Source organism: Podarcis filfolensis (genome assembly GCF_964270895.1).
Source record: "Podarcis filfolensis genome assembly, chromosome: 6".
NCBI lineage: Eukaryota > Metazoa > Chordata > Lepidosauria > Squamata > Lacertidae > Podarcis > Podarcis filfolensis.
In genome coordinates this window covers 1,089,919-1,192,308 of record NC_139609.1, presented here as the reverse complement: position 1 = coordinate 1,192,308, position 102,390 = coordinate 1,089,919, and the positions used below count along the sequence as shown (strand labels likewise).

Here is a 102,390-nt window from a genome sequence, read left to right as displayed (position 1 = left end):
GCTCTGTTTGGGTTTCGTGGCGTGTTTTCCTTCTGACACCTATTTTTTATTGTTTTTTTCCACGTACTTTCAGAAGCCACACAGGGAGAACATAATTTCTCATTGCTGGAATGAGAAAAGTCCTATGATTGCATAGGATCCTACTAAAGACCCGTTTCTCTAGCTGGGGAAGCTTCTTCAGCTCTTTCCGGAATGGCCATATCTCGACAGCATGGCTGTTTCACAGAACAGGGGCAGCCACACAAAAAGCCCTGCTCTGGGCTAGGCTTCCGAGGCCGCTGGGCTCTTCCACAGGCTGTGGCCCCTCCTGGGCGCACAGGTGCTGCTTGTGACCCCAGAGCATGAGTGAAGCATGCACGTTCCCCTTGGCCAAATAGCCCTGCTTGGAGAGAGGGATGGCAAATCCGTCCAGTTCCATTTCTCCCTTCATAGAGCTGGAAGGGACCACCCTGCTGCAGGGAAGGAATCCTGCCCAAAGCCACCCTCACTGGACTCGAACCAACATTCTGGTCCACAACAAGGCGCACTGACCGATGGTGCCACAGGGTCCCTGCCTTATGTTCAGTTCTCCACATTGCCACATCTGCTTGCAAAACCTGTTTGGGGTCCTGTCATGCTGCCCTCGCAGCCAAGGGAGTGAGAACAGAGGCACAAAATATGGGCAGGCAGCAGCCAGGCTCCCAAGTCACCCTGCTTCTGCCCACAGGGGGCGCCACTCACCTGGGGAGGGCCTCCCCTCGCCATCTGCCAAGAAGGACAGCTGCTTGTGGACCAGAACCTGTGTTTACGTGCTGCACTTTGCAGCTGCTGCGTCTTCAAGTATTCCTGCCCATGCCTTAGTTGGGAGGAATTACCTTGCTGATGTGGAATGAAATTTTGGAGGAAGTCTGTCCCCAGACCAACAATTACTTGAAGGAGTTTTGTCTTGCTAAAGTTCTGACAAAGCTATATTACAAAAAAAAACACACCCCCAAAACAGTTGTTGTCTTCATCCCTCATACTACCACTATTTTTTTTTTTTAAGCAAGGTGATTAAAGGTAAAGGGACCCCTGACCATTAGGTCCAGTTGTGGCTGACTCTGGGGTTGCGGCGCTCATCTCGCTTTATTGGCCGCGGGAGCCGGAATACAGCTTCCGGGTCATGTGGCCAGCATGACTAAGCCGCTTCTGGCGAACCAGAGCAGCGCACGGAAACGCCTTTTACCTTCCCACCGGAGTGGTACCTATTTATCTACTTGCACTTTGACGTGCTTTCAAACTGCTAGGTTGGCAGGAGCAGGGACCGAGCAACAGGAGCTCACCCTGTGGCAAGGATTCGAACCGCCGACCTTCTGATCGGCAAGCCCTAGGCTCTGTGGTTTAACCCACAGCGCCACCCACGTCCCAGCAAGGTGATTACAAATTGCACAAATTATTACAAATTTTATGGCTGTTTAATACATTTTATGTCACCACTATGGGCCTCGTTTTGGAAAAAAATGGAAAGAAAATGTGACGTTATTTTTAATTAATAAATATAAAGGACAAATAATAACAAGGAAATAAACTACTGAAGCTGCCCAGCAAGGAAAAGGAACTGATCAATTGAGAAATAACTGAGAGACTACTTATTAGTAATGTCGCTGCCATGCTCAACAGGGATGAGAACCAAGGGTGACAGCTACAGGGAGAAAGCTGCCAGTTAAAAGACATGGTGTCCCGTCCCCCCAGCCTCAAAAGCCCTTTGCCCGTCCACATTGGATATGCTGGCATACAACTGAATTTCTGTATTTTAAATACACTATGCCATGTGTAAAGAAGACAACACATTAAACTCTGCAATGCAGAGGACCGGCAGCAAAGTCACTCGGATTCTCTGCTATTAATGAATGAACAAAGGGTGGCAGTTTCACACAAACGGCCAACTCCTGTGGAAACGTTACAAATGTTCTGGTCTTTGCTTCTGAAGTAAAAGTCCAACAAACCCATCAGAGAACTAGTCTCAGGAAAACTTCCGAGTTTCCTTCTGGTTGCTAGATGTGCCTGGAAAAGTTTTCCGTGCCCTCCAAGTAATTTTTCAGAGGGTTTCTAGGTCTCAAGAGAGGTGAAGTCCTGTGCAGAGAGCTGCTCTCTCTTCTCCCTGATAAATGGCCGGAGGCTCCTGAGGATCGTGAATTGGGGAGGGGGCTGTCTCTTGCCAAAACAGGCACATTCCACTCCAGCTTTATTTCCATTTCATTCAGCCAGTGACTTTGAAGGATATTGGAGCTCCCCCTGCTGCTGTTACTTCAGTGCATTGGAAGTTGAAGGACCGGTTACTACAAAAGTGGGACCTTCTCTCTCTCTCACACACACACACACACACACACACTTCCACCCTCTAGAGCTGCTCATATATCCACTGTACAGCTACCTGTTCTTAACAGTAATCCTAAAAATAACCTCATCTAGTTCGTGGTCCATCCGAATTCTTGGATGGTGGATTCCAGAGCAGCCCCAATGTGAATTGTTCTGCAGGAACATTATTGGGCTTTTTAAAAAAATAATAATCTTTGCAATCTTTTTTAAGGAAAAAAGCAATTAAGAAGTGATTAAAACCCTTCAGCTCACCCATTCAGGAACTGGTAATGTTGTTCAAGATTTATACTAAATTCTTCCACTTGGACACTTGGAGCAACATACCCAATAATGAAATTATACAAGAAACACAGCTAAGAAAATAGGAATATTCTTTATAAATTCTTTTTTGAACAGACGAGCCTAGCAGACCCTAGCTGTCCCCAAGCCTATCACGTAAGGTTAGACATAAAATTCCTGTGAAAACCATGGATAAACTATCAGATCCCAATGGGCATTATATACATTTTTGAAAGAGAATTTAAATCAAGAAATAACATTGGAATGTGACTTTGCCTCCAATTGTGGTTATGTTTCTTTCTTTCTTTTTGAAAAAACATTATCTAAAATAGAACATTGGGTGGCAGGAGAAATAAGGAACATGGCGATAACGCCACAGGCTGTTCTCTGACATGTATGATCTTCCCTGTCCTCCCCACAGAATTTGAACCCAAATATATTCATATCCCTTAGTTTGGACGCCTTGAGGAGGGGTTTACATAGGAATCTAAAAGTGCATACCATGGGATCTAACTTTCCCACTCTAGGTGATTATGTTTCCCCTAATATGAGATGAGTGCAAAAGGGGGGGGGTCCTGTGTACAGGATTGGGGGGGATTCTAATCCTTGAGGGATGCTAAGCACTAATGGGACTCCTGTGGGGGCAGACCTCAGATGCTGAGCTTCTTCCATCAGGGTCTCTAGAGTAAGTCAGGTGTGCCTTGGATGGTTCAGATTGGCCGGGAGCTCAACAGAGCAGAAGGCCTTTGCAGTTCCTGTAGGTTTTGTGCTGCTGTGTCTAAGCTCTGACCAGGGAGACCACAACTCAGAAGAAAGGGTTTGCGGCTACATCGCACTGGTCTCATGGCATGCATGCACACTTCTTGCTATTTTATTTACTCACAGGTAAACAAACTCAGTAGAAAGACATCTCTTTTCAAAAGTAAGTGGATACTTTTGGTATTTTCCTCCCACATCTGGGCAAAAAAATTATGCTTGATAGGAGACAAAACTTCTTTGCTCTCTTAGAAATGTTAAGTTTTCACACCAAAGGAATAGAGAAAGTTGGTTTATTATATGACATGGAAGAGACATGCATTATATATAAATGCTGCTTCAGACAGCAAAATTGCAATGTAAGCAGGCAGCAAATCCTGCAATACACACACCTTGATCTAAAGAGAGATGAAATGGAGAGTTGGGGAGGAAGAGTATATCTGTCCTTAAGCATGTGCATGTTGGTTCCTTGGGTGCTGAATGAAGGTCCTTGTGGGAGCTAGGAGAGCCACTGGCTACACATTTTAGGGTTCCTTTCTACCCTTTTCCTTCATGGAGAAGGGAGGAGGCTTTGAGGTGAGCAACTCCCAGAGTTCCCAAGGTATTTCCCCCAGAGTTCATGCCCTTTTATCACCTCACCATTTTGCAAATTAAGAGCTTGGAAGACTCTCCTTCTAGCTGGCTGTGACTGAGCTGGTTCCCTTTTGTCTCTGCCTTCAAATTACCCTGACATTATTTTGATGGTCTCCATTCAGGGGATGAACAGACTGTACCTGGTAACGAAATCAGCATGTGCTGGCCTTTATGCAGGGTGTGAGGAAGTCAGAATAGACCTGAATGCCTTTCAGGACACAAGGCTGGGATCAGACTGGTAGCAGGGTCACTCTTGTCCTTTTAGGCTATGTCAACCTTTGATACTTCTGCCATGATCTGCAGTAATAATTGATAGAATGAAGTTCAGATTGACCCACACCTATTCACAAGGCCCCAGTATCTCAGTGGAGATGCAGTTTTATTTTTGTTTTGGCATCAGCAGCTGCCTTTCTTAGGGCCTCGCCTGCTTTACATGAGGAACTTGGAGAGGTCTTCCTTGATTTCAGCTTCATCCCAAGGCCCGTGGATGTTGTCTTTGAAGAGCTGCAGCTTGATGAGGCAGTAAGGACACAGGCAGGAGATGGAGACGAGAAGAAGGGCAAAGAGAACCATGCCAACGCTGGAGATGGTCAGCAGGCCCACCAAGGCAGACAGAGCAAAGAGCAAAGTGGCGACAACATAGCAGCGGGGAGTCCGCGCTTTGAGCTTCTTTTGCAGCATGGGCCACAGGGCAAAGATCTGGATAGCGAATGTCACCATGACGAAGGCGTGCAAGGAGCGAGGCAACCGCGAGGCCAAGCAGACCGAGGCAAAGATGGCCATGTTAAGGGACAGAGTGCTGGACACAATGGCAGCATTGGCGCCGTAGTCATAGAAGATCAGATGTCCTAGGAGCATGAGAGAAGACATGGCATAAATTGTGTCTGTGCTGATGGACTCAGTCAGTGTTTTCAACACTGGGGAGAAGCCGTAGGTGAAGGCCACAAACACCACCGTGTTTTTCAGATCTGCCCAACGCGTCTGGCCACTCTGGTTTCTCCCCATTCCCGAGTCCAATACGTCAAAAAGGACGTAACCTATCAAGGAAGTCACCAAGCCAGCGCCAAATAACCACTGGGGAGCCAGCAGCCCCACATCCATGTACCGCCAGATGACGACAAAGACGCAGACGCTGCACAGCTGCTGTATGACCACTCCGGACTCAAACACCACCGCCCGGTACTGGTACTTGCGGGCATGGATGTTCTTGCGTAGCTTCTCTAGGAAACTCTGGTCCACATAGTTATCAGGAAAGGGCTGCCTTTTATACAACACTTTCTGCCAGCGCTGCCGTGTGTTTGGTCCCAGCTGAGCAGGCAGCATGATTCCGGCCAAGTCCCTGTCTCACGGCTCTTCCTTACAACATCAATGGATGATGAAACTCATGCCCAGACTTGTCCCTGGTTTTCTAGGTCACTGCTGGCACCTAGGAAGAAAACAAGTCCATCAAGCCAAGATCTGCAGGTCAAAAGCACAGCAGTCAGTTCCCATGACCACAGAGAGAAACCACCAAGAGAAGCTGTGCTACAACACTTGGGGACCCCACCATCCGACTGTTTCGGAAACAGGGCCCACTATCTTGGCTCCTCCTAGGCAGTCACATTGCTTGGCTTCTCCTTCCTCCTGCCCTTCATGATCATCAGTAACCAGAAGTCAACAAAATCTGTTGGCTTTACTTGGGAGCAAACACGCCAAGGATTTGGTATTTGGGCTCCATGTGTTCTTTCATATATAGCACCCCAAAATCTCTGGCCTCCTCTTGTGCAAGCTGGGCACACACGTGAAAGCTGTTCAGGGGGAACCGAAAGGGGAAGGAGGTACCTTACATGTGTGTGTGTTTAGCTCCCAGCATGAAAATACCTTTATGGTGCCATTTCCGTTCACTTCCGCCTCTTGATCCAGTGCCAGCGTCCCTCCGCCAGCTGCCTGGAACCAACTTGCGGGGCTGGAGATCCCTCCGTTTCCCAAGCCAAGGATCCCCGGGATTCCCACGGGCCGCCGCTGCCTCGGGGCCCCAGCCGGCCAGGCGGCGGCTCCCGGATCGGCGCGCAACGCAGCTGGCAGCCCAAGCCGGCGAGAGCGCGGGCTGGCAGGCGCGTGCCCGGGGCGGGGAGGAGGGACGCCCGGGTGCCTGGCGGGGGAGGCCGAGAAGGAGGGCAGTGGCGGCTCCCTGCCTCGTGCGCCAAGAAGGCTCCTCTCCCCTCCCGGGCCGAGCAGCACATCCGGACGCCCAGGCGTCCCCGGGAAGGAGAGGCGAGGCTTCTCCCTAGCGGCGCTGGTCCAGGGGAGCTGGGGAACTCCCTCCCACAGGACAGCCGGGCTGGGCCGGGCTCAAGGAAGGGGTTCCCACCGACGCATCTGGTCGGCCCCGGTGAGAAGTTGGTACGTTTACTGGCTGGTTTAGGTTCACATCCAGGAAACCCGTTTCTTAACTAAGAATGGCTAAAATATTGTGGAACTTTAAAATAATAATTGCCCCCCCCCAAGATTTTGAGGGACATAAGGAAACTCACTGAACACACACTAGGGAGTGAGCCCCCTGGAATGCAGTGATAGAAGTAAATATAGGATCAGACCGCGTGTCCCGGGGTTTATATTTTTGTAAATAGGTTTATTGACCCATTCATCCCACTTGGCTCAGGTGTAAAGACAGATAGTGCCTGCCTAACCCTAGGAGGAATTCCTGCCATAAATTCAGACATCTGCAAACTCAAGTTTCAAGTGGTTGGCATTTTGGGGTAAAATATTGGGGGGGGTTTAAGCCTTGTGCATGTATTAAATGGACATTTTGACTCAAATTGACACATTTGCATTATTGCATGCTCAGAGAAAAAAAGTCCTTTCACCTGTGCATAGGTTTCTGGGTCAAGCATGACCACCGGACATAGGGCAGGGTTCTGTCCTATGAAATACGCCTCTGTTGGCTACCAATTGTATTATGTCATGGGTCAAATATGCTGCCATCATCTGATTCAGTAGCTTTACCTGCTAGCTAGAGCAAACGGACTTTGGCATCGTTGTCACCAGGTGGCCTGTGTGCCTGTAAGCTGTCACCCTCCAGCAGGGCACCTTTTGGCAATAATTTTTTTTTGTCAGTGCTGATGTTTTCAGTGGAAGTTAAATCAAATTCAAACCAGCCCTTATCCTCAGTAACCTCAGATTACAGGAAATCCCGTAGGAGAAATGGTTCTGATCAATGCATTCAGATCCACTGAGAAGAGCAGGGGAACACAGAGTGTTCTTGGTGTGCACATCCGTCCGGGGAAGTGCTAAGAAGTGTCAGCTTTTCCTTCCAAGTATCTTGTGAGGGTGATGAGTGGGCCTCCTAAAAATGGTTGTGGGAGGAATAGGGCTCCCAGAACACACAGGCGGTGGGAGTGGGCAAATTGATGAAAAAGGTTCCATATGATGTCACTGAACCCGATTTTCTCAACAGACAGAAGCATCAGATATAATCAGGCTTGTACTAAATATATTTACTCATAATTAAGCTCTCCCAAAGTTCAGTGTGGTTCACGTTCTAGTAAGCATACGTAAGATTGCAGCGTCAGCAGCACAAGTATACGTGCAAAGGTCATTTTGGTGATAGTAAATGAAGCCCACTCAGCAAACTGGTCTTGAATGACGCTTAGGTAACTCCTGTTCTTGCTGGATAAGGTCCACTACCTGCACCTCACATGATGTTTGTTTCATTTTGCAGGTGTAGCTGGGGACAGTGTGGCAATAGTGGTCTCTGATTTCAAAACTAGAGATTCCTAGCTGGAGGCCCTACGGGACATTTGGGATTTTAGGTTGCTCCACCTCCCATCTTGCAATAGCTTCTGATGCCTTTCCAGATTTCTCTCCCAGGGCCATAAAAATGTTTCATATAGCAAATCGGAATCAAAACAGGCTGGCTTGTAGGTAACAAAACAAGCTCCCTTGCCTCAAAGCTGAGAAGGCCCATGTGCCCAAAGTGCAGGCTCCAAAGTCTTGCCATGCAGTGGCCTAAGTGAGGGAAGTGGAGAGAGACTGAACTTCTTGCTGGAGCCCCTTCAGCTTGTTGGTTGGCATCCGTCTGTCTTGAGAGACAATGGAGTGCACCTCTAGCGGTGAAGTCAGTCACTGTGTTAGCAGCACTGAATGCTCTCTTCCTGAGTGAGAAGACATATATATATATATATATACACTCAAGATCCATGCAGCTTAATTCCCCAAGTCTGCCAACTGGCAAATTTCCATTGTGAGAATTTGTGATAGGAGATGAAGTGAATTTCTTCATACACAGAGCTAGATTGTGGAAAACAAAAGAAAACAGGGACAAGTCAACAGAAGACGATAGAAGGGAATGGGTAATGAATTCACACAATTTGAAATGCAAAATTTCAAAATTAAATCTTTTAGTTCCAAAATTTAAATTATTTATTCTGGAAGCCATTTTTGGTTAATTTTCATAGAACCATGGGATCAGGTTTTGAAAGTACAAATAACAAAAACATCAAAACAGTGAGGGTGTTTATGTACTAAGTGTTTATGCAATAACTGCATTTTGTTCACTTGTTATGTGACATCATGATCAAATTTGTTCTCCCGTTTCCCCCATCTACGGTTCTTCAATCTTTTTTCATAATGCAACCCTCTTTTTAGAGAAAGAATGAAACATTGGTGAAATCTTCCTTCTAAGTAGCCTTATGGCTACCCAACCTCTGCTTAAAAACCTGCAATGAAAGTTTTCACTTCCCAAGGGAGACTGTTCCACTGTCGAAGAAGCTCTTACTGTCAGAAAGTTCTTCCTAATATTTAGTCACAAACTCCTTTATTGTAACTTGAATCCATGGGTATTAAGTCTCACCCTCCAGGCGAAGACATTCCTCTTCAACAAAGCCCTTTTAAATGTTTGTGGGGGGAGGGGATTATTGGTTTATGGGCTTTTTGTTGTTCTTTTTATTATGTATTTTGTGTTTTTATCTTGTATTTTTATGCCCTGAGATCCATGGATGAAGGGTGGTATACAAATGTAATTAATTAATCAGTTATTCATAAATAATGAAAGGATTAAGCCCCCAAAGGTCTGCTGAATAAGCTGCTTATGTGAGCAAATTATCTGGAAGCAAAGGGGGATTCAGATTGGCGCAAGTCATAATGCATCATAAGAATACATACTTGTATCCAGCCTTGCCAATAAAATAAATATACACCAGCCTACAAACATACTGTTAGTGCATATGGTTGTATGTACCTAAGTGTCACAGAACAGCTTTTGTAGATGGAGATCTGTGGCTTCATGTTGAAGCTCCACTTATTTCCATCAGAAATTGCCAGTGTTGTGCTTTAGCTACAGCTTTGCTCTGCTTTCAAAGCACTCTTACATGCCCGTGGGAGAAAACACATTGATAACAAAGAACAGCACGTTATTTTTCAACCGGTTTTGTAAATTTATCAAACACAAGGCCCATTTCCCCCTCTGACTTTTCTTGTTTAGAATGGTAGTTTAACTAGTTAAAATCTAGTGCAGGAATGTAGTCCCTCGACAGAAAGCACAATCCTACATGCTAGTTGTTCACTACATTGACAGGGTTATTCTGCCAAACACAGATTAACAGCCCAAAAGGAAAAAAGCCCCCAAGATGTACCGCAGGGAAGCCTACCAGGCAGAAGCCCAAGGGAGTCCAGGGACACAACACCACTGCTATGGAGCACTAAGAATCCCAGTCTGCCCTTGCATCGAACCGTCTGCCTGACCCACCCGGCTGAGCTCGGGAACCCGGGGCAGGAGCCAGAACCCTTTCCCGGACTCCGCTCCTGCTCTCCCCCGAGCGGAAGCGGAGCAGGATGAGTCCCGCCTCTTCGCTTTACTCCCGCAGCGGGATTCCGCTGCCCGCCTCCCGGACCGGTCCAGGCTTTCCTCGCGCCCGGCGGCGAGGGGCTGCCCAGAAGCGGCCCGGGTGGGGGGCGGGATCCTGCCTCGGAGACTCACCCGGCCAGGCAGCCCAGGAGGAAGCAGGAGGAAGCCAGGAGCAGCAGCCGGCGGGGAGGCTCCTTCATGGTCTCCGCCGTCTGCCTCGTGGCGCCCGCGGGCAACGGCGGCGCATCCTCCCGAGGGCCGGGGCGGAGAAGGGCGAGGGCTCCGGCAGCCGCGTCCGCCGCCCGCGCTGGATCCGCGACGCGCTGAGCTGGAGTGTGACGCGTCACCGCCAGGGGAGCGGGGGGAGGCAGAGCCGCGCCTGCGCACCAGGCCGCTTCCCCGCCCTTTCGAAAGACAACGGCCCAGAGAGGCCGCCGCCAGCCAATCGACAGCGCCCGTTTCTCCCTCTTCATCCCAAAGATGAATGTAAAGATTTTATGAATGCTCATTTCCTTTGCACAAGAGTTTCCTTGTGGACTGCGCTGCCAAGTCTCCTGGCACTATGAGAATAAGAAGCACTTGAATTTTCCACAAGGAACCTTAAGTATTTGCTAGGCTAATGCAGTTGAGTGCTGCCCCCGTCCCAACAAATAGATCCTGAGAGCAGCATTTCATATATGTAGTTTTAGTAAGACGAACCACTTGACTATCATGGTGAATTGTATTAAGGCTCAAAGGTTAGTTTTTACTTGTCCCAGCTTGCTTGTGGTTGGCTTACCCTGTGAAATAGCAGCCTTGTAGGCTTCACTATTCTTTTTTGTGCTTTGAGTAGTTAAAATAAATTCTGCAAATTGGGCAGATGTTGGAACTGATTGTAAAGTGTATATTGACATTTTTGAACAGAACATGGAGATGGAGGAATTGAGGACACCTGAAGTTGAGGCGCAGTCTTCAGTGGATGAAGGTTCTTTTAGTGTAGCTGATATCCCTGATAGTACTTTCAGCATATCTACCTCGGAGATCTCACCAGTCTCTCAGCCCAAGTAAGCTATTCCATTTTTTTGGCCATTTCTGCATAGTATTACATCAAGAGGCATTTCACCTGCTGGAGATACTTTCTGATCAAGCAGTTTATAATTTTTCTATTAAAAAAATTAACCTTTCATCTGTTCTAAACAGAAACTGAAAGAAGTGTGAACCTGTAAGATATTGTCAGGGACTGGATTGAGAAATGGTGGCAGCCCCCCCCCCCGAACCTTCCCATTGATTTAGAACAGTGGTTTGCAGAGGGGCATAGTGCTGAGGGGGAAAGCTGGGAACTACTGGGTGAGGAACAGCTAGAAGAGGAAATACCAGGAGAGAGACAGCTGGCAGATTCACTGTCTTTAGAAAGCATTCCTGACCCCCCTTTGCCTAAGACTAGACAGGCTTTGAGAGTGATAGAACAGAAAGCACAGTGGCAACAAGCTCAGATTACCCGACGTAGGAGTGATGTAGATTAATGGGTACGGAGGGGGTGAACCTTTACTGGGAGCAATGCCATTCCTAGAGAGATATGCATTCCTTTGTCTCTCGCTGTGATTATTAAAGAAACAAATGGTAAAAATGCTCCTTTCATTTGATCTGCTTATTTACTGCCACCAGGGGAGAGATCCTATTCCTCGACGCCTGACATAGGTAGCCAACACACTGCATTATGTATTATATATATGCACTTTAAGAAAACTACACGAGGTTATCAACTGTTGACTCTCTGACTTGATTCATTCATGGCAGCAACTGATACCACATTAAAGTTAGGAAACTGCATTTGTTTTAAGTTGAATTATATTGACAGGGGTAGTATTGCTCCATAGCTAAAGATTCACTATTGACATTTCTAATAATGCCAGTGAAATAATAATAATAATAATAATAATAATAATAATAATAATAATAATAAAATTTATTTATACCCCACCCACTCTGGGCAGCTTCCAACAGAACACTAAGATACAATAACCTATTAAACATTAAAAGCTTCCCTAAACAAATTCCCTACAATTGCACACTTTCTGCAAGAAATAATAGAATAAGTCATTTGAGTCCCTCTCAACAGACTATTTGAGGGTTGGATGCATTATTTATTAATATTATTATCCCTCCTTTCTTGCAGACTGGGACTCAAGGCAGTATATACAAATATATGCAAAAATGTAAAAACGTATAAAAGATGTTCCCTCACTGCCTTATTTCATATATTGGGCTATATGCAGTTCTTTGTCTTCTGTGGTTACCAGGCAACTGCTTTAATACAAGGGTGCTTTGATGTGTCATGGTATTAGAAATTCCAGCAAAAATATTAGTTATTTCATAGAAGTAAAAAGCATGTTTGTTTTCTTTTCCTTCAGTGCAATAGAAAACTCCAGTGCTGATATCCCTGTAGCAGAAGCAGAGCAGTCAGAGCCTGACTGTGACCTGGGTGGGGCACTTGAGGGCCAGCCTCAGGGTGACTCTTCGTCTCTTGATACTTCTCCAGAGGGGTGAGTATTGAAATAACTGCTGCCATAGGCTGTTCCATTGATTTTCATTCTTCTTCTTCTTCTTTTAATTTTCATGTCTATTCAAAGAGATGCAAGGTGACCAACCAGTGGCGGATTTACGTGTAAGCTAAGCAAGCTCTAGCTTAGGGCCCCACTCTCTTGGGGGCCCCCAAAAAATTCAAGGGGGAAAAAAACCCTGGATGTAATAGTAATTATCTCACTATTTATATACTTCTTAATTGTATTTCAGTTCAACAATGACTTTGATAAAATACATATTTTGTTATCTGCAAATGGCTTTAGATACCTATGAGGTCCGTAAATTACCATATAGCATATATTCAACACAAAAAAACAGCAACAATTTGTTGTTGACAAAGGACAGCTGGACATATAAAGGGCCCCATTACCTTCAGTAGGTTAGGGCCTCATCAAACGTAAATCCGGCCCTGTGACTAACAGATAGTAATAGATAAAAAATAAAAACAAACCTAGTCCTTAAAGACCAACCCCCCCCCCCAAGTATATGCTCAAGTAAATAATCTAACACTATCCTTGACTAACAATGTATTTCTAGATAATCAAAGTCAGTAACTCAGAACAGCTTTTTATTGCCTGACCTTGCCGGTTTGATTTTCTTTTTCTGCCCCTTCAATAAGGCTAATGAGGGGCAGTATTACTGTACTTGAAATACTTCTGACCACATGTCACTTTACAGAAGAAGCTGAAAAAGAAGCAAAAGTTTTTACCAGCATCCTTGGCTAAGCAGGTTTCCTCTGGCTTGCATTGCCTGTCCGTGTTGGAGGACAGACTTTTTTCACAGTTGAGACCATACTTGGAATATTGCTGCTCTTCACTAAAACACTTATTTTATCCAGTTCAATAGCAACTGACTGGTTCTCTGTGAGAATTCTGTGCTGTCTATATTCTATGTATTGATATGTAAAAATATTTTGAGTTAGGTGTTTCTGATGTTGCTGTATTTTCAGCCTTGTAGGTCAACATATAGAAAATATATCTTCACATGGAAAGGGAAAGATAACTAAATCAGAATTCGAACCCAAAGTTCCTGCAACTGAGCAAAAGACCACTCCAAAATCTGCACTGAATGCTTCGGGTAACCTAAGAGGGGAGGTAGGTGATAATAACCCCAAACTCCCTGTAGGGATACAAATGGTTCAAGTAAATGTTTATCTCTCACACTAAATATCAAAGAACATTTTGCTCCCTTTGTGGTTTGACATTTCTCAGCTTTATACTTTCTACAGTATTGGTTCTCAGTGCTTACTTGAAATGGGCAGGTACTTAACGTGCTGCTTCTGTTACAGCTTACTTTCGACTACTAGCAGATGATGCTCATATTTCAAATGTGGAAAATGCCAAGCACTACTATTGATTTTATGGGACGCAGGTGGCGCTGTGGGTTAAACCACAGAGCCTAGGACTTGCCGATCAGAAGGTCAGCGGTTCGAATCCCTTCGACGGGGTGAGCTCCCGTTGCTCAGTCCCCTGCCAACATAGCAGTTTGAAAGCACGTCAAAGTGCAAGTAGATAAATAGGCAGCGCTTCGGCGGGAAGGTAAACGGCGTTTCCGTGTTCTTCTCTGGTTCGCCAGAAGCGGCTTAGTCATGCTGGCCACATGACCCGGAAGCTGTACGCCGGCTCCCTCGGCCAATAAAGCGAAGTGAGCGCTGCAACCCCAGAGTCGGTCACGACTGGACCTAATGGTCAGGGGTCCCTTTACCTTACTGTTGATTTTATTTTAACATTACTCTCCTGCTTTCATGTGAAAGCACATTCAAAATACAGTAACTACAGCAAAAACAGTGCCGAGACTGTTGGGATACTGCCAGGGAGACAAAGTCCATCATGACTCCACGTCGTCTCCGGGCGTCCATCGATCTCCCGTAGACACGCAGTATCAGCAATTAGTGACACGAGCTCCAGAAATAACTTGCCACATTCCAGAGCTGATGCACGCTCTATCAGCAGATAATGCACAGCGAAAGATGCACTCAGGAGAGCATTATTTACAAGTTTATTCAGCGTTGATCAGAACAAAGAAAACATGACTGCCTGCTTCAGTGTCTCAGACACACAGAGAGAAACGAAAGCAATAGACAAAACATAAACTTCCTGTGAACAGGAAATACGCAGACTCTGTGACTCACAAAGCCTGCTCCACTGCTCTGCCTTGGACAGTCATCTAGCTGCAAAGTGGTGGCAAAACTGAAACTAACCACAAGATAGGATACCATACCATTTTTTAAAAAACGACCTAAATAAAACATTTGTAAAAGGTTGGTCCTTAACAACTGTAGTTTCCCAGCATTTTGGAACTTGAGTGAACATAGAAAACCACTGTGAAATCAACATATTTCTTCTCAGTTGAAGATGAACAATGCAGGCATTACAGAAATTCACTCTGAAACATTGAGAGTTCATGGCTTATCCTTTTTATGATTTTAAAGGAAAAACAGAAAAAACAGAAAAGTCAATGGCATTGCGAAAAGAATAAAACTCCACTCCTTTCTTACTGTAAATATGTAGTAGCTTTCAGCAAACTGGTGCTTTCTAAATGTTTTAGATTACAGCTCCCATAAGCTCTGAACATCTCAGCTGGTTCTGATAGGATTTGCAATCCAGAACATCTAGAAGGCAACGGGCTGGGGAAGGCTATACTAGATTCTCTGTTTTGGTATCTACAACCTTGTAAGTGATTGGGTTATTCCCTTCATGATAGTCTGAGTACTACTGAGTACCTTAAGGTCTCAAAAGTATAGTAGGACACACATTTCATTCCTTTCTCTAACCAGCACATTTTCCACATCACATTCCCCCCAAACACAAGCTATGTTTTGCAAAATAACAATAAGAAAAATTGTAAAAGCACTGCTATGCAATAGAATGGTCAGCTTACCATGCAGCCTGCTGGGCATAACTTGCCTTTTAATGTTTGGTTCTTGAAGCCTTACACTGTTTTGATTGCTTGCCTTATTGCCTGTCTTGTTGTTTTTTGTTAATATCTGAAAACCTTGCAGAGAAAAGTAGGAGAAATTGACCCAACTTCTGTAATAAGCCCAAAGGATCCAGGAGATATTCCCACTTTTGATGAATGGAAAAAGCAGGTTATGGAAGTGGAAAAAGAAAAGAGTGAGTTCAGGGGGGTTTTTTGGGGGGGGGAGAGGTTGTTGGGTTGTTCTTGAAAACTTTGAACAGACTTATCCCTTAAAAATCAAGTATTTAGCACTGATCCTTTTTTTATTTAAAAAGAAATTTTCAAAACCCTTCCCAAAGGGGGAGAGACTCTGGTTTTATGTATAACTGTATTTTTTGTTTTGTTCACGAATTTTGTTAACAAATGTCCTTTTGCGATGCAGCGCTTGTGTTTCTCTAATCAGTCTATTTTAATCAGGGGGCCAAGACCACTTGGGGGCCATGGGCTGCAGTGTCCCAGCCTGCGCAGGGCCTCTTCACCTGCCTCCTCTTCCTGCTAGCCCAGCTGTAGCCTTTGGGCTGGACCAGTGCCAGCTCCATCCACTCCTTGTGTGCTGAGTGAAGGTGGCTGGGAAGCAGCAGGAAAAGGAAAGCCTCTCTGCTTTGAGAGGAAGGAAATCAGAAAGCAAGATAAAAGATGGTGAAGCGGGGAAGAGAGGAGGAAAAAGTGAATGTTAAAGGACCAGGGAGGAAGGAAACTGGCATGTTGTGGGTGAGTGGAGGATTAAGGTGCAAGTGAAAGGAGAATGGGAGAAGAAATGCCAGGAGGTGGGTAAAATACTTTGAGAGGCATGGTGAGGGGAAATAGATTTATAAAAAGTCTTTTCCACGTAGAGACTCTGGATCAGGAAATTCTGCCTCCAATGGAGAGGCTGAGCCACAGTGTTTCCTGAGCCAGGTCCTGTACTTAGCTTGAGGAACACTGAGCTAAGGAACTTTTTCACCACCGTTTTGTGACTGGGGTCAGGGGTGGCCAGTAATTTTCAGTCCATGGGAAGAAAGATAGAGAACCCCTGATCTAGATAAACATACGGCTGTAGTGTAATCAGCTGTGCAGAGATCAGTTCCCCCCTGGAACTGTGGTCTTGCCTTCCGTGTCCTTGGTCTGCTGGCATAATAACCAGCTCACTAAGACATCATAAGTATCCCAGCCCTACAGAAGGGACATGTAAGGGGTGCTCTGTTTTTACAACACAGCCTTTAGTCATAGCAGTTTCTGTTAGATAGATCTCCCATTAAGCAAGGGCTGAAATGATTCTCTAAATGCAACTAAGTATTTTGTACCGTAAAAGAACAAACCAAAGGGTGCCCGGTTTTTATTTTTGATATGACAGAGGTGTTCCCTAATTTGTTTTTTAAGGACCCTTGTTTCATTTTCCCACATTGCGATATCAGAAATAAGAATTTGGGCACCCCCTTTAGTTATTTACTTTGTTGAATAAAACTAGGACATTCTGGCCTACAAAAATTGGGCTTTCCATGTGGAAGGGCTGCAGAGCCAGCCTGTGGCTGTCTAATGGGACAGGCTGAACTGGGTGGGGTGTGCAGGCCAGGTGCAAGCCATGCTCCTGTGCTGCGTCTAGGCCACCTTGGTTCATGGGATGCTGCCTCTCTTCCTCTCCAAATCACTGACCCAAGCCCACCTTCTCCATGCTGCCTTTGACACAATCCCCTATTCCAGCATTAGTGCATGTAATCGAATCACGCATTCTTAGTTCTCTTTTGTACTTTGCTGTGAATTTTCTCATATGCACACCTGCTTGAGATTAAAACCCCACTTGACTCATCTCCCTAATCTTCTAGTTTCTACTTGGTGCAGTGTTTGAAATTAACCATGCACATTTTGCTACTGGCAGGGCTCCAACTGCGACCATGTGGAGATTTCTGGGCGCTAGGTTGGCGATCACAGTTGGCAAACCTCTGTCTTAGTCCATAGTTAATACAGTGGTACCTCAGGTTAAGTACGTAATTCATTCTGGAGGTCCGTACTTAACCTGAAACTGTTCTTAACCTGAAGCACCACTTTAGCTAATGGGGCCTCCTGCTGCTGCTGCGCCGCCAGAGCACAATTTCTGTTCTCAACCTGAAGCAAAGTTCTTAACCTGAAGCAATATTTCTGGGTTAGCGGAGTCTGTAACCTGAAGCGTATGTAACCCGAGGTACCACTGTAACCATTTCAGTTTCAACTGTGTGTGTTTCTCCTAGCCTACTGGGACAAGTGAATTGCTGTAAGAGCAAGCCACAGTCAAGCAGTGTAGCTGAAACCATAGAATTGTAGCATTGGAAGGGACCCCAAGGATTAAAATGCCTTAATCTGTGGAATAGACAGGAATTACTTTTCCTTCTTTCTTCTTACTAGACATTTTGAGTGATTAAAATATTTTTTGCGTCCCAAGAGACTCCTAATACTTACCGCACTTTTTTCCTCCTAAAAGGGAACTGTGTGTGCGTCTTATGGAGCGAATGCAGGCGGGAGAAGCCGCTCTTGCTGGCTTTTTGGCGAGGTGGGAGAAGGAAAGGAACCTCTCTTCTTCTGGCTCCCTGGAAAGCCGGCAACAGCTGCTGACACTCTCCTCAGCTCTCTTTAAAGCAAGAGCTGCGCAGCGTGTCTGCCTGCTCACTGGCTTTTCAACAGCATGAAGAGGGGCAACTCTGTTCCTTCAGTGTTTTTCCTCCCCTCCCCTTAAACCCCTCTCCTGCATTGTTAGCAGCCTCCTTCTCCACACACCCCATGTGTGCTCCTTGTCCCTTCAGTGATTTTCATTCCCTCCCCACTTAAAACATGGTTACAAAGCACAGATCCACATGGATCCTCAGGATTTTTGCATTGGGTCACCCCAAATTAACCATCAGATCACATAGCATGTCCATGGCTACAGCCTGCACCAAAAAAATCACGCACCCACTGTTGCCTGGGGCCACAATGGCTCAAAAATGTGGTTACAAAGCACAGGTCCACGTGGATTCTCAGGATTTTTGCATTGGGCTACCACATCTTAATGATTTTTTTTCTGCATCTCCACTTGTGTAAGAAAAATGCTTACTTTTACATTTGGGGAGAGAAGGGATGCACGGCTGCGCTTATCAGCCAAGAGACCAGTAGCTTTGGACTCCTCATCCTTAAACCTTTCTAGCTCAGCAGGTTATTAAATTAATCTCTTGGTTACTCCTCCCAATCCATTTCCCCATTGTGATGTATATTTTTAAATTGTAAGCCTGAGGGTAGGGGACTGTGTTGTTTACAATGGTATATAGTCTGCTCTGGAAGCAGGTTGTTTTGGCTAAAGAGCAGGGCAGATTATTTGTTAAATGCAAGTACAGACATACCTCAAGATAAATATGCTTCAGGTTGAGCGCTTTCGGGTTGCACTCCACGGCGACCAAGAAGTAACGGAGCACATTACTTCCGGGTTTCGCCACTCGCGCATGCGCAGACGGTCAAAATGACGTCATGCGTGGAAGCGGCGGCACGCGCAGATGTGCTTTCGCGTCTTACGTTTCGTTCAGGATGCGAATGGGGCTCTGGAACGGATTGCGTTCGCATCCCGAGGTACCAGTGTATTTTAAATCTGAGCAATTACAAATACTACTGTTAACTTCATGTAAGTATTAAATACTGCTGCCTTGTATATAAATCACTTTAGCTTAGAAGCTTGGAAGTAATGGCATAGTGATCTTTCTAATTCGTTGGTATGCTTCCTTTCGTATGCAGGTCAGTCAATGCACCCATCCTCCAATGGAGGTCAGCATCTCACAAAAAAGGTCCAGAAAAATAGGAATAATTATGCTTCAGTTGAGTGTGGTGCCAAAATACTGGCAGCTAACCCAGAAGCAAAGGTAAGTATACCACCTCAAAGGCCATGTTGGTGGACGTGGCAATACTATTGATGACTTTGTCAGCTAAATATAACAAATAAATTGGTTTCTTGTGACACTGTTTCAAAGCTGGAGCCTTCTTGGTTCAGTTCTCCCCAGAGAATACACTGAGAGGATTCCCACTGCTGCTGGCTTGGATGGAAAACTCTTTCTGCCAGTCAGCTGGCCCCTTGAGAGGGAAAGAGCTGAAGAGACAACTGGCAGTGTTGGCACCAACGAGAAGTGGCCATGCCAGCCCATGAAGGTGAAGTTCCAGACGTTTTGGACTACAATTCCCGCCAGCTGCAGGCAGTATGGCCAAGGTTTAGGGGGGCTGGGAGTTGTAGTCCAGAACATCTGGAGGGCTACAGGTTGGAGAAGGATGAGCTAGAACAACTCTATTCCATAAATTTATGCTAGAATAAACTTGTTTATCTTTAAGGCACCATAGCACTTCATCTCAAGAAAGAAAGAAAAGACGCCAGCATTTTATGGCAGCCTAGATGGCAAGGGGCTCTTCAAAAGTCCCACTCCAAATGGCCCCCCCAATGAATTGGTATTGGGGAAGTAAAGTTCAGTGGGAGACTAAGGTTCTTATGATAGCATTGATGAACTGAAGTTTCAGCTCTAATTTTTACATAACTTAAGCAGCACTCCTGAAGTGCTCTAGAATCTTGTCAGGCTAGGTAACGTATTATTATTATTATTATTATTATTATTATTATTATTATTATTATGTATACCACCCTATACCCACAGGTCTCAGGGCGGTTCACAAGACAAAATCACAATATAAAACCACAAAAAACATAATCAAAACAAAAACAACCCAGTACCCCCCAAACACATTTTAAAAGGGCATGGGATGTCATTTAGCCCAGCCTTAGAGATCTAGCTGTGAATCTGTGGATGAGATGTTTCTTAAACTTAGCGCTCCACAAATTAATGCCTGCACTGTTTATTGATCATCTTGGTCTTCATATTGGAGCGTAAATTGTCTTGTTCAAAATGTGCCTGAGTATTTCTGTTAACACTTCTTTAGAAAGCCAACACTTGTTTCTCCAGGATTAGCAGAGTAACACAGTGTTACGAACATAAGAAGATGCCTTCTCTGTTGAATCAGGCCTTGGTCCCATCTGTCTTGCTGGCTGTGGCTCTCTAGGGTTTCAGACAAGTCTTTCCAGGCCTTACCTGGAGATACTGTATTTCCAATCGGGGACCTTCTGCACACAAAAGGTGGTCTCCTGCTGTTGAGCTATGTCCCTTCCAAATTGCTGTGTTGCAGTTAAATACTTTCAGACAACATGACCTGTCTTCAGGGTTGTTCTCCGTGTTTTAACTGAAAAGGTACACACAAATAATACTGTAAATTAAACCAAAGGCATGTTGAGATTTCTAAAAGTACCAGCAGTAAAAAAGAGGCCAGGATTCTTTTAAGTGTTATTAACACTCAATGAAGTGTTATTTTCCTTCTTTATAGAGTACATCAGCAATACTAATGGAGAATATGGATCTCTACATGCTGAATCCATGCAGTACTAAAATCTGGTATGTAGTTATACAGCTAAGTGAAATAAATATCTGTTATGCCACTGAATTGTCTACAGTTTCTGGCAGGCCTTGGTAGCCAAGCATTGTATGCTACTAGCCTCGTGTGAAATGTGATTGCATCAAGTTATTGCAACAATTTATAAAGCATTTTCAAAGAAGATGCTGGTTTCATCAGAGGGAAGTTATACATAAGAAATAATTATTAAAGATATAAAATGGCTTTGACTTTTAAATATATTAATTGCACAGCTTCATGGTTTTTCTTTCTAGTTTTTTCCCCATATGCAAGTAAATAATTTTGTTAAGGTCCAAATATTTTCATATCAAACAAAATCATAACAAAATCCAAAAGGTAGGGAAAACATGGAGTTTGGCCAGTGAAGTACCTATTTTTATTCCTAAGAATGTTTCTTACAAAAGTTTTTCAAGAACTTTTAAGAAGCAGGCCTGTAGCATCATGAAAACCTATACCCCCGCCCAATACTTTGTTTTTTATTCAGGATTCATAATAAAACCTGATTTTCTGCATGTAAAATCCTATCTTCAGAATGGTTCAAAAGGTTTTAATTTGACTAACTTCCAACTGGCTCTGACTGGAAATTGACCCCTCGCTAGGCTTGGGCTGTGAAGCACATGGAACATTGGCTTAAGGAAGGCTTGTCTGCCCACTGTAATGCACCTTTGGTTTTCTAAAGATCAACTAAATTCTTACACAGAATTATTAACCATTTCCAACTTGGTTTTCAAATGTAAACTTCTAATAAACTGTGCTAGGAATTCATCAAAGAAATGGAAGGAAATCTGCAGCCCTGCTCTGCATAAAGTCTGTGCCTCACTCAGCACTTGCCCGAGCAGGAAGGGACTTTTACGGATTGCTGGTGCTATCTATATGTGAAAATGCACATGAAGGGCCCTTTGAAGCATGTTTCCATGGTGAATTCTACCTACTCAGTTCAGCTGGACTTTCTCCCCACCTGCCAGGTTTGTCGTTGAACTGTGTGAACCAATTCAAGTGAAGCAGCTGGACATTGCCAACCATGAGTTATTCTCATCTACTCCCAAGGATTTTCTGGTGTCTATCAGCGACAGGTACGTCTCGGGATATGAAGGTGAATGTAAGGTTTCTTTCTTTCACTGCAACAGCTGCTTAAGTTTCATTATTTGGGATGGGCACATCATTACCAGTCGTTGGGACACCTATTTGATTTGTCAGTCTGTCATGCCAGCCGGGGGGTGGGCAGGTGGGCAAATTGGTAAGCAGAATATGGTCTTGGTAGTCCACAGCTTTAAAATGGCCAGCATTTAAAGCCAAAATGTACTGATGTTACCACTGCACTAGGTGGCTTAAGCGTTGTCCATCGTAACCTTGTACCTGCAATAGAGTACTTGTGATGCCCATTGCAGTAACAGTGATTTTTGTGTATTATAAGGGAGGTTCTGAATTCGTTGGTTTCTGAGAGGTTACTGTGTGTGTAACATCTTTCTGGTGGGTGTTGTGTTCTAGGTATCCAACAAATAAGTGGGTCAAGCTAGGCACTTTCCATGCCAGAGATGAGAGAAATGTCCAGAGCTTCCCTTTGGATGAACAGATGTATGCCAAATATGTAAAGGTAAGTTTCTGCAGTTACTACAAGTTTCCCACTTGTTCCGTTGATTGTTGTCATGCCACTTCACATACCTACCAGAGTGTATGGCGATGTATACACTTTGCTTGATTGCAAAGACCCCTCAAAGTGCCTGGCCTTTGTTGTCCAGTCCAACCCTCCAGTTCTGTGATTCCATGCCAGCAGTGCCATAGGAGGATCCAACCAAGTCTGTATGAATCACAAGTGTATGTGAATACTTCTCAGTACCTAATCTTAGACAACTGCAAGTTTGGACAGTCACAGATACCTACAGCTGGAGGACCTCCTTTAAGTCCTCTCTTGGCCGGTGCTGTTGGCAAAGAGAGAATGCTCCCTGCTGCTGCCTGTTCTCTACACTTTCGCATTTGCAGCTTTTTTGTTGTCTTCCAACTGCAGGTGAAAACAAGCAAGGAATACTGCTAGGGCACTTTGTATGTGCCCCGTCAGATGTTGTTGTACTCTTAACTACCATCAGCCCCAGCCAGCATGTTGTGCCCCACTCCCAAAGATGAGCTACAAGTTGGCCGCCCTTGTTTCAAGACAGAATATGCTCTTCACTAACTCTCATTATTGTGTTCAGTCCAAATCCATTTTTAAAAAGTAGAAATAAATAGAGAATGAAATAGAACTGCTGGGCAATTTAAATGCTGCCCCTCAAGGGGAAGGAAAACGGGTGTTTGTCCTTTTAAAAGTGAGTACAACCATAGGAGCCAACTCCTAGGGTCTAAGGGGGCTTTGCCCCCCCCCATAAAATATTTGACGGGGCTGGGTCACTTCAAAGTAGATTGGCATTGCCATTCAAATGGGGTGTGTGGCCGCATCATTATGCAGGGTGGGTCTTACCTGGGCCCTCCAGTATTTTATTCAAGTTTGTACTCCTGACTACAACTGAACCGACAAACACTTTGGTTGTTTCAAGTGCAAGAGTTTAAGTTGGGGGAAAACAGCCCTAGAGATTATCTCCTGGAAGCTTTAGGTCAGGCACCTCCAACTTCAAGTAGGCTGTGATCTACTATCCCGTATCAAAAACTGGCCGTGATCTACCACGCTCTCCCATTGTCATTCTTCAACTTAAACATACAAGGTGCGTCTTTTAAAAGAGGCCCCGTGGAACATGTGTACTCTGTATCCACGGGGCCTCTTTTAAAGGACTCATCCTGTATTATATTTGGCTGTGGAAACCCAGCCAGAGGTGCGGGGTATAAATAATAAATTACTATTATGGTGCTAAAAATAGTAACATATTATTCCCCCCCCCCAGCCTCCCCCCAGGGTCCTTGGCGCACATGGGAGGCCTACATGCCCCAAAATGTCTGGTTCCTCCTTCACCGGACAGCAAGCACTGTGGGGCGGGGGGCTTACTTTCAAGTAAATGCTGCTAGGCTGGAGCTGGAAAGGTCACAGAATCATAGAATCATAGAGTTGGAAGAGACCACAAGGGCCATCGAGTCCAACCCCCTGCCAAGCAGGAAACACCATCAGAGCACTCCTGACATATGGTTGTCAAGCCTCTGCTTAAAGACCTCCAAAGAAGGAGACTCCACCACACTCCTTGGCAGCAAATTCCACTGTCGAACAGCTCTTACTGTCAGGAAGTTCTTCCTAATGTTTAGGTGGAATCTTCTTTCTTGTAGTTTGGATCCATTGCTCCGTGTCCGCTTCTCTGGAGCAGCAGAAAACAGCCTTTCTCCCTCCTCTATGTGACATCCTTTTATATATTTGAACATGGCTATCATATCACCCCTTAACCTCCTCTTCTCCAGGCTAAACATGCCCAGCTCCCTTAGCCGTTCCTCATAAGGCATCGTTTCCAGGCCTTTGACCATTTTGGTTGCCCTCCTCTGGACATGTTCCAGTTTGTCAGTGTCCTTCTTGAACTGTGGTGCCCAGAACTGGACACAGTACTCCAGGTGAGGTCTGACCAGAGCAGAATACAGTGGCACTATTACTTCCCTTGATCTAGATGCTATACTCCTATTGATGCAGCCCAGAATTGCATTGGCTTTTTTAGCTGCCGCGTCACACTGTTGGCTCATGTCAAGTTTGTGGTCAACCAAGACTCCTAGATCCTTTTCACATGTACTGCTCTCAAGCCAGGTGTCACCCATCTTGTATTTGTGCCTCTCATTTTTTTTGCCCAAGTGCAATACTTTACATTTCTCCCTGTTAAAATTCATCTTGTTTGTTTTTGCCCAGTTCTCTAATCTGTCAAGGTCGTTTTGAAGTGTGATCCTGTCCCCAGTTTGGTGTCATCTGCAAATTTGATCAGGATGCCCTTGAGTCCATCATCCAAGTCGTTGATAAAGATGTTGAATACGACCGGGCCCAAGACAGAACCCTGTGGCACCCCACTAGTCACTCTTCTCCAGGATGAAGAGGAACCATTGATGAGCACCCTTTGGGTTCGGTCAGTCAGCCAGTTACAAATCCACTGAGTGGTAGCATAGTCAAGACCGCATTTTACCAGCTTCTTTACAAGAATATCATGGGGCACCTTGTCAAATGCCTTGCTGAAATCAAGGTAGGCTACATCCACTGCGTTCCCTTCATCTACCAGGCTTGTAATTCTGTCAAAAAACAAGATCAAGTTAATCTGACATGACTTATTTTTCAGAAATCCATGCTGACTATTGGTGATCACAGCATTCCTTTCTAGGTGCTCACAGACTGTTTGGTCCACACTGAACTAGGAGGGAGAGCGGAGGGGTGGGGGACCTGGTGTTTTCTTTCCATGGGAACCACCGGGAGAGGGGCATCATCGTCTCTCCGCGCACCGCCCTTCCTGCGGCTCCCTCCGCAGTGCTGCAGCCCGTGTGCCCCCCCCGCCTCTCTGCTTGTGGCTTGCATGGGGCGGAGGTAGACGCCCCACGCCTTTCCGGGACTGGCCAGCTGGCTGGGCATTGGGCAGAGCCAGCGGTCGGAGAGGGGTGCTTGAGGAGGTGGCCCCAGCACCTGTCAGAGCAAGCCTGGCCAAGTGGAGTCTTATTACTACCACTAGACAGCCCTCCTGAAACACACTAACTCCAGCAGATTAAGCATAGAAGGTGACCAGGTGAAGAGGCAGGACTCTTCCCAGCCCTGCCCCCCCCCCCATGTCTTCCGACAAGGTCAGGGCATCCTGGAGTAACACAGGACCAAGACAGGCTCACAGCTCACGGCCAGAGAAATTCGGAGGGAGATCTGGTTCTGCTCCTTCAGTATCAGAGCAAGGGGTCTCACAGCCACATCCAGTCCATGTGCTTAGTGTATACGTGGCAAAAGTGCTTGGCATGGCACACAAAGGGGACTGACTATTGGGATGTACACCGCTGTGCATGTGTCTGAGACAGGGAATCAAACATGGTAGTGCTATGGAATAATGGGACTTCGCAATGTATTTTTGTGCGTTTCTGAATAACACAGTTTGAGACTGTTGGTTTAATAGAAATAGCTGTGAAAACGGTAAGGACATAGGAAGCGGAGCTTCAAGGATTGAATAAGATTCCAAAAGCCATGCCAAGGATTTGAGTTTGGAAGTAGTTATTTGGAAAAAGAAAAGAAAAAGAGACTCTGCAAGTCATATAGGTGGTGGTGCTGGGGAATTGAGAATGTGAATGAGATATAAAAGGAAAATGAAGGCCTTGCAAGGACATTTGAAGAAAGAGGCTCCCTGAGCACCAGGCCTTGAACTGATTAAACATTTCAAACTGGGATTTACTGCGTGCTTGAGAAGGAGACTTGAAATGATGTGATCCATGGACGTATTTGATCCTTGCTTTTCATTTAATTGATCTACATAATAATAGATTGTTGATTAACTGAAAAAAACGAATGTGCATGCTAGAAGGATAAAAATAACGACAGTTAACCAGAAAATGGTAGACTGCAACCCTGTACACTCTTCCCTGGAGTAAGCTCATGAATTCAGGAGGACTTTTTCAGAGTAAATGTGCACAGGAATACATTTTCATGTGTAACAAATGAGATGGAAACTCAAAGCACCAAAAAGGGAGGTTTAGAAAGTGTGGAAGCAAAAGTATTTTCCTCCCTCCTCCTCAAGCTCCTGCAGGTGGAGCTACAGCAATGATTTCAGCCTTGGTCCTGCCATTTAGCCAGAGGGAGGGAGCTGCCTTAGGCGGCTGCTTTTATGTGTCATAAAAGGGTAGAAAATTGTAATTTCTTGTGGTGGTGCTGTTGTGCTCTTAATGGCAGAGAGGAAAGGTGCCTGTGGGATTTTCTGCCTCAGCTGTCACAGTAACTTTTGGCCGCTCATTGGACTTAAATCCCCCCTTAGCAGGCAGGGGCAGGGGGGGAAGATTGGTGATTTGTTTTACCTGCATGAAAGAAGCTTAGAAGGGGAAAGTTCTGCCGTTTTAAACCCTTGGGGAGGACTGCCTGGAAAGTGAGCCACCGGGAAGGAGAGCTGTCATTAGAGACTAGCAACAAAGTTGGGCTCTTACATTTGTGCAACAAGTAAAGACCTTATTGGATACAAATTGGGCACTCTGGAAAGATACAATTTGATACCATTTGAAAAATATCGGAATAGGCTGTTATTTTTGTTACTTTCGAAGGGAACCTTTTGTTCTTTGTACTTGGAACTTTGTGCGACTCCCTCTAGAGGCTGCAGGAAAATAGTTACGACTCTCACTGTGAGAAACAGGCTTGTGGAATTTCCCATTTGAAAGCAATTCCCGTGGGAAAGACCTTGGGATATGAGTGGGCCAATAGAAGAGAGGATAACGAGAGCTAAGAGCAAAGTTGACCATAAGAGAAGGGCCTCAGTAACAAATCCAATTGTGGCTGCTACAACTTCTCCCATGGATACTGTGGCGGTGGCAAATGCACTTGTTAAAATAAATGAATCTTTGGAAGCTCTCACAAAGCAAAGCACTGAAAATTCTAAACAACTGACTGAACTGTCAACAAAAATAGATAAAAACACAGAGACAATAAATAAATTAGTTCAAGAAAGTGAGGCAACTAGAAAGATTGCAGAGGAAGCGAAAACTTCTGCAGAGGAAGCAAAAGTGTCTGCAGGAACCACACAGGAAAAGTTGGTGCCAGTCTGTAAAAAGCTAGAAGAACATGATGCTGCCCTGTCTTTACTGGAATTACAGAGGAAAAGTAGAAATTTAAGATTAAGATTGATTCCAGAAAATGAAAAGGACAATTTGATAGAATATCTTACAAAAGAATTTCTGGAATTTTGGCAGGACAGCTTGAAAGAAGAGGAATTTAAGATAATAACTGCTTTCAGACTGGGCAGGAAACAAAACAGAAAGAGCCCTAGAGACTGTTTAATAACTCTGAGATCTCAGGAGGAGAGAGACAAGATATTAAATTTACATTTTCAAAGAGCTCTTGAGATTGAAGACTTTCGTGTGCAGATCTTCAAAGATATTCCTAAATATATCTTGGAAGTGAGGACCTACTACAAGGACTTGGTCACCTTACTGAGAAAGAACAACATACCATTCAGATGGGAGTTTCCGCAAGGCCTGTCTTTCAACTACAAAGGAAAGAAAATTAAGATAAAAACAGTGCAAGACAAAGAACAATTTTTGGCAAGGAATGAGGAGGACCTCTGGAAGGAAACGGTGGACACTACAGACTTAGCAGAAATACCAGACATTTCAAACTTATCTTTTGGAATTAAAACACCAACAGAAGAAGGTCTGCTTGGAGCAGTTGGAGGAGTAACAAAGTAAATAACAAGATGTCTCTGCAAATTTTAAGCTGGAATTGTAATGGACTGAATCTCCCCAGAAAAAGGAGGGAGGTGTTTCATATTTTAAAAAAAGAACAATTGGACTTGATTTGTCTACAAGAAACCCACGTGACCAGAGTGCACCGAAAATTACTTATTAATAAAAGATTAGGACAAGAATTTATTTCATCTGATAAAGTGAAGAAAAGAGGAGTGGTGATTTATGCAAAGGAAAAGTTGGTTCCTAAATTAATATTTAAAGATGAACAAGGAAGATATTTGGCAATTGAAATTCAAGTTCAAGGAGAAAAATTATTAATAATAGGAGTTTACGCACCGAACGAAGGGAAGTCAGAATTTTTTAAGAAATTGCATGAGACATTAACGGACTATTTGGATTATAATGTAATTTTAATGGGAGATATGAACGGAGTCGTCTCCACAAATATGGACAAAGCACAAAGACAGGTGGTCTCCAAGGATGGGAGACTACCTAAGACCTTTTTTGAAATGACTGATAACATGAATTTGATTGATATCTGGAGAACAAGGAACCCTCTTGAGAGAGAGGGAACTTTCTTTTCTGAGGCAAAAATGACTTGGACTAGAATTGACCAAATATGGGTAACTAGTGGGATGGCATCAAAGATTAAGAAAGTGGAAATCTGCCCAAAGACTTGTTCCGACCATAATGCTGTAAAGATGGAGATGAACCCAACAACAGCTGGTTCCTTTAGATGGAGGATGAATGACTCCCTGTTTAGAGATGAAGAGGTGTACCAAAAGGCCCAGAAAGTGGTAAAGGACTATTTTGAGATAAATCTGAGAACAGAAGTGGAAAAAAGAGTAATTTGGGACGCAAGTAAAGCCGTCATGCGAGGATTTTTAATACAACAGAATGCCATAAAAAGGAAGAGACAGAATGAGCAAAAGGACAAGATTTTGGAAAAGATAAAAGGAGAAAAATAATTGAGATCCAAACCAAAGTCACATGAAATTTTGAGAGAAAATGGCTTGTCAGGCAGGCAAGAATATCTTTGAGAGGTGTCTCACTTAGCTTCGCTGGAGCAAGCAATGCCTTGGCCAGCTTGAAGGTCTCAGGCCCACAGTAGCTCAGGAATGTGGCCCTTCTTTTGCTGGCATCGGTGATCCCTTGAGCCACTGCGAAGAACTCAAAGCGTTCGACGTAGTCTTCCCACGTGTGGGGCTCTGATGGCTGGAAGGGCTCCAATACCCTTGGACTCTCCATTGTCCTGTGGGCAGGGTCGTCTTCTCAGCCGGCCAGTGAGTCTTGTTCTTAGCTACAATCCGGACTCTGAGGCAGGGCTGCGTTTAACCGCTCCTCAGCATTCCGGATCCCACCTTCGGCGCCAGTTGTTGTGACGTGGGGTTTGTGATTTCAGCTCTCTTGACATAATATGCTGGAGACAGTTCTGTAGTAACACTTCTTTATTAAAGCAAACAAGACTGAGAACTGAGGAGGGGAGAGCTACATTTATAGGGACAGGGAACTAGCTAGAAAGGATACATTTTGGAGGGAACAATATCAGGCAATCACAGTCCTGCCTTTTGGAGGAAACCAATAAGACAGAGGATCCAAATACAGCAGCTTAAATGAACCAATAGTAGCTGTACCCTCTGGAACCAAAAGGCAGTTACTTTACCCTAATGCAAATACAGACAATAATACAGATATAAAATCCTTTGACTCAATACAGGTGCTCTGATCATTTACAGAGGGGTGCATTCAAAATATGCGTGCATCATGAGGATTTGGGGTTTTATGCACAAATGTTATTCAGTCGTAACGGCTAGGACTGGGCCAAATGTGAAGGGAAGAACATGTTTTTCATGAACATATCTGACTCCTAGGAAATGTATTTGAAAAAGGGTGAAAGTATTGGTAGTGCAGCAGATCGTCCAGGCTTCTCCAATGCACCTTCAACCTAGGCTTATGTCGCCTTTTCCATCCCTGCTGCTCAGGCAGCGCCATAGCAGAGCCTCTTTAGAGTCCTGGGCAGATGCTTCTTTAGCCTTCCGCCACATTTCTTTTCTAAAATGGGTGTGCTGCTTCTTAAGGTACTGTAGTGTTGTCATAAAGCTAATCAGATTTGGCTATGCGGTGATATCATTGAGAGAAAACAAAGCCAAACAAGAGATGCCCTCATTCATGCTGGCATACAGCCCGGCGGGGGGCAGCCTTTTTCCCCAATTGAAGGCCACATTCCCTTGTGGACATAATTCTGAGTGCTGTGCATGGCCAGGGACTACAACAGGCTGAGCCACGAATGTGAATTTTACCTTTGTGTACTAGGCTTGTTTCTGCACACCCCCCTCTCTGTGCTCCGTCTGGGGAAGGGAGAGACCTTGTCCGCGTTCAAGGGCACGTTCCAGGTGGGGAAGGGGTGTTTGCACCAGTAGAGCAGGTGAGACGGGTGCAGCCCAGGGAGAGAGGCTGGCTGAGACGGAGGTGTACCTCCGCACTCGTCCCATAGGAGCCTGGAGGGCTGTGATTGGGCGCCAGGCCTGACACTTCCCACACCAGCCATGGACTATGAGGCAAGGGCACTATTCCTAGGAACAGCCTGAAAAGAAAAAGAGAGAAGTCAGTGTGCAAATGGGGAAAACTTGGTTGCGCCAAAGAGGTTCATTGTTGCTTTACAACAAATAGGATGAAATAAAATCATCATACACAGAGATTAATTTCCCATGAAATCATGAGAGCTGAAATTAATATGTAGCAAAAGAGGATTGAATGGTGATAATTGGATACCAAGTGCCAGTCAGGGGCCTGCGGCTATTTTATGGTTAAGCTGGAAAATGGGGTGCTTTGAATATACACACATTCACATATATACTGCTGTGAAACGCACCACACCAATTTTGGCATGCTTGACAAATTTCATGTAACAACAGCAGAAATACATGGCAGCTACTATGTGATATACTTCTCAGTGTGAAATAATCAATGACAGCAACGATAGTGAATTTCTAAACACCTAATTATGTGGGGGTGCAGTTAAAGGAAGTTAGATTGCTAAATTCTGTCTATTATTGTCTTCAGCTGTCTAATGAACCATTACAATAACTTTAAAAAAACAGGAATTGATCATACTGGAGCTTGTTCAACAGCAGTAAAACACATTCCTTTTGTTTTACAAAAAAAGTGACTGAGTGATTAATAATTGGGGCCCTTTAGTCCCCCACCATCATTCAAGGCAGGAGGCTTAACCCTCCTTGCCAATATTTTCTTAGATAGGAAATTTAAGATATTGGGCAACAGCTAACTCCCATGGTGCTGAGAGCTGATTCTTTCCCTGAAAATTGGGGTTTAATCACATCTTATCAACTGAGTGTTAACTCTGAGCTTTGCTAACATCTTTATAAACATTGATAAGGCAGAAGTTGCAATGCTCAACCACCTGAGCTCATGAGGGATAGCAGAGTAAGCAAATTAAATATTGCAGCCAAATGTAAGTGTAATTAAATGCAGCCTACTTTCTTGGGAGGGACAATTGCTTGCTGTGTGCTTGGTAGTCCACACTTGTCAGTGATGGTACTTTCCTGAACAGATTGCAAAACTTCCACAGAGACAAGCCCTAGGAGGAATGGGGGACGCCAGCTGCCCTGATGTCCACTGAAAGTCTAATTCTGCCAAGAATGGAAGTGACCAATATTGCCTCACCTTGAAAACACCTTCATCTCATGGAAGGGTGAGGGGGAATGAGAGGATCTGGTGTCAGGGATTCATCCTGGCCAGCAGGGAAGAGTCCTCATCCCCACCCCCTCTATCCATTCTGCCTCACCCCACCAACCCCCAGGATGTTGTGGGGTCTGGAAACCAAGTACTGTGCAGAGCAGCTGAAAGAGCTGGGATGAGGATGGAGGAGGAGCTGCCTGGAGAGCCATCCTTGGGTGTACTTAATGCGGGTCTTTGATTTATTGTGTTTGCCCTCAAGCAAATGTGTTGTAAAAAGTGGGATGATACAAATACATATATCACACTATTCTGCTCCCAAAGGAGCTGATTCATAGAATCATAGAATCATAGAGTTGGAAGAGACCACAAGGGCCATCGAGTCCAACCCCCTGCCAAGCAGGAAACACCATCAGAGCACTCCTGACATATGGTTGTCAAGCCTCTGCTTAAAGACCTCCAAAGAAGGAGACTCCACCACACTCCTTGGCAGCAAATTCCACTGTCGAACAGCTCTTACTGTCAGGAAGTTCTTCCTAATGTTTAGGTGGAATCAGAGGTTTAGGTGGAATCAGATTGAGAAGCCAACTCCTGCCAGAGAGCTCTCCCATCCATCTCCTTCTGCCATGTCTTGGGGTCCTCCACATTTTGAGAAAATATAGTGGAAGTGGACGAAACATCAAATGCACATGACAGTGTTTAGGCACTAGGTTGAAAAAAGCCCAGCGGGGTACCTGAGGAAGCGTTTGCGGCCTGACTCCTAGAACTCACCAACTTCCCGTTTATCAAGCTCCACACTTGTAAGAGTCCTCTTTTGGAGATTGCCCATGAGTTCCCTCCGCTTCCAATGTGTGTTTCAGTTCTCCCCCTCTTCAGCCCACACCCTTCTTCTGCAGTCCAGCTGGAACACAGAACGGATGCAGAAGCCAAGGCAAATGTTGGCCCCACCCTCCACCATCTAATTGAATGCACCTTCAAAGCCAGCAGGCTGATCTAATTCAGCTTAGTGCCTGCAAGGTTGGCAATTCTTATTTAAAACTTCAGTGCTGGGTTTTTATAACTCTTCATTTATATTAGCTTTGATGTGCAGTAAAAAAACAAAACCCTACCATAGTAAGTTTCATTGCATTGTAGTTAAAGTTTTCTGTGAAGTATCCTTACTTTTAGACCATTATAATATCCAATCCCAAAACATTGTATTTATTTCTAATATCACTCAGACTAAATATGAGCAAATGCTCTGTAATGATTTCAATTTTTTTAAAAAAGCTGATGTGTTAAAGGATGATCTGTTTGGAGAATGTTTTCTGCATTGCAGTTTACAGATGTCAGATAGTCAAACAAACTACTGCAAAACTAATACTTGGTTGAACCAATGCAAAAATGTTTCATGAAACACTTTGGGATGGGTGACAAGCATTTTTTTTTTAAGCACCAAGAAGTCCCTCTGATGTTTTCTGGTGCAGGGGCAAACACTGAGTGAAGCACAATCTGTTCACATCCCAAAGCGGCATTTTTGCTTGCCATCTTAATTCGAAATAGTAGCTGGCACCCCAATGTCTACAAATGACAAGCTGTGGGCTTATTTAAATGTTGGTGTATGTTACATGAACTGTTAATTGTTTAGCCTTGTGTTGCAGTGATATTATATGTATTCTTTATTGCAATATTGTATTTAGATTTTGAACTTTGGAAGATGGAGCAAGGCTTGTTTTCGGCTCCATAGGGTAGGACTTGAACCAGTGGCTTCAAGTTACAAGAAAGGAGATTCCAACTAAAATCAGGAAGAACTTTCTGACAGTAAGGGCTGTTCAGCAGTGGAAGAGTTTCCCTGGGGAGGTTGTGGACTCTCCTTCCTTAGAGGTTTCTCAGCAGAGGTTAAATGGCCCTCCGTCATGGATGCTTTTGCTATAATCCCTGCATTGCAGGGGTTGGACTAGATGACCCTTGGGGTCCCTTCCAACTCTAGAATTCTGTAATTCTATGAACTGCTTAACTACATATTAAATGCAAGGGTGTATGTTTTAAAAAAGGAAAGGTTTGAAAGAACATAATGTAGATCATTTTGCCTTCCCATTTTTCTCTGTTGAGACTTAGGGTGTGATTTGAGCAGAGAAACAGCAGGTAGAGAGTTAATGTCTCCTTCCGCAAGCTATTTTTTTCCAAGGCACTGGGGCTCAGTTACACATATTTGCATGTAACAAGCAGTTAGTTCCTGGCTTATTTATTGACCTGAACTTTTGGGCTACAGCTAGCTTTTATCAGGCATATTATGTATATATTTTAAGATGAAATTGCTGTCAAATTTAACTTGTGGCCAGTTAGACAAGATCAATCCTCTTATTAGTCATGTTATTTCCAAGGGCTTCCCTTAAGAAAAAGGATAAATTCTTTCCTCATGAGTCACTAACCAAGTGGTTGTTTTTATATAAACTTTCCTTTAGTTGGTTAGAATTGGAACAGGACCATCTTATCTCCCACTCTTTCTGAAACTGCTTTTTCCTTCGTTTTTTAAACGTTTCTGCAGCGCTCTGTTTGGGTTTCGTGGCGTGTTTTCCTTCTGACACCTATTTTTTATTGTTTTTTTCCACGTACTTTCAGAAGCCACACAGGGAGAACATAATTTCTCATTGCTGGAATGAGAAAAGTCCTATGATTGCATAGGATCCTACTAAAGACCCGTTTCTCTAGCTGGGGAAGCTTCTTCAGCTCTTTCCGGAATGGCCATATCTCGACAGCATGGCTGTTTCACAGAACAGGGGCAGCCACACAAAAAGCCCTGCTCTGGGCTAGGCTTCCGAGGCCGCTGGGCTCTTCCACAGGCTGTGGCCCCTCCTGGGCGCACAGGTGCTGCTTGTGACCCCAGAGCATGAGTGAAGCATGCGTGTTCCCCTTGGCCAAATAGCCCTGCTTGGAGAGAGGGATGGCAAATCCGTCCAGTTCCATTTCTCCCTTCATAGAGCTGGAAGGGACCACCCTGCTGCAGGGAAGGAATCCTGCCCAAAGCCATCCCTCACTGGACTCGAACCAACATTCTGGTCCACAACAAGGCGCACTGACCGATGGTGCCACAGGGTCCCTGCCTTATGTTCAGTTCTCCACATTGCCACATCTGCTTGCAAAACCTGTTTGGGGTCCTGTCATGCTGCCCTCGCAGCCAAGGGAGTGAGAACAGAGGCACAAAATATGGGCAGGCAGCAGCCAGGCTCCCAAGTCACCCTGCTTCTGCCCACAGGGGGCGCCACTCACCTGGGGAGGGCCTCCCCTCGCCATCTGCCAAGAAGGACAGCTGCTTGTGGACCAGAACCTGTGTTTATGGTTTTGCCCTCAATTTCTTCTCACTTTCTTTTATTTTCTCCAAAATTTTATCTTTCTTCTCATTTTGACTTCTCTTCTTTATTGCATTCTGCTGTATCAAAAACCCTCTCATAACAGCTTTGCTTGCGTCCCAGATTACTCTTTTTTCTACATTAGTGTTCATATTTATTTCAAAATAGTCTCTCAAAGTTTTTTGGGCCTTTTTATACACTTCTTCATCTCCAAATAAGGTGTCATTCATCCTCCATCTGAAGGAGCCAGTTGATATTTGCTTCATCTCCATCCTTACAGCGTTATGGTCGGAGCAAGTTTGGGGCAGATTTCCACTTTATCTTTGGTGCCATTCCTCTAGTTACCCATATTTGGTCAATTCTAGTCCATGTCATATTGGCTTCAGAAAAGAAGGTTCCCTCTCTTCCCAAGGGGTTATTTGTTCTCCAAATATCCACTAAGTCCATATTGTCTGTCATTTCAAAAAAAGTTTTTGGTAGTCTACCATCCTTGGTAACTACCTGTCTTTGTGCCTTGTCCATGTTTGTAGATACAACTCCATTCATATCCCCCATCAAAATCAGATTGTAATCCAGATAGTCCAATAATGTCTCATGCAACTTTTTAAAAAATTCAGATTTCCCCTCATTCGGTGCATAAATTCCTACGATCAAAAATTTCTCTCCTTGAACTTGAATTTCAATTGCCAGGAATCTTCCTTGTTCGTCTTTAAAGATAAATTTCGGTAATAGTCTCTCTTTTGCATATATCACAACTCCTCTTTTTTTAACTTTATCAGATGAGATAAACTCCTGTCCCAATCTCTTATTAATAAGTAATTTCCTGTGTAACCTTGTTACATGAGTTTCTTGTAGACAAATCAAGTCCAATTGCTCCTTTTTTAATAAATGAAAAACACTTTTTCTATTCCGAGGAGAGTTAAGGCCATTACAATTCCAATTTAAAAGTTGCAGAGCCATGATGGGGTTACTTTGCTTTACCTCCGACTGCACCAAGTGTCTGTTCTTGTTCTGTCAACTGTGTTGGAAGAAATTTAAAGACTATTTACAGAAATATTGCAAAATTAATGAATGTTAGAATGATGTTGGATAGAAATTAAGTGGTTTCCAGCTGTAATGCTTTAAGAATATGGAAGAAGGGTATAAATAGGTTAAAAAAAAAAACTAAAATGGTGTTGGATTGGAAATAAGTGGTATTAGTAACAAAGTTAATAAGAATATGCAAAAATGAATTGATAATGGATGAAAATACTGAGTTATAAAATGTTAAGTTATAGAGATAAGATAAATGAAAGAGGGTAAGGATTTGCTGATTTGATTATTTAAATGGGAATACAAGAAGGGGAGGTGAGAGGAAGTCAAAGAAACAAGCAAATGAGTTTTAAATTATGAAAAAGAATTGTTTTTAATTTTTTGTATCTTTTTGTGTGTGTTTACTCTTTTTTTTGTTTTTGTTATTATGTGTTTTTGTATATCTTTTTTTTTGTAAAATCTTAATAAATATTTCTTTTTTAAAAAAAAGAACCTGTGTTTATGTGCTGCACTTTGCAGCTGCTGCGTCTTCAAGTATTCCTGCCCATGCCTTAGTTGGGAGGAATTACCTTGCTGATGTGGAATGAAATTTTGGAGGAAGTCTGTCCCCAGACCAACAATTACTTGAAGGAGTTTTGTCTTGCTAAAGTTCTGACAAAGCTATATTACAAAAAAAACCACCCCCAAAACAGTTGTTGTCTTCATCCCTCATACTACCACTATTTTTTTTTTTTAAGCAAGGTGATTAAAGGTAAAGGGACCCCTGACCATTAGGTCCAGTCGTGGCTGACTCTGGGGTTGCGGCGCTCATCTCGCTTTATTGGCCGAGGGAGCCGGCGTACAGCTTCCGGGTCATGTGGCCGGCATGACTAAGCCGCTTCTGGCCTTTTACCTTCCCGCCGGAGTGGTACCTATTTATCTACTTGCACTTTGACGTGCTTTCAAACTGCTAGGTTGGCAGGAGCAGGGACCGAGCAACGGGAGCTCACCCTGTGGCAAGGATTCGAACCGCCGACCTTCTGATCGGCAAGCCCTAGGCTCTGTGGTTTAACCCACAGCGCCACCCACGTCCCAGCAAGGTGATTACAAATTGCACAAATTATTACAAATTTTATGGCTGTTTAATACATTTTATGTCACCACTATGGGCCTCGTTTTGGAAAAAAATGGAAAGAAAATGTGACGTTATTTTTAATTAATAAATATAAAGGACAAATAATAACAAGGAAATAAACTACTGAAGCTGCCCAGCAAGGAAAAGGAACTGATCAATTGAGAAATAACTGAGAGACTACTTATTAGTAATGTTGCTGCCATGCTCAACAGGGATGAGAACCAAGGGTGACAGCTACAGGGAGAAAGCTGCCAGTTAAAAGACATGGTGTCCCGTCCCCCCAGCCTCAAAAGCCCTTTGCCCGTCCACATTGGATATGCTGGCATACAACTGAATTTCTGTATTTTAAATACACTATGCCATGTGTAAAGAAGACAACACATTAAACTCTGCAATGCAGAGGACCGGCAGCAAAGTCACTCGGATTCTCTGCTATTAATGAATGAACAAAGGGTGGCAGTTTCACACAAACGGCCAACTCCTGTGGAAACGTTACAAATGTTCTGGTCTTTGCTTCTGAAGTAAAAGTCCAACAGACCCATCAGAGAACTAGTCTCAGGAAAACTTCCGAGTTTCCTTCTGGTTGCTAGATGTGCCTGGAAAAGTTTTCCGTGCCCTCCAAGTAATTTTTCAGAGGGTTTCTAGGTCTCAAGAGAGGTGAAGTCCTGTGCAGAGAGCTGCTCTCTCTTCTCCCTGATAAATGGCCGGAGGCTCCTGAGGATCGTGAATTGGGGAGGGGGCTGTCTCTTGCCAAAACAGGCACATTCCACTCCAGCTTTATTTCCATTTCATTCAGCCAGTGACTTTGAAGGATATTGGAGCTCCCCCTGCTGCTGTTACTTCAGTGCATTGGAAGTTGAAGGACCGGTTACTACAAAAGTGGGACCTTCTCTCTCTCTCTCTCTCTCTCACACACACACACACACTTCCACCCTCCAGAGCTGCTCATATATCCACTGTACAGCTACCTGTTCTTAACAGTAATCCTAAAAATAACCTCATCTAGTTCATGGTAATGTTGTTCAAGATTTATACTAAATTCTTCCACTTGGACACTTGGAGCAACATACCCAATAATGAAATTATACAAGAAACACAGCTAAGAAAATAGGAATATTCTTTATAAATTCTTTTTTGAACAGACGAGCCTAGCAGACCCTAGCTGTCCCCAAGCCTATCACGTAAGGTTAGACATAAAATTCCTGTGAAAACCATGGATAAACTATCAGATCCCAAAGGGCATTATATACATTTTTGAAAGAGAATTTAAATCAAGAAATAACATTGGAATGTGACTTTGCCTCCAATTGTGGTTATGTTTCTTTCTTTCTTTTTGAAAAAACATTATCTAAAATAGAACATTGGGTGGCAGGAGAAATAAGGAACATGGCGATAACGCCACAGGCTGTTCTCTGACATGTATGATCTTCCCTGTCCTCCCCACAGAATTTGAACCCAAATATATTCATATCCCTTAGTTTGGACGCCTTGAGGAGGGGTTTACATAGGAATCTAAAAGTGCATACCATGGGATCTAACTTTCCCACTCTAGGTGATTATGTTTCCCCTAATATGAGATGAGTGCAAAAGGGGGGGGGTCCTGTGTACAGGATTGGGGGGGATTCTAATCCTTGAGGGATGCTAAGCACTAATGGGACTCCTGTGGGGGCAGACCTCAGATGCTGAGCTTCTTCCATCAGGGTCTCTAGAGTAAGTCAGGTGTGCCTTGGATGGTTCAGATTGGCCGGGAGCTCAACAGAGCAGAAGGCCTTTGCAGTTCCTGTAGGTTTTGTGCTGCTGTGTCTAAGCTCTGACCAGGGAGACCACAACTCAGAAGAAAGGGTTTGCGGCTACATCGCACTGGTCTCATGGCATGCATGCACACTTCTTGCTATTTTATTTACTCACAGGTAAACAAACTCAGTAGAAATACATCTCTTTTCAAAAGGAAGTGAAAACAAAAACAAAAAATTCTTCCAGTAGCACCTTAAAGACCAACTAAGTTAGTTCTTGGTATGAGCTTTCGTGTGCATGCACACTTCTTCAGATACACATGCACACGAAAGCTCATACCAAGAACTAACTTAGTTGGTCTTTAAGGTGCTACTGGAAGAAATTTTTTTTTTGTTTTGACTATGGCAGACCAACACGGCTACCTATCTGTAACTGGAACAAAAGGAAGTGGATACTTTTGGTATTTTCCTCCCACATCAGGGCAAAAAAATTATGCTTGATAGGAGTCAAAACTTCTTTGCACTCTTAGAAATGTTAAGTTTTCACACCAAAGGAATAGAGAAAGTTGGTTTATTATATGACATGGAAGAGACATGCATTATATATAAATGCTGCTTCAGACAGCAAAATTGCAATGTAAGCAGGCAGCAAATCCTGCAATACACACACCTTGATCTAAAGAGAGATGAAATGGAGAGTTGGGGAGGAAGAGTATATCTGTCCTTAAGCATGTGCATGTTGGTTCCTTGGGTGCTGAATGAAGGTCCTTGTGGGAGCTAGGAGAGCCACTGGCTACACATTTTAGGGTTCCTTTCTACCCTTTTCCTTCATGGAGAAGGGAGGAGGCTTTGAGGTGAGCAACTCCCAGAGTTCCCAAGGTATTTCCCCCAGAGTTCATGCCCTTTTATCACCTCACCATTTTGCAAATTAAGAGCTTGGAAGACTCTCCTTCTAGCTGGCTGTGACTGAGCTGGTTCCCTTTTGTCTCTGCCTTCAAATTACCCTGACATTATTTTGATGGTCTCCATTCAGGGGATGAACAGACTGTACCTGGTAACAAAATCAGCATGTGCTGGCCTTTATGCAGGGTGTGAGGAAGTCAGAATAGACCTGAATGCCTTTCAGGACACAAGGCTGGGATCAGACTGGTAGCAGGGTCACTCTTGTCCTTTTAGGCTATGTCAACCTTTGATACTTCTGCCATGATCTGCAGTAATAAATGATAGAATGAAGTTCAGATTGACCCACACCTATTCACAAGGCCCCAGTATCTCAGTGGAGATGCAGTTTTATTTTTGTTTTGGCATCAGCAGCTGCCTTTCTTAGGGCCTCGCCTGCTTTACATGAGGAACTTGGAGAGGTCTTCCTTGATTTCAGCTTCATCCCAAGGCCCGTGGATGTTGTCTTTGAAGAGCTGCAGCTTGATGAGGCAGTAAGGACACAGGCAGGAGATGGAGACGAGAAGAAGGGCAAAGAGAACCATGCCAACGCTGGAGATGGTCAGCAGGCCCACCAAGGCAGACAGAGCAAAGAGCAAAGTGGCGACAACATAGCAGCGGGGAGTCCGCGCTTTGAGCTTCTTTTGCAGCATGGGCCACAGGGCAAAGATCTGGATAGCGAATGTCACCATGACGAAGGCGTGCAAGGAGCGAGGCAACCGCGAGGCCAAGCAGACCGAGGCAAAGATGGCCATGTTAAGGGACAGAGTGCTGGACACAATGGCAGCATTGGCGCCGTAGTCATAGAAGATCAGATGTCCTAGGAGCATGAGAGAAGACATGGCATAAATTGTGTCTGTGCTGATGGACTCAGTCAGTGTTTTCAACACTGGGGAGAAGCCGTAGGTGAAGGCCACAAACACCACCGTGTTTTTCAGATCTGCCCAACGCGTCTGGCCACTCTGGTTTCTCCCCATTCCCGAGTCCAATACGTCAAAAAGGACGTAACCTATCAAGGAAGTCACCAAGCCAGCGCCAAATAACCACTGGGGAGCCAGCAGCCCCACATCCATGTACCGCCAGATGACGACAAAGACGCAGACGCTGCACAGCTGCTGTATGACCACTCCGGACTCAAACACCACCGCCCGGTACTGGTACTTGCGGGCATGGATGTTCTTGCGTAGCTTCTCTAGGAAACTCTGGTCCACATAGTTATCAGGAAAGGGCTGCCTTTTATACAACACTTTCTGCCAGCGCTGCCGTGTGTTTGGTCCCAGCTGAGCAGGCAGCATGATTCCGGCCAAGTCCCTGTCTCACGGCTCTTCCTTACAACATCAATGGATGATGAAACTCATGCCCAGACTTGTCCCTGGTTTTCTAGGTCACTGCTGGCACCTAGGAAGAAAACAAGTCCATCAAGCCAAGATCTGCAGGTCAAAAGCACAGCAGTCAGTTCCCATGGCCACAGAGAGAAACCACCAAGAGAAGCTGTGCTACAACACTTGGGGACCCCACCATCCGACTGTTTCGGAAACAGGGCCCACTATCTTGGCTCCTCCTAGGCAGTCACGTTGCTTGGCTTCTCCTTCTTCCTGCCCTTCATGATCATCAGTAACCAGAAGTCAACAAAATCTGTTGGCTTTACTTGGGAGCAAACACGCCAAGGATTTGGTATTTGGGCTCCATGTGTTCTTTCATATATAGCACCCCAAAATCTCTGGCCTCCTCTTGTGCAAGCTGGGCACACACGTGAAAGCTGTTCAGGGGGAACCGAAAGGGGGAGGAGGTACCTTACATGTGTGTGTGTTTAGCTCCCAGCATGAAAATACCTTTATGGTGCCATTTCCGTTCACTTCCGCCTCTTGATCCAGTGCCAGCGTCCCTCCGCCAGCTGCCTGGAACCAACTTGCGGGGCTGGAGATCCCTCCGTTTCCCAAGCCAAGGATCCCCGGGATTCCCACGGGCCGCCGCTGCCTCGGGGCCCCAGCCGGCCAGGCGGCGGCTCCCGGATCGGCGCGCAACGCAGCTGGCAGCCCAAGCCAGCGAGAGCGCGGGCTGGCAGGCGCGTGCCCGGGGCGGGGAGGAGGGACGCCCGGGTGCCTGGCGGGGGAGGCCGAGAAGGAGGGCAGTGGCGGCTCCCTGCCTCGTGCGCCAAGAAGGCTCCTCTCCCCTCCCGGGCCGAGCAGCACATCCGGACGCCCAGGCGTCCCCGGGAAAGAGAGGCGAGGCTTCTCCCTAGCGGCGCTGGTCCAGGGGAGCTGGGGAACTCCCTCCCACAGGACAGCCGGGCTGGGCCGGGCTCAAGGAAGGGGTTCCCACCGACGCATCTGGTCGGCCCCGGTGAGAAGTTGGTACGTTTACTGGCTGGTTTAGGTTCACATCCAGGAAACCCGTTTCTTAACTAAGAATGGCTAAAATATTGTGGAACTTTAAAATAATAATTGCCCCCCCCCAAGATTTTGAGGGACATAAGGAAACTCACTGAACACACACTAGGGAGTGAGCCCCCTGGAATGCAGTGATAGAAGTAAATATAGGATCAGACCGCGTGTCCCGGGGTTTATATTTTTGTAAATAGGTTTATTGACCCATTCATCCCACTTGGCTCAGGTGTAAAGACAGATAGTGCCTGCCTAACCCTAGGAGGAATTCCTGCCATAAATTCAGACATCTGCAAACTCAAGTTTCAAGTGGTTGGCATTTTGGGGTAAAATATTGGGGGGGGTTTAAGCCTTGTGCATGTATTAAATGGACATTTTGACTCAAATTGACACATTTGCATTATTGCATGCTCAGAGAAAAAAAGTCCTTTCACCTGTGCATAGGTTTCTGGGTCAAGCATGACCACCGGACATAGGGCAGGGTTCTGTCCTATGAAATACGCCTCTGTTGGCTACCAATTGTATTATGTCATGGGTCAAATATGCTGCCATCATCTGATTCAGTAGCTTTACCTGCTAGCTAGAGCAAACGGACTTTGGCATCGTTGTCACCAGGTGGCCTGTGTGCCTGTAAGCTGTCACCCTCCAGCAGGGCACCTTTTGGCAATAATTTTTTTTTGTCAGTGCTGATGTTTTCAGTGGAAGTTAAATCAAATTCAAACCAGCCCTTATCCTCAGTAACCTCAGATTACAGGAAATCCCGTAGGAGAAATGGTTCTGATCAATGCATTCAGATCCACTGAGAAGAGCAGGGGAACACAGAGTGTTCTTGGTGTGCACATCCGTCCGGGGAAGTGCTAAGAAGTGTCAGCTTTTCCTTCCAAGTATCTTGTGAGGGTGATGAGTGGGCCTCCTAAAAATGGTTGTGGGAGGAATAGGGCTCCCAGAACACACAGGCGGTGGGAGTGGGCAAATTGATGAAAAAGGTTCCATATGATGTCACTGAACCCGATTTTCTCAACAGACAGAAGCATCAGATATAATCAGGCTTGTACTAAATATATTTACTCATAATTAAGCTCTCCCAAAGTTCAGTGTGGTTCACGTTCTAGTAAGCATACGTAAGATTGCAGCGTCAGCAGCACAAGTATACGTGCAAAGGTCATTTTGGTGATAGTAAATGAAGCCCACTCAGCAAACTGGTCTTGAATGACGCTTAGGTAACTCCTGTTCTTGCTGGATAAGGTCCACTACCTGCACCTCACATGATGTTTGTTTCATTTTGCAGGTGTAGCTGGGGACAGCGTGGCAATAGTGGTCTCTGATTTCAAAACTAGAGATTCCTAGCTGGAGGCCCTACGGGACATTTGGGATTTTAGGTTGCTCCGCCTCCCATCTTGCAATAGCTTCTGATGCCTTTCCAGATTTCTCTCCCAGGGCCATAAAAATGTTTCATATAGCAAATCGGAATCAAAACAGGCTGGCTTGTAGGTAACAAAACAAGCTCCCTTGCCTCAAAGCTGAGAAGGCCCATGTGCCCAAAGTGCAGGCTCCAAAGTCTTGCCATGCAGTGGCCTAAGTGAGGGAAGTGGAGAGAGACTGAACTTCTTGCTGGAGCCCCTTCAGCTTGTTGGTTGGCATCCGTCTGTCTTGAGAGACAATGGAGTGCACCTCTAGCGGTGAAGTCAGTCACTGTGTTAGCAGCACTGAATGCTCTCTTCCTGAGTGAGAAGACATATATATATATATATATACACTCAAGATCCATGCAGCTTAATTCCCCAAGTCTGCCAACTGGCAAATTTCCATTGTGAGAATTTGTGATAGGAGATGAAGTGAATTTCTTCATACACAGAGCTAGATTGTGGAAAACAAAAGAAAACAGGGACAAGTCAACAGAAGACGATAGAAGGGAATGGGTAATGAATTCACACAATTTGAAATGCAAAATTTCAAAATTAAATCTTTTAGTTCCAAAATTTAAATTATTTATTCTGGAAGCCATTTTTGGTTAATTTTCATAGAACCATGGGATCAGGTTTTGAAAGTACAAATAACAAAAACATCAAAACAGTGAGGGTGTTTATGTATTAAGTGTTTATGCAATAACTGCATTTTGTTCACTTGTTATGTGACATCATGATCAAATTTGTTCTCCCGTTTCCCCCATCTACGGTTCTTCAATCTTTTTTCATAATGCAACCCTCTTTTTAGAGAAAGAATGAAATTGGTGAAATCGTCCTTCTAAGTAGCCTTAGAAGGAACTCTTTTATTTTGTTTTTTAAAGATCTGTGACTCTGAACATGAAAGACCTGCTGGGGCTTTGAGGGCACTTGGGACCCACGAGGAAGGAAATTAGCAATCTTATAGTGTGTTTAAATGATTTTTTTAAAAAATAAAAATGTTAACATTTACTTTTAAAAAACATGGACTGCCTGTCCATTTGGCAGCTTAATATTGGGTTGATCTTTTTAGCCTACTTTTTAAAAAAATGGTGAAACGATTATGCAACTAAAAATGCTTTAGTTTAAGTTGTTACAATTGATTTTTAAAATGATAAAAATATGGAGGGTCTCCTTCATGATTATGTGGTTGTTACATGTGGTTGGGTTGTGGATTTTTTTGCAATCAAACGGTGTACAGATTTTATGAAATAGAATGAATGAGCGAGTGAGTGAGTATGGCCTTTGTGTGCATTTCTGTGAAAATGTATAGAGCAGTGCTGTCCATCATCCCGACGTGGTGAGCTCAGGTGTGCTGGCCAAGGACCAGCCTAGGGCAGCCCTTGCAATGTCACAACTGCAGGAGCCCAGTCCCAAGCATCGTGCAAGGTAAAGGTAAAGGGACCCCTGACTATTAGGTCCAGTCCTGACCGACTCTGGGGTTGCACCGCTCATTTCGCTTTATTGGCCGACGGAGCCGGCGTACAGCTTCCGGGTCACGTGGCCAGCAGGACTAAGCCGCTTCTGGCGAACCTGAGCAGCGCACGGAAACGCTGTTTACCTTCCCGCCGGAAGGTAATTCATCTACTTGCACTTGGACGTGCTTTCGAACTGCTAGGTGGGCAGGAGCAGGGACCGAGCAACGGGAGCTCACCCCGTCGCGGGGATTCGAACCGCCGACCTTCTGATCGGCAAGTCCTAGGCTCTGTGGTTTAACCCACAGCGCCACCCGCGTCCTAGTGCAAGAGGAACCCGCAAATTGGGCGCTCAGTGCGCCTCTATAACCTGATCTTGAGGCTATGCGTCACATCGCCGCCGGGGGCCTCGAAGACTATAAAAAGCCCCCGCCCCTGCGCGGCCTTTGCTGCAAGCTGCCGTTGAGAATGCCTGATCGACGAAAGCGATTTCAGGCTCTTGTCGGTTCGTGCTCACGGCGCGTAAGTTCTCTTAAGAAAAGCAGCGCCTTGGCTACTACACCCCCATCCCCACCCCGCCTGCAACATCCGAGGCAGTTTCAGAGCGAACCGCGAGCGCTCCGGCGTTCCCGCCGGACGCCTATCCCTCCCCGCCATGGCTTTAGGGCGGGGGAGCGCGCGGCCCTTCCGCGGGCGGAGAGGGGATAGGGAAAACTGCCCAATCATCGGCCGCCTTGGAGAAACGGGCGCTGTCGATTGGCTGGCGGCGGCCTCTCTGGGCCGTTGTCTTTCGAAAGGGCGGGGAAGCGGCCTGGTGCGCAGGCGCGGCTCTGCCTCCCCCCGCTCCCCTGGCGGTGACGCGTCACACTCCAGCTCAGCGCGTCGCGGATCCAGCGCGGGCGGCGGACGCGGCTGCCGGAGCCCTCGCCCTTCTCCGCCCCGGCCCTCGGGAGGATGCGCCGCCGTTGCCCGCGGGCGCCACGAGGCAGACGGCGGAGACCATGAAGGAGCCTCCCCGCCGGCTGCTGCTCCTGGCTTCCTCCTGCTTCCTCCTGGGCTGCCTGGCCGGGTGAGTCTCCGAGGCAGGATCCCGCCCCCCACCCGGGCCGCTTCTGGGCAGCCCCTCGCCGCCGGGCGCGAGGAAAGCCTGGACCGGTCCGGGAGGCGGGCAGCGGAATCCCGCTGCGGGAGTAAAGCGAAGAGGCGGGACTCATCCTGCTCCGCTTCCGCTCGGGGGAGAGCAGGAGCGGAGTCCGGGAAAGGGTTCTGGCTCCTGCCCCGGGTTCCCGAGCTCAGCCGGGTGGGTCAGGCAGACGGTTCGATGCAAGGGCAGACTGGGATTCTTAGTGCTCCATAGCAGTGGTGTTGTGTCCCTGGACTCCCTTGGGCTTCTGCCTGGTAGGCTTCCCTGCGGTACATCTTGGGGGCTTTTTTCCTTTTGGGCTGTTAATCTGTGTTTGGCAGAATAACCCTGTCAATGTAGTGAACAACTAGCATGTAGGATTGTGCTTTCTGTCGAGGGACTACATTCCTGCACTAGATTTTAACTAGTTAAACTACCATTCTAAACAAGAAAAGTCAGAGGGGGAAATGGGCCTTGTGTTTGATAAATTTACAAAACCGGTTGAAAAATAACGTGCTGTTCTTTGTTATCAATGTGTTTTCTCCCACGGGCATGTAAGAGTGCTTTGAAAGCAGAGCAAAGCTGTAGCTAAAGCACAACACTGGCAATTTCTGATGGAAATAAGTGGAGCTTCAACATGAAGCCACAGATCTCCATCTACAAAAGCTGTTCTGTGACACTTAGGTACATACAACCATATGCACTAACAGTATGTTTGTAGGCTGGTGTATATTTATTTTATTGGCAAGGCTGGATACAAGTATGTATTCTTATGATGCATTATGACTTGCGCCAATCTGAATCCCCCTTTGCTTCCAGATAATTTGCTCACATAAGCAGCTTATTCAGCAGACCTTTGGGGGCTTAATCCTTTCATTATTTATGAATAACTGATTAATTAATTACATTTGTATACCACCCTTCATCCATGGATCTCAGGGCATAAAAATACAAGATAAAAACACAAAATACATAATAAAAAGAACAACAAAAAGCCCATAAACCAATAATCCCCTCCCCCCACAAACATTTAAAAGGGCTTTGTTGAAGAGGAATGTCTTCGCCTGGAGGGTGAGACTTAATACCCATGGATTCAAGTTACAATAAAGGAGTTTGTGACTAAATATTAGGAAGAACTTTCTGACAGTAAGAGCTTCTTCGACAGTGGAACAGTCTCCCTTGGGAAGTGAAAACTTTCATTGCAGGTTTTTAAGCAGAGGTTGGGTAGCCATATGTCATAGATGCTTTAGTTGAGATTACTGCATTGCAGGGGGCTGGACTAGATGACCCTCGGGGTCCCTTCCAACTTGATTTAAGCATGTATTCTGGCACCAATTCTTTAAGCTTGGAGTTTGGCAGGATTTATTCTTCACAAATCCATGCTAACTCCTACAAATCACTATATTAAGGTATTTGCAGATTGACTCGTTTATAATATGTTTTAGTTTATTCCCTTATGTCAGAGTTAGACTATCCAGTATTTAGTTTTTTGGGTCTTCCTCTTTCACCATTTTGAAGATTAGTACATTTGCTTGTCTCATCCTCGCATGCAGGCCATTCTCCAGGAATGCTCATACTCTGACCCCTCACTTTTCAGGCTGTATTTGTGAGGGTGCATCCAATGCCCTTTTGGGGCAAAACAGGAGTTGAGTAGGTAACTTTTTTTTTTTTTTTTTTTTGCGGGTCAGGGCATATTTCATCATCCTTGCCTCGCCCTCTCATGGCATCAGCTATGATGTAACTGTATCTGTCTGTGTAAGTGTGGTTTTGTTCTTTTAACAGATTACCCAGCTGGCATGTCTTTTGTGAAGAGAGTCCTTCCTCTGGCTCTTTGCATTTACCAAATGAGAACTGTCCCTTGGCAAACATGGACAAGAACATCCAGGAAAAGGTAACTGCCTGGAAGAAACTGAACAGCTTTATTGGGGACTTGCATGCAGAATATGACATGAAAAATGTCGTCCTTGCAGGATTATTTAAAGGCTGCTTTAAATTGAGAGGAAATGTTTAAATTTGAAACAACAACTCAGAATGGCTTTCTTTTTCTATACATCATGGAACCTATTATTGAAATTATTGAATTTCATATTAATTTATTGAAACCTAATGATTTTCTAAAACAAGCTTATCTGTGTCTTAAGGTTCCTTGGCCATCTCTCTTGAGTTACATCCAAAGCAGCTTCTGTGAAATGGCCCTCCCAAAAGCCTCTTCTGGTGGTGACAGCAGGATCTTTGCCACGTGTATCTGAGAAGATAAAATCAGACAATCCCCCAGGCTAGGCCTTTGGAGCATCTCTCAGAATGGATTTTATGTCACCACAGTGGGTCATTGGGAATTCTTCTTCTGCAGGTGCTGCTTTGGATGCAGCCCGGTGTAAACAGTGCAGCCATTGTTAAAGATTTACACAAGGGTGGCCTTGATTGTTTTTGTTGCAACAGGCCTTGTGGCCCCTTGAAGAATAACTATTTTAATTACATATATTATGTACGCTATCCAATGTCATGCGATTGGAGTCTCCAGAGTGAATTTGGTAGGAACTGAATGGGGTAGAAGAGGAAGAGAAGTCCTCCTCATGCAGCAGGAATAACCCTGTAGGCCAGCTAACTCCATTAGATGTCACCCTATGACAGTGTTTCTCAAACTTGGGTCTCCAGCTGTTGCTGGACTACAATTCCCTGATGGGAGTTGTACTCCCAACAACAGCTGGGGACCCAAGTTTGAGAAACACTGCCTATTGCATGGGTAGGCAAACTAAGGCCTGGGGGACAGATCCGGCCCAATTGCCTTCTAAATCTGGCCCGCGGATGGTCCGGGAATCAGCGTATTTTCACATGAGTAGAATGTGCACCTCTGGGTTATTTGTGGGGCCTGCCTGGTGTTTTTACATGAGTGGAATATGTGTTTTTATTTAAAATGCATCTCTGGGTTATTTGTGGGGCATAGGAACTTGTTCATATTTTATTCCAAAATATAGTCCGACCCCCCACAAGGTCTGAGGAACAGTGGACCGGCCCCCTGCTGAAAAAGGTTGCTGACCCCTGGCCTATGGCATCAGTCATTTGGCCATAATGTTTTTGTTTTTTAAGATGCCAGAGGTCTCTTTGTGTTTGCTAAATGTCAGTCATTGTAAGGTCTTAAACAATTGAAGACACTCTCTAGATCACATTTTGGTGCATGCAAAATGGTGAAAGATTAGACTAAAAAATGTCTTTTAGGATTAAAAGTACCTCCTCAGAGCCGAAGTTTCCCAGCAAAGCTTGGGAGCTGCATCTATCTAAATACATTTCTGTATCTTTCTACTAGGAGGAGACCCATGGATCCGTTGGAACATTGTCTCTGGAACACATTGACTCCAGTATAAACACCCATCCTGAAGAATGTTTAGTTGACTGCACAAAGCAAAAAGAGGCAAGTCTTTGGGGATATGCCTATTCTTTCAGCCATGATCCATGCCTCTGAGCTTTGGAGCGGTCATAGCAGCGCTTGAAACTCCCCTGGCGCTAGACATGTTCCGCTTTAGGGAATGGTCCGTTGGCAAGCAGTTTCAGAAGTCTTGTCGCGCTGTGCTGTGTCTGATAAAACTTGAGATAAAATTTTCTGCCTGCTGCCTGAGTGATCGGCCACTGCTTGCTCTGCTGTGTGGGTCAGCTGGTAGGCACTGCAGTCACAGGAGTTGAATGCCTCCCTGCATGACTTCTAGATGCTTCCCCTCCTCCATGTGGCTGCGCCTCCCCTACCTGGTTTGCTTTAGCTGGGCTTCCTTCTCTCCTTCATCTGCTGCTGTGAGATAGAGGGAGGGAGGGAGGGAGGACGGGATTTTGGGGGAACTTTCCCCTAGGTAGCTATTGGAAAAGTGCCTCACATGTGTGGTCTAAACCACTGAGCCCCTTGGGCTTGCTGATCGGAAGGTCGGTGACTTGAATGCACATGATGGGGTGAGCTCCTGTTGCTCTGTCCCAGCTCCTGCCAACCTAGCAATTTGGAAGCATACCAGTGCAAGTAGATAAATAAGTCCCGCTGTGGCAGGAAGGTAAATGGCATTTCCGTGCACTCTGGCACTCGTCACAGTGTTCAGTTGCGGCAGAAGCTGTTTAGTAATGCTGGCCACATGACCTGGAAAAGCTGTCTGTGTTCAAATGCCGACTCCTTTGGCCTTAAAAGTGAGATGAGCACCTCAGCTCCATAGTCACTTTTGACTGGACTTAACCGTCCAGGAGTCCTTTACATTTTTGACTTCTCCCTCCCTCCCACTCTCTCTCCCCCCATTGCATGGGGGGAGGGGAAGATCAACACAGAGGGTCCTTTCCACCACCAGGGATGAGGGGAGAGGGGCTGGAGGGAATGTTGTGGGGTTGGGGTGCTGAAGAGACTGGGGTGTGTGTGTCTCTGTGGCTCAGCTGTGTTTGTGCTTCTCTACAAGAGGGAGGAGACTGAGAAAGAGCAAAGGAGAGAGGGAGCCATGGGGTGTGTGTGAAAGGTTTTTATTCTGGAGTATATCTGCACCTCAGAGAGCCTGTCTGAGTGTCGGGTGTGAAGGAGCCGCCACTGTGGGAGGAGGGAAGGAGGCTGATATCATCATACAGTTTAAAGGTTGTGTTGTTTTGCTCCTATCGGTTGAAGGGTTTGAAGGATTTATTTAGCCTTTTATCTTCCTTTCGGGCATCACCTCTGTGGAAGCTACAGTGGTTACATACAGGTTACATACGCTTCAGGTTACATACGCTTCAGGTTACAGACTCCGCTAACCCAGAAATAGTGCTTCAGGTTAAGAACTTTGCTTCAGGATAAGAACAGAAATTGGGCTCCGGCGGCGCGGCAGCAACAGGAGGCCCCCATTAGCTAAAGTGGTGTTTCAGGTTAAGTACGGACCTCCGGAATGAATTAAGTACTTAACCTGAGGTACCACTGTGTACTGTTTTCACCCTGTTATTTACTTCATAAAATGGGTATATCAAATGAGTGCCCTCACAGAGGTTTAAAAAGGAATTAAACAATAAATACCAGCAAAGCCCTTTGACCAACTGGCCATTGTGGTCTCTGGCTGCTCAGCTCCAACCCTGGCATTTCTCTGCTGGGAGAGCCCTCAAGGGAAAGTCAGCATCAGCAACATTTGTGCAGTGGGTCTTTTCCACCACTGAAGTAGGTAGAGCTGGTTTGGCTGCTAATCCTGTTTAGGGCAGTCGTTGTATAGAGGCTTTTCTCAAGGAGTGACGGGAACCCAGCCAGATGGGTGGGGTATAAATTATGACATGATTTTTATTCTTGTTGAGAGTACTAAGTGCAGTACGGTTGCTGAGCTGCAGGGCTGCCTTTGTGTAGCACCGGGCACAGGATGTTTGGGTGTGAACAGGTGCCTCCTTTGGACTGCCTGAGCTCTCTGGTTCCCTAAGCCACTTGCTCTGGCTCTCAGTAGGAGAACTTGCTCTTCTCCCTTACGTGTTCCTGCACAGGGACCTTGGAGAAGAAAGGTAGGTTGCTCTCCTGTAGCTTAAGTGGTCCTCCTTCCCCACAGTCCTTGTATTCTCTGAGCTGCTTTTCTCTTTCTCTAGCTTTCTTCTTACATGCTGCAGCAGTCTTAGTAGCAACCGAGTGAATAGGCAGGGGCCACACCCCTCCTGGAGGACTGGGGGTAATCCTCTTGCCAAAAAGCATTTTCTCACCCACCTCTAGAAGGTTCTGAACATTGCTCTATGCAGGTTTCAGAACCTGTGAGCAATGACAGTTGAAAGACCTATGGTCACAGGCAAGCGATACTGATGCTATTGAAAAAACAACCCTTACTGGCAATATGAAGAAGTCGCTTTTCTGTCACATGTAAATAGATGGCTTCAAATGTCTTTAATCTGCTTGCAGTCCAAGTGTAAAATTAGTTAGGGAAAATGCAAATTTCTAGATGGGATGTAAAGATTTTATGAATGCTCATTTCCTTTGCACAATAGTTTCCTTGTGGACTGCGCTGCCAAGTCTCCTGGCACTATGAGAATAAGAAGCACTTGAATTTTCCACAAGGAACCTTAAGTATTTGCTAGGCTAATGCAGTTGAGTGCTGCCCCCGTCCCAACAAATAGATCCTGAGAGCAGCATTTCATATATGTAGTTTTAGTAAGACGAACCACTTGACTATCATGGTGAATTGTATTAAGGCTCAAAGGTTAGTTTTTACTTGTCCCAGCTTGCTTGTGGTTGGCTTACCCTGTGAAATAGCAGCCTTGTAGGCTTCACTATTCTTTTTTGTGCTTTGAGTAGTTAAAATAAATTCTGCAAATTGGGCAGATGTTGGAACTGATTGTAAAGTGTATATTGACATTTTTGAACAGAACATGGAGATGGAGGAATTGAGGACACCTGAAGTTGAGGCGCAGTCTTCAGTGGATTCCAATGAAGGTTCTTTTAGTGTAGCTGATATCCCTGATAGTACTTTCAGCATATCTACCTCGGAGATCTCACCAGTCTCTCAGCCCAAGTAAGCTATTCCATTTTTTTGGCCATTTCTGCATAGTATTACATCAAGAGGCATTTCACCTGCTGGAGATACTTTCTGATCAAGCAGTTTATAATTTTTCTATTAAAAAAATTAACCTTTCATCTGTTCTAAACAGAAACTGAAAGAAGTGTGAACCTGTAAGATATTGTCAGGGACTGGATTGAGAAATGGTGGCAGCCCCCCCCCCCCGAACCTTCCCATTGATTTAGAACAGTGGTTTGCAGAGGGGCATAGTGCTGAGGGGGAAAGCTGGGAACTACTGGGTGAGGAACAGCTAGAAGAGGAAATACCAGGAGAGAGACAGCTGGCAGATTCACTGTCTTTAGAAAGCATTCCTGACCCCCCTTTGCCTAAGACTAGACAGGCTTTGAGAGTGATAGAACAGAAAGCACAGTGGCAACAAGCTCAGATTATCCGACGTAGGAGTGATGTAGATTAATGGGTACGGAGGGGGTGAACCTTTACTGGGAGCAATGCCATTCCTAGAGAGATATGCATTCCTTTGTCTCTCGCTGTGATTATTAAAGAAACAAATGGTAAAAATGCTCCTTTCATTTGATCTGCTTATTTACTGCCACCAGGGGAGAGATCCTATTCCTCGACGCCTGACATAGGTAGCCAACACACTGCATTATGTATTATATATATGCACTTTAAGAAAACTACACGAGGTTATCAACTGTTGACTCTCTGACTTGATTCATTCATGGCAGCAACTGATACCACATTAAAGTTAGGAAACTGCATTTGTTTTAAGTTGAATTATATTGACAGGGGTAGTATTGCTCCATAGCTAAAGATTCACTATTGACATTTCTAATAATGCCAGTGAAGAAATAATAATAATAATAATAATAATAATAATAATAATAATAATAAAATTTATTTATACCCCACCCACTCTGGGCAGCTTCCAACAGAACACTAAGATACAATAACCTATTAAACATTAAAAGCTTCCCTAAACAAATTCCCTACAATTGCACACTTTCTGCAAGAAATAATAGAATAAGTCATTTGAGTCCCTCTCAACAGACTATTTGAGGGTTGGATGCATTATTTATTAATATTATTATCCCTCCTTTCTTGCAGACTGGGACTCAAGGCAGTATATACAAATATATGCAAAAATGTAAAAACGTATAAAAGATGTTCCCTCACTGCCTTGTTTCATATATTGGGCTATATGCAGTTCTTTGTCTTCTGTGGTTACCAGGCAACTGCTTTAATACAAGGGTGCTTTGATGTGTCATGGTATTAGAAATTCCAGCAAAAATATTAGTTATTTCATAGAAGTAAAAAGCATGTTTGTTTTCTTTTCCTTCAGTGCAATAGAAAACTCCAGTGCTGATATCCCTGTAGCAGAAGCAGAGCAGTCAGAGCCTGACTGTGACCTGGGTGGGGCACTTGAGGGCCAGCCTCAGGGTGACTCTTCGTCTCTTGATACTTCTCCAGAGGGGTGAGTATTGAAATAACTGCTGCCATAGGCTGTTCCATTGATTTTCATTCTTCTTCTTCTTCTTTTAATTTTCATGTCTATTCAAAGAGATGCAAGGTGACCAACCAGTGGCGGATTTACGTGTAAGCTAAGCAAGCTCTAGCTTAGGGCCCCACTCTCTTGGGGGCCCCCAAAAAATTCAAGGGGGAAAAAAACCCTGGATGTAATAGTAATTATCTCACTATTTATATACTTCTTAATTGTATTTCAGTTCAACAATGACTTTGATAAAATACATATTTTGTTATCTGCAAATGGCTTTAGATACCTATGAGGTCCGTAAATTACCATATAGCATATATTCAACACAAAAAAACAGCAACAATTTGTTGTTGACAAAGGACAGCTGGACATATAAAGGGCCCCATTACCTTCAGTAGGTTAGGGCCTCATCAAACGTAAATCCGGCCCTGTGACTAACAGATAGTAATAGATAAAAAATAAAAACAAACCTAGTCCTTAAAGACCAACCCCCCCCCCAAGTATATGCTCAAGTAAATAATCTAACACTATCCTTGACTAACAATGTATTTCTAGATAATCAAAGTCAGTAACTCAGAACAGCTTTTTATTGCCTGACCTTGCCGGTTTGATTTTCTTTTTCTGCCCCTTCAATAAGGCTAATGAGGGGCAGTATTACTGTACTTGAAATACTTCTGACCACATGTCACTTTACAGAAGAAGCTGAAAAAGAAGCAAAAGTTTTTACCAGCATCCTTGGCTAAGCAGGTTTCCTCTGGCTTGCATTGCCTGTCCGTGTTGGAGGACAGACTTTTTTCACAGTTGAGACCATACTTGGAATATTGCTGCTCTTCACTAAAACACTTATTTTATCCAGTTCAATAGCAACTGACTGGTTCTCTGTGAGAATTCTGTGCTGTCTATATTCTATGTATTGATATGTAAAAATATTTTGAGTTAGGTGTTTCTGATGTTGCTGTATTTTCAGCCTTGTAGGTCAACATATAGAAAATATATCTTCACATGGAAAGGGAAAGATAACTAAATCAGAATTCGAACCCAAAGTTCCTGCAACTGAGCAAAAGACCACTCCAAAATCTGCACTGAATGCTTCGGGTAACCTAAGAGGGGAGGTAGGTGATAATAACCCCAAACTCCCTGTAGGGATACAAATGGTTCAAGTAAATGTTTATCTCTCACACTAAATATCAAAGAACATTTTGCTCCCTTTGTGGTTTGACATTTCTCAGCTTTATACTTTCTACAGTATTGGTTCTCAGTGCTTACTTGAAATGGGCAGGTACTTAACGTGCTGCTTCTGTTACAGCTTACTTTCGACTACTAGCAGATGATGCTCATATTTCAAATGTGGAAAATGCCAAGCACTACTATTGATTTTATGGGACGCAGGTGGCGCTGTGGGTTAAACCACAGAGCCTAGGACTTGCCGATCAGAAGGTCAGCGGTTCGAATCCCTTCGACGGGGTGAGCTCCCGTTGCTCAGTCCCCTGCCAACATAGCAGTTTGAAAGCACGTCAAAGTGCAAGTAGATAAATAGGCAGCGCTTCGGCGGGAAGGTAAACGGCGTTTCCGTGTTCTTCTCTGGTTCGCCAGAAGCGGCTTAGTCATGCTGGCCACATGACCCGGAAGCTGTACGCCGGCTCCCTCGGCCAATAAAGCGAAGTGAGCGCTGCAACCCCAGAGTCGGTCACGACTGGACCTAATGGTCAGGGGTCCCTTTACCTTACTGTTGATTTTATTTTAACATTACTCTCCTGCTTTCATGTGAAAGCACATTCAAAATACAGTAACTACAGCAAAAACAGTGCCGAGACTGTTGGGATACTGCCAGGGAGACAAAGTCCATCATGACTCCACGTCGTCTCCGGGCATCCATCGATCTCCCGTAGACACGCAGTATCAGCAATTAGTGACACGAGCTCCAGAAATAACTTGCCACATTCCAGAGCTGATGCACGCTCTATCAGCAGATAATGCACAGCGAAAGATGCACTCAGGAGAGCATTATTTACAAGTTTATTCAGCGTTGATCAGAACAAAGAAAACATGACTGCCTGCTTCAGTGTCTCAGACACACAGAGAGAAACGAAAGCAATAGACAAAACATAAACTTCCTGTGAACAGGAAATACGCAGACTCTGTGACTCACAAAGCCTGCTCCACTGCTCTGCCTTGGACAGTCATCTAGCTGCAAAGTGGTGGCAAAACTGAAACTAACCACAAGATAGGATACCATACCATTTTTTAAAAAACGACCTAAATAAAACATTTGTAAAAGGTTGGTCCTTAACAACTGTAGTTTCCCAGCATTTTGGAACTTGAGTGAACATAGAAAACCACTGTGAAATCAACATATTTCTTCTCAGTTGAAGATGAACAATGCAGGCATTACAGAAATTCACTCTGAAACATTGAGAGTTCATGGCTTATCCTTTTTATGATTTTAAAGGAAAAACAGAAAAAACAGAAAAGTCAATGGCATTGCGAAAAGAATAAAACTCCACTCCTTTCTTACTGTAAATATGTAGTAGCTTTCAGCAAACTGGTGCTTTCTAAATGTTTTAGATTACAGCTCCCATAAGCTCTGAACATCTCAGCTGGTTCTGATAGGATTTGCAATCCAGAACATCTAGAAGGCAACGGGCTGGGGAAGGCTATACTAGATTCTCTGTTTTGGTATCTACAACCTTGTAAGTGATTGGGTTATTCCCTTCATGATAGTCTGAGTACTACTGAGTACCTTAAGGTCTCAAAAGTATAGTAGGACACACATTTCATTCCTTTCTCTAACCAGCACATTTTCCACATCACATTCCCCCCAAACACAAGCTATGTTTTGCAAAATAACAATAAGAAAAATTGTAAAAGCACTGCTATGCAATAGAATGGTCAGCTTACCATGCAGCCTGCTGGGCATAACTTGCCTTTTAATGTTTGGTTCTTGAAGCCTTACACTGTTTTGATTGCTTGCCTTATTGCCTGTCTTGTTGTTTTTTGTTAATATCTGAAAACCTTGCAGAGAAAAGTAGGAGAAATTGACCCAACTTCTGTAATAAGCCCAAAGGATCCAGGAGATATTCCCACTTTTGATGAATGGAAAAAGCAGGTTATGGAAGTGGAAAAAGAAAAGAGTGAGTTCAGGGGGGTTTTTTTTTGGGGGGGAGAGGTTGTTGGGTTGTTCTTGAAAACTTTGAACAGACTTATCCCTTAAAAATCAAGTATTTAGCACTGATCCTTTTTTTATTTAAAAAGAAATTTTCAAAACCCTTCCCAAAGGGGGAGAGACTCTGGTTTTATGTATAACTGTATTTTTTGTTTTGTTCACGAATTTTGTTAACAAATGTCCTTTTGCGATGCAGCGCTTGTGTTTCTCTAATCAGTCTATTTTAATCAGGGGGCCAAGACCACTTGGGGGCCATGGGCTGCAGTGTCCCAGCCTGCGCAGGGCCTCTTCACCTGCCTCCTCTTCCTGCTAGCCCAGCTGTAGCCTTTGGGCTGGACCAGTGCCAGCTCCATCCACTCCTTGTGTGCTGAGTGAAGGTGGCTGGGAAGCAGCAGGAAAAGGAAAGCCTCTCTGCTTTGAGAGGAAGGAAATCAGAAAGCAAGATAAAAGATGGTGAAGCGGGGAAGAGAGGAGGAAAAAGTGAATGTTAAAGGACCAGGGAGGAAGGAAACTGGCATGTTGTGGGTGAGTGGAGGATTAAGGTGCAAGTGAAAGGAGAATGGGAGAAGAAATGCCAGGAGGTGGGTAAAATACTTTGAGAGGCATGGTGAGGGGAAATAGATTTATAAAAAGTCTTTTCCACGTAGAGACTCTGGATCAGGAAATTCTGCCTCCAATGGAGAGGCTGAGCCACAGTGTTTCCTGAGCCAGGTCCTGTACTTAGCTTGAGGAACACTGAGCTAAGGAACTTTTTCACCACCGTTTTGTGACTGGGGTCAGGGGTGGCCAGTAATTTTCAGTCCATGGGAAGAAAGATAGAGAACCCCTGATCTAGATAAACATACGGCTGTAGTGTAATCAGCTGTGCAGAGATCAGTTCCCCCCTGGAACTGTGGTCTTGCCTTCCGTGTCCTTGGTCTGCTGGCATAATAACCAGCTCACTAAGACATCATAAGTATCCCAGCCCTACAGAAGGGACATGTAAGGGGTGCTCTGTTTTTACAACACAGCCTTTAGTCATAGCAGTTTCTGTTAGATAGATCTCCCATTAAGCAAGGGCTGAAATGATTCTCTAAATGCAACTAAGTATTTTGTACCGTATGTCATTTTGAGCATATGCACGAGCGGCAAAAGCCGGAAGTAACGCGATCCGTTACTTCCGGGTCGCCGCGGAGCGCAACCCGAAAACGCTCAAGCCCAAGGTATGACTGTACTTCAGCCCAAGGTATGACTGTACCCTTAAACATTTTTTTAGAAAAAAGCACTGTTTGAGTTTCTAGCACCAACTTGGTGGGAGCATTTTTACCTAGGGAAGCAATGAAAACGTTTATCCATATATTGTCTGAAGTTGTACTATCCATTCTGTCACGTCCTGATTCATATATAGACCAGGAATTTATGTTCTTTAGCTAAGGCAGTAGGTTTATTATTTGTGTGAGCCTATCTGTCTTGATTTAGAGGGATTCTGCTTATAAGAGAAAGTATAACATAGAATTTTGCCTGGTTTTTTGGGGGGGGTAAAAATATATGGAGTACACATCAAACCTAAACTTATTTACTGCTTCAACAACATAAAAGGAGTCACTTAAGGCATACTATTTGCCATATTTATGAAATTTACAGAGTACTTCTTTGTTTAGTCAGAAGTAAGAACCACTCTGTTTAATGGGAGCTTGCTTCCTGGTAACTGTATAGGATTAAAATGCCTTAATCTGTGGAATAGACAGGAATTACTTTTCCTTCTTTCCTTCCTCCTTCTTACTAGACATTTTGAGTGATTAAAATATTTTTTGCGTCCCAAGAGACTCCTAATACTTACCGCACTTTTTTCCTCCTAAAAGGGAACTGTGTGTGCGTCTTATGGAGCGAATGCAGGCGGGAGAAGCCGCTCTTGCTGGCTTTTTGGCGAGGTGGGAGAAGGAAAGGAACCTCTCTTCTTCTGGCTCCCTGGAAAGCCGGCAACAGCTGCTGACACTCTCCTCAGCTCTCTTTAAAGCAAGAGCTGCGCAGCGTGTCTGCCTGCTCACTGGCTTTTCAACAGCATGAAGAGGGGCAACTCTGTTCCTTCAGTGTTTTTCCTCCCCTCCCCTTAAACCCCTCTCCTGCATTGTTAGCAGCCTCCTTCTCCACACACCCCATGTGTGCTCCTTGTCCCTTCAGTGATTTTCATTCCCTCCCCACTTAAAACATGGTTACAAAGCACAGATCCACATGGATCCTCAGGATTTTTGCATTGGGTCACCCCAAATTAACCATCAGATCACATAGCATGTCCATGGCTACAGCCTGCACCAAAAAAATCACGCACCCACTGTTGCCTGGGGCCACAATGGCTCAAAAATGTGGTTACAAAGCACAGGTCCACGTGGATTCTCAGGATTTTTGCATTGGGCTACCACATCTTAATGATTTTTTTTCTGCATCTCCACTTGTGTAAGAAAAATGCTTACTTTTACATTTGGGGAGAGAAGGGATGCACAGCTGCGCTTATCAGCCAAGAGACCAGTAGCTTTGGACTCCTCATCCTTAAACCTTTCTAGCTCAGCAGGTTATTAAATTAATCTCTTGGTTACTCCTCCCAATCCATTTCCCCATTGTGATGTATATTTTTAAATTGTAAGCCTGAGGGTAGGGGACTGTGTTGTTTACAATGGTATATAGTCTGCTCTGGAAGCAGGTTGTTTTGGCTAAAGAGCAGGGCAGATTATTTGTTAAATGCAAGTACAGACATACCTCAAGATAAATATGCTTCAGGTTGAGCGCTTTCGGGTTGCACTCCACGGCGACCAAGAAGTAACGGAGCACATTACTTCCGGGTTTCGCCACTCGCGCATGCGCAGACGGTCAAAATGACGTCATGCGTGGAAGCGGCGGCACGCGCAGATGTGCTTTCGCGTCTTACGTTTCGTTCAGGATGCGAATGGGGCTCTGGAACGGATTGCGTTCGCATCCCGAGGTACCAGTGTATTTTAAATCTGAGCAATTACAAATACTACTGTTAACTTCATGTAAGTATTAAATACTGCTGCCTTGTATATAAATCACTTTAGCTTAGAAGCTTGGAAGTAATGGCATAGTGATCTTTCTAATTCGTTGGTATGCTTCCTTTCGTATGCAGGTCAGTCAATGCACCCATCCTCCAATGGAGGTCAGCATCTCACAAAAAAGGTCCAGAAAAATAGGAATAATTATGCTTCAGTTGAGTGTGGTGCCAAAATACTGGCAGCTAACCCAGAAGCAAAGGTAAGTATACCACCTCAAAGGCCATGTTGGTGGACGTGGCAATACTATTGATGACTTTGTCAGCTAAATATAACAAATAAATTGGTTTCTTGTGACACTGTTTCAAAGCTGGAGCCTTCTTGGTTCAGTTCTCCCCAGAGAATACACTGAGAGGATTCCCACTGCTGCTGGCTTGGATGGAAAACTCTTTCTGCCAGTCAGCTGGCCCCTTGAGAGGGAAAGAGCTGAAGAGACAACTGGCAGTGTTGGCACCAACGAGAAGTGGCCATGCCAGCCCATGAAGGTGAAGTTCCAGACGTTTTGGACTACAATTCCCGCCAGCTGCAGGCAGTATGGCCAAGGTTTAGGGGGGCTGGGAGTTGTAGTCCAGAACATCTGGAGGGCTACAGGTTGGAGAAGGATGAGCTAGAACAACTCTATTCCATAAATTTATGCTAGAATAAACTTGTTTATCTTTAAGGTACCATAGCACTTCATCTCAAGAAAGAAAGAAAAGACGCCAGCATTTTATGGCAGCCTAGATGGCAAGGGGCTCTTCAAAAGTCCCACTCCAAATGGCCCCCCCAATGAATTGGTATTGGGGAAGTAAAGTTCAGTGGGAGACTAAGGTTCTTATGATAGCATTGATGAACTGAAGTTTCAGCTCTAATTTTTACATAACTTAAGCAGCACTCCTGAAGTGCTCTAGAATCTTGTCAGGCTAGGTAACGTATTATTATTATTATTATTATTATTATTATTATTATTATTATTATGTATACCACCCTATACCCACAGGTCTCAGGGCGGTTCACAAGACAAAATCACAATATAAAACCACAAAAAACATAATCAAAACAAAAACAACCCAGTACCCCCCAAACACATTTTAAAAGGGCATGGGATGTCATTTAGCCCAGCCTTAGAGATCTAGCTGTGAATCTGTGGATGAGATGTTTCTTAAACTTAGCGCTCCACAAATTAATGCCTGCACTGTTTATTGATCATCTTGGTCTTCATATTGGAGCGTAAATTGTCTTGTTCAAAATGTGCCTGAGTATTTCTGTTAACACTTCTTTAGAAAGCCAACACTTGTTTCTCCAGGATTAGCAGAGTAACACAGTGTTACGAACATAAGAAGATGCCTTCTCTGTTGAATCAGGCCTTGGTCCCATCTGTCTTGCTGGCTGTGGCTCTCTAGGGTTTCAGACAAGTCTTTCCAGGCCTTACCTGGAGATACTGTATTTCAAATCGGGGACCTTCTGCACACAAAAGGTGGTCTCCTGCTGTTGAGCTATGTCCCTTCCAAATTGCTGTGTTGCAGTTAAATACTTTCAGACAACATGACCCGTCTTCAGGGTTGTTGTCCGTGTTTTAACTGGAAAGGGACACACAAATAGTACTGTAAATTAAACCAACGGCATGTTGAGATTTCTAAAAGTACCAGCAGTAAAAAAGAGGCCAGGATTCTTTTAAGTGTTATTAACACTCAATGAAGTGTTATTTTCCTTCTTTATAGAGTACATCAGCAATACTAATGGAGAATATGGATCTCTACATGCTGAATCCATGCAGTACTAAAATCTGGTAAGTAGTTATACAGCTAAGTGAAATAAATATCTGTTATGCCACTGAATTGTCTACAGTTTCTGGCAGGCCTTGGTAGCCAAGCATTGTATGCTACTAGCCTCGCATGAAATGTGATTGCATCAAGTTATTGCAACAATTTATAAAGCATTTTCAAAGAAGATACTGGTTTCATCAGAGGGAAGTTATACATAAGAAATAATTATTAAAGATATAAAATGGCTTTGACTTTTAAATATATTAATTGCACAGCTTCATGGTTTTTCTTTCTAGTTTTTTCCCCATATGCAAGTAAATAATTTTGTTAAGGTCCAAATATTTTCATATCAAACAAAATCATAACAAAATCCAAAAGGTAGGGAAAACATGGAGTTTGGCCAGTGAAGTACCTATTTTTATTCCTAAGAATGTTTCTTACAAAAGTTTTTCAAGAACTTTTAAGAAGCAGGCCTGTAGCATCATGAAAACCTATACCCCCGCCCAATACTTTGTTTTTTATTCAGGATTCATAATAAAACCTGATTTTCTGCATGTAAAATCCTATCTTCAGAATGGTTCAAAAGGTTTTAATTTGACTAACTTCCAACTGGCTCTGACTGGAAATTGACCCCTCGCTAGGCTTGGGCTGTGAAGCACATGGAACATTGGCTTAAGGAAGGCTTGTCTGCCCACTGTAATGCACCTTTGGTTTTCTAAAGATCAACTAAATTCTTACACAGAATTATTAACCATTTCCAACTTGGTTTTCAAATGTAAACTTCTAATAAACTGTGCTAGGAATTCATCAAAGAAATGGAAGGAAATCTGCAGCCCTGCTCTGCATAAAGTCTGTGCCTCACTCAGCACTTGCCCGAGCAGGAAGGGACTTTTACGGATTGCTGGTGCTATCTATATGTGAAAATGCACATGAAGGGCCCTTTGAAGCATGTTTCCATGGTGAATTCTACCTACTCAGTTCAGCTGGACTTTCTCCCCACCTGCCAGGTTTGTCGTTGAACTGTGTGAACCAATTCAAGTGAAGCAGCTGGACATTGCCAACCATGAGTTATTCTCATCTACTCCCAAGGATTTTCTGGTGTCTATCAGCGACAGGTACGTCTCGGGATATGAAGGTGAATGTAAGGTTTCTTTCTTTCACTGCAACAGCTGCTTAAGTTTCATTATTTGGGATGGGCACATCATTACCAGTCGTTGGGACACCTATTTGATTTGTCAGTCTGTCATGCCAGCCGGGGGGTGGGCAGGTGGGCAAATTGGTAAGCAGAATATGGTCTTGGTAGTCCACAGCTTTAAAATGGCCAGCATTTAAAGCCAAAATGTACTGATGTTACCACTGCACTAGGTGGCTTAAGCGTTGTCCATCGTAACCTTGTACCTGCAATAGAGTACTTGTGATGCCCATTGCAGTAACAGTGATTTTTGTGTATTATAAGGGAGGTTCTGAATTCGTTGGTTTCTGAGAGGTTACTGTGTGTGTAACATCTTTCTGGTGGGTGTTGTGTTCTAGGTATCCAACAAATAAGTGGGTCAAGCTAGGCACTTTCCATGCCAGAGATGAGAGAAATGTCCAGAGCTTCCCTTTGGATGAACAGATGTATGCCAAATATGTAAAGGTAAGTTTCTGCAGTTACTACAAGTTTCCCACTTGTTCCGTTGATTGTTGTCATGCCACTTCACATACCTACCAGAGTGTATGGCGATGTATACACTTTGCTTGATTGCAAAGACCCCTCAAAGTGCCTGGCCTTTGTTGTCCAGTCCAACCCTCCAGTTCTGTGATTCCATGCCAGCAGTGCCATAGGAGGATCCAACCAAGTCTGTATGAATCACAAGTGTATGTGAATACTTCTCAGTACCTAATCTTAGACAACTGCAAGTTTGGACAGTCACAGATACCTACAGCTGGAGGACCTCCTTTAAGTCCTCTCTTGGCCGGTGCTGTTGGCAAAGAGAGAATGCTCCCTGCTGCTGCCTGTTCTCTACACTTTCGCATTTGCAGCTTTTTTGTTGTCTTCCAACTGCAGGTGAAAACAAGCAAGGAATACTGCTAGGGCACTTTGTATGTGCCCCGTCAGATGTTGTTGTACTCTTAACTACCATCAGCCCCAGCCAGCATGTTGTGCCCCACTCCCAAAGATGAGCTACAAGTTGGCCGCCCTTGTTTCAAGACAGAATATGCTCTTCACTAACTCTCATTATTGTGTTCAGTCCAAATCCATTTTTAAAAAGTAGAAATAAATAGAGAATGAAATAGAACTGCTGGGCAATTTAAATGCTGCCCCTCAAGGGGAAGGAAAACGGGTGTTTGTCCTTTTAAAAGTGAGTACAACCATAGGAGCCAACTCCTAGGGTCTAAGGGGGCTTTGCCCCGCCCCCCCATAAAATATTTGACGGGGCTGGGTCACTTCAAAGTAGATTGGCATTGCCATTCAAATGGGGTGTGTGGCCGCATCATTATGCAGGGTGGGTCTTACCTGGGCCCTCCAGTATTTTATTCAAGTTTGTACTCCTGACTACAACTGAACCGACAAACACTTTGGTTGTTTCAAGTGCAAGAGTTTAAGTTGGGGGAAAACAGCCCTAGAGATTATCTCCTGGAAGCTTTAGGTCAGGCACCTCCAACTTCAAGTAGGCTGTGATCTACTATCCCGTATCAAAAACTGGCCGTGATCTACCACGCTCTCCCATTGTCATTCTTCAACTTAAACATACAAGGTGCGTCTTTTAAAAGAGGCCCCGTGGAACATGTGTACTCTGTATCCACGGGGCCTCTTTTAAAGGACTCATCCTGTATTATATTTGGCTGCGGAAACCCAGCCAGAGGTGCGGGGTATAAATAATAAATTACTATTATGGTGCTAAAAATAGTAACATATTATTCCCCCCCCCAGCCTCCCCCCAGGGTCCTTGGCGCACATGGGAGGCCTACATGCCCCAAAATGTCTGGTTCCTCCTTCACCGGACAGCAAGCACTGTGGGGCGGGGGGCTTACTTTCAAGTAAATGCTGCTAGGCTGGAGCTGGAAAGGTCCACACAGAACTAGGAGGGAGAGCGGAGGGGCGGGGGACCTGGTGTTTTCTTTCCATGGGAAGGAGAGGGGGGAGGGGCATCATCGTCTCTCCGCGCACCGCCCTTCCTGCGGCTCCCTCCGCAGTGCTGCAGCCCGTGTGCCCCCCCCGCCTCTCTGCTTGTGGCTTTCATGGGGCGGAGGTAGACGCCCCACGCCTTTCCGGGACTGGCCAGCTGGCTGGGCATTGGGCAGAGCCAGCGGTCGGAGAGGGGTACTTGAGGAGGTGGCCCCATCACCTGTCAGAGCAAGCCTGGCCAAGTGGAGCCTTGACCGTCATGCCGCCTGTGGAGTCGCTCTGGCCGTGGTCGAGCGCGCACTGAGAGCACCCGGCAGCCGTGAGCGAGGGCGGAGGCGACGAGGCATGGTTGTGCAATCAACCAAAATCCATCCTGCGATCGACCGGTTGATAGTGATTGGCAGGTTGGACATGTCTGCTGTAGGCCATCCGGTTGTCTGATTTTAGGGCAAATTGTTGTTTGCAGGATGCTTCCTTGCGATGGGCTGCGTGTGTGATAAATGCACGTCTCCTCTATGCCAGGGCCAGCTGTTCCAATGCAGTTTGAGACCCTGAGGAGTTGCCCTGTCCCCTCAGATCCTCATCACAGGGGATGTTTTGCAGCATCCCCTGTGGAACCTCTGCTGACAGTCCCAGTTTCTGCCTAGTCACCAGTATTCAGCTCCTGCTGCCCCTCATCTGTGAAGTGGGGGTCATTTGCGTGGAACCACTGTATGCCAAAAGGGGCACCTGATGTTGTAGGGCAAATAGTTGTGAAGGGGGAAAGTGTTTTGTGTGCTCAGTAAAGGCACTAGATGGGGGAGAAAGAAGAATAGTTGCGCTTGGATGGAGGTGCAGAGAGCGGCTTCAGGACCTGTTGGGCTTCGTGGGAAGAATGTCAGCCGTCTGCTTCTCATGCATAGGGAACCCCATCTCAGGTCGCTGTCCTTTCAAAATCTTCAACTTCCTTTTTTTTTCTAAGAGAAAACGAAGAGGGTTACGAAAGGCGAATGGAAACGTGGAAGGGGGGAAAACATGGCTTAAAAAATCAGGTGAAAAATAAAATACTGCGAAAGTAGCTGCTCGTTTTCCAGGTACATACATCTGTGGGAATATTGTTCGCAACCAGAGATTTTGTACGTGAGAAGATGGACTGGAGCCCAAATTTATTAATAATAAGAATAATAATTCATTATTTGTACCTCGCCCATCTGGCTGGGTTGCCTCAGCCACTTTGGGCAGCTTCCAGCATATATAAAAACACAGTAAAACATTAAACCTTAAAAAGCTTCCCTGTATAGGGCTGCCTTCACATGTCTTCTAAAAGTTGTGTAATTCTTCCCCGCCCCCCCGCTTATTTCCATGCTTATTACATACAGGGGGGGGGAAACAATACCCAAAAGGGGTACAACTTAGGGGAGGGAAAAGGAAAGAAAATGAAATTTACACAATTTCATGTTACAATAAAAATAAAAATCTCATTATCATTTATACCCGACCTCCAATTTATTCCTTAACTCTTTTTACATAAATTTAATGCCATATCAAAATACTATTTTCATATCAATATTTTCACAATTTATAAATGTTTATATAAGCAATTAATGAAAACTGCTGGGATCACTCAAAAGCTGCTACAGATTTTAACAAAGTATAATTTTGTTTAAGATATGTTCTGAAGGCCTCCCATTTTGATACAAATTCAATTCTCGGTTTATTTTTTATTTTTTCAGATACACTATCTAATTCAGCATATTCAATCAATTTTTGTATCCACTCTTGTCTAGAAGGAATTATGTCGCTCTTCCACCTTGTAGCTATAAGAACTCTCACTGCCACTGTTGCATACAAAAAAGGTCTTTAATTTTTTTAGGAATATCTGAATCAGTAATGCCCAACAGATATGCCTCTGGTTTCCTAATAAATGAGATTCTTAACATTTTTTCTAGTTCAAAGTGGATTTCCTCCCAATATTTCTTTATTTTGCTACATTACCACCATATATGGTACAGTGAGCCTGTTTGGTCTCCACATCTCCAGCAATTACTTTTGGCTCCTTAGTATATTTTGGCTAATTTCCATTGAGTTAAATACCACCAGTGTTGCATTTCTAACAAGTTTTCCTTTATGGCATATCACGTAGTAAATTTCCAACTATTCTTCCACAGGTTTTCTCATTGGGATATTGTTATAACATACCCAAAGCCTTGAGATCACTTTATCATGACTGGTGTAACTTCCTCCTCCTCGACTTCCCAGTCGAGGAGGAGGCGATAAGCTTTAGAGAGGGTTTTACTTTTTGAATTTATTACGTCAGATTCAAATCTCGAGGTTTCCTTGGCAACCCCTTTTTGTTTATCTACTTTAAATCTTTCGAATATTTGATAATATTGGAACCAATCTGTAATGACATCTCTTAATTCCTCAAAGCTCTTTTTTTTTTAAATAATTTTTTTATTGGTTTTTCAACACATATTAAAAGACAATACAACACAGTACATAAACAAACAAACATATAAACACGTATAATTTCTTAACCTTTTTTTCCTTAAACCTTCTTTCAGCGACTTCCCCATACCTCCCTTTTCTGCATCCCTGTTTTAAATCTTTCCAGCAACCCCTAATTTCAATTACTTGTAGCACTTTCTTTAAATTCTTTTTCTCATATCCAATTGTTTGTCACTGCAATTCTATTTTACATTACCCAAGACATTTTAACACTCATTAATTTTACAACAATTCTTAAGATAAACTTTAAATTTCTTCCAATCTTCTTCCACCGTCTCTTTCCCTTGGTCACGGATTCTGCCAGTCATCTCCGCCAGTCCCATGTAGTCTATCACCTTGGTCTGCCATTCTTCCAGTGTGGGTAGCTCTTGTGTCTTCCAGTACTTTGCTAAGAGTACTCTTGCTGCTGTTGTCGCATACATAAAAAATGTCTTATCTTTCCTTGACACCAATTGGCCTACCATGCCCAGGAGAAAGGCCTCTGGTTTCTTCACGAAAGTGCATTTGAGCACCTTTTTCATTTCATTATAAATCATTTCCCAGAAGACCTTGATCCTTGGGCACGTCCACCAAAGGTGGTAGAAAGTGCCTTCAGTTTCCTTACATTTCCAACATTTGTTATTGGGCGTATGATAAATTTTTGCGAGCTTGACTGGGGTCATGTACCACCTATAAATCATTTTCATAATGTTCTCTCTTAAGGCATTACATGCCGTAAACTTTATGCCGGTAGTCCATAACTGTTCCCAGTCAGCGAACATAATGTCATGACCAATGTCTTGTGCCCATTTAATCATAGCTGATTTAACCGTCTCATCCTGTGTATTCCATTTCAACAGCAAGTTATACATTCTTGACAAATTCTCAGTATTGGGTTCCAAAAGCTCTGTTTCTAATTTTGACCTCTCCACCTGGAAGCCAATTTTCCTGTCCTGTTTGAAGACTTCATTTATCTGGTAGTAATGAAGCCAGTCTCTTACTTTAAACTTCAATTTCTCATAACTCTGCAATTTCACTTTTCCCTCCTCGTACTCTATAATTTCCCAATATTTTGGCCAATTGGATTCCATATTTAGTTTTTTCACTTCCTTAGCTTCCATTGGTGACAACCACCTGGGGGTTTTATTTTCCAACAAATCTTTATACCGAATCCAAACATTATATAATGCTTTCCTAACAATATGGTTTTTGAAGCCTTGATGGATTTTAACCTTGTCATACCATATATATGCATGCCAGCCAAATCTGTTATTAAACCCTTCCAAATCCAAAATGTCTGTGTTTTCAAGAAGCAGCCAGTTTTTCAGCCAGCAGAAAGCCGCTGATTCATAATACAATTTTAAATCCGGCAGGGCAAACCCCCCTCTTTCTTTTGCATCAGTTAGTATCTTAAATTTTATTCTGGGCTTTTTGCCCTGCCAGACAAATCTAGATATATCTTTTTGCCACCTCTTGAAACAGTCCATTTTATCCAAAATCTGCAGTGTTTGGAACAAAAATAACATTCTCGGCAAAACATTCATCTTAATAACAGCAATTCGGCCTAACAAGGAGAGCCTCAAATTTGACCATATTTCTAGATCTTTCTTCACTTCTGTCCAGCATTTCTCATAATTATCTTTAAATAGGTTTACATTCTTAGATGTCAAATTAATCCCCAGGTATTTCACCTTCTTTGCTACCATTAAACCAGTTTCACTCTGAAACTTCTCTCTTTCGACAACTGTTAGATTTTTATCCAATACTTTCGTTTTTTGTTTGTTCAACTTAAAACCTGCTACTTGACCAAATACTTGTATTAACTCTAAAACTCTTTTCGTACTAGTGTCTGGCTCTTGTAGAGTTAGTACTAGGTCATCTGCAAACGCTCTCAGTTTATACTGTTTAGCTCCGACCTGAATCCCTTTAACCAGCTGGTCCCCTCTAATCATGTTTAATAAGACCTCCAGGTCAGATATAAAAAGCAGTGGGGATATTGGGCATCCCTGTCGTGCCCCTTTTTCAATAGCAAATTATTCTGTTACCACATTATTTACAATCAATTTTGCTTTTTGTTCAGAATAAATTGCACCTATACCATTCTCAAAACCTTGGCCTACCCCCATCCCTTGGAGATTCTTTTTCATAAAACTCCAAGAAATGTTGTCAAAGGCTTTCTCCGCATCCACAAATATTAATACTGCCTTAGTATTAATATTAACTTCCAATAACTCCATAATATCTATTATGTTTCTCACATTGTCTGACAAATGTCTTCCTGGAAAAAAGCCCGCTTGGTCTTTGTGAATCTCCCCCACCAAAACTCTCTTCAATCTTTTTGCCAAAATGTCTGCAAAAATTTTGTAATCCACATTAAGTAATAGGGCGGTAGTTCTTAGCCTGATTCTTCTCAGTCTCTGACTTTGGTATAAGTGTAATATACGCTTCTTTCCACGATTCAGGTGCCTTCTTCCCCTCTAAAATTTCGTTACAGACCTCCTTCAACGGTTGTATAAGCCATTCTTTCAAAGCTTTGAAGTATCTGGAGGTCAGTCCATCAGGCCCTGGAGATTTTCCCAATTGCATATTTTGAATGGCTCCCTCAATTTCTTGATCAGTTATCTTCTGGTTCAAAATCACTTTACTTTGTTCAGAATTTTTTTGTAATCCATATTTTTTAAGAAATTCTTCTATTTCTTTTTCATTCACCGGCCCTTGAGCATAAAGTCTCCTGAAATAACTCTGAAAACAGTTTCTAATCTCATTTGGTTTATAAATGTTCTTTCCCTCCACTTCTAGATTTGTAACCGTATTCTGTTTTTGTCTCTTCTTCAGTTGCCATGCCAGGAGTTTCCCACATTTATCTGCCGATTCAAATGTCTTTTGTCTCATTTGTTTTATTTTCCATTCTATCTCTTGATTCATCAGTTCCATATATTGTCTCTGGTAAAACTTAATTTCTCTCAAAATTTCATGTGACTTTGGTTTAGATCTCAATCTTTTTTCTCCTTCTTTTATCTTTTCCAAGATCTTGTCCTTCTTCTCATTCTGTCTCTTCCTTTTTATGGCATTCTGTTGTATTAAAAATCCTCGCATGACGGCTTTACTTGCGTCCCAAATTACTCTTTTTTCCACTTCTGTTCTCAGATTTATCTCAAAGTAGTCCTTTACCACTTTCTGGGCCTTTTTATACACCTCTTCATCTCTAAACAGGGAGTCATTCATCCTCCATCTAAAGGAACCAGCTGTTGTTGGGTTCATCTCCATCTTTACAGCATTATGGTCGGAGCAAGTCTTTGGGCAGATTTCCACATTCTTAATCTTTGATGCCATCCCACTAGTTACCCATATTTGGTCAATTCTAGTCCAAGTCATTTTTGCCTCAGAAAAGAAAGTTCCCTCTCTCTCAAGAGGGTTCCTTGTTCTCCAAATGTCAATCAAGTTCATATTGTCAGTCATTTCGAAAAAGGTCTTAGGTAGTCTCCCATCCTTGGTGATCACCTGTCTTTGTGCTTTGTCCATATTTGTAGAGACCACTCCATTCATGTCTCCCATTAAAATTACATTATAGTCCAAAAAGTCCATTAATGTCTCATGCAATTTCTTAAAGAATTCTGACTTCCCTTCATTCGGTGCATAAACTCCTATTATCAATAATTTTTCTCCTTGAACTTGAATTTCAATTGCCAAATATCTTCCTTGTTCATCTTTAAATATTAATTTAGGGGCCAACTTTTCCTTTGCATAAATCACCACTCCTCTTTTCTTCACTTTATCCGATGAAATAAATTCTTGTCCTAGTCTTTTATTAATAAGTAATTTTCGATGTACTCTAGTCACGTGGGTTTCTTGTAAACAAATCAAGTCCAATTGTTCTTTTTTTAAAATATGGAAAACCTCCCGTCTTTTCCTGGGAAGATTGAGTCCATTACAATTCCAACTTAGAATTTGCAGAGACATCTTGTTATTTACTTAGTTACTCCTCCAGCTGCTCCAAGCAGATCTTCTTCTGTTGGTGTTTTAGTCCCAAAGGATAGGTTTGAAATGTCTGGTAAGTCTTCTAGGTCCGTAGGTTCCACCGTTTCCTTCGAAAGGTCCTCCTCGTTCCTTGCCAAAAATTGTTCTTTATCTTGCACTGTTTTTATCTTTCCTCAAAGCTCTTAAGTTTCAGTTGGTTCTCTTCTTCTTTCAAAAGTGTTTTATAGGTAGACCAATTTTCCAACATATTTTTTTTCTTCATCACTTTGGCCTCTACTGGAGAGGCCCACCACGGGATTTTGAACTCCAACCGATCTTTATATTTCTCCCAAACTTTAGGAAGTGATGTCCTTATGATATGATTTGAGAAATCTCTGTGTATTTTTGCCTTTCCATATATTAAATAAGCGTGCCAACCCCAACAGTTATTATGTCCCTCCAAGTTCAGCATATCCATATCTTTCAAATTGCACCAACCCTTCATCCACATGAGGCAGGCTGCCTCATAATACAATTTCAAATCGGGCAGGGCGAAGCCACCTCTATCCTTTATATCTATTAAAATTTGATGTTTAATCCTGGGTCTCCTGCCCTCCCATATAAATTTAGATATTTCTTGTTGCCATTTTTTGAGGCCGCCAGAATTGGGATCATTTGAAATAAGAAAACCAGTCTAGGGTTTAAAAAGCTTCCCTATACAGGGCTGCCTTCACATGTCTTCCAAAAGTTGTGTAATTCTTTATCTTCTTGACATCTGAAGGGAGGGTGTTCCACAGGGAGGGCGCCACCACCGAGAAGGCCCTCTGCCTGGTTCCCTGTAACTTGGCTTCTCACAGTGAGAGAACCACCAGAAGGCCCTCAGTGCTGGATTTCAGTGTCCAGGCTGAACGATGGGGGTGGAGGCACTCCTTCAGGTATACTGGACTGAGGCCGTTTAGGGCTTTAAAGGTCAGCACCAACACTTTGAATTGTGCTCGGAAACATACCAGTGTTTCCAGTGAAGATCCTTCAGGACCAGTGCTATGTGATCTCGGCCACTCCTAGTCATCAAAACATCAGATAAGGAGAATTAAAATACAGATTATAGGAACATAAACAAAATCTTTGGATTTGCATGCAAACATAGGAGTTTAACAATTCCTGAACATGAACAGCCAGCCTTTTAGAAAGTAAATATAATACCCCAAGTAAAATAGTATGTGCTGTGTTCCTACCTTGGTTAGATTTTTAAAAAATATACACAAAGGTAGGAATGAAACATAAAACTGTGAAGCTTCTTCATTCATATTCATAATTTCTACCTTAATGGGACTGTACGTAATGTGATCTATGTTTGATTTTCTAAGCCAGAGCTATGCAAACTATGTAGCAACACGTTAGTGTGTCAGCTGCAGTACGTGAATGCTCCCCGTGCTCCTCCCGGGGCTGGAAAGGGGTTAGTTTAACTTCCGGTTTGCTAGTAAAACTGAATTAATGTGTCACGAAATAATGCATTTCTAAAAAGGGTGTCGCTAAGATGACAAGTTTGGAAAGCTCTGTTCTAACCTAATATCTTAAAATAGAGAAGCCATTATATTTTGGCAGATCAGTAACTGATATTTGCAAGAGGCAACCTTAGGTTTTTTTTAGTTGTCTTCCAAAAGCTACCTGTAGGTTTATTTCTTCTGCTGTAATGCAGTTAGAAGAAATCCAAAAGTAACAGATTTAGGAAGTAGAAACTAATTTTATATTACACAGTTAACAAATGAAAACATCTGATAGCAGTGTTTTTTCCTTGGTATACAGTCAGTACTGTAATTTTTATGCATGTCAAAGTTTTGATCATATAACAAGAAGCTGCAATTTTACTCTGCATGTTATTGTAGACATTAATGTGCATCTTCCCTTCCCTTGCAAATGCATCCTTTGTAGCGATTATTTGGGGCGGGAGGCAAAGAGGGAAGGAAGGGTAACACACCGTGGTCATGTTCCGTAATTCCTTAAGTCGCTAATATTGTTGCCTGTGGCATGCATACAGTCTATTGACACTTCTTTTCCCCCTTTTCTCTTGCTTCAGATGTTCATCAAGTACTTAAAGGTTAGCAACCTCTTCGTAACGTTGGGTGCCTAGAACACGGGTGTATTCTGTGGCTCAGCACACTAATGCATGGCAAGAATTAGAGTCGGGCAAGATCTTTTCTGTTACCGCATGGCTAATATAAACATTCTTTTTCTATTTTGTTATGAAAACTGTTACTTGGTGCACCTGCAGGCCATTCATTATTAAATGCTTTTTTATTATTCTTTAGGTGGAGTTGGTATCACATTTTGGATCAGAACACTTTTGTCCTTTAAGCCTTATAAGGTAATAGTTGATGAAATTGAGCAGATGCTTCTAGTCTCCTGTCACTGTGAAACATATTTTTCTGGTGCTGCCCCCCCCCCACTCCACTCCCCAAATAACTAATAACCCCAGCCACTGAGTTTCAAAAACGTATTTGTGTTTGCAAAAGCCATTTATATAGAAAGACTTGATAACACTCACTGTAACAGGTATCTTGAGAACTAATTGGCTTTATCTATAAAGTTGTGAAACATGTGAAGTCTTGAAACAGTGGGAGCTTTCATCTGCTATGCATCTCAGTTTTACACAGGATACCAGGTAGACAGAAACTCCCTCTGAGGAGATGAAAACTGCCTCCGTTTCCATTTTAATTAAACACATTTTTTACAGGGTGTTTGGAACTAGCATGGTTGAAGAATATGAAGAAATAGCTGATTCACAGTACCAGTCTGAAAGGCAAGAGCTTTTTGATGAAGACTATGGTAAGGAAGCAGGCTGGTCACAATTTAAGATTAGCTTGAATTTTTTGCTAATCATTTCTAAATAATAAGCGAACCCAGAATGCTGGGCAGGCAAGAGGGCTAAAAGAAGTACTGAGGAAACTAAGTTGGGCAGGGAGGAAGCCTGACAAAGACCAGCCATGGTGAAGGATTAGAAATGGTGAGGTGAGCTTTTTGTATATTGCAATTACCTGTGAGATCATTGATCTAAAACTATAGCTGTGAAAACTCGGGCTGAGGGGTTAATTGAAGCAAATTTTAAGCAGACCTTTGCAAACTATAAGGGCCAGAAAGTGCATTTCCTAAACCTGGTGAAATTTCAGTAAGAGAAGTGGCTGAATAAGACTGCAGTCAGAGAACGGGATTTAGTGCCTTACAAAAACCTTTAATTTCTTGCAAGATCAGCAGAAATGGAATTAATTATGCAGAATAAATGGTGCAAATTGCACAGATTCTGTCAGATTCACCTTCCCTAGGCTTACAATTCCTGAATTTTTTTTAGTATCCTTCCATGAGCCATAGGCTTTCCCGTCAAAGGTCTACACCTTTAAAAAGACCCATATCCAGGAACATTTTTCAAAGGGGCCCAAAGTCCAGCAAACAGTGGCAGAGCAGCAAGATTGTAAATTGCTAGATTTGTTAAAGTGCTTCAGTTTTACTAAATATCAATAAAATTGTATCAAAATTAAAAAGAAGGCTCTTGTGCCTTGTAAGTTAGCCTCATCATGTTTGCATTCATTGTTCATAGCATTGTAAGGCAAGAGATTTAGTTTCACAGTCAATTGGGCAGAATACTGATTGCATGTTTTTCCCTCTGCCCCCACAAGTAAGATGGCTGGAGACATGAAAATTTGGCTAGAAGGCTGGAATATATTTTGACAGAACTATGCCTCCTTGTGTCTAGAACCTTTTCTCCATAAGTTTCATTAAAAAGGCAGTTTAGCCCAATGCAGATTTTCCCATCACCACAACTCTATGATGGCAAAAGCCATACCTAGGGGCAGTTTTTGAGTCTCAGCCGGAACTTGATGAGGTCAGGGTGAGACCCACAAGGCACTGGGGAAGGTGGGGGGGTGGCTTCATTTTACAAATTGCAGTGAGAGACATCCTCAGCTGGACACCTCTGGATGGGCTCCTGCCCATCCCTTTGCAGTGGCAGGCAGCTTTCCTTGGGGTGGCAGAGGGCAGGGGAGAGAGATCCGTCCTGCTGGGGCAGCGATGGGCTAAGAAGAGGCAAGGGCACACCCTTCCTCCCCAAGGGCTCTCAAGGGGCAGAGAGCTTTCGACCTGGATTTGACATGAAGAAGTTAATATTTTGTCTTGGGAGTATTTTAATAGAAAGATGACATACAAAAATTTTAGCACCATCTATTCTAGTCACTTTATGAAGTGCTCTTGAGGTAAAAAGGTGTGCGATTTGCAATTAAGTGTTTTCTTCTATTGTAAACAGATTATCCTTTGGACTACAATGCAGGAGAAGAGAAATCTTCAAAAAATCTTCTTGGCTCTGCCACAAGTGAGTAACTACAGGGATGTGTTTTTGAGGGGGAGCTAAGGTACTCTACACATTATTAGAATCCATGTAGGAAAGAGTCCAGAAATTTAGCTTGAAATGCATAAAGGGCAGAGACAGACATTTGCCAGCTGTATGGAAAAGTTGGAAAGTTCTCTAACAGAAGCAGCATTGCTTGTAAAGATTTCCGTGATTTCCACTTGCACATTATCTCGTTGTGTAGTGGCTAGTCTGGGGCTGGGGAGACCTGGGTCTACTTCCCCACTTGTTCCTTGGAGCTAATTGGATCACCTTAGGCTGAGAGCTGGACTTGTGTGACCATCTGTTTGGGCAGATGGAAGAATTCCTTCCTCTTCCCCCTCCCCTCAGATACTAACAATGGGGCAAGTGGCTAAGACCAATCAATCAACTTGGTTCAGTTTTGGTTTGAGTTGACTCTCTGAAACTCAGTGCAGCAATAGTTTCCTGCTGTCTAACAAAGGCTGCATCTACACAGCTATTAAGAACACTCTGAAAATGCTTGGGGAAAACCGTTTTAAAGCTCACAGTGGAAAATTTCATTCCAATTTCAGCTCTAAAGTGCCATCTGGTGTCACAGTGTTATAATGCATTTATAATGTTTTATTTTTACTAATACAGTGGTACCTCGGGTTAAGAATTTAATTCGTTCTGGAGGTCATTCTTACCCTGAAACTGTTCTTAACCTAAGGTACTACTTTAGCTAATGGGGCCTCCCACTGCTGCTGTGCCGCCGGAGCACGATTTCTGTTCTCATCCTGAAGCAAAAATAGTACCTGAGGTACTATTTCTGGGTTAGCGGAGTCTGTAACCTGAAACATCTCTAACTTGAGGTACCACTGAATAGCTGAGTCCAAAGATAACTACTTTCTCAGTTCTGAGAAACACAGGCAAATGGTTTGTTTGAAGAGTGATCTTGCTTGACATGGGCTGTTAAATGCAAATACATGGACTTCCCCCAGCACTTTTCTCTGCAGGGCGGATGCTGCTCAGCCACCTCTGGGGAGGGTGTGCTTGAGTGAACAGAGCCTTGGCCACACTTGGGACTCAGCACTACATTTGGGGTGCGCAGTTTTGCTATGTGTGCATAATGTGCTACCCAGAAACTGCACCAGCACACCAGACAGTGAAACGCATGTGGGAAGGAGCAGCTTTGAAAAGACTGGTTTTCTGCAGGCTTTCTTGTGATTTTTAAAATTTGTCTATTTGATCCTTTTATTTTTTTAGATGCCATTTTGAATATGGTGAATATTGCTGCTAATATACTTGGAGCAAAAACTGAAGAAGACTCAACTGACCAAGGTAAATTATTGCAACTTGTTAAAGTGAAGTGACCTTTTTAAATAGATGTGGGGTTGGTTTTTTCCGGCTCCAGCTGGATTTTCTTTCCAGTTCTCCATAGTGAAGACTTTCCCCCGGTTATCTAAGCCACTGGTAGATGCACCAGTAGCTGTGCTAAGCAGTTCTGGCTTTGGATGGCAGTAGCCTTCCAGAGATCCATGCAGCATGCAAACCACTTTCCTTCTGCGCTGTGTCCTCCTGTGTCCAATTCACCATTTTATTGGTTGATCTACTTACCCACAACCTGAGTCTCCTCAGGGTGGGGTTGTTGTGTCGTTTTTTTGGGACACCCTCAGGGAGCCTGGTCTGTGGCTGCTTAAACAGACTCCTCCCAAAAAATTTGAAATGTGTGCGCAATCCTACGTCCCCTCATCAGATGTCACTCTTGGATGGCATCTCTAAGACCCCTGTTAGTGCACTGCTGATGAGAACTTCTGCCATTAGTGGGCTACCAATCTGCCAGTTGCAGAGGCAGAGGAGCTTCTTATGCTTCAGTTTCGCAGGCAGACCCTTTCAGTACTACATAGTCCCATTTTGTTTGTAATTGTCATGGTTTGTTTTAGCACACCTGTGTCTAGGGTGCCGGAGTGCCCTAACCTGGATGACATAATGGTAGCAGCAGCAGCAGCAGCAATTTAATATTTATATACTGCCCATCTTGAGTGGGTTGCCTCAGCCACTCTGGGTGGCTTCCAACACATATAAAAACATAATAAGATGTCAGACATCAAAAACTTCCTGATACAGGGCTGCCTTCAGATGTCTTCTAAAACCTCTGCCTGGTTCCCTGTAACCTCACTTCTCGCAGTGAGGGAACCACCAGAAGAGCCTCGGAGCTGGACCTCACTGTCCGGGCTGATGCTAGAGAAATGCCTAACTACATGTGTATGGATGGAGACTTCTAAGGCAAGCAGCTTTTCTCAGTCCTCCCCATAGTCCTCCAGTTCTCTACATGGGATCTGAACACTGCTCTGAATGCTCTCTCAAAACTCAATTTCTCAGCTATGGCTCTGTATACTCTTAAGAGTTGCCTGCTGAAAACAGCCTTCTACATGGAAATGCAGTTTTCTCAGAGTTTGAGAAATGTTGTTCTTTCCATAGGTTTACGGCTGGGTCCATTTGTTCCAGGGCTAGCTGTCTAGTTCAGTATTGCCTGGTCAAACCAACAGTGACTGTCTGAGTTTGCAGAGAAGAGTCTTTCAATCCCAGACCTGCCTGAAGATGTTGGGATTGAGCCCCTGACCATTAGATGATAAAAGCATGTGCTGCATCTCTGCATTATGACCTTGCTCACAGGGAGTGTTTGACCTAGCAGCCAGCGACAATGTATGGGGCAGCAGAGGCTAGACTTGAGGACTCTATAAACACACTGGTTTGGAAGTGTATTTCAAGGCCCTCCTTCCCTGTCCTTGTTCTTCTGTTTTTCTGCTATGGTTCGTATTATAGTTAGGAGTGAGGCATTTCCTCTCAAGATTCTGGGCTTGGTTTTGGGAGGTAAAGGAGGGTGGCTGTCCCTTTGCATTTAACTTTCAACCAACAGCCCTGCCTGGTTACACAGGAGGATTTTTTTAAAAAAATCACAAATCCATTTCACAGGCCATTAGTTTTTATTTTTATTCTCTGTATTTAACAGTCTTATATGGAATGTGGTGTCTTATAAATCTGCATGTCTCTTTGATAGGAAACAAAAGTGTCTCTGAAAATACAACTTCCACTTCCTGGCCAGAACCTAAACTGCCGGAGCCCACTACCATTCCCTCCTTAGAGTAAGTGATTTGCTTATCTGTTGGACTTGAAGCTGCCCAGACCCAGAGTCTTTTTTAGCAGATTGCAAATAATATAAATACTGTACAATCAAAAGTACCATTAAGATCAGAGCCCCCATGCTTCCCCATCTCTGTCCTCACCCACGTCCATTACTCTTGGCTTGATCATCCTTCCCTGGCTTGTATTCCCATCATGACCTCAGCCCTTAGCCAGCCTTCCCTGGGCCCTGCAATCCAGCTCTGCCTTGGAATAGTTTAAATCTTCACCTAGTGCCTTGTATGGAGGGGGGGCTCCATTCTCTCTCACTCTCGACCCATTTCCCAGAACAGTTGCAGTCAAATTTAAAATATATTTGGTCCAAAAATAACTTCCTGGCCCTCAGTGATCCTGTAGTATACAAGACCTTGATATGAAACTCTGGCCATAATGGAATTGCAGGGCAGATCTCTGAAGCCAGACTCTTTAGGGGTAGCTTAGGAGAATGGCAGTAACTTTCGAGTTGGCAGAGGTTTTAGGGATCTGCTAAACTGCATCTTGATGTGACTTCTAAACTTCTGTTTATAGGCTTGTTACTTCAGAGATCCTACAAATGGATAAAGAGCTGCTAGTCTTAGATGCAACAAGAGAGAGCCCGATTGTTCAGTTAGTCCATGAATATGAAGAGGAAGCAATTCAGTCCACAGTGACCTTACTGCCCAGTGACGAGCAGGAAGAAGACATACCATGGTTTGAGTCTGAAACACAAATCTATTGCTACGAACTATTGACAGTCTGTTGCATTTCCACTTTCTCAGAGTATCTGTACAAGTGGTGTTCAGTGGTAGCGACACTTCACCGTTACCGTAGCAAAAGTGACACCAGTTGGGAAAAATACTACTCGGCTGCTACTTGGCAGGCCCAGCTGGTTCCAACCAAATCGTTGCCAGTTTTGGTGCATGAACATCCTTCAGAGAAATTGGACACCTTAATTGCAGAGCCATCTGAAACTGTTGTCAGTGTCTTAAGTAGCATCTTGAATGGGGCTGTGATCAATCAGACGGAGGGCACTTTTGAACTGGAGCCCAGTCTCCCACAAACTGTGTCTCAGTCCATTCTCTTGGATGCTACCACAGGAGCTGAGTCCCTGTCCACAGTTGAGGCATCCTCGGAACCTACAAAACTTGAAGCCGTATCTGAAACCCCAGAGGCCCCTTCACAAGAGGAAAGTCCTACTGAAGAAGATGGAGTTGTTGGGTCTGCTGCAGAGAATCCATCTGCAACCAGCATTGTAATTGAATTCAGTGACATGAACACAGATGAAAAAACCTCAACTGAAATTATTTCAAAACCGACAGAGACTATTCCACAGTCTGAATGTACAGTAGCTGCAGAAAGCTATGAGGGCGAAGCAAAAATTAGTTCTTCAGATGCGGAAAAGCAAGTGGTGTCTCTTGTGGAAACATCATCTTTAGAAATAAAGGACGATGAGCAGACAGCTGAGGAAGCATTTCTTGCTATTCCTGCTTCTGGATTGCCACGGACAGCAACAGATTTTTATGCCGAATTGCAGAATTCCACAGACTTGGGTTATGGAAATGGGAATCTTGTTCACGGATCAAATCAAAAAGAGTCTGTGTTTATGAGGCTCAATAACCGCATTAAAGCCCTGGAAGTGAATATGTCTCTCAGCAGCCGCTACTTGGAAGAACTGAGCCAAAGGTAGGTCTAGCTTTCCACAGCCTTGTATTTTCACTTCTGAGACGCTTTAAAAGTTGATGAAGAAAATCGGTGGGACTAAATTGACTGCTTGCACCCTGAGTATGAGCTGAGCAGCTCCAAAAGCTCTAAAAGGAGATCACTCACATTCCTAGGGAGGTGGTTCTCTAAGCTTCTTTTGAGGGGTGCTCCTGTTTCCTTACTAAGACAGTTGAGGAACTTTCTGTTAGCTAAAATACGTTCAGTGGTTTAAGAGTGATACACATGAAGTGCGCTTAGGAAAACATGAAGGCCAGGAAGTGCAGCTTAACTGCGCTGGGCCAGATTTCTTCTGCGTGTCCCAAACGTCAAATTTTGCTTCAAGGTGCAAAGGGCCCTTGTGCACATTTAGAAAAAATGATTTAAACTAGATGCTTACGAAAGTATCCTTTTCAAGGGGTATAGAGAAAACTGTATACAGTGGTACCTCGGGTTAAGTACTTAATTCGTTCTGGAGTTCCGTTCTTAACCTGAAACTGTTCTTAACCTGAAGCACCACTTTAGCTAATGGGACCTCCTGCTGCCTCCGCGCCGCCAGAGCACAATTTCTGTTCTCATCCTGAAGCAAAGTTCTTAACCTGAGGTACTATTTCTGGGTTAACGGAGTCTGTAACCTGAAGCGTATGTAACCTGAAGCGTATGTAACCCGAGGTACCACTGAATATCATTGTAAGTGTCAGGGTGCAGCAGCAACATAAGCAACTACCGTACTTTTCCGTCTATAAGACACCCCCATGTATAAGACACCTCCTATTTGGGAGGACTGAAATTTCAGAACATGGGGGGAGACGGCAAAAAGTTGTTGAGCTTCTTTGGGGGGGGGAATGCCAAAAATCGCTCACCCGCACACGTCGCAAAATCCGTCTCCCGTCTGTCACCTTGCCGGCAGAAGCTGCCAATCGCCGCCCAATTGCCACAGCGTTGGCCAATCAATACCACCCATTGACGCAACAACCAATAACACACACAATAGCTGCTGACAGCCGCAGCAGCAACCAATCAAATGTCCACCCTATGCACTACCCATGTATAAGATGACCCCCACTTTTTAGCATGAATTTTAAGGGGAAAAACCTAGTCTTATACACAGAAAAGTACTAATTCAAAAGGTTAACTTTTCTGTTTTTCTGTTTAACTCACTTTGTAGATATCGCAAACAAATGGAAGAAATGCAGAAGGCTTTTAATAAAACTATAATAAAACTTCAGAATACTTCACACATAGCCGAACAGCAGGTATGTCTCCTGGGTGCACCCTTCTTTCTCTTGTAATAGCGCAAAAAGGGGCCTAACCATGAAATAAAAGCGAAATAAAGTAATATTTATTATTATTAAAATGTGCAGAGCAGACTCAGGTTTCACTTTATTTGCCTCTTAAGTACTCGTGGGTCTCATTTTTCCTGGAAATAGTCCATTAGTTGAAGGTCCGCATAGTGAATTGACTATTTCCATTGGTTCCTATGGGAAATTTTCTAAACCACGGAAGTTTGCCTCCAAAATGATGAAAAAGCCAAGGACAACCCTGTGGGGCATTACTAAAGTACAGATCACTACAGCTTCTTTAAAAAAAAAAAAAAAAAAAACAGGCAGCGCCCGCGGGTCTCAAACCACTGGAAGCAATTAGGGGATCTAAGCAATGCTTTGGTCGATGGAACCGCTGGGCTGAGCTGGTTCATCACTACAGCTTCTTAACCAAACTGCAAAAGGCAAACGAGGAAGTGAAAAAACGTTCTCTTGTTTTGAATCTGCAGCGTCCATAGTACTATGTCCTTACTTTCGGATAAGTGAATTTTCACATAGCGAGCCTTCAGAAAGTCGGCCCTGTGTGTATGTGCAAGTTTTAAAAAGCTGACAGTTCATGTTTTTTGTAGATGGATTCCTGTTAGTACCCTTCTGTAATTTTAAATGGTGGCTGCGGAGTAAACAGCTTTATTTGGTTTTAGTTTATAGCTAAGGCCATTTTTTCTGTATCTCCTGTAGTTGATGCTTTCCCCTTCCACTTAGTGGACTTCTTCTGAAGCAGAATATTCAGAACTGCAGCTTAGCTCATGAAGCCAAAGACACACTTTGGGTCAAACTACATTTTCTGTCTGCAGCCTGTAGCAGCATCTTGTGAACTGGAGTGACCTGAGTGCCATAACAACAGAGAAGCTTTAAAGAACCCCACAAAGGTGGGGAATAGAGCTGAGATCTTGAACATTGTTCTCAGTGCAGAATTTTCCTATGCACCAGACATTTGGTCTGCTAAGCAAAAAATTAAGGGCAATCTAAAGACTGCGAAGAAGGAACCCCTAGTTTATTTGTTCACATGTTCTAGGTATTTCTTATTCCCTCATCTTGTTCTTTAAGCCTTGGACTTGTGTCCTCATTAGTATTTTAAACAAGGGCGTGCCTTATCTTGTATGGAAAGCTAGAATGAAAGGGAAAGAATGCTTCACTTCTCTTCTTTGCCTAGGATTTGAAGCAGACAGAGGCCATCCAGCTGCTGCAGGCTCAGCTGACCAACATGACACAGCTAGTCTCCAATCTGTCGCTAACTGTGACTGAGCTAAAAAGACAGGTAAAAATCTGAATATGGAACAATGTTTTGCAAATGGAATGCTAAACCTAGAACTCCAACTGTAGATTGCCGTGTAAATAGTTCTGTATTTGAGGAAAACAGATTGCTTACAGATAAATTTGAAGTAACTTCCCCGGTGCAAAAAGAGTTTTTAAGCTCTCCTCTCCCTGGGTGCTGGGATGCTCACAGGGACTCAGGTGGCCTCGTGAGAGCATTCCAGGGCTCCTGGAGGCGGTGTGCTGGTTCCAGAAGCCCTGGGATGGTCACTCAGGGGTTCAGATCTAAGCGTTTGGGGAAGGTTGGTTGCCTTGAGCACTAAGACCACAAGACTGGACCTCTTGGAGACTGTTGTAAAAACAAAGTAATGCCCAAAGGCCTTAGAATATTGAGAGACCCCAGTATATTTCCAAATAATGAGAAATTTGTGGAGGTGGTAGGCCTTTCTCAGCAGTTGCTCTATGGATCTCATACTTTTGTTGATAGAAATGTGGCAGCACTTTATCCAGGCCAGCACATCATGCCTGCTTCAGCCGCTCAGCTACATGTATGTATTTCACATTTAACCCTTTAAAATCTGTCCTTGTTTAGGTCTCTGATCGCCACAGCTATCTTGTGATTTCCTTGATCCTCTGTGCCATCCTGGGTTTGATGCTCTTTCTGCAGCGTTGCAAAAATAAATCAGAGTTAAATTATGATTACTTCTCAAAAGTTCCCAAAAGTAATCACTATCCTAGTCCGAAAAGGTAACGTGTTTCCACTTTACTTTTGACTTTTTAATTCTAAGGAAGAACATGGATATAAGAGTGTTATTTGACACTGTCAGTCTTCTTGGTGGTGTCTGCCGCCAGACAGCTTTGGAAACTTCCTCCCTAGGGAAGCCAGACTGGCTCCCTCCTTGTGGTCCTTCCATCAGCAGGTGAAGGACCACCTTCTTCCAACAGGCTGCTGGGAACTGGCTGCTTTTCGGGAAAGGGCTGGGGCCATGCTGCTTTATTGTAATTATTTTTACGGTTTTAATAGATTTTGTGTCGCTGTTCGTTTATATAGCTTTAATTCTATCAATGTTTGATTGTTTTTAATGTCCCCCCCCCCCACCTTTCTATTTTCTTTTGGTTTTCATAGACCACAAGGATACACACAGTGTCTGCTTTCAATGCCCAGAGCCCTTTCTATAAGTCAGTTACATTTGGTGTGAGACCCTGTTGTCATAGACACTGTGAGGTTGAGGAGAAAGAAGGGGGGTAATGACCTTTCATTCCTTGACCCTCCCCAATCATCTGTTTTCTCAGCATTTGTTACCATAAACTGTCCTGTGAGGGTAGAAGGGTCCTTACACCATAGTTTTGAGACGGATGCAGTTGCCTCTTGGGCTTCTGCCACTTATTCTGTTTTTGCTCGTGTGATTTTATATATGGATGGGAGACTTGGGCTCCAGGACTTATGTGTGCACGCTGGTTAAGGGTGACCTTGAAAAGAGAGTGGTGGAGAGGGTTCCTAATTCTTGCTTCCCTGTGTCCTGGAAGATCATCTCCTGCAGGGATGACCGTACATTCTCTCTGCGAGGGACAGCCACCATGGCAGCCTTTCAGGACGATATTTCCTTGGAGGAAATTTGCAAGGTGGCTCCTTGGCCTCCCAGCATACTTTGCAAAATACTGCAACGTTGATGTTTTGTCTTCTGCAGACACTGCAGATGGATGGAGCAAAGGGTCTAAGTGCCTTGATTCTGGTAGGCCCATCCAGGAAAGGCACTGCTTTATATATCCCAAAGTTTCTGGAATTTTCTCCTGGAGCCACATGAGAAAAGGGGCCTTTCTTACTGCCAGTTCACATTCTTTGTACTTTGGTGGACCACGGTCCTCTTCGCAGGCCTTCGCCTCACTATTCGCCTGGGGTGGTAGTCGTGGACTGTCAGCTTGACTCCTGCCTGTCTCCTGCGAGCAGGAAGGCATGGAAGGTTTTCTTCATGTTTGGCACCAGTTGCGCCTTTTTAAAAAATGTTTTTATTACCCAGAGGTTCCTGGGGGCTGTCCTTAGTCTGGGGTGGCTCCTCCCTTCGGATGGGACAGGCAAAATTCCTGACCACCCCCCCTCTAGGGAGACAGGCTTTGCCATGCAGGGGCAGCGGGCGGGATGCACTGGTTAGAATGACATTTGGATCTTTTGTTTTTTACACTTTTTTAATTATTATTTGGTTCATTTACCTCTTGATTGAACCCTCCCTCTGGGAGTCGGCCAATAAGAACTTATGGCAAGAAAATTTCCTTTCACAGATAATGCCTGTGAAAATGCCACCTGTGTGTGATTTGCATATTATGTCCAGCGAAGATTATTTGGAAAGGCATGCTTGATAGATATTCCAGATTCAATGGCTAGCTTACCATAAAGCTACAAATATGCTGATGGCTATTTAATCCACATCAGTTTTCCCCAGTACTGATGCTTCATGGAACCTGTGCTCTTGGTAGCTTTTAAGCTCTTTAAGCTCTTTCAACTTGAAGTTGAAAGGACAGAGTTCTGGGAATTCTCCGGGTTGGAAGTCTTGAAGTTGGGTTTAGGACAAGGAACTCCTAAGGAATGACAGAAAGAAATGAAATAATTATTTCCCATCTGGATCTGAAGTTGCTGTGTATTTTCATCCACAGATGTGTTTCTTCCTATGATGATATGAGTTTGAAAAGAAGAACTTCCTTTCCACTCACCAGGTCTCAGTCTTTTCAGCTGAATAGTAAGGAAGGTAGGAATGTCACAGGTTCAACTACCTGTCTCTGGGTGTATTGTAAAATCTGTACAGTGTCAAATACAGAACAATATCCGTTTTGTAATGGCGAAAGATCTCATGTTGGTTTAATTTAGAAGCAACTTGGTAAAAGTATGGGCAGTTAAAGCCCTCCCTCCGCTAGATTTCATTATTTATACGCGACCCATTTGACTGGGTTTCCTCAGCCACTCCGGGCAGTTTCCAACACATATAAAAGCATAATAAAATGTCAAACATTAAAAACCTCCTGATACAGGGCTGCTTTCAGATGTCTTCTCAAAGTTGTAAAGTTCTTTATCTCCTTGACATCTGAAGGGGGGCGGGGTGTTCCACCGGGAGGGCACCACCACCAAGAAGGCCCTGTACATGTATCCTCCCCCCACTGCTTTTGCAATTCCAAATTGCACAACCTAATGCTATGAGTTCTCTCTAATTCAAATGAGTTCTCTCATCCACCAAAGCTGATTTTAATTCAGATTGCCCAGGAAAAAGCAGGTAGCAGGAGTTTTCCCTCTGAGATGGAGGAAGACCCCTCTGCCAGGGCTGGGAAGGCCGATTTTGACTTCTGTATCTGGAATAGGAGGAGCTTATTTTCTTGGTCTGTTGATTTCCTCTCAGAGCCCTTTGCTTGACCTTCAAAAATATTTTGGCTCTATTCAACCTTGTATTAATAAAGGGAGAATAACAGTTCTGTGTGAAGCTGGTGGTGTGCTTATATAGTCTGATTTTTGTCCCTTACCTTTTAGTGGATCCAGAGGACTTGTACATTGTAGAACCACTGAAGTTTTCCCCAGAAAAAAAGGTACATTGTAGAAAGGCCTTTGTTCTAAACTCACTGTGTGTGCGTGCATGTCTGCATTTAAAGTGAATCATGCTTTTTAAAGAAATGGCTAGAGTGTGCTGCTGCCGCTGCTGCTACATTGCACATAAAAGAATTTGCAGAAAGTATTGGAAGTGGACCTGGAAAATTCTGCCTCTGAACTGAGGGCCTTTACTTACCAATTCTGTTTTTCTTTTTTCAGAAGAAACGTTGTAAATATAAAAGTGAAAAAATCGAAACCGTCAGGCCAGTAGCAGAACCAGTGCAGCAGGTAGCTAATGGCGAAATAAAAAGCAAGAAGCCCTTTACCAATCAGAGAGACTTCTCTAATATTGGCGATGTGTATCACTCTTCATACAAAGGTCCCCCGTCGGAAGGGAGCTCAGAAACCTCATCACAGTCTGAGGAGTCCTACTTCTGTGGCATTTCGGCGTGTGCAGGTTTGTGTAACGGACAAATCCAAAAGACAAAAACTGAGAAGAGGGCTCTCAAACGAAGGCGGTCTAAAGCCCCAGAGCAGGAGAAGCTCCTCAAAACATTAATACAGACTAAGACGGGATCCTTGCCAAGTCTGCACGATATCATCAAAGGAAACAAGGATTTAACCGTGGGAACACTCGGTGTCACAGCTGTTTCTGGGCACCTTTAAAACTAATTGAACTCTTCATAATGGGAGCTTTTTGTACGACAAATCTTGTAGTATTTGGGTTGACAGGGAAGGAGGGGTTGGCTAATTGGGAAACATTTAGAAGGTACGTTGGTTCTTTTTGTGGCAGCAACCACCCTTAGTTAATAAGCCCCTGCTTTTTCAAGGCTGATTTTCTATGTGGATAACTTTGGGATGGGTGGAGATGGCAGGGTGGGGACTCATTTTATACAGTGTTTTTCACAATTGCTGACGGTGAGGTCTTGAAACTCATTTTGGGTGGAGCAGAGTTAAAGCATAAATGTTTCCCATATTGCTGTTCCCCTGTTTCTAGCACCTTCCCATATTTATGTGCCTTTTTGTCTATTTATAATACCACTGGAAGGGAGAACTATTTTATTTGTACCTTCAAATTTTATGGAAATACAACACTACAGTGCTGGGGAAGAGGATGCTGGCTTCCAGTGAGGTTAAGTAATGTGACTGGGATACTGTGGAAATGCCGCCGGGTGGACTTTCTCTTTAAGATCCACTTTGCAAACTCACTTGTGGCTGATACATCTTTGATGGTACAGTATCCCTGCTTGGATGTATTACTCAAAACATGTTTTGTAGCCCAACTGACTTGATTAACAGAGATAATTAACATTATGACCTTTAGTTGTCTTCCTGCGCTAATAAATTGGGAGGAAAGAACCATTTATGCCAGTTTTGGATAAAACTGCCTATCAGTAGAAATGCACCAGTGAGTTTGTCAAGCTTCACGTTCTATTTTCTGTTTCAAAAAGTATGTTTATAAAGTTTGCTTTTTGTATTGAATGACCTTATGTTCTTTGTGTGTGTGCCAGTATGCGTTTGTACTTTCTCTTGTGAGGTTTTTGTTTTTTTAAAAAAATTGCATATCTGGAATGTGAGTACATGAGAGTGAATGTGATAGAAGGTCCATTTTGAGAGTTTAGAGGTTGTTGTATAAGTTAACTTATTAAGCACTTTTAGTAGATCCTCCTTTGTTTTCTTTTCTTGAAAGAGCTAACGTCTTTTCCCAAATATCATTCGTAATGTGACTTATTTAAAGCCTGTTTTGAAAATTCCATGTTTGAGTACTTTTTTACAGTGATGAACTTAAGTATGCACAGCTAGCCAGTCAAAGAAGTGGACCTGGTTTTGGTTTTGGGTTTGTTTGTTTGTTTGTTTGTTTAATAACAAGGATTAAGAAGTGGGTCCAAACCAGAATGGCAATCATAATGGTGATACTGTTTGCGTGAAGAATACAAAATTGAGGCACTAGAACTTGTAATAAGTAACTACGGATTTGTAGTGCCAGTAGAAACTGTGAATTTCCAAATAAATCTGAACACTTGTCTTTAAAATACATTATGTATTTTTCTTTTCACAAATTATTCTGCAGTTGAGCTTCTTCACTGGGTAATCTTGGTTTCAGCCAGCAGTTTCAGCCATTCTGTTGATGAGACCTTGCGATGCCCTGTCTCCCCAACCAGGCATCACCAAGCAGCATTCTAAGAGCTTTGGGGTGGGGAGGGCTCTGATCAGGGTGGCTGACCTTTTGGGGCCAAGGGCTACACGGACCCTGTTCAGTCCTCCACAGCCACAACGGCAACTTGGCTGTGGGGGAAGGAAACTTGCTTGTGGTCAGTTTTATTTTATTTTTCTAAAGGATGAATTACACGCCAGGTTTGTTTGTGTGTCAAACCTTTTGGCATCACAAGATAGATAGATAGATAGATAGATAGATAGATAGATAGATAGATAGATAGATATAAACATACTTTTTTTAGACTGATGGAACAATTTAAAAACAAAAGAAAGGAATGGCAAATGAGGGAGATAGACAGGGCCCAAGGGCAAGAGGATCCCAGAGGGCTTGGAAAGAATAGGCAATCCATGCAGAACCATAGAACAAGCATCAGGGGCTCACCGTTTGCACCAGCTCTCCTCATATCATAGTTGCTGTGTCCAAACCAGGAAATTCTGGCTAGGATACTGAATTCCATCCAAACCATTACATCAAACTAGGATCAAATTCTGGGCATGATCATTGCATCCATTTTGGCCTGAAGAAACAGCACACTAAGGAAGCCTTAGATGTAACTGACTTGAAGTGAGACTTGTCTCGCAATAAGGGAGTGCAGGTCAGTTAGTAGGGCAAGATCAGGTCCACAGGACTTTGGACAAGTCCTAGGAAGGGCAGGTGGTGGTCATACCTAATTATGCAAACCACTAACCCTGGAAGTAGTGAAAATGCTCTGCTTAGAATCACAGAAACTACGAGCTGGCAGAAATGTTAAGATTAAAATTACTGGATTTAAGCCATGCATAATTTTTTTAGCTAGTAACATGTAGGAAAATAAGCTTCAACAGCTGGTGAAGCTTCATATCCCAGGTTCCTTTTTAAACCTCTGCTTCTGATTCCCAAATCGGAGTCCTTTCCCTTGGAGGCACATTCATGCTGACCTGCATCTAAGTATCTGCCTTGTTTCTTCAAGCAATGGAATACAATACTGATTTGACTCCTAGAGTATCAGCAAGTTTTATCTACACATCCTCTGGATATTTTGTGACGGTTCAAATGTATGAACCTTTTGAAGCCCTAATTTATGATCATCAAGGACAGGGGTGAACCAGTTTTTAACTTTGTCCTGGTGGAATCAGATGCTGCTGATGTTACCCTCTTTCCCTAGCTCCCAATTCTAATGCTGGAGATTTGTGAGAAATACCTTAGTGGTACAGAGTCGACCCCCAGTATCTGCAGTTAAAGAATTTCAGATAGCAGAACTGGAAGGTTGTCTGTGTCTTTATTTATTTATTTATTTATTTACGGCTATTAGCCCATAAAATATGTACAAACATAAAAACACAGGGACATAAAAACAGATATATCCAACAACAGAAGGTGAACACCACGATGCAAGGGTGGGTCATTGAGCAGAGCCAAGTGACGGGTTGGGGCCAGGAGAGCTCCAAGGGATGGATCACAGAAAAGGAAAACTAAAGACGAACTCCGACATGCACTCTCAACATAACAGTCCAATTAGTTTTGATGTTGTTGTTGTTTTTTGGTGGTTTTTGAGTGTGAGATAACCGCATTCAGAAATCTCGCCACCTGCAGAGTTACAGAAGGATCTGTATCCTGCAAAAGCAGTGCGGCGTGTGACTCAACAGGCCTGCCAACCAAGCGCAGTAAAGCAGGACCCAGGAATTTAGCCCTGGCTATGCTATGTAGGGGACAGTTGAACATTATATGTGAAAGAGATTCAACAGTTTCCCCGTCACACACGCACAGCAGAGACACCAAACCATTGGAAAATCTGTGGTTCAGCAGGTTTGATGGAAAGACATTGAACCTTGCACGAATAAATGCACGTCGGTGTGGTACTGATGAAAGAGATGACATATATGATGGAAGGCCAAGTGGTGGGGTTATTCCGTGATACCTGGGGGAGCAGACACCCCCACCCCTGGCGAGGTTGTGTTGATTTTCAATGTCTGCTAATCTTTGCTCAATAAGGCTTTTGGCTGAGCGTAAGTTCATCTTTAAGGAGTCCGCTGGGGAAATTCCGATGCTCAGAAGTTTGGCATGGATTTTTCCTACCCACGGATTGACAAAGACGTCCCGCCAGAGGCACTGAAAAAGGTAATGGTCGGGAAGCCTATGCCAGCTGGACAGCCAATAGCCAAAGACTCGCTTCCAGATGACAGTCTCCAATGATGCAATCCTTAACTCCAGACGTATGGCTGCATTGCTCACACACATGGGGAGTTTCAGAAGGCGACGGAGAAACTGATTCTGCAATGTCCCCAGTGATGTTAAATTGGACCCTGGGGCCCAGAGTGGGGCAGCATAACAGAGGGTGGAAACCACTTTTGCGTGGTATACCTTCAATGCAGAAGGGATGTGAGAGGCTCCGTCGGCCGCAAGAAATTGGAGTAGAGTATAAAGTATTGTTTTCCCTTTGTTTAGTAAATACTGTATCTGTGGCTTCCAGCTTAGATTGTAATGAAAAAAGACTCCCAGGTATTTAAATTTGAAAACCTGTTCTAATTGGACTCCATCTAACTTCCAGCTGTAAGTTTTCCGAGACCTGGAAAAGACCAGGACTTTAGATTTCCCATGATTAATTGTCAGATGGTTAAGTTTGCAATAAGCCGCAAAAATCTTTAGAGCTCTGCATAAACCAACTCTAGAGTAGGAAAGGATCGCTGCATCGTCGGCATATAGGAGCAAAGGGCAGCGAAAATCAGCTAGGCGGGGGGCATGAATGTTGGCTTGAGACTCGTTCAGAAAGAGCTTCATATCGCTAATAAACAGGTTGAAGAGGAGTGGGGCCAAAATGCAGCCTTGGCGCACACCTCTATTTATTGGGACCTCGTTGGATAGGTTTCCCGCCGGTGTGAGTCTCACTCTAGCCGACGACCCATGGTGTAATTGGGTTATAAGCCATAACAGCCTTCTATCTATGCCCCATCTCTCTAATTTCTTCCATAGGCAATTTCTTGGGATACTGTCGAAGGCAGCCTTTAGGTCTATAAAAGCGACACATAGGCGCCCCCGACTCGGGGCAGAATATTTTCTGGCAAGATGATACATGATTACCATATGGTCAGAGGTCGAGTAATTGTTCCTAAAACCCGCTTGCTCATGGCCAATCAAATTTGAGTCATTTGCCCAATGGGACAGCTTGGACAGTCTGTGTCTTATCTAGGGGAGAGCCCCTGCCTGTCGAGGTGGACTCTCCACCTGAGGCCTGGCAATCTAGGGCAGTTTTCCTTTGTTGCTCTTAAGAGACTCCAACTGCAGGAGGCTTCTCTGCCAAGCTGCTCCAAATGACCGGGTTCTGCTCCACTGCTCAGTGTGATAGTCCAATGCTGTGTGTCTCATCGCAAGGGGATTAGAACCCAAAGCACTCCTTTATCAGCAGTTCTAAGTGCCGCCTGCATATAGAAAGTGGGGATGACTCATGTCCCTCCCACAGGGTCCAGTGGGAGGAAGGTTCACAAGCTTCAGTATCACGGGGGAATTGTTTTCATAGACTGCCAAGTTCTAGCTGTATCCCCAAAGGGCAAACCAAGGGTTAAAAGTCAGAGTCTCTCCTGCCCCAAGGTATATAATGGAGACCCAGTTGATGAAGGCCTCTGATCCATGGTTTTCCTTGTTCCCAAGAAAGATAGAGGTGCAAAGCACATTTAAATCTCTGGCACCTAAAGAATTCTAAACAAATTTGAGCTCTTTTAAGTACCTTGTGTGCTGGGCTCTTTATCTGAGAAAAGGTTATCACCAAAGTGTGTGATTGTAATAGCCCAGCGCAGAGAGCAAATCTCTGCCCGTATCTAGACTAACTAATCCGAAGTCTGTGGAGAAAGCTTGTCTGGATGTAGAGGCAACATTGAATATACTTCCATGGGCGGGGGGGGGGGGTGGCGGAGATATTTTGTTTAAGGTTGCTATTGCTGCTGAGAAAAGTTCCACATTTGGTTTCACATCATATTCTTTCTTCTTGACACAGGCTGTTAGCTATCAGCAGGGTCAAATCTAACAGCTTGATCACACAGAAGACTTGATCCCCACTTTGGGATGGTCTTGGGCACTGGAATGCAGCCTTCGATAGAGTCTAAGATCTCTCATGAACTTTTACTTCCGCTTTTGCTGGTGAATATTTTACGTTTTCTCCCCTTATGGCTTTGATCTATAGGCTACCACTAAAACGAGGCTGCATTTTAAGCTGCATTTTAAACTGTATTCTAACATATTTTAATCAACTGGGGTTTTTTTGTTTTTTAAAAATGTTTTACTGTATTTATATTCAGTGTTAGCCGCCCTGAGCCCGGTCTTGGCCATGGAGGGCAGGGTATAAATAAAAATTTATTATTATTTTTTATTACTGCTTGGGCAAAGCTGGCAAAACAGTGTCCGAGTGTCCAACCGGCCTGGGTGTCTGTATGGGTTTGGAGGCAGCAGACACTGGAGCATCTTCTGGGCTTGACTGACAGCCCAAAGCCTGCGCCCCAAGGGGGAAAAGCAGCAGCCATGGTACCCAGAGGGTTACTAGCCCTGTGAACTGGTCTCTGTGCCCTTCTGCCTGCAGGGAGAGGGGAGACACTGATAAACAGGAAGACAGACAGGTGTGCCGCAGAGGATTGTGGGGACAGGAAGGGGCGAGGAACAGTCAGCTTGCAGGGGAGGAAAAGGAGAGACCAGAGTATGTGCCAACCAAAATGTTGGCAGAAGGCTTCTACTAGCTCGTTTTCATTAAAGCTTTAAAGACACAGTATATCTGATGGGAGAGAACATTATAGTTCTATATGAAAATTCTAGTAGTAAACGGAAGGTACTTGAAGGCAGAATGCTATGGAATAACTTTAGATGAATGGTCAAATTGTTCCACTTCTCATGGAACTCCTGAAGCACACAGACCCAACCACAAAGTGCTGTAGGCAGAAGAAACTCAGTCTTTCCAGATGGCAATCAGCCTTGCTCAGCTTGGTGTGTTTGGCATGTCACTGGTGGGCGTAACTTGCCTTTGTGGAAGGCATATGCCTCACTCTGTTTGAGACAGACCATGTTTTCGAGAGAGGTGGTTTGAAAGGGATTGCCGCTCATCCCACGGTTGCCTCTGCAAAAATAACATTTGCATGCTCTGCTATCATCCTTGATCAGAGATGACAGATAATTGTGGTTGCCTTTCTCTGTCCACTTCCAGCGACAAGTGCATGTCTGACTCTAGTCCTAGTCAATATGTAGAGAGAGAAAGGGAGGGAATTATTTTTATATACCCTACAAACCTTGTAATGATCCTGCACTCGCTGCACCATTCTGGCTGGAGGGGTAAAGGATGGTAATCCATGCACCAGATTTTGATGGGGATCTCTGCTTGTATAGCACCATGATTATGCTGTCATAAACTCAGCATTGGGGCATCTTCTCTAACTCAAGGACCAAAAACAGCAAACCGCACTGGCAGAGTGTTAGGCGTCAGCAGGGCATCACTGAGCCACTATACATTCCCTCGGAGCTCACTCCAGCAATGGCGTAACATTGTTTGATTATATTTTTAAAAGAAGCCCATGGAGAGCCAAAGCAACACGGCCTCCCATCTATTACTGCTTTGCCTGCACAGTCACAAGGGAGGATAGAGCCCAGCATAAGCCACTGTTAGAGCAGGGAACAGGCCCAGGCCACCTTGTCCCACCCCTGATCTCTGAGCCTGCAAAGATGTTCTGCTAATGCAGAAGTGGGGAACTTTATTCAGCATTCCTTTCTGAGAAACCTTCCAAGACCACACATCAGTGGTGGTTTGGGCCAACAGCTCCTTTCAGTTCTTCTCATTCATTCATTCATTCATTTATTACATTTGTATACCACCCTATACCTGCAGGTCTCAGGGTGGTTTACGAAGGTCCACTGCATTACTGCCTTATGGAAACACATCATTCGGCTGTCAGCACTCTTCTCCTGTCCAAGGCCTGGCCCAGCCCAGCCTCAAAGCAGCCCATGGGTTCCTGCTATTCACAGAGCCCTGGCAGGAAACCTATAGCAAGAGAGGCTCTCCAGCAGCATGTAAACCACAGGCAGGAAACATGCATCTCAGGCTTTGCAGCATATGGTGACATGAGTCTCCTCCGTAGAGAAGGTAGAGCCTGCAAGTGGGGGAGGGACTTGGTGGTGGGAAACCAAGTCAAAATAGCCAACATCTTCTCAGAGCTCTGAATGCCTATCCTGCCATCCTACCAGCTCCTATTTTAAGAATTGCCCTTTTGCTGATGCTGTTCAATAAAAGTTTGGGCAGCACCCGCTGTCCTCCTTGGTGCTCATCTTGTGTTCAAGATGGCAACCATCCCCAGGAAGAGGGTCTTGGTGCTACTTCCATAGAGTTTGGGCTGCCATGAATCTTAGCTATTGCCCTTCCACCTGAGTTCCAGCATGGGCAGAATAGCTGGATCCTCACATCTCAAGAGCTTTCCTGGTTGCTCATGGCATACTAAGCTATGCAGCAAGAAGAGTAGCAAATTAAGTCCTGCTGGCACAATAAGCAGCAGGCACAAGAGATTTTATTTTGTAGCTACTTTTTAATTTATGCGTTGCTTTTTTGCTAAAAGACTTCAAGTGGCTAACAAGCACTGGATTATTGGGGGGGTGCAGGTAGCCTCCTTGCAGAGGGCTCAGCTGAGTCCTCCTGAGGCATCTAGAGTCAGACCCGGGGCTCGTGGGGCACTTAGTCCACTCCCCAGTCCTCCTGGCTCTGGCACCACCCTGTGTGTGTGCTGCTGGGACAGGGTGTCCCCTCCCTGCCCTTTGAGCCAGGAGACCACATCCAGGGTTCAAAGCTAGGACATGCAGCTGCATGAATCTGTGCTGTGCTGCCAGACTAGAGCTCAGATTACCACCCCGCTTGGTCCTGAGAGGTGGCTGGCAGCCTGTGCTCTGGATGATTTCCGATGCCCCATGAGGTCTGCTTTTCCTGCCCACTCCTCTTGTTGCTGTATAGTGAGAGACCTGCTCTATGGAATGTGGCCTGGTCCTGCCTGCTCCCTTCCGTGCCTCCGATGTGATGGTTGCTGGCCAGCCTTTGCTCACTCAAGCACCTCTCTCCAGTTTGCTATCTCAGCATGCTGACTTATTGGGAGCCTCACAGCCTGCTTTGTGCTAACTCCCCATTGTAAAAAGTGTTCTCCCAGTAGAGCTTGAACCCTTTTCCAGGGAGGCCACAGCCTCTTCATGCATGTTCCCTGCCTCAAGGGAGTTATGCCTGGCAGAGGCGCAATGCTGAGGTTGCCTGTCAAGGGGGGGGCATAGCTGGGGTAGATGGAGACGCGAACACCCATCCAGGGGATTCCTGGAACTTGTGCTGGCTGTGTGGAGGCTGCCCCAGGTGGGAGTCCATGATGCTTGTGTCTAAGAGGCAGTGCTTTCTGTATATGGTGGTGTTCTGTGTCATGGAAGTGTTCTGCTATAAATGTGGATGGTCGTCACACTCTGCATTGCGCTGCCATGATTGTTGGAGTGGCCATCAGTGTTGCCATCAGTGCTGGGGGTACACTTGATCGTTTACCGTGTTATTTCCACTTTACAGTGGTATTGTTTTTCTGACATCTTCGTTGCTAGGAATGCAGAGGATCCCAACAAGAGTGTGCTGGCGTTACACTAAGATAAGCAGCTGTCAATGTCTGCAGCAGTGAAGGATATCTCTGCCCATGTATTAGGCACTTCAGCAAAAATTTCAAAAGTATTTAGGCTCTCACTAGAGCAAATAAGAAAACAGCTGGATAGGACAAAAGTTGTTGCCTCTCCCATGAATCATCATGCAATACAAAAGTCAGGGGGGTGTTCCCTTATCAACTTCTAGGAGACATCAAAGAGTCGAGAAAGGCCTAGATGTGGTTTGGTTTGTAATAAGAGTGAGTAGAAGCAAACAAATCGCAAGAGGAAGCTCATTTCATATTTGCACATATTTGTCAGAAGTAAATAAAGAGGAGGAGAACCCAGAAGGAGCAAAGAGGATGGGAAGGATTGCAGCTTGGGCTTCCAAAATAAATAAATCAGGCTGCCAGGAAAGCAGCCAGTACTAGGCTAGGAGGAAAATGCAGGCAGCAGAAGTCTGAAGAAACATTCAAGTTTTAAGGTGGGAAACCGAAAACAAAGGTCTACCAAGTAAGAGACAGAATTTGAACAAAAAATGAATAGGAAGCAAAACTGTATTTTGCTTTTTGCTCAAAAGGTCCATGTTTACAGTGCTTGTCTCTGAATGCATATCATGTTTGGGTACATTTTGCGTGAGAACTGCTTCTGCTCCCTGCTCTGCTCTGTGCAGGCAGGCGTCAGGTATCTTGCATCTAAGCAGTGGGTGGAAGCTCTCTGAGGTTTTCTGGTGTCAGCCCAAGAGGCTTTTCAGTGGTGGGCGCAGGTGACGTCTGGGGACACAGCACAGGAAGAGAACCCTTCTCTGACGCAGCATCTGAGCTTGGCTGGCGGGAGCAAGTGAGGACTCCAGAGACATGGCTCTCCCCGCCATGCAGCAGAACCAGCACTGCATTTATCCCCAGGTCTTCTGGACAAGCAGCAGTGGAGTTTCCAACTCTGAGTGTGCCCCTTCAGGACTGTGTCCCATCAGGTTTGCGCCCCACCAGGACATTCGCCCTGCTCTGCCTGTGCCAGAGACCAAAAGGAAAAAGCAGAACAAAAAAGATGGCACGCACCTGTGTTTCCTGGTGGTTTCTCTGCTGACCCTTCTGGCCCTCACTGGGGTTGGGCTTGCAATGTTTCAGATCTTCCATCTGCAGCAGGAACTAGATGCTCTGAGAGAGGTAAATGGAGGCACAGAAATACCAGAGGAGACCTGCGAGTGGCACACACCACGTGGGGGAAGGGCACCCAGGCTCCCTGGATTGGCAGCTCCTGAAGATGGGGCCCTCCACTGAAAGGGGCACAGGGTGATTTTTATTCCCAAGTGTGAACGTCTGCCTTTTACCTCCACAGCTTTCGTGCTCTGGGCAGGTGCCTCAATCTCCTGAGATGCTCAAAGGTGAGAAGTCCTTGTCCAGGGATGGCTGGCGGGGGGGGGGGGGAGCCAAATGGGTGGTTGTGCCTGGGCTGCCCTGCCTGCATTTGCAGTTCTTATAAAGTTTCTTTCATCTGGAATCACAATTGCCTATTTCTAGAGCTTCTTGTTCTTGCCACTGACTTAAACTTGGGCCACTTTGGATATCTTGGCTCATTACCTGAACAGTGAAATGTTGAATGAAATGGCTGCATTGAAGTCCCAGTCCATGCTAGTTGCAGATGGACTTCTCTCTTTCTGTTATTTCTGTATCCCCAGAGCTTTTGCTGCTTTGGGGATTTCTGGACAGGTCTGTTTCATCTGCATCGGGCAGATGATACAGAGAGTGATTATAGCACACTTGAGAGCCATTTCTCTTACTGTCTGGCATATAATATTTTGATACAGAACTGTTTGTTGCTGTTCACAAGCTTTTAAACAGAAATGTATTGATTTCAAAATGGTTTCATCAGAAAAATATGTGGTCTGCTGGTGGTGCTGGGTGCCATCGGCCTGTGTTTGAAGTCCAGCTCTTGTGTGGGAGGTGGAGAGCATTCAGCTCTCGGGAGATGGGGACTTCTTCTTCCAACCAGCTAAGACCTGCAGGTGGGTGCATTTAAAGGCACTGCAAGAAAGCCCTCGGGGATCCACAGTGGATTTGGAGATGTGCCATTGTCCCAAACCAATCTGAAAACCAGAGAGCTGAGAAGTTTGAGAAAAACATTGGGCATGATCAATGGAAAATGTTGCTTCTGTGCTGACACTGCATGTAAGGATCTCAGGGTATTTGCTGGGAAACAAATTAGTCCTGGGTTGGGGGAGCAGCCAGAAGGTAGAATAAGATATTTGAAAAGCAGTCTGAGATGTCTCATGGGAGGGGACTCAGGAATAAGTTCAGTCATAGGTGGCTGTGTGGGAAACAGCATCCAGTCCATAAACTGGTCTGCTGAGGGAAATGAAATGTTAAGGCGCTCATACCTCACCTCAAGGGCCGCCCACCCTAAAGCACAATTGCCTCTCAAAGAGGCAAGTTTAGCAATTGCGATCCCATTGATTTCAGTGCCAAAGGCCTGGGGGGTAAAGCCTACTATGGCACACAGTGGCATAATTCTCATTGAAATGGATGTGACCAAAATGTGCTTAACTTTGGCTGGATCACACCTCTCAATTTCTTCAGAGCTGACCTCATTGCTTCCCCTTTCCATTTCTTCTCTCTGTTGGAAAGGTATAATGCGTTACTTGCCTTATTCTCTATTGCAATGTAGGATTTCTGAATGGAACAGCGGAAAAGGAAGTCAAGAGGAGAGCACACTTGACAGGTGGGCAGCAAAACGCATAGCAAATAATCCTGCAAACAGTGAGGGCAAAAAAGTGCTGTAGCTGAGGAAACTAATGAACTGGCTGAATTGTACTTGGGAAACTGGTTTTCATAACCAAATCAGATACTTTGCTGTCTCTCAAAACTAATGGGAACAGGTCAAGGAAAGTGCCTGACTTAACCCTCTCTGCCCCTTCTCCCCCTGAATTTTTCTCCCATCTTGGACCGGGCAAAATGTCTGGAAAAGGGACTACAGGGGGAGAAGTGGAAGACTGGGAGATGCTTAAGCATTTCTCTTTGCACCAAATCACACATTTCTCTCCCACTGCTTTTGAGATGTTTGGAAGAGATAAGATTCTCTGGCTCTGGGCTGATGCTCTCATCCAGATGAGAGCACTTGGCCCTCAAGCTACATATCCTGTACTCTTAAGAGCTGCACAGAAGGACAAGTTTTACCAAGCATGACATTGGTCATTCTTTAACTGGGGTGGGTAGTTGCAATCTTCCATTTGCTGCTCTCCTGCTGCCGTCGCCTGTTTGTAGCATTGGAAGAGAGCCGGCCCAGCCATGAGGCAGTGTGAAGCAACCACCTCAGGTGGCAGAAGCACAAGAGGCAACACCCTGCCTGCCCCATTGCTTCTGGTGTGTGGCGTTGCCTTGAGCAGAGAAGATGAGCAGCAATGGTTCCAGGTTCCAGGTTCTCAGTCAGCCGTGAGAACAACTGACATCCACACTGCAAAGAGCAAACCAGCAAATGGTATGGAGTAGCATCCTTCAGTGCTCTTCAGATTAGACATAAAGGTAATTTTGCTGTGTTCAAAAATATTAGGAAACTTTGCAATATAGTGGGGTCTGAGAAACTGCTTGTTGTCTTATTTTCACCATGACATTCCATGTTTCTAGGCAAAGCAAACCAGCGATCGCTCCCACTGGAATGGGAGAGTACCTATGGACATGCCTTCATTTCTGGTGTTCAGTATGAAAACAGGGGTTTGGTGATTGATGAAGCTGGTCTCTACTTCGTGTACTCCAAAGTGTTCTTCCGGGGTGGGGCCTGCACCCCCCAGCCTCTTGATCATGTGGTTTTCAAAAGAAACCCATCTTATCCTGATATCCAGGTGCTGATGGAGGACCGAAAGATGAGCTACTGTGTGGCCAGGCACATGTGGGGCAGAAGCAGCTATTTGGGTGCTTTGTTCAACCTTTCCAGGCAGGACAGCCTGTATGTGAGTGTCTCAGAAGTCACGCTGGTGAATCCTGAGGAGTCAAAAACCTTCTTTGGCTTATATATGCTTTAGGGGTGGGTGGAAGATTAGCATTCATCGTACAGGCTATGTGAAAATTCTGAGCAACATGAAAATGATCTGGGACAGCTGATGGACTGCAAACGTTGCTTCTCTAGAAAGCCCATCAGACTCCATGACTTCACTTTTTACACTGAGAAGTTCAAAAAAGGCCTGAAGTGGATCTTCACAGATTTAAACTGAGGGTCGACTTTTCCTGCTGGATTCCTTCAGAGACAAACAGCCTTGAACCACACATGACTTGCCAAAGAGTGCCAGGAAATCCTCCATTTGGGGAAAAGCAGGGATTTTGCGGCATAAAAACCTGTCCCTATTGACCAAATGTAACAGCCAAATTTGGATCCATATTTGAAGAGATGTTCTTTGGTTGTGTGGCAGCTGAGGTGTGAAGGGAGCAGAAATGTTTTCTGTTAGTTCCTAGTGTGTGACCGCCTAGCTGCTAGTCTGGTTCCATCCAGCGTTTATGTCCTGTGCTGCAGCTTCCCAGTGAAGGCCTGTTGGGTTGCTGTCATTCATCAGTCACACTTTTAAAACTCCCCCAGTGCCAGAAATGTAAGCCACTCTTTTTCAGCCTACCTCTTTGGCTCTAGAGGTAGCCAACTCTCAACGAAAAAACAAAACCCACTTTCCCACTTCTCTCTGTGCTCGGAGGCAGGCGAAGAGGCAGCTCCTTGAGCCCCACAAAGCACTGTGGATCACTGGCACCATCCGCAGCATCCCTGATTCCCAGCACCGCCTGAGCAGTTCCGACAGTCTTGTGAATGTGATGTAAGATGAAGCACTTTCAGATGAGCGTGGTCATGAAACTCCAAATGAGACTAATTCCTATGCATTTTCCTCAACTCTGTGGGAAAATTTAGAATAATTTTTGTTTGGAGAGAAATTAAAGAAGCTAAAATATTCGGGCAGGTGAATACTCTCAATGTTTTGGGATCTCTTCAGTCTGGAGGGGGGCATTATTTATAACCCAGAAAGTAACATGGAGATGAATATGTGGGGAACTTGGGGTAGTTTGAGACTATCACTGTTTTTGGCTGGGATTCAGTCACATACTGGCAATTCAGGTTGCACAGCTATAGTTGATTAGGAGCTCTTGCACAACAACCCTGCTTCCTCAAAGTATTTTAAATTATGGCGCACATTAAGCAGAGTGACAAGCAAATGTAGTGGAATGTGTGGAATAACAATTGTTTTGATGCAATGTCATCTAGCCTCCCCACAAACAAATTGGACTGAATGCTCATTTAATAGCCAACTGTGTCTATTCTGAGCTGGGAAAGGGAGGGGAGGGCTGTGCCTGCCTCTGCAAGGCCTGGCTCATGAATGGAAAACTGTGGACACTACCCAGGCGAGGGCCGAGGGCTTCACTGTGCAGGAACTAGCCTTTTGCTTGCTTCTGGGAATTGCATTTCTCTGAACGACAGCAGAGAGATGCCAGTTTCTGACCTCAGTCTGCAAGAATCGGCTCACTCTGGTTTAGTTTCTCAGTCAGC

General features: G+C 44.3%; 5 protein-coding genes and 1 long non-coding RNA gene across 10 annotated transcripts; 4 read left to right on the top strand and 2 right to left on the bottom strand.

Moving 5' to 3' along the window:
• Window positions 1-3,651: 3,651 nt before the first annotated feature.
• On the bottom strand, window positions 3,652-10,113 carry LOC310765860 (phosphatidylinositol N-acetylglucosaminyltransferase subunit C-like). Of its 3 annotated transcripts, XM_083621459.1 has the most exons (3): window positions 9,962-10,108; window positions 6,991-7,074; window positions 3,652-5,431 (listed from the first exon to the last, which is right to left on the bottom strand). In XM_083621459.1, exon 3 carries the CDS (start codon window positions 5,326-5,328, stop codon window positions 4,435-4,437), a length of 894 nt encoding a protein of 297 aa, XP_083477585.1. In that variant the 5' UTR covers window positions 5,329-5,431; window positions 6,991-7,074; window positions 9,962-10,108; the 3' UTR covers window positions 3,652-4,434. The 3 variants fall into 3 exon arrangements, with proteins under 3 accessions (XP_083477585.1, XP_083477587.1, XP_083477586.1); XM_083621461.1 differs by lacking the exon at window positions 6,991-7,074 and having other exon boundaries at window positions 9,962-10,113; XM_083621460.1 differs by lacking the exons at window positions 6,991-7,074; window positions 9,962-10,108 and adding an exon at window positions 5,866-6,604.
• A 429-nt stretch (window positions 10,114-10,542) lies between these two features.
• On the top strand, window positions 10,543-23,478 carry LOC310765857 (SUN domain-containing ossification factor-like). Its single transcript, XM_083621451.1, has 9 exons — window positions 10,543-10,566; window positions 10,733-10,872; window positions 12,220-12,351; window positions 13,341-13,485; window positions 15,393-15,504; window positions 19,061-19,185; window positions 20,684-20,751; window positions 21,736-21,843; window positions 22,259-23,478. The coding sequence occupies exons 2-9, from the start codon at window positions 10,736-10,738 to the stop codon at window positions 22,467-22,469; spliced, it is 1,038 nt and encodes a 345-aa protein (XP_083477577.1). The 5' UTR covers window positions 10,543-10,566; window positions 10,733-10,735; the 3' UTR covers window positions 22,470-23,478.
• Window positions 23,479-39,530: 16,052 nt separating this feature from the next.
• LOC310765861 (phosphatidylinositol N-acetylglucosaminyltransferase subunit C-like) lies at window positions 39,531-43,026 on the bottom strand. Of its 2 annotated transcripts, none has more exons than XM_083621462.1 (2): window positions 42,870-43,026; window positions 39,531-41,310 (listed from the first exon to the last, which is right to left on the bottom strand). In XM_083621462.1, the coding sequence occupies exon 2, from the start codon at window positions 41,205-41,207 to the stop codon at window positions 40,314-40,316; it is 894 nt and encodes a 297-aa protein (XP_083477588.1). In that variant the 5' UTR covers window positions 41,208-41,310; window positions 42,870-43,026; the 3' UTR covers window positions 39,531-40,313. The 2 variants fall into 2 exon arrangements, with proteins under 2 accessions (XP_083477588.1, XP_083477589.1); XM_083621463.1 differs by lacking the exon at window positions 42,870-43,026 and adding an exon at window positions 41,745-41,951.
• LOC310765907 lies at window positions 42,055-43,957 on the top strand. Its single transcript, XR_014549870.1, has 2 exons — window positions 42,055-42,266; window positions 43,585-43,957. It is a non-coding gene; the product is annotated as an uncharacterized lncRNA (long non-coding RNA).
• Window positions 43,958-45,941: 1,984 nt separating this feature from the next.
• On the top strand, window positions 45,942-89,097 carry SUCO (SUN domain containing ossification factor). 2 transcript variants are annotated; one of them, XM_083621360.1, is made up of 24 exons: window positions 45,942-46,222; window positions 48,059-48,167; window positions 49,581-49,685; window positions 52,595-52,740; window positions 54,089-54,220; window positions 55,209-55,353; window positions 57,261-57,372; window positions 60,523-60,647; window positions 62,146-62,213; window positions 63,198-63,305; window positions 63,721-63,826; window positions 73,800-73,820; window positions 74,032-74,087; window positions 74,457-74,548; window positions 76,017-76,082; window positions 77,325-77,399; window positions 79,120-79,204; window positions 79,770-80,903; window positions 82,087-82,174; window positions 83,394-83,498; window positions 84,087-84,241; window positions 86,144-86,235; window positions 87,006-87,061; window positions 87,282-89,097. In XM_083621360.1, the coding sequence occupies exons 1-24, from the start codon at window positions 46,155-46,157 to the stop codon at window positions 87,726-87,728; spliced, it is 3,696 nt and encodes a 1,231-aa protein (XP_083477486.1). In that variant the 5' UTR covers window positions 45,942-46,154; the 3' UTR covers window positions 87,729-89,097. The 2 variants fall into 2 exon arrangements, with proteins under 2 accessions (XP_083477486.1, XP_083477487.1); XM_083621361.1 differs by lacking the exon at window positions 73,800-73,820 and having other exon boundaries at window positions 45,956-46,222.
• Window positions 89,098-97,403: 8,306 nt separating this feature from the next.
• Window positions 97,404-101,799, top strand: FASLG (Fas ligand). Its single transcript, XM_083618221.1, has 4 exons — window positions 97,404-98,042; window positions 98,215-98,260; window positions 99,541-99,594; window positions 100,497-101,799. Exons 1-4 carry the CDS (start codon window positions 97,734-97,736, stop codon window positions 100,889-100,891), a joined length of 804 nt encoding a protein of 267 aa, XP_083474347.1. The 5' UTR covers window positions 97,404-97,733; the 3' UTR covers window positions 100,892-101,799.
• The last annotated feature ends 591 nt before the right edge of the window (window positions 101,800-102,390 follow it).

Excerpts from the sequence above, each read along its gene's own strand:
- LOC310765860 (XM_083621461.1), bottom strand. The coding sequence starts at position 5,328 with ATGCTGCCTGCTCAGCTGGGACCAAACACACGGCAGCGCTGGCAGAAA.
- LOC310765857 (XM_083621451.1), top strand. The coding sequence starts at position 10,736 with ATGGAGATGGAGGAATTGAGGACACCTGAAGTTGAGGCGCAGTCTTCA. Across the intron at positions 12,352-13,340 it reads CTTGATACTTCTCCAGAGGG|CCTTGTAGGTCAACATATAG; the intron begins GTGAGTATTGAA and ends CTGTATTTTCAG. Across the intron at positions 20,752-21,735 it reads CCATGCAGTACTAAAATCTG|GTTTGTCGTTGAACTGTGTG; the intron begins GTATGTAGTTAT and ends CCCACCTGCCAG.
- LOC310765861 (XM_083621462.1), bottom strand. The coding sequence starts at position 41,207 with ATGCTGCCTGCTCAGCTGGGACCAAACACACGGCAGCGCTGGCAGAAA.
- SUCO (XM_083621360.1), top strand. The coding sequence starts at position 46,155 with ATGAAGGAGCCTCCCCGCCGGCTGCTGCTCCTGGCTTCCTCCTGCTTC. Across the intron at positions 54,221-55,208 it reads CTTGATACTTCTCCAGAGGG|CCTTGTAGGTCAACATATAG; the intron begins GTGAGTATTGAA and ends CTGTATTTTCAG. Across the intron at positions 76,083-77,324 it reads TCTTCTTGGCTCTGCCACAA|ATGCCATTTTGAATATGGTG; the intron begins GTGAGTAACTAC and ends TTATTTTTTTAG.
- FASLG (XM_083618221.1), top strand. The coding sequence starts at position 97,734 with ATGGCTCTCCCCGCCATGCAGCAGAACCAGCACTGCATTTATCCCCAG. Across the intron at positions 98,261-99,540 it reads ATCTCCTGAGATGCTCAAAG|GATTTCTGAATGGAACAGCG; the intron begins GTGAGAAGTCCT and ends ATTGCAATGTAG. Across the intron at positions 99,595-100,496 it reads GAGGAGAGCACACTTGACAG|GCAAAGCAAACCAGCGATCG; the intron begins GTGGGCAGCAAA and ends CCATGTTTCTAG.